At 46.5% G+C, this 142,622-nt stretch overlaps 3 protein-coding genes and 1 long non-coding RNA gene across 9 annotated transcripts; 2 read left to right on the top strand and 2 right to left on the bottom strand.

Moving 5' to 3' along the window:
- Positions 1-9,561: 9,561 nt before the first annotated feature.
- Positions 9,562-17,373, bottom strand: ISCU (iron-sulfur cluster assembly enzyme). The gene is made up of 5 exons (XM_081037825.1): positions 17,113-17,373; positions 15,463-15,576; positions 14,448-14,558; positions 12,557-12,635; positions 9,562-10,091 (listed from the first exon to the last, which is right to left on the bottom strand). The coding sequence occupies exons 1-5, from the start codon at positions 17,224-17,226 to the stop codon at positions 10,009-10,011; spliced, it is 501 nt and encodes a 166-aa protein (XP_080893951.1). The 5' UTR covers positions 17,227-17,373; the 3' UTR covers positions 9,562-10,008.
- A 41-nt stretch (positions 17,374-17,414) lies between these two features.
- On the top strand, positions 17,415-48,686 carry SART3 (spliceosome associated factor 3, U4/U6 recycling protein). Of its 5 annotated transcripts, none has more exons than XR_013992537.1 (20): positions 17,415-19,011; positions 26,795-26,921; positions 27,205-27,309; positions 30,403-30,587; positions 31,727-31,778; positions 33,023-33,147; positions 36,831-36,986; positions 37,709-37,847; positions 38,343-38,450; positions 39,125-39,202; positions 39,323-39,381; positions 40,323-40,432; positions 41,380-41,492; positions 42,430-42,506; positions 43,083-43,251; positions 44,859-45,313; positions 45,816-45,968; positions 46,808-46,998; positions 47,658-47,908; positions 48,407-48,679. XR_013992537.1 is itself a non-coding variant. In XM_081037821.1 (19 exons), exons 1-19 carry the CDS (start codon positions 18,700-18,702, stop codon positions 47,830-47,832), a joined length of 2,889 nt encoding a protein of 962 aa, XP_080893947.1. In that variant the 5' UTR covers positions 18,439-18,699; the 3' UTR covers positions 47,833-48,686. The 5 variants fall into 5 exon arrangements, 3 of the variants coding, with proteins under 3 accessions (XP_080893947.1, XP_080893946.1, XP_080893948.1); XR_013992538.1 differs by having other exon boundaries at positions 18,462-19,011; positions 31,673-31,778; XM_081037821.1 differs by having other exon boundaries at positions 18,439-19,011; positions 47,658-48,686.
- Positions 48,687-50,003: 1,317 nt separating this feature from the next.
- Positions 50,004-59,397, bottom strand: FICD (FIC domain protein adenylyltransferase). 2 transcript variants are annotated; one of them, XM_081037824.1, is made up of 4 exons: positions 59,292-59,388; positions 58,066-58,198; positions 57,475-57,825; positions 50,004-52,844 (listed from the first exon to the last, which is right to left on the bottom strand). In XM_081037824.1, exons 3-4 carry the CDS (start codon positions 57,773-57,775, stop codon positions 51,769-51,771), a joined length of 1,377 nt encoding a protein of 458 aa, XP_080893950.1. In that variant the 5' UTR covers positions 57,776-57,825; positions 58,066-58,198; positions 59,292-59,388; the 3' UTR covers positions 50,004-51,768. The 2 variants fall into 2 exon arrangements, with proteins under 2 accessions (XP_080893950.1, XP_080893949.1); XM_081037823.1 differs by lacking the exon at positions 58,066-58,198 and having other exon boundaries at positions 59,292-59,397.
- A 22,128-nt stretch (positions 59,398-81,525) lies between these two features.
- On the top strand, positions 81,526-113,433 carry LOC308492598. The gene is made up of 3 exons (XR_013992536.1): positions 81,526-81,617; positions 111,201-111,306; positions 111,395-113,433. It is a non-coding gene; the product is annotated as an uncharacterized lncRNA (long non-coding RNA).
- The last annotated feature ends 29,189 nt before the right edge of the window (positions 113,434-142,622 follow it).

Genomic DNA, 142,622 nt, shown 5'->3' on the forward strand with positions numbered 1-142,622 from the left:
CACTAGAGGAGGGTGAGGCATCAGAATAGAAATGATCTCCTTGTGCTGGGTCAGCGCTTTCCGCCTGCCTGCCTTCTGCTGCTGCTTCCTGTACTAATCCCGGGGGTGGGGGTGGTGGGAGCAGCTCCCTCCTCTTGTTCCAGACATAGCCTGAGACATTCTGAGGTTGCTTTAAAATGCCGGTGGCAGACAGGCAGGGGGGTATCTTGAAGCCTTGCATTCCTCTCCAGGATGCCAACGGAGGTGGGGTGCGGGGAAGCTGGGCCCGTGTGTGGTGGGGGAGGAATTTTTCTTGGGGAGGGAGTTGGCTCGGGGTGTGGGGAGAAGGTCTGGTTGCTAGGCAGAATCGGCAGAGATGAATCATTTTCTGGCGTGAGCTGGTTATTGGCTAAAATGCGAAGTTGTCCAAGTTTGTGGAATATTTTTGTTTGAGCTGGAAGGGAATATGGATTCATTGGGTCCAATTCTTCATTTTGCAGATAAACTGAAAATACAGAAAGGGAGAAAGGTTTGCCTAGGGAGTGAGGATGGATCTCTTCCCTCCTGGCTTTTTCCAGGCCCTCACTACAGGTGTGGGCTCGACCCAACAAGCTTTCAGGAATGCTTCCTGTATTGTATGCGGTGACTGTTCTAGGCATCAGAGATTTCATGGTGAATCCTCAGACGCACTCTTTCTGGACAAGATAAATTCAGAGTGTTATATGCTTCAAAGAAAACCAACAGTGTGATGACCCAGTGCGTAGTTATGGGTTTCTACTTAAGCCAGGCTGGACCAGGGGGTCTATCTGGGAAGATGACATGTGAATCATGAATGGAGAAGGCAGCCTTGGGAAGCTCCGGGAAGAGGGCTCCAGGTAGAGGAGCCAGCAAGTGCAAAGGCCCTGAGGTAGGAATGAGCTTGGTGAGTTTGAGGGACAGCAGGGAATCCCGTGGCTGAGGGAGGTGAAAGGTGGGCAGAGGCTGGGTAAGGCAGAGCTTTGGAGGCCAGAGAGAGAGTCCATGGAAAGCTCTTGCTCTGCATATAGCAGAGGCATGATCTCCCTCTTGACTCCTCCTGCCTTGTGGCGACTGCTGAGGGCCTGTCCTGTGGCTGAATGAGCATTTAGTAAGCACCTATGGTGTACCCAGCTGTCCTGTGCACTTTGTCCACATCATCTCATCTCATCCTACAATAGCCCCTCCCTGGTTGTCCATCTTTGGAGGACAAATGAGAGAGGCCCACACTTGCCCGGGACCACCCTGTGCAAGCCTCCCTCATCTAGGCTCTCTCCCTGGAGGCCCTCAGCTCCGTGAACTTGGCCAGAAAAGAATGTGCCTGCATGAGCAGATTGTCTTTTGGTTCAACTCTATAGAAAAAAGAGTGGGAAAGGTCAAGAGAAGACTCGAATCCTGGCAGCCCCCCAAGAAGTCTTGCCAGGGAGCAGGGCCACGCTGTCCAGGGCCTTTGGGGTTGGAATGGATGAGCACCCCCTTGAAGGGAGATGGTCCTCAGGGGCCCTGCTGTTGTGGGAAAAACTGAATAAGATTCTGGGGCTGCACGGCAAGTGGGACAGTGTGAGAAGCTCCCACAAAGCTCCTTTGCCCCGCTAGCCCGACAGATGCCTGGGATTCCACCATCAGTGATTTATTCATTGGTGATGAGCGTTGCTGTTGGCTCCTCTTTTTGTAAGATGCAAATCTCCTTTGGCAAAAAGAGTGAGAAGAGGAAGTCTCGAACCTAACAGTGCGATACATTTTAGAGATTGTAAATGATAGGGGCCCCAATGCTAGACAACTCTGAGGGGCCATCAGATTTAGAGCTCCCCCTGGGATTGACAGCGACTTTTGTTGGTGAGGCGACACTGCTGCCCATCGCCTCTCTTTGCCTTATCCTGGTTTCTTTTCTTTTTTTGTTTGCTTTTTTTGTTTCATTTATTTATTTAATTCTTTAAAACATTTTTAATTCGTTTTAGGTGCACAAAACATTGTAATAGTTAGACATTTATCATTTATATCCCTCACACAGTGACAACCCTCCTCCCCCTATCTACTACCCCTCTGACATCGGACACAGCCATTACATTTCCACTGTCTCTATTCCTAATGCTGTACTCCGCTTCTTGTAACTACATATATATATATATAATTGTAGTTGACATTCATTATTGTTCAGCTTCAGCTTCAGGTGTACAGCGAAGTGATCAGGCATCGACATCATCCCTGAGGTGGTCTCCCTAACGAGACAAGTGTCCATCGTTATCCTGCTTTCTTAACTGCCCCTCCACACATGTTGACCCGAGGAACACTCCCGAATGAATATTCTGTGTGCTAATTTCCATCTGTGAGTTGGCTTCCTGAGGGATCTGCCCTGTCACGATGATGATGATGATGTTGATGGTAATGATGGTGGTGGGTGTATTATCAAGGGCTGCCATAACACAATACCGCAGACTGTGTGGCTTAAACGATAGAAATTCCTTTTCTCACAGTTTTGGTGGCGGAAAAGCTAAGATCAAGGTTCTGATAGGGTTCAGTTTCTGGTGAGGGCTCTCTTCCTGGCTTGTAGATGTTTGCTTTGCCCTTACATGGCCTTTCCTCCGAGTGAGTGTGTGAGACCTTTCCTTAGAAGGTCCCACAATTATGACTTCAATTACCTCCTTAACTTTAATTCCCCCATAATCACCCTGTCTTCAAATACGATTACATTGAGGGGTGGGGCTGCAACATAGGGGTTTTAGGGGGATACAATTTCGTCCGTAGCAGGGATGATGGTGATGACCATGATGGCGGCAGTGATGGTGGTGGTGATGGTGGTGGTGATGGTGGTGATGGTGGTGGTCATGGTGGTGGTGGTGGTGATGGTGGTGGAGATGGTGGTGATGGTGGTGATGGTGGTGGTGATGGTGGTGGTGGTGGTGATGGTGGTGGTGGTGGTGATGGTGGTGGAGATGGTGGTGATGGTGGTGATGGTGGTGGTGATGGTGGTGGTGATGGTGGTGGTGGTGGTGATGGTAGTTGTGGTGGTGATGGTGGTGGTGATGGTGGTAATGGTGGTGGTGGTGATGGTGGTGGAGATGGTGGTGATGGTGGTGATGGTGGTGGTGATGGTGGTGGTGATGGTGGTGGTGGTGATGGTAGTTGTGGTGGTGATGGTGGTGGTGATGGTGGTAATGGTGGTGGTGGTGGTGGTGGTGGTGATGGTGCTGCTGATGGTGGTGGAGATGGTGGTGATGGTGGTGATGGTGGTGGTGATGGTGGTGGTGGTGGTGGTGATGGTGGTGGTGATGGTGGTGGTGATGGTGATGACGATGGTGATGACGATGATAACCGTGGCCCTATTGAGGATGATTAGGGTGATGATGGTAATGATGATGGTGGGGAGAGTCGGGATGGGGATGGTGGTGATAGCTAACATTTATTGAGTACTTACCACACGCCTGGCACTGTCCTATCTTTTTTTAACTTCACATTTGATCATCCATTTAATCCTCACAACAATTCTATGACTCAGGAGCTAGTACGCTGCCAATTTTTCAGAAAGGGAAATCGAGGCTCAGAGAAGTTTCAGGTCACATGCAGAGACCATGGCAGAACTGGGATCAGAGCCCAAGCCCCCACATCCCCATCCAAGATTGTTCCCTAATGTCCTGAGGTCCTGCTCAAAAGGGGCCAGTGACACAGGGCTGTGTGTGATATTTGGGTGGAGTGGGGTCCAGTGCAATCTTTTGACCCATTTCCTGAGGCCTCAGGGGCAGGAAGGGAGGCCCCTTGGACCTCTTTTGTACCAGCAGCACCAGGGCAGTAAGAGTTGTCCTCACCCCGGGTGCCTTTTGGAGTTATTCTGAGAGCTGGGCTTCTCTGAAGTGAAGCCAAGAGTGGGAGTATTTAACATGACATTTCCAAAGATAGCTGGGTGGGGATGGTACTGGTGGTATTTGAGGCTGGGCCTGGGGAATAGCTGTGCCCTGTGGTTGGCCACGCACTGTGGAGTGACTTTGCCTGTCAAGTTATGTGTGACAGAAATCATGTCTGTGTGTCTCCTGCATGGGTGCAGTGAGACCACAGCTTTGTATGGTTTTGGAGGCCTTGCTGTGAGGACTGGTCCCATGGCAGACACCATAGGTTGGAAGCCTGGAGGTTACGGTATCTAAAACATAGTAATAATAGTACTACTACTAGCGGTAGTAACAATAGTGATAATAGTAACAATTGGTACTATAAGTAATAGTAATAATAATTATAATACCAATGCTAATAGTAATAATGATAACGGCAGTAATCATTATAGGGAGAAAAGAGTAGTAGCCTTGGCCTAGAATCCAGCCTCCACCGTTCCCTGGCTGTGTGATCTTGGACACATTACTTTACCTTGTCATTTCTTCATCTGTAAAAAGGGATAATCATAGTATTTTCGGACTTCTGTGAGGAGTAAATGAGCGCATGTATACAACACCCAGCAACTATGCCTGGCAGAGTCAAGGCTGAAGTGTATACGTAATCATGACAACTGTCATAACAACAAATTCTTTTTATGTACCACATGCTTTATGTGCATTATCTCATTTAATCTTCACATCAACCCTACCAGGTAGGCACTATTATTATTCCCATTTTGCAGATGAATAAACCGAGCCTTGAGGTGGTTAAAGGCTCTTGTTCAAGGTCACACCAAGTGACCAGAGTTTGAACCCACCCTGTCTGATTTCAGCTCTCCAAGCTCACTCTGCTCTGTCCTGATGCTTCTTCCCTGTGTGGGGACAGTTTTCTCTGGGGAGGTGGCTTTTTGAGGGGTTGGCTGGTGTCATCTTGGAGGGTGGAGAAAGCAAGCAGACAGGCCAGAAAGAGCCATTGATGAGGGAGGTGCTCCACATCCATCTTCTGGTTGGGGCTGGAGCTCATCTCTGGGGACCTCCTAACTCTATCAAGACTCAGTGGGACGTAGCAATCTCCTGTCCTGTCACAAGGACGGATACAGAGTCTGCACTATTGCCTCAAGTTCAAGGGGCTTAAATCATAAAGAAGTGCTCCCTCATTTGCTTGGCTTTTTAAGAAGACTCCATGATAGAGACAGCTAGTTTTGACAGAACAATGCTTAATGTGAGGTTCTAAAACCGTGCATTTGGGCATGGCCCCAAGTGGCCAAAATCCAGGAATCACATCTAGGAAAGGTTAGAGACGTGGTCTGAGCTGTGGTGTGGGGCTTTGAAGGGAGTGGGAGGTGGGTAGAGCATCTCAGCCAGAGCTCACCTACCACTTCCTAGTGGTGTCATCAGGGGCAAGTCATTTCATCTCTCTGTAACTCTATTTTACATCCATCCATCCATCTATCCATCCATCCATCCACCTACCCACCCACCCACCCACACATCTCTCTACCCACTTCCCATCTATGTATCCATCCATCCATAAACCCACCCATCTACCCACATATCAGTCCATCTACCTACCCACCCATCCATCCACTCACACACCCCTCCATCCATCCACCCTTCTATTCATTCACCCACCCATCCATTGACCCACCCAACCATCTATCTATCCCCTGACCCACAAATCCATCCATCATCTAATAAGCATTCATGGAGCCCCTAGTAAGTCAAGAACTACACCAGGTGCTGGGTTCCACAATTATGATATTGCTGTGAAAACAACGTACACAGTCATCAATAGAAGACTACAATTATAGACCATCATACATGGAACACTGTGTAGCTGTTAATAAGGAAGAGACAGGTCAATAGGAACGGATGTGGAGAAATATGTTCAAGAGGAAAATAAATAGATGCAGAAGTCTGGGAAGTACGAGATTGGAGAATTCAGCTTGTGAACTTGCCGCCATGCGCTTACATGGGCAGCACTGTACACACAGCTCGGTAAGGTTTCATAACCTTGGTATATCAGTGTCTCACAGCTGCGTTTGTGTTGACGTGTGGCGGGATCTTGCTGAGTGGCGTTCATTATTGTTGCATGTTTTGATGTGTCGTTGTGAGAATGTCTGAGCTTGAATAAGAGCAACGAACAAACATTAAATTTCATGTTAAACTTGGCAAGAGTGGAAGTGAAATCAGGGACATGTTAGTCCAAGTTTAGGGAGTTAATGTTATAAAGAAAATGATAGTGTACAAGTGGATTAAACATTTTTCTTAGGGGAGAGAATGCATCACTGATGAAGAGAGGTCAGGGTGGCCAGTAGCGAGCAGAACCGATGAAAACGTTGCAAAAATTCGTAGAATTGTGCATCAAAATCGTAGGCTGGCTATGAGAACCATAGCAGACCAAGTAAACATCGATAGAGAAACAGTTAGGAAAACCTTAACTGGAAATCTTGGCATGAGAAAGATGTGTGCCGAAATGGTCCCAAAGAAGCTCTTGCATCACGACAATGCCCCAGCTCACACGGCACTGTCTGCGAGAGAGGTTTTAGCCAGTAAACAAATAACTGTATTGGAACACTCTCCCTACTCACCTGATCTGGCCCCCAATGACTTCTTTCTTTACCTGAAGAGAAAGGAAATATTGAAAGGAGATATTTTAATGATATTCAGGACATCAAGGGTAATAGACAACAGCTCTGATGGCCATTCCAGAAACAGAGTTCCAAAACTGCTTTGAAGAGTAGACGAGGTGCTGGCGTCGGTGCATAGCTTCCCAAGGGGAGTACTTCAAAGGTGACCACAGTGATATTCAGCAATGAGGTATGTAGCGCTTTTTCTGGGATGAGTTCGCTAACTTAATTGTCATACATGCTACCATTTGGAAAAAGGAGAAAGGACAGTCTATGTAAACATACGTATACTTGGAGATGCCTAGAAAATCTCTGAAAGGACATGTAAAAAACACGTATCAGAGATTGCCTGTGAGGAAGGAGACTGGGGAATGAGTAGGGGTCGCAAGGAAACTTATATATCACACTGTTCCCTTTTAGGCTGTTCGAGTTTTTTCTTAATAGTGTGTTACCTGTTTAAAATTGAAAAAAAATAATTTACATTAAACAAAGAAGACTCAGTCTCTGGGTAATGACATACAAAGATAAGAAAACAGCATAGTACAATGCTGTCCATGATATGTATGTGATTAGGGAAGAACAGGGGATTGTGGAATTTGAGAGGGGTACCTGGCTTAGCCTGGAGGAATCAGGGAAGGCTTCCTGGAGGAAGTGATGCCTGACAGGAGGCTCCCAGGCTGAGTGGAGGTTAAGGGAAGGTGCCTGGCGAGGGCATTCCTGGCAGGAGAAACAGCATGAGCAAAGGCCTGCAGTTCAGTGTGGCTGGAACAAAGCGACCCATGTGGTAGGAGGTTTAGAATTTGTCGGAAGGGCAACGGCAAGTCATGGATGAGTTTTAAGAAGAGTAGGGACAGGGTAATACTTTGGTTTAGAACAATCCCTCTGGCAGCCATGTGGGACATGGATCCCTGCAGTGAGGCTGGAGGTGGGGAGACTGATGGGAGGGCCAGGAGAGAGATAAAGGGGGCCTAGACTAAGGCAGACTGGGTGGAGGGAGGGGTGCAGAGAGGAAAGGATTCGAGAGCTCTTTGGAGATGGGGAATGACACTTCTCACAAGACAGTGAGCATCCACTGAGATAATTTTAGCAAACTGCTTTGCAAAGCACTTCATGGTGGTTTCCACCCATGGGTGCACATTGGAGGCTCCTGGGGAGCTTTTCAAAAACACCAGTGCCCTGGCCCCACACCCAGGGCATCGGGTTGAACTGGACGTCAGGGTGAAATGGGGCTCCCTGATGTCTGACGCTTGGCCAGCGCGAGGACCGTGGTGCGTGGTGGTGAGCTGGCCAGATGAATGAATCAGGGCTCCTTCTGTCTTGGCTGCTATTCATGCGAATGCTCGGTGCACAGATGAGTGGCTGATGAGGTTAGCATCGGCGGGATGTTCTGCCTGGAGGAAACGAGGTGGGAGAAGCCTGGGCCTCATGCAGCCCAAGTGAGCGGGCCGGAGCGTCAGTTGACCGCTCCAGCCACGTTCCTCATTTGAAAAAACCCTCAGTGGGCTGTCATGAGAACTAACAGGATTACAGATGGAAGGGCCTGGCCCCAGGCATGGCGCTTGTTGCACTGCCGTACTCCTATGTCGAGCTCGCCATGGCAGAGTTTACTTGGTGAGGCTGAGACCTCCTTGGAGACCCTATAAAACCCTGGACTTGAGCTCATTGAAGGGTACACAATGCCCTCGTGTGGTTACAACTAGACTTGTCAGGGAAAAGGAGCGTCTTTAATGTAAATTCAAAACAACAAAAAACCCCAATTCATTTCTTTTAGCTGCACAACCACCTATTTTGAGGTTTGGGCTGTCCTGGTAATATTGTTCTGGCTGTATATGAGAAGCTTTAGATGTGTAGATAGAACTCAGCTTCAACTTTCAGAGGATGTTGACCAGGAAAAAAAACCATCTCATTTTTAAAAAAAAATCACAAAGGAGAGTGATGGGGAATTGGAGTGTTACCACAGATGATAAAGGGAAAGAGACCAGCACATCCCAGAGGGACTGTGAATTAGATAGAACGTGCCACGCGGGACAATTTGACATGGTTCTGTCCAGGGACTCTCATTTGAGATGATAAAGGTCCTGTGGTTTCTAGGCTGCAGAGGGAATGGTCTTTGAAGTTCTGGGCCCTTCCCCAGAACACAGAGGATTTTTAAATACACACACACACATACATATATAGATTTTTTCTTTTTCTTTTTAAACAAAGGAGGTATGGTTAAGAGGCAGCCAGCCTATGCCCAAACAAAAACCACCATCAAAAAAGACAAACACTTTGTTTTTACTTTGGGAGAGTAGAAAGAGATCTGAAACGTAACTGTTATTTCAGTATTATGTTTTCACTAGAAACTTGGGCCTCCTTTGGTGGGATTTCAGCTGGTGCATGACTGTGGGTACCTCAGAAAGGTACACCCTGCCCTCTACCCTGGTGGGGGAGAGAAGATGATGACACATGTACCTTTCGGAGGACACTGGGCAGTGGTCTACGTACAGCGCAGGACAGTGATTAGAAGGGCTGATATTCGTGTCTGAGCCAGGGATGGGTATTTCCGACGTTAGTTCACCATCCACGGACAGCTCAGAATGAACTGTGTAAAGGTCACACCTGTGCATGATAGAGAAGGGGCCCAAAGAAGTTTCTGCCTATGGCATGGCTCATCTGCCACCACACAAGTTGGAATCACCTGCCCAGACCTAAAGCTGACCCCTGGGCCTAGAAATCTATATTTGAAACTCATCCCCCAGGTGCTCTTTACCTATGGCCCACAGCTTTAGGGTACTAAGTCAGCATTTGTCAGGTTTTAGGATTTCACAGACCAGGGAAATTACAAAAGAATTTTCATTCTCACAAAGAGTTGTCTGTCTGTTATTCTGCAAAGAGCAATGAAAAGTGATGGCCATCAACTTTCACCTTCACTCATTTCACGAAACATGACATGCACTTGGCTTTGTGAAAGTCTCCGTAGTCTTTACTGCCCAGCTTGCTCAGACAGGTGCATGTGTCATCCTGGTCCGGCAGGGGGGACACCAAGGGGCTTTGGGCAGCAGTTTGGGGTGAGGGAGGGATCCAAGAGACAAGGCTTAGCAGAGAAAAACATTGTCTTGCGTTCTTTTATTTACTGTATATATGCAGATATATTTTATATACAATGCTTGGTTCTAGCAAAGAATCTTACAAAGGCATTCTATTGGTAATCTTCCCCCAAACAGATTCAGGTAACATAGATCTTTGTGCCCTTCACAGACTACCAAAACTTGGGACTTCATTACTGATTTCAGTTTGAGGCCATACCCACAATTCAGAATATACATAACTGGGTTAAGGGGATAAAAGCGGGCTGAAAGAAACCACAGGATTCACAACAACGACATTGTGTATGTTGCTTGCATTAGGGCCACAATGTGAACAGCCAACGTGAGAGTCGCATAGCTCTTTCATTGTAGTGTGAGGGGCTTCGGAAATCTACGGTGACTGCATGGCGGGTGGGCAAGCAGCCGATGTGCCCAGCTGGAAGCTTCGCCCAGGGCTCACTTCTCCGCCTCTCCTTTCTTAGGTTCTTGTTTCAGTTTGTAATCAGCCAGCGCAGCCTTGATCGCATCTTCAGCCAGCACTGGAAGGCAGGGGAGGAAAGACAGCCTAAGTTTCTAGACACAGAAATAATCTTAGGAATGGAGTCTTTAAGAGCTGGAGGGCAGCGGTGCTGGGTCAGGCTTCACAGTCACCCGGCCAGGGCGCTGGGCTGAGCAGCAAACCTGGACACCAGCCAGCCATTTCCTGAGCCAGATTCTTCCTGTGCGGGCTTTGGACACAGAGTGGGGGTAAAGACCTGGGACTCTACTTCCTTAGCCTCTTGGAATCTACTTTCTTTCCTGTAAAACTGGACAAGCATGCTTTTCTTGCTGGGATTGTATGAGGACTTACATAATGTGTCTGACATAGTAGGGGCACATTTGTTAACTCTCATCTGCTCACATGAAAGTCTGGAGTAAATGAGATGTGATCAAACAATACGGTGGATATTTAAATAAAAAAACGTATTAAAGACACATTGCCATTAATGCCTCTCAAAATACTCCCCCTCGCTTCAAACACACTTATCCCATCGTTCCTGCCACTTTCTGAAGCAGCTCCGGAAGGCCTCTTTCGTGAGTGTCTTTAGTTGTGCTGTCGCGGCTGCCTTCATGCCCTGAATCAATTCAAAACGTTTACCTTTCATGGTCATTTTGACTTTGGGGAAGAGCCAGAAGTTGCACAGTGCCAGGTCTGGTGAATAAGGTGGGTAAGGACACACTATAATGTTTTATTTGACAGAAATGGCCATACCAGAAGCGATGTGTGACACCGAGCGCTGTCACGATGGAGGATGATTTAGGGCACACTTTAAAACACACCTTCTCTCCACCATAGCTCACAGCCAACTGACTGCAGCGAACAAATTGAAGCTTGTCACCCACTGTCACTAAGGTTCGATGTGCCGCTTCCCGTACTGAAGACCCCTGCCTTTCTGCTGGACGGCGCTCGGCAGCAGCACTCCCTGTATTTGTTGATCAGAATGGAAAGGCTCCATGTCACACCACTTCTGGCACGGCAATTTCTGTCCAATAAGAACACTACGGTGTGTCCTATCTACCTCAGTCACCGGGTTTGGCACCGTGTGACTTCTGGCTCTTCCCCAAAGTCAAAATCACCATGAAAGGTAACCGTGTTGAATAGATTCAGGTCATCGCATTGAGGCAGCCACGACGGCGCAACTCACTCATGAAAGAGGCCTTCCAGACCTGCTTCAGAAAGTGGCAAGGACGATGGGATAAGTGCGTTCGAAGTGAGGGGGATTAATGGCAATGTGTCTTTTACTGTAATACAGTGTTTTAAATGTAAACATTCACCGTGTTGTCTGATCACACCTCGTGGCGGATGTTGATTAAGCCGCTGACCTAACATGGACCATGTCATGTGTTGATGGGATGACGGTGTCTGCCACTTCACCCTCTAAGAATCCCAAGTGTGAAAACTTCCTTTGGAGTCGATATTAAAAGTGAGGCTATGGGGGAAAATAAAAATGGAGAGAGCTGGAATGACTGCAGAAAGCAAGCAAACAGCAGAGAGCCTCAGCTCAAGGTTTCAGTACCCAGAGGGCCGAATGAAAAGGCTGGGGTTTTTCTGAAGTTTTGTGAAAATGTTTACAAGCGATGGCCTTTATTCATGGGTACTTGAAATTCCAGTGCTAGTACAAAGAACTCGGGTCTTAGCAGACTTCTTAAGGATTGCGTTAGCGCGTCCCTGTCCCAGCATGCCCTTCTCCTGAGTCTTACCTTGGCAAGAGACCCGGCTCTCAGCTGATTTTTAACTACTTTGGTCGGTAAATCTCCACCGATATGTTAAGGCTGCTGTTTGTCACTCTCTCCTTTCCCAAGAAGGTTGAGAGAAGATGGAAATAGCTTTAGATTTAAGACAGACTGATCTGGAAAGCCAAGTATCAGTCTTAAGGCACCTGGGCCTTCTCCTCTGACAGTGCACAGGGGAAGACTGCAGATCTGGGCTCAGTCATTCCACAAACACAGATGCGACCCCAATAGCAACAGCTTGTGGACAGGAAGTGACGAAATAACAGAAACACACCACGAGTAAGGTGATGGCGAAATCTGAATTTTCTCCTCCGCTGCTTTTTAGTTTACTACCATGGGGTGGGAAGAGCAGATTCTGGAATCAAAGATTGGGGCTTAGATCCTGGCTCTCCCACTTAGGAGCCATCTGACTGGGGTGCTTTAACACGAACCCCAGTTTCCTCATCTGTAAAGGAGAGGTAATGACACCTTCTGTAGCCTGGAGGGCGTTTCTGAGGTTTGGAAATGATGCCATGAGTGCTCAGCACGACACCGGGCACACTCCGCCTCCTGGAGGACTCGCCTGGAGCTGGCTGCGAGACCACAGGGCTGGAGCCCTCGGACGGTTATAAGGCGGGCTCTGTGACCGCAAGGGACACATCATTACTCTGTCACAAATGCAAGCTGACGCCATTACAAACTTCTTCCCAACGGTCCACGCTCTCTGGCATTCTGGAGAGCAGAGACTTACTGGAGCAGTGCAGTTTCACAGGAGGAAGGCAGAGCTCCTTGGCGATATCTGTGTTTTTGATGGTCAAGGCTTCCTCTACCTGAGAGGCACATGGGAAAGAGAAGCAGTGTTAGTGGTGCTCTTTCTGAAGGGACAGCAATACCAAGGGAAGGTCACAGAGGCTCTCAGGACAGGCCTTCTGTTCCTAACCCCACACAAAGGACCGAGGACCTTCTGAGGAACCCCACTTGCACGCCAAAGCTGCAGCCTGGATTCTCCGGCACGAAGTATACACACCTGCATTGCTTGGCTGGGGTAAACAAGGCTGGTGAAGACACGTCTATAAGCTGGGAGAACCCGTGAGCAGTCTCTTAGGGGTCTGCTTTTATTTTTGTTGAAAGCAGTGATTTCCTATGCTGCTTTTATGACTATCAGCTTCTCCGATGTCCTTATAGCAAATGTTCAGAATAAATCCCGTCAACTAGAAGTGCTGAATGGCACCAGGACAGGTGTCAGACAGGCCAGTGGCACTCGGGCACTCCGGCAATGGCACAGATAGGTCTTGGGATGAGAGCTCTCTTTAGGCTCATCCTCTACTGAAAGGAGACTCGTTCCTCCAGACTGAAAATGATGGCGGAAGTTTGGTCAAGAGCCGAGCTCCTAACAGGAGGCAGGCAGTTCCCTGTCCATGCGGAACCGGGTCCCACTGCCTGAAGGAAAGCCAGATTGCCCTGTCTGTCCCCCAATTTCCCAATTCCTCTAACTCCACTGAATTATGATTTGAGTTCTGTTCCTCGAAACTCAGATGGGAAGATCTCAAGGTCAAAGAAAAGACTTTCATCCCCCATTTTCTGATCACAACCCACAGTCCCCTAAGGATTGAGACCTGGGAGCACAGGTGCTTTGTCTCTTCATTTCCTCTCCCGGAGGCCAGTTCTTGACAAATCAGTCAGAGCCACCTCCTGCCAAAACTGTGGTGGTCTCTGCTTCCTTGGCCTGGAGAAGCTTGCCAGCCAGAAGGCCGCGGGCCACAGGAAACAGCTGGCATGTGGAGTATGGCTTTGCTGTCCAGCCGTCCAGCTCCCTAAGCCTGTATCTGCATGACTCTGTTCCCCTGGGGCCACAAAGATGAGTACCGTGCAGTTTGGCTTTTTAAAGAGGTTTTAATGACAACTAGATTTTAGAAAGTCCAGCTCGTCTTTCTAAAGGCTTGGGACCTTCTACTTCTGCAGCTGCTGGGGAAAAAAGCTTCGACAGATAAAAAAGATGGAAAAGATGTTTCACCCTATCTTATCACCACTCTCAGAGGGCCTGTGACCAGCAGTCTGGATCATTGTTTTGATGTGTTTATTCGCTTTTCCTCTACCCTCACTGTGTTTTCAATTCTTCAATCTCTCTTTTTGCACAGGCCAGTTTGTTATTTCATGAATCCTTATAAGCTACCTGCAATCCTTCCTGAAACATGATGGAAATAAACAAGAAGAACTACTCTCAAGGCCTCCTGACCTGACTTAGACTCCGAAGAAATTATAACAACGTGAGCAACCTTGGAGAAAACCAAGGTTTTCTTTTCAGCTTTATTTTGTTAGATGGAGAGGTGAGGACCTGTTTTCTTTTTAATTAAAAACAAAACCACCAACCCCCCTAAACAAATAAAAATGCTCAACAACAACATAAACAAAACAAAACAAAACCCCCAAACTAAAAACCATTTAACAAAATTATCCACAATTCCCAAGGTGGAGAAAAATTTAATCAAGATCTGGGTAGGAGAAAGTTAAAATTTTTTAGAATATTTAGCAAAAATATTATAGTTCCTTTTTTCCCCCCACTCACTAGACACTTCCCTTAACTGAGAGCCACGTTTGTGGGGAATGTGATTTAATTCTGTCAGATCTGCATGCAAGCTTACCGTCTTCCCTTTCACCCATTCAGTGGCTAAGGAGCTGGAGGCAATTGCAGAACCACAACCAAATGTTTTAAACCTGGCATCCACGATCTTCCCCTTTTCATCCACTTGAATCTAGAAAAGAGACAGGTGTTAGGCCACCCTGTAGAACTCGGCACTCACGGAGGGTCACTGGGACTGTCCCCAGGAGCTCTGGTCTTGCTTTCCACACTTAAGTTTTGGCATTAATTACTGAATTTGCTTTGTTTCGAAGAATTCAGTGATGAAAAGTTAAACGTAGGAACAATTATACAGAATTATATAGGCCTAGCTGGTAAAGATCAGCTGAAGAATAGCCCCTCACCCCGTTTTTGTTTGTTTTGTTTTTCCAACGTTAGCCTGATTTTTGGCTATGAGGTTCTACTCGTGGCTGCTGGGTTAATTTGCCTCTTATAACACTGGGAGGGTCTGCATTAAAGTTCTCTGGTTAATGCTTTTTTTCTTGAGAGCCCAGTTGCATTTAGTGGTTCCCTCCTGCCTTGTTTCTGTTTTCTACAATACGCATAAAGACTTTGGCAAACGGCCCACCCACCATGATGAAGCAGATTGTGGATATAGCTACTGTTTACCCAGAGTGCCTGTCACTACCTTCCTGTTGTCTCCAATTTGGGGGAGGTTTGATTTATTGCATTTCTTATCTCATTGGGGATTGCTAACTGAACGGTCGTGGTTTTCCTTTGGTCAGTAAAATTCACAAAACTTTTTACTTAGCTGAATTTGGAATTTAAGCTGATTCAGCGAGTAGAACAGTGAGATTATTAGTTCACTGTGTCAGAAAGGATCAGCATAGCATACTAACAGGAGAACTATGATTCGGGCTCCCGCTCTAATTATTTATAACACTGACTCATCCCATCTCACAGGAATCAAAATGCTGACCAGATGAAACGATAAGTGTGCAAATGCTTGCCAACTATGAAGCACTGTATAAACACGGGGATTATCAATTATTAACATTAAAAATGAAAACCAGCTCTACCTGCAATTTCATTACATCACCACATGCTGGAGCCCCCACTAATCCAGTTCCAACATTTTTAGATGTCTTGTCAAGAGACCCCACGTTTCTAGGATTTTCATAATGATCCACAACCTGAAATGAGAGGGTTAAGAGAAATCATGATCACTTTTTTGGCGCCGATTTGACTCGAGGGGAAGCTGGGTGAAGTCAGCCAACCTGAACTTAGCAGGTGAGCACTGAATACCAAATTTCACCTGCGTAGGAAGGCTTCCACTCCTGTCAGTGAGAACCATTTGTGATCCAGAGATTTGAGAACAATCAGCAACATCACGCCCTAGTTCCATAGGGTTTTTAACCACCTACACTTACTTGACCTTTACCCACCAACGTCGCCAGATTTGGGCTCACACATTTTTATTGTTTCCAAATGAAATCCATTCCCAGGGGACAAGTGATTACTATGAAAACAGTCTAAACATCACCATGGTCCATAGACTGAAGGTTTACCCAGAAGCCTCACTAAGGCCGTCAGAGGGGAACAATGCTACGGAACGTGACCATTTCTGTGTGACGACGAAAACAATCAGTCCCATCGCCGTTCCAGGTCCTGGAATCGCCCCGGTGCGGCAGCGCTCCCCGGCGGCTGCAAGCGCTGCCAGCGCGAATTCAGTCGGAAAGTGCCGTCAACAAGGCACCCCCGTGGGTGGGGGAGGAGCCAGGTCCCGGGCAGAAGCAGGATCTCCGCCGCCTGGCATCCCGACGTCTTTAATAACCTTGAGATGCGTCCACCAGTCAGCCGTACGTGCACCGACCTTCCAGTCCCCGCCCTCCACCGAGCCGACCGCAGATGCTGGCTCGGAGCCCGAGGACCGACAGGACCCCATCCCACCGGGGCTTTTCGCCCCGTGTCGATTTACTGCATTCTTTAGTAATGAGAGAGTCTCCCGTCTAAAGGACCTGACGCCCCGGAAGGCCAGGGCTGCGCAGTACGCCCCGCACTCAACCCCCCTCCCCCGCAAAACAAAACGAAAATAAAAACACTACGATGGTTCGGTCACGTGTGTGACTCCACTTGGAGGCTACGAACTCCTACAATGACAACAGCGGCCCCATCAGTGGTCTCCGGGTGCGAGGCGGCCGCCTCCCAAGCATTATTTCGCACACGGCGATTAGCTAGTTTACAAATGGGGAAACGAGGTCGGCGGAGAGCAGTGACTTGCCCGAGGTCGCGTGGCCAGGGCGGTGGCCCGGCTGGAGCCCGAGCGCGCGCGGGGGGGGACAGGGTGCGGGCGCGCGCCCGGCGGGCAGGTGCTGGCGGGACCCCTTCCCGGGCCGGCGGCGTGTTTAAGGGCTGGCACGCGGCACATCGCGCCAGCACAGCCGCGGGCCCACGGCCACGGATTTGTTTTCGTGCGCAGTTGGTGTCACTGCGCAGCGAGGGAAAGGGATGGAGGCCGAGCCGTGCGAGGGGGCGGGTCCCCATCCCGGGCCAGGCGCCGTCCCTACCCCGGCCCACCACGGGGGCTCCCGGGCGGCGCAGCACCCCACGGCCACTCCTCCCTAGGCGGGACCTCCGTCGGGCGCCGCACACACGGGTTCTTCCCGTGGTCCTCGCACGCCCACCCCCCGATCGCTGCGGACTCCGCGCACCCCCTCGCCCGCGCCTACCTTCTTGTGATAGAGCCGGGCCGGAGCTGACAGCTCCCGGGTCGGCAGTCGGGGGCTCCGGAGCAACAGAGCGGACGCCGCCCGCCTCAGACGGCCAGCTCCTGCCGCCGCCATCTTGCGAGCTGGCGCCTGCGCAGGCCAAACGCGAAACTAAGGGAGAGGCGCTCGGGTGAGTCGGCTCCCGGCTAGGTGCGCGCGCGCCCTTACGTCACCGCAACCTCGCGCCTGCGCCCTCCCTCTCCGTGCACGTGTCAGCGCTCTGGCCCCGCCCTGACCACGCCCTTCGGGGGCGGGCGGGGCTCGGAGCGGGAAGGTCTGAAGTCGCAGGAGGGAGGGATTGTTCTCCGTGCGGCGTTGGGATTAAGAGCGCTCGGGCGGGGCTGCGGCGCCCGCGTTCGCCTTCCTGAAGCCCGAGGCCGGAATGCGGCGCGTAGGATCAACCCGTGCGCCTTTCTGAACCCTGATTTGCGGCTAAGGACGCTGAGGTTCAGAGCGGTTCAGCAACTTGTCCAAGGTTGCTCAGAGCCACGCATTTGGGATTCCAATTCGGACAATGGCGAGTTAGCATCCCGGTGCCGCTTCTTCCTGGTTGTGGGACCCTGGGCAGATGACCTCAGCTCTTTTAGCCCGTATCTTCTCTTTTTACTTTTAGAATTGTAATTCAAGGACCGTTCTTTCATGAATAAATGTGTGTTGAGTAGCTACCATGTGTCAAGGCGCTTTGGGGATCCAACGGCAAGAAAAAGGCATACTTCCTGCCGCACTAAGCTTGCTAACGGAGGAGAAAGACAACAAATAGACACGCCGGGACTTCCCTGCCTCCAACACGGGACTCTTAGTGGAGAAGGAAACGAACACCATGTCCTGATTTATAAAAAACGTGTTTATGCCTGTATCTACTTCTATATAAACAGTGAACTCCCAACTTATTTGACAATACCTGGCAATTGAGAGTTTCTAATTAAATGCTTCGTAATGCAATGTATCAATATCGGTTTGCAGAATATGCTCTTATAAACAGAGAAAACGCAGACGTGTGTTTAACGCCCACCGGGCACCAGGCAGTAAGTAACACGAGGGGGAGGAACCTCTTTGGGACCCGGGTTTTTCTCAAGAATGGGGCAATCGACCCCCGAGGGCTTGGAGTTTTCTCTGCGTTTCAGTGTCAGTTGATGGGAGACTTGAAGCACGCTCCAGGTCAGAGAGTCGGCGGTAAGGAAAGCGTTGATTCCCAGGATCCAGTTTGACCTTCTCAAGATGGCGCCGACCCCTTCCCCACAGTCATGACGCTCACTCCTTGACTTCCTGTAATGGCCTCCACTTCCTGTGCCAAGACCCAACTCGTGTCCGAAGTTGCGGCGGGACCCATGCCGTGTGAGGGAGTTCTGTTTCTCACGAGAACTCTGACAGGTACATAAAATAGCGTGCATTGAGTGCACGTGGAGATTTCCCCAGCACCCGAGGCTCCCGTTGTCCCTCGACGTGGGACGGGAGCCAGGTTTTGATCAGGCGCGCGCCGCGGGCAGCTCCTCCTCCAGCGGGTCTTGGGCGGCCGAGTGAAAACCCGGGAGGGCCTGCGAGCGCAAGATGGCGACGGCTGCCGCAACCTCGGCTGCAGAGCCGGAGCCGGAGCCCAAGGCGGGGCCCAAGGCTGAGGGGGAAGGGGACGAGACGACGGCGGCTAAGGCGAGACGGAAGGTGTTACCGCGGGCGGTGGCCGCCGCGCCCTACAAGCCCCCGGGGCCAGGGAGGGACCAGCAGGAGGAAGGCGTGAGCGAGAGCGACGGAGATGAGTACGCCATGGCGTCCTCGGCGGAGAGCTCCCCCGGCGAGTACGAGTGGGAGTACGACGAAGAGGAGGAGAAGAACCAGCTGGAGATCGAGAGGCTGGAGGAGCAGGTGCGCGCGGGGCTGGGCGGCGGGCCCCTCCGCGCGGGTCCCCGGCCCCGGCCCCGGCCGCCGGCGTCAGCCCGCGGACCCCTCGCCACGACCCGGCGGGGAAGCCGCGCGTTCCCCGCGGTCCGGGAGGAAACGGCGGCTCCTCGGGGAGGGGGGGACGCTCTCGCTCGAGATGAGCCTTTCCTGCCGGGGGCGAGTCGGGCTTTGAACGCGGCACCGGCGCCGCGGCTCCGGCCCGAGCGCTCGGCGCGAGGGGGTCCGGGCGGCCGGGGGCAGCTCCCGTTTGTAAGGGAGACTCGCGTCCCTGGGGCAGCGCCGACGGCGAGGAGGCTCGGGGCTGGGAAGTACAGTGACCTTGAGCGTGACAGTCCTTGACCGCGACAGGCGGAGGGAAGGGAAAGGCTCGGTGTGGGCCCCTCGGGCGGAGGCCCCGGGCGGGTGCCCCACCCCCGTGCGTGCTGGTCGGATCCCCAGTTTCTGAGTCTCGGCCGCCGTGTCCGTACGTGGGGAGCAGCCATTCCTGCATCCCGCGATTGTCCTACCAGCCGCCTTTTGGTGACATTGCCTCCTGGTTTGTAAGTCCTGCATGATCCGGAGTCCCAGCAGGGCGTGGGACGTTAGCCGCAGTCCTGTTAGGATAGTTTGGGACAAGGTTAGTGCAGAGACCGCCGTGTTCCTGGAGACGTGGGCGGGGAAATCGGGAGGGAAGCTTTCGCCCGCCAGGGCTCCGTGCACCTTTCGGGGAGGGGAGGGCAATGGCTGGCTTCCCGCATTACTGTGCGGACAGGACCCCGGAGAGGAGCCGAGGACACCCGTGGGCAAGGAGCGCAGCGCCCGTCTTCCTCGGCGACCGGGGTGCAGGAAGCAGCCCCCTGAGCCACCTGTCTGCCGCCCTCCAAACACCTGCTGGTGGCTTCTGCCGGGCACTCGCGGCCGGGAGGAGGAGAGCCAGCCGCCCGTGTCTGTGGGCCACGGCGCGGGGCACAGGGCAGGGAGCGAGGGTGGAGTGGGTTCGGAGGGGCAAGCAGATGGGGCACATTTTCACGTTACAGGCGAGGAACCAGGCGCACAACAAACGATGAGATGACTTACTTGCTCAGAGTCACTCGTGAAAGGGGGGTTTTGAACTTTTCAAGGTTGTGGACCGAGTGCTCCACTGGCTACGCAATCGCGGAGTGGTGTGAGGTTGGTAACCCAGCTGCGTGCAGCCTGCTGAGTGTGAGACTCCGTGTCACGGCCTCTCTGGCAGTAACATTTTTGTTAACGTGTGGAAGCGTAATATCCTCCGTTAGTACAGCTCATCCCACTCGTCATCACGTGTAAATGTCAAAGGAACCACTTGGGATGGGCAGGTGGTGACCATGCTTTTTATAAATGAGTGTGCCGGCGTTCATTCAGTCTTTCATTCATTCAGCAAACGCAGTGTACTGTGGGGTGCCAGGCTGTGTCCCTGTCCTGATGGAAATCTCTTCTTCAGGCTTCGGGCCTTGGGCCTTTCAGTGAACCATTAGCTCACTTGGAGCTTACCATTCCATGAGGTAGGGGAAATGGGATTATCTTTTAGTGAAAGGGGAGCTTTGGAAGCAGAGAGATTAAGGCCAGTTTTCTAGAGAGGAGGGTGGCTCAGAGCAGAGGTCTCCTGGGTCCTGGTGATTTGCAGTTGCCCCCCGCGTCGGGCCACTGAGGTCGGGATGGAGCTCAGAAGGTAACCACACAGGAAGGGATCTGGCAAGGGATGGGGAACTGAAGAGCCTCTGGCTTTATCCTCTGTGTCCTGGGGGCTACCAATTGACCCAATTTTTCCAAACCTCTCTCCCACCGCATCCTAATCCCACAGCTTCTAGTTCCTGCTGTAACTACTCTTACGGTGGAGCATAATGAATAACTTCCAGATAGGCCCGTGAAAAACTCAGCTGCCATATTTGCCAATTCCAGTTCTCATTCCTGGGTGTATTTTATGAAAGCTCACAAGTAAGTTCCAGTGGTACCTGTCCTTGTAACAAAAGCCGAGATTTCCCATTTATTGGTGTTGGTCTTCTGAAACAGGTTATTTCAGCTCTCTGAGCCTATGGTGTCCCAGTGGGCAAAACCGTGTTGCCGTATTTCCTCCCTCACGTGTCTGTAAAGTTCCTCGCAGCGTTTGACACACGGTAGGTGCTGTGCCAAGGCCTGCTGTGTTCTCCTTTCCTGTGATTGCAGCAGTGCGTTCTTTCACCAGGCCTCTGTTTTGTCTCCACCCCGATTCCAGGGCCAGGGGGTGTGCTGTTCGGGAGTTAGGAAATCAGTTAGCACTCAGTCACCTTGTGCACTGGCTCGGCTGCCTCTGTTTAAAGCATCCTCTGAGGTTAATGATCTGAGACCAGAAAAGACCAGCGTGTGTACCCCTTTGTCAGTGCTGATTGAACTTTTTGGAAATGTCTCTTCTAAATGCATCTCCTGATGCATTTAATACACACACTTGCAGACCACCTCCCCAGATAGAGAATCTTCATTATTTGCGCCTACAAGTCAGAAATTTAGACCAAAAATCATCTTAGAGCCCGTTCCTCTACTTCAGTGACTTTTACAACTTTTTCTTTTGACCTGCACATGGTACTCACGTGAGGCACTTGCGTACACATTCTTCCCACTAACTAGTAAGGACTCGAGATCTCTCCCCTTTTCATTCTCAGAAAATGCAGTCTGACCCAGGTGAATTATGAGTGGTGGGGTGACAGGGAGAACCTAGAATGTGCGTTATTGAGGAAAGTACTTCTTCCACAAACTTTCTAAACTGTTGTTACTTGTGTGACACTCTTGACAGTTTTGAAACATCAGTGTGTTGTGACAACCCCCTTGAGAGCCAAAGATTTACTCCAGCGCCTGCCTGGTACAAGGGGGGAAACCAAGAACCAGTGGAGGAGGTTAGAACACTTGTGCCTTGACTGAGTCCACTCCTTTTTTAACCCATCACGTAATCATGGGATGGGTTCAGCTTGTCAGGTTTTATAAATCACAAGCAGGAGAACATTGCTGGAAGTTTTAAGATTTTTAAAAGAATCAATAGGTCATGCTCTTACCTGTTCCCGATTCTTCTTTATCTTTTTGTATGTGAATTGAGACATACAAACACTGTTCATATCTGTGCATTATCAAGTGTGGTAGTCAAAGGGATACCACTTACGCCACCACTTGTCTTAGGAGTTAGAACTTCTTCGGTGCCATTTCATGCACCTGTGGGCTTCTCCCCTATTCCATTGTCCTGTCTTTACCCTCCTCCTTTGTCCTTCCTAAAACCTGGGTAACTACTTTCTTGAATTTCGTGTGCTTCCTTCTGTTTAAAAATATCTATAGTTTTATCACCAAAGTATGTGTCCTTAAGCAATGAATTGTCCAGTTTTGTTTGTTTTTGAGCTTTTTAAACAGTGTATCAGGCTATACATAATCTTCTGGGGCTGCTTTCCACCCAGCAGTGGGTTTCTGAGATTCATCCGTCTTACTTGTGGCTGCAGTTCATTCATTTTGACTGCTGTATATTTAGTGTACCACTGTGTGAGCTAGCCCACAGTTTATCAGTTCTTATGGCATTTGGATTGCTACCGTTTTTTTGTTTTTCCCCCCTATTACAAACAAAATACAGGTGCATTGTTACTGTTGAACTGTGCTACTATTGAACATACGGTGGGGGGGGGGTGCCAAAACAATGTATACAAGTGGACACTTCGGTCAACATTGCTCAAGCAATAGTTTGCCATAATCAGAAGTATCTGGATGCTGATGGGAACCACTGTGAGCACCTCTTGTCATTTCAGAAATCAAACGTGACTGGTAGTCATCTTTTGTCATCGGTATATATTGAGTATTACAATTTTAACAGTTTTCCCCTCTTAAAAATGTATATACAATTTTTTTGGCACCCTCTGTATAGAAGAGGGTCTCTAAGTCAGTGTTTTTCAGATAGGGGTCATGATCAGGGGTCATGAATTCGTTTTAGTGGATACAACCAGTGCCCCCTCTGTCATCTATTTTTTGTCTGCTTAGGTTTGTTTCTGAGCACTTCAGTTGGTCAGTTTGTCTATTCTGTGTCAATTTCCTGGTCTAACTATTGCTGAGACTTGCTACCTGGTAAGACAAATCTTCCTTTGTGTGTTTTAATGCAGTAGCCACTGTCTATTAAGAGTACCTTGTTAGATGGCAGATGTTAATTGGATGAAGTATAGGTAATCTGCTCTCTTTGGAGAGGGAAATATTTATTGCTGAAATGTTGTGGCAGATGGAAGAGTAGATACTAGTCTAGTCTCCACGTCGACTTACAGTAACCCCATGCCCCAACTTGTGTGAAAGCTTTTTTAAGAAGTTAAACTTTTCCTTTTGAGATAAGTGTACGTTTCCCTGCAGTTCCTGTGTACCCTTTACTCAGTTTCCCCCAATAATCTTTTGTAAAACTATAGTATCATGACCTAGAGTGACATGGATACGGTCACCACACAGATGGGTCCCCTCACAAGAATCCCCTCCTGTCGTCCTTTTATGGCTACAGTTCCTGACCTTGGGCAGCCAGTCATCCGTTCTCCACTTCTGGGATTTTGTCATTTCCAGAAGGTTGTCTACATGGATTCGTGCAGTTTGTAACCTTTTGGGATTCGCTTTTTTCACTCAGTATAATTTCTCTCATGATCCATCTGCATTGTGTGTGTATTAGTTCATGCCTTTTTAATGGCTGAGTAGTATTCCATGGTGTGGGTGTGTCATGGTTAATCATTCACCCAGTGAAGGACATCTGGTTGTTTCCAGTTGGGGCTATTGGCAATAAGGCTGTTACGAACATTCACCTGAGGTGTTTGTGTGAACGTAGGTTTTATTTCTCTGGGAAAATGCCCAAGGGTGCCCTTGTTGGGTGATAAGGCAGTTGTATGTTGAATTTTATAAGAAATTGCCAACCGTTTTCCAGAGTTGCTGTACCCATTTTGCATTCCCATCAATGTATGAGCGAGCCAGTGTTGTTTTGTTTCTCCAGCATTTAGTATTTTTTATTTTAGCCATTTAGTCACTACTTTTTATTTTAGCCATTCGATTAGGTGTATAATGATATCCCATTCTGGTTTTAATTTGTATTTCCCTGATAGCTAATGATGTTGAACACCATTCATATAGACCTATCAGCCATCTGTGTGTTCTCTTTGAATATATATGTTGGTTCATGTCTTCTGCCCATTTTATAATTGGATTCTTTGTTTTTTACTGTTGAGTTGGAATTATATCTTTTAGATATTAGTCCTTTGTCAGCTATGTGGTTTGTAAATATTTTTTTCCAGTTAATACCTTGTCTTTGCGTCCTCTAAATAGTTTTTTACAGAGAAAAACGTTTTAATTTTGGTAAGGTCCTAATTTGCTGAGAGTTTTTATAGTGAATGGTTGTTGGATTTTGTCAAGTGCATTTTCTGTGTCAATGGATGTCATGATTTTTGTTTTTTAGCCTGTTGATATAGTGGATTAGAGTGACTGATTTTCAAAGATTTCACCAGCTTTGCATACCTGGAACAAATCCCACTTAGTCATGGTATATAATTCTTTTTGTGCAGTGAATTTAGTTCCGTAACGTTTCCTCTCCACACTGTGCTACCTGTACCCCACTTACTTTCATTTGTTGTATTTTCGTTTTCTTTCAGTTCTATGTATTATAAAATTTTTTTGAGACTTCTTTGATCCATAGATTATTGAGAATTGTATTGCTTAATTTCCAAGTGTTTAGAGATTTTCCTCCTGTTACTTATTTCTACATTGATTCTATTGTGATCAGAAAATGTACTCTGTATGATTTCATTTCTTTTAAATTTGTTGAGGTTTGTTTTATGGTCCAGGATATGGTCTCAGTGAATGTTCTGTGGGCACGTGATGGGGGAAAAAAGCGTATTCTGTTAGTACTGAGTAGAGTATTCTATGTATGTCAATTAGAATCTGTTGGTTGGTGGTGGTATTGAGTTCTGTATCTTTGCTGGTTGTCTATCTGGTAGTTCTTTTAGTTGCTGAAATGGGGGATGTTGAAGTCCCCAGAATAATTGTAGATGTGTTTCTTGTTTTAGTTCTATCAGTTTTTGCTTCATCTATTTTGAGGCTCTGTTGTTTGGTGCATACACATCTAGCATTGTTTGGTGTTTCTAGTGGGTTGATTCTTTTATCATTACATGATGTCCCTTTTTATCTGGCAGTTTTCTTTGCTCTTTATGTGTTATTAATGTAACCATTTTTGTTGCTTTTTGATTAATGTTTGCATAGTGTCTTTTCCCATCCTTTTACTTTCAACCTACCTACAGACTTGAGTATGAAGTGATTTTATGTAATCAGCATGTAGTTGGGTTGTATTTTTATCCTCTCTGCATTCTCTTCCTATTAATTAGCAAGTATACTTGGACCATATACATTTAATGTAATGATTGATACGTTAGGTCTAAAGCCTGACATTTTATTTTATTTTTTTCTTTTCATATTTTGTTCTTCTGTTTCTCTTTTCTTGGCTGCCTATGGGTTACTTCAACATTTTTTAGGATTCCATTTTGGTTTATTTATAGTGATTTTTAGTGTATTGCTTTGTATAGTTTCTTAATGGTTGCTTGTATTTCAGTATATTTGACTGACGTGGTATTTGTGTTTTACCACTGAGTGCGGTGTGAAAATCTCCCTTCCATTTATGCCCCTTTGCCAATCCTATTTTAAATATCATTATTTTGGGTATCAGCTAGTCAAAATTTTTGTTACAGTTATCACATACGATTTAGAAAACTCATAAGGAGAATTTACCCACTTTTCTGCTCTTTTTGTTGTTCTTTCTTCCTGATGCTCCAAGGTTTATCACTTCCTTTCTGTTTGAAGAACTTCCTTGAGCTATTCTTGAAGAAGAGTAAGTCTGCCAGTAAGAAATTCTTCTGGTTTTCTTTTGTCTCAGATGTATGATAGCTTTTTAAGCAATTAGTTTACTATTTTTACTTTTAGTTTGAAAAGTTTCAACTATAAAAATAAACCTTTATGTACTGATCACTCAGCTTCAACAGACACCAATCTGTTATTCTTGTTTCTGCCAATATGGGTCACCCCCTCCTCCTCCACCTCCTCCCTCCCTTTTTGTTTGGTGAAAGAAAAGAGCTATTACCTATGTACCTGGCATGCGCTAAAGCACGTTACTAAATTGTCTTTAAAATCCTCACAAGAGTCTTCTGAGCTAGAACCTGCGGTATCCCTATTTTATAGATGAGAAATGAAGGCTTAGTTAATAACTTGCCTGAGGTCAAACTTTGTGTTTATTTGTTTCATTAGAATGTGTCCTGTATTTTAAAGAGAATTCAAGTATGTTCTGACAGGAATTGTAAGAGATTTGAGGTAGCTTTATGATTCTTATAAAAAGCTTCTTTTGGGAGCGGCTGGTTAGCTCAGTTGGTTAGAGCGCGGTGTTCTTAACAGCCCGGTCGCTGGTTTGATCCCCACACTGGCCACTGTGAGCTGCGCCCCCCACAACGAGATTGAAACAATTACTTGACTTGGAGCTGACGTCCTGGAAAAACACTTAACTGAATAAAAGTTTAAAAGAAAAAAAAAAAAGCTGCTTTCATTGATTTTTTTTTTTTTTTTGCCCCCTTCCTTTTCCGGGGGGGGGGGGGGGTAAATGTTGCCTTTCTGTTTCAGAGGCTCTCCCAGATAGCACATTTCTTTTGTTTGTGGCAGACATGTGCGTTGTCACCAGTGGTGAAAAAAACTAAGTCATTTTGATGGTGGCATTTTAATTTTCAATTTCTTTGCCCTTTCCTTTTAGCTGTCCATCAATGTCTACGACTACAACTGCCACGTGGACCTCATCCGGCTGCTCCGGCTGGAAGGGGAGCTTACCAAAGTGAGGATGGCCCGCCAGAAGATGAGTGAGATCTTCCCCTTGACCGAAGGTAGGTAACACTTCACCAGCCTCACTGCTTTTACAAACCCAGAATTTGCAAAACATAAAATGCCCAACTGGTGTAGGATGTTATGATCTTTGTGATTGGATCTTATTTAGAAGTATAAACCTTCGATGTGCTCGGTGCAGGTGTTAAGAATTGTTTCTGTGAACTGTGCCAGCTTGTGTAAGATGGATGAAACGTTTGCGTGCTGAGGACGCGCAGGAAGATTCCTGCTTTCCGCCCTCCCCTTGGTGAGGGAGGCGGTAACGCAGGACGTGTTGTCTTGCAGAGCTCTGGCTGGAGTGGCTACATGACGAGATCACCATGGCCCTGGACGGTCTGGACAGAGAGCACGTGTACGACCTCTTTGAGAAAGCCGTGAAGGATTACATTTGTAAGTTCCCCGGGGGCCTTTTCCAGTGTGTCTGGCCGTGTCATTTATGTAGCCCCAGCCTCTGCTGTCGCGGGTCGTACTGTGAGATGCTGCTGCCCAGAAAAGTGAGCATTATTCTAGCAATCGGAAAGATGGGAGTTCAGTTATTATCATTGTCTGTGGTTTTTCACTGAGGATATTTGGTTTTAAAATACAGGCACACCTCGTGGTAGTGTGCTTTGCTTTATTGCGCTTCACAGATAATTGCATTAAAAAAAAAAAAAAACAAATTGAAGGTTTGTGGCAATCCTGTGTCGAACAACTCTATGGGCGCCATTTTTCCAACAGTCTCAGGAAAGTGTTTTTTAATTACGGTATGTACATTGTTTTCGTAGACACAATGCTGTTGCACACTTTATAGACTATAGAGTGCAAACATAATGTATATGCACTGGGAAACCAAAAAGTTTGTGTCACATGTGTTTATTGCAACATTCGCTCTATTGCGGTGGTCTGGAAGCGAACCTGAAGTATCTCCGAGGTGCGCCTGTATAAATAGAAGAAATGTTTGTAGTAAGTGAACGAATACACTCATAGGAAGAACTTACATGGTATTTCTATATGACTGAAGATCACCTTTTACACATTGCAGGGTTTTTGAAAAGTTTTGGACAGAATGAGTTTTTTTTTTTAAATCTGAAAAAACCCTTTATTTTGAAATAATTATAAATTTACAGGAAATTGCACACATAGCACAGAGAAGTCCTGTGTGCTCACTTCATCCAGTTTCTCCCACTATCTTGTAGCTAGAGTACAAAACAAAGCCAGGAAATTGACCTTGGTATAATGTGTGTGTGTGTGTGTAGTTCTGTGAAGTTTTACACTGTGTGTAGATTTGGGGAGCCACCCCTGTCATTGAGGTACAGAACCCTCCGTCACCCCAGAGGTCTCTCCCTGGTCTGCTGGTGCGGACGTTTTACCTGTGCAAGTGACGTGTAGATGCCTAACTTTCATTGAAGTCCCTTTACCCTTTACCCTGTGGATTGTGTAATTCTCTAAATATTTTCTCTACATACATTGGACACCACATCAGGCAACGCTATGGACAAATTGTTTTTAAAAAGCCTTAAAAAAATCCCCCCTTTTACATCCAACTACCTTCTTCCCTGACTTTCCTCACTCAACACTGTGGGCATTTTCCCCCTTACGAGAAGCATCGGTACGTAGAAGATCGACCGCTCCGAGGGAGGGGATTTTTCATGTTCCTTTACCAGCCAAGAATTGATCAAGTTTTTATTTTTCATAATTTGAATAATGAAAATAATAGGTGTTTTGTGAATATAGTTATAGTGAATGTGCTTTTAAAAGCTCTCCTTGGGCCTCGGCTGCCCACGTGGCCTCTTAGAGTCTGACAGAATTCCAAATGCATGACATTCCCATGTTTTCTGCTGATCCTGTTCCTCCTTTATTCATGTCTCCGGGTCATCATTAGCAGCAGCAGTTCTCTTCCTCTAAGGATGTCTTGTCCCTCCCCCGGCTGTCATGGTTTCCAGTCCTTTATGGTTGTGTAGGAGGCCTAGTCATCTCTGCTGTCACGTGGTGCTGATGGCAGTATGCCCTCCCTTCCCACCAGCTGCGTCAGGGCTGCTGTGGGTCAGGAAGCCAGATAACCACGCTTCAGAGATTATGTCTCATAAGGAGTTTTGAATAGGAGCCCACGGGGTCCTCGTGTTATTTTCAGGAGCTTTAGTGGGTGGAAATTGCGTCACTTGTTTTGAATGTTCAAAAGCCACGTTTCCCTGCTTCTTAGTTTTGAACTATGTTTTTGTGCATTTGAAGATACCAGGTGTAGCCCTCTGTCATTCCTCAGCATGGACTCAGTACTGACGTCAAGCTGTGCAGGAGGTGGTCATGGCGCCTCTAACAGCATATGGCTACACTCCTCTGGCTCTTCAGAGATTGTGAAAATCAGGCTCCTCGGTCTTTGGAGGAACCTTGTGCAGAGGCTTTGTGCCTGTGTTGGAACCTGGGATCTAGTGACACATCCTTTTGTTTGCCTGTCATAGTCATTGTGGCCTCTGCACCCTTAGGTTTTGTACGGTAAAACACTGCTCAGAATATTTGCCCGTCTCTAGATGATTTAAATGTTGGGAGAAGCCACGATCTAATTTATTGAAAATGACCCTCTCTTAGAGGAGCAGCTGTGTCATAGCCCATCTGTAAACTTGACTTACGTTCACTAAGGGCTTCAGCTCCAAGAGCTAGCTTATTTGCATTTTTATTTTGCAGCCCATCTAGCAGCTTTATGTTGGTGAGTGAAAACAGAGTGGCTTTGTCTAAGTTCTTGAAATAAACCTACTTCAGTGATAAAGCAAACGTCAGGGAAACAAAAGTTCAAATGGACTTCTTTATCTTTTTAGTATTTTTATTTGACAAGGTTAGGGTATAGGCCTCTGAAATAATTTTCAGATCTTTGAAAAATATAGACAAAATGTGCACAGTAAGAATTGATGCATGCATGAAGAATTTAATTCCTTAGTCTGGTCTTAGCTGTGGGAGTGAGTATATAAAACGTTTAAAAAACAGTGAAAGAAATAAGGCAACCAGATCCTTTTTTGTCGTTTAAACATCATTAAAAATAGACATTTAAAATAATAGATTTGTAGTAGCAGGATTGGTACTTTTAATTTTTTTCTTTCATTTTGACCAGAAGGCTTAAAAATGAATCAAGATTCAAAAGTTGAAAAATTGGAGGCTTTGAAATCTTTGTGAAGATTGACTCAGATTTGTAACTATTTTCATTGAAATCTATTACTGGAGTCCTTCAGTTTTAATAAATAAACTTTATAATCATATTTTTACATATTACTACCTGGGATATACTGTTCTTGCAGTAAAATCTCAACAATTGTACTCAGTAGGAACGTTGTTTAGCTATCCTTCCGTTTCAGGCTGCAGTATTGGCATAGGTAAATTGGGACGCTTGTTGATGGTGCTCTGGTCCTTTTTGCATGAATGAGTACTTTTTTGGTGGGCACGTTTCTTTTGTCCTGCATCAGTTTTGATATTTGGGTGTTTTACATCCCAAACTAATAGAACACTTCTCATTTTTAGGTCCAAACATTTGGCTGGAGTATGGCCAGTACTCAGTCGGCGGGATTGGTCAGAAAGGTGGCCTTGAGAAAGTCCGCTCTGTGTTTGAAAGGGCTCTCTCGTCCGTCGGTTTACACATGACCAAAGGCCTGGCCATCTGGGAGGCTTATCGGGAGTTTGAAAGTGCGATTGTGGAAGCTGCCCGGGTGAGTGACCCTGTCTTGTGACCAGTGCTTCCCTTGGAATAGTCGGGGCTGTCCTTCTCCGTGTTCCTTGAGGGACACAGTTAACAGAATGATCTTCACCAATTTCTTAGCGTGTGGCCAGTAAAGTAAGTGAAGTTAATAGTCTCTGTGGAGTAGCAAGAATGACGTCTTTGACTATAAAGCAGATGACCCTACAATTTGTTCCGTATGGTGAAAAATACTGTTTTAGTTACTGGTTCCAGGATAATATAGAAGCGTAACCCCGTCACCTCCCACCCCCAAATCGTGTCTAATAGTAACTGCGAGAGATTTGTCCCCAAAATAATTGCATTGTTTACACTGCAAAGTATGGAATTTTATAGTCTCCTTTGTGCCACTTCTCCACTATGTGTGCACACAAAGGTATTATTGGTACATACGAAGCCCTCTACTAGTTACATTATTATTATTATTAAAGTGGCCTCGTCCCTTCTTGGATCATGTCCCTGTTGAAAGTCGGCCGCGTGCCTCCAGTGTGCCCTAAGGCATCAGGGCTGACTCCGCTGGCTGACATTTGTGGCTCCCTCTCGGAGCACACGTAACCTGCATGGCCTCTGTCCCACACTCCCCGCAATATTCTTGTACTTTTTGGCCACCGTACTTTTAAGTCATGATGTTCCTTCAACTGGGAGTCAGTTTCCTTCTCTCACCACCTCTGGAGAGCCTGCAGACACACCCCAAATACCAGCTACGCCAGGAATCTTTCCTGGTTTCCTCCCTTCATAACAATAAAACTTGGCTCTGAAAAGCAGCCGAAAGCAAGCCACCCTTTGATACTTTGCTTTGATGACACTTAGCTTCTGCCTCATTATAATGCTTTCCATACGTTTCTTATATTCCTTCTTGATTTCTCCGCTCCATCATTGGTAGCAAAGATAACATTTATTTTTGTACCTCTTGAAGCATTTGGCACAATGTATAAGAGGTCACAAACATTTTTTTAGTTTGGACTAAACATTTTTTAGTTTGGACTAAAAATGTGTTGAAATAATTTTTGAAGTAGGAAGAACCAAAGTTTGTCATTTACTACGAATTTGCTTCTTTAGCCCATAGCTGGCTTCCTTTCCCCTTTTGACCGGGACCAAACCTTTGATTCACAGCTGGAGAAAGTGCACAGTCTCTTCCGGCGACAGCTGGCGATCCCACTCTATGGTAAGAGAAACTGATACATCAACAGCCAGCCCTTTGTGGTTTTTAAAACGCTTTGGGGTATGTCGTGTAATTAGGCCTTTCCCAGCGTCCCGTGAGGCAGGTGGAGCCGGCATTCTTACTCTCGGGTAGAAATGTGTCTTGAATTGTTAATACTCAGGTGGGTTATGAGGGTCACGCAGGACTGGAAGCCAGACTTCCTGACTCCTAGTTTCCTGTATTACAACATTGTCGGAGAGGCAGAGATAGGGTCTTTGAAAGGAATTGGGGAACCGACACCCCTCCCACTCCCCCCCGCCGCCCCGTATTTTTTGGGAAAACTATATTGAATCGGAGTTCCAGTCTGAGCATTTTCTCTTCAGGAGTAACCTCTTCCGTGACAGGGTGGGGATTTTACGTGGGTCCGTATCATTCTCCGGGGTGGAGGGGTGATCTGATTCAGAAGCATTGTCGATGCGAAGTATTCATATTTGAATTTCTTGGGGGTTTGGTGAGGAGTCTCCTTTTGGGGTGAATATATTTTGGCAGGCCAAGCCTTTGCGGTTCTGGAGCTTGTGTGTGAGCAGTGCTGGGAGGGTTTTCCCCAGCCTCGCAAGAGTGTGGCATCTTGTTCCCTAGGCACAATTAGTTTTTACTTGATGCCAGGCTTATTTCTGTTTTTACTTCATGGTTTATTTGGATTTGATTTAACAAACTATAAAGTGGCTCTCCAGTCAAATCCTTGGGTGACATGCAGAAAAGGCTAGAACGGAGCTGGCTTGGAGATTTCATCTCCTATCCCAGCCTGAGGCAGCGTGGCATAGTGAACTTGAGCTAGACTACCTGGGTTCAAAACCTTGTGCTACCATTCACTGGAGACAGTTGATATAACCCTTTGCTTGTGCTTCCCCAACGGCAAAATGGGGATCACAGTAGAACCCGCCTCATGGAGTTGTGAGAATCAAATGTTGATAGATGTGAAGTGGTAGAACCTCAGAAGCACTAAGTGAGTTGTGAAAGCACTGCAACTAGTTTCATTAACTCGGATCGATTAATTAATTGACAGGGCTGCCTGGGAGGGTACTTTGAGATTGAGTCTAAAGCCAAGTCTGAGCTTCAGCGGAAGAGCTCAGGATTTGATCAGTGAGAGTTACTTTGGCCACAGATGTGGGAGGGGTTAGTGGCACCTGAGTCCATGGTTTAGTCTATGTCTGGATTGGAAAAAACCCAATGGCAAGACCCACGGGGCTGAATCCATCTTTCAATAGAAATGGAGGCAACATTTGCAGAGTATGAAGAATGGTCGGAAGACCCGATACCAGAGTCGGTCATTCAGAACTATAACAAAGCCCTACAGCAGTTGGAGAAATACAAACCCTATGAAGACGCGCTGGTAAGTGTTGGCTTCTTTTACAGTAAACTTCTCTCTGCAAACTTGTCCCGAATCAATAGTTGCAAGTAAAACAATAGCTTTGAAACTTGTTTTATTGTGAAATATATAGAGTGTATAAATGTGTACCCACACTTTACGTACTAATGATACAGTGAACATCCATGTACCCACCACCCAGGTTGAGAAATAGAACATTGCCAGTACCTTAGACGTCTCCTATGTGCCCCTCTCCCGAGAGGTAATCACTTTCCTCACTTTTGTGATAATCATTCCCTTGCTTTTCCTTGTAGTTTGACAGCCTGTGAATGTATCCTTAATTAATATATTGTTTAATTTTGCTTGGTTTTGAACTTGGAATCAAGCTGTAATTTTCTTTCATTCAACATGTTTTGGGATTTTACTTGTACCAATGAGTATACAGTTACAGTCCATTTGTTTTGCTATAAAGGTGTCTGTATGTAAACAATTTATCCAAATTCTTCGTTAGTTGGGTTGTTTCCAGCGCGTTGCTCGGAGCAGCAGTGCGCCTCCAACCGTATCTCTTGGTACGCATGGACAAGAGTTTCTCCGTGTGTACACCTAGGAGTGGAACTGTTTTCCCGGTTATCAGTTTACACTCCTCCTGGTAGTGTCTGAGATTTCTCATTGCTTTTGCTGCCCTTGGATGTCAATCTCCTTAAATTTAGCCAATCTGACGAGTCTGAGATTATTGGTTTAATTTGCATTTCCCTGATTACTAATGAAGTTGAGCATCTTTCCCCATGATATTGGCCATTCAGATTCCTTGTTTTGGTGAAGTGCCTGTTAAAGTCTTTGACTCATTTTCCTTTTGGTTTATCCAAAGTTTTTCACCCAAGTTTGTGGTTTGTCTTCTCATTTTTTAAAATGGCATCTTTTGATGGCCAGTTCTCAATGTTAATTGAATTGGATTCATCATTTATTCCCGTAGGGTTTGTGCTTTTGTTATGCTAAGAAATCTCTCTATACTCCAAAGTCATTAATATACTTTGCTCTGTTTTCTTCTGAAAGTTTATAGTTTTGAAGCTCCTGTGTAGGTCTTCATCTGGAATTGGTTTTTGTGTATGGTAGGAGGCAGGGTCCCGTTTCATTTCTCCATACGGAGAACCACTTGTTTCAGCACTGATTGATGATTCTGCCCTCCTCTCACTGATGGCAGTCCCACATCTGTCATAGATTAGCGGTCCTGTTATGTGTGGGACTCTTCCTGGCCTCTCTGTGCCGTCCGCTGGTTTATATTACATTGTCGAAATGATGATAATTTTGTAAGTCTTGATGTTAGGTAGAGTTCCAACACACCTGTCGCTCTTCAAGAGTCTCTTGGCTTCCTTTAGCTCTTAATGCTGTCCCTGAATTCAGAATCAGCTTTTCAAGTTCTATTAAAAAAGCTATTGAATTTTTTACTGGAATTGCATTGAATCTGTACCGTGTTTCCCCAAAAAGAAGACCAAGTCTTATATTAAATGTTGCTCCAAAAGATGCATTAGGGCTTAAGTTCAGGGGATGTCATCCTGAAAAATCATGCTAGGACTTATTTTCTGGTTAAGTATTATTTTCGGGGAAACACGGTAGATCGATTTGGGGAAGAATTTACACCTTTTTAATATCGAATCTTCCAAACTATGAACATGGTAGAGGCCTCTGCTGTTTAAGATAGGCCTTGTCTTTTTGTAAAGTTTTATACATTTATAAATTCATCTGGTAATCTTGAACATATGTTTTAGATGTATTTCTACGTGGTTTTTGATGCTATTGGAAAGGGTGTCTTTTTCAAGATTTTCTAGTTATTCCTGGTATATAAAATGTAAGTTGGTTTTATATTAATTTTTATCAAACTTGCTGAACTCTTGTTACTATTAATTATGGATTCTTTTGGATTTTCTGTATTGACAATAATACATACATTTTTTTAAAACAATAACATTATTTGTAAGGGGCATTTTGTTCTCTTTCTTGGTCGTAGAATGCTTTTAACTTCATTTGCTATGCCTCAGGTTTACGCCCTTGCTATCTTGGATTTCTTGTCTCTTTGTTTGGCACCCAGGGCGTCATCGTTAATTTTATATCATCCAGTCCTAGTTTGTTTACCTTCAGTACATATATGTCCCACTTTCTTTGCTCGTCCTTTGTGCATCCAGTTTTTTAATCTGGAATCACTTTTCTTTTGCTTGACGTCCACCCGTTAGAGTTTCCCACACTGGACACTTGCTGGTAACAGATTTTCTCAGTTTTTGTTTGTTTGAAAAAGTTTTACTTGAAACTTAATTTCTCAGGATATAGAATTCTAGCTTGATAGTTGTGTTCTCTCAGCAATTAAATACATCTTTCTGTCTTGCTTCTATTGTTGCTGTTGAGAAGTCAGCTGTCTAACTCTTGCTATCTTTGAAGGCAATCCTTATTTTGTCTCGGCTGACTTGAAGATGTCATTGGTTTGCTTTGATGTCCTGCAATTCCATGATCGTAGGTCCACGTGTGGATGTCTTTGTGTTTATCCTGCTTGTGGTTTGTTAGGCTTCTTGGCTATGTTGTTGGTCTCTTTCGTGGTTTAGTGAGTAAGAACACAGATGTTGAGAGCCAGGCTGCCTCCTGTTGGAACTTGAGCTCTGCTACTTACTAGCCTTCTGCCTTGGGGTGAGGACGCGTCCTCCTTGTGTTTCAGGGGCCTTCGCTGTAAGATGGGGACAGTAACGGTACGTGCCTCAGAGGATTGTTGTGAAGATCAAAGTCTTAATACATCTTAAGCCAGCAAGAGCTTACCCTTCACTTAACCACTTTCTCTAGGTGTTTGTCCTTCGTATTTCTTGTTTCCTTACCAGTTTGTTGGTGATGTTCAGGGTGTTTTTTTCATATGTAATCTAGCAGTTTTGGTTGTTTGCAATGGCACAGTGTGTCTGGGTAACTAATTTGTTGTTATTACTACTATAAACAGAGACTCTAAAACATCATTTTCTATGTTCGGGCCTGGATGCTCTCTTGTTGGTCTGCATGTGCTGCCTCACCCCTTTTCACATGTAAATGATTTCTGTATAGTTGTATTTCACAAAGCCCCATTAATGACACCCTCAGCCAGTTCAGTTTTGTTTTGACCATCCTCAGAGTGTGTCTGAAAAGAAAACAAGGTGATAAGAGGATTTTGTCTAAAAAAGACATTTGGTTGTATGACTTTGGATCAGCACACATTCAGCATGGCCTCGTCTGTCTTCTGCATGTACCTGAATCTGGTGGGAGCGATATTTGGAATGACAAGCCTGAAATATGAAATAGCACAAGGCACTGAATTACTCCTGTGTGGCAGCATTCACTGCGCTCTATAGGCTGTGAAAGTGACTTCTGTTTTGGAAGGGTGGCTAACAGTGGTCATTGGCAAAGCTGTTTCTTTTTCATTCAGTTCCGGGTTGATGGGAGATTTAAATCGCATGCAGTCTAGGGATGGATTTAGAAAAGGGTTTATGGAGCCGTGGTAGCTACTGCCATGAAGAGGCTCTTTGGACGCTCATTCTGCCCATCGAACTGTAGTCCCCATGTGCAGAGGTGCTGAGAGTGGGGCTTGGGGAGCTTGTCCTGGTGCAGCCAGCCTCACCAAAGTTTAATGTGAAGATGTGCTGTGCTTCCTGACAGTTCCGAGTAGCTCATTTCAACTTCACTGTGGTTCTCCTTTGCCTCAGTTGGAAGCAGAAGCACCCCGGCTGGCCGAATATCAAGCATACATCGATTTTGAGATGAAAGTTGGTGATCCCGCTCGCATTCAGTTGATCTTTGAGCGCGCCCTGGTTGAGAACTGCCTGGTCCCAGACTTATGGATCCGTTACAGTCAGTACCTAGTAAGATAACTGTTCTGATTTCATTGTGTGTGTGTGTGTGTTTACTAATTTGGGATCTATTTAAAGAAAATCAGTAAGAGTGCTTGGAGTTTGTTGCATGCTGCTCTTTGTTCTTTTCCTTCATCTTCCTTTTCTCTTTGTCAACTCACTTCGGAAGTTTTCCTAGTGTTTTAAGTTATTTTAAACTGATCCCTAACTGTAAAAACAATTGCATAGTCTTACTATTAAGGATTTTATAACAGGTTACGTTTTTCTTTTATCCTTTTATTATGGAAAAATGTAATCACATAAATGTAGACAGGTTAGTAAAATGAAACTTCATGTACCCATCATCCAGCTTCAACAATTACCTAACGACACTAGTCCAGTTTCAGCTATGTCCTTACCCATTTTCCCCATTCCATGTTATTTTGAAGCAAATCCAGAAATCACTGTTTCTTGGTAAAGACTTAAATGTGTATAAAAGATTTGAATCAGGTTCCAAACAAGGTCCATACGTTAGGATTGGCTGATGTCTCTCAAGGTTCTTTTAATGTATAGGTTCTCTTCTCTACCTCTTGTCTCCCCCACTCCTCCATGATATCTCTTTGTGGAAGAAGCCAGTTACGAGACATTTTTCAGGAAGTTTCCTTTTGTCAGTTGGTTGTGCTGGAAATGTCTCGTCCGTGGTGAAGTCTTAACCATAAAATTTTATCTCCTAACTCTACAATTCTTTATCGTAGGATCGGCAGCTGAAAGTAAAGGATTTGGTCTTATCTGTACATAATCGTGCCGTTAGAAACTGCCCCTGGACGGTTGCCCTGTGGAGTCGGTACCTCTTAGCTATGGAAAGACATGGAGTTGATCATCAAGTGATTGCTGGTGCGAATGTTTTTGTGGGAAGACTGAACAAGCTTTTTGTCTCAAGTTAGCAGCGTAGGGTTCTGACAACGGCATTACATCCGCATTCCCCAGAGTGGTACTTTGGGGTATTGGGTATTAGTGAAAAGAAGGGCTCTAAGTGGGAAATAAACTGGTTGTGTATTTTTGGCTTCTTAGAGCTTTTCAACATGCCGGTATTCATTGTGATTTTTCAAGAGTCGTGGTCTGTTCTCCAAACCTACTTGACCTGGAACTCTTTTATTGCAGGGTGTCTTGCGGAACGTGCTCTCTCTAGAACAGTTTGTGCAATGCTCTAGTTGCTTTTCTCTTGAACATTTCTCTCTAGCTCATTTCACTTCGTTGCATCTTATTATTGTTACTTTAAGTCATGTAGTATTTTATAGTCAGTAGAGGTGTTTCCTGATAATCTTGATAACTTTATGTTAGTTTCTTTTTGAATTGGCAACAAACTCTGGCTTTTTCTCCCAACTCCAGTGACCTTCGAGAAAGCTTTGAGTGCTGGCTTCATTCAGGCCACCGATTATGTGGAGATTTGGCAAGCGTACCTTGATTACCTGAGGAGAAGGGTTGATTTCAAACAAGGTATTTAAGTTCATGCGCTTCATATCAGAACTGAACTTTTTCTTAACATGTCTTTTGGTGAGATGTTCTGGTGGCCCAAACACATCGTGATTAGGCAAATGATGTAGACCACTCGTTGGTAACTATTTTCCCCTAAAAATTCTTGCTGTGTAAGTCTTTTGACACATCATGCTATGGATTGTAAAGGAAGAGTAATGGTCCTGATGTTTTAGGCAGCCTTCTGCCAGTGCTTCAGTCTCATTTTGTGTTTCTCTTCTCTCTCTTGTATATATCCTAAGTAGTTCTCTAAATAAGACTGATGTGTTTCTTTTAAATCTTTGAGCGTATGCAGGATCCCCTGCCTTTCTCTTTGTCCTTCTCAAACAACAAAAAAAAATAGCAACCAGAACTCGTTCTTGCTCATGCCGGGGGCCTTCAGCTATTTCACTGGCTGCGGGAGACCCCCGCCACTGGGTTCCCTGTGCTCACTTTTGTCATCGTACTTCCCGTAATGTGCTCTGCTTCACTGTCTCTTTCCCCCACTATGTGGTGAGGGCAGGGACTGGCACTTTTATTTCTGTGTCCCCAGCGTGATGCCAGGTACATAATAGGCTCCCGGGAGTTTCAGTGTAGGATTAAAAAAAAACATGGTCTGTGGTTTCATAAAGCCAAACCTCTTTTGCACTTCCTACCAGACTCCAGTAAAGAGCTGGAAGAGTTGAGGTCCGCATTCACTCGTGCTTTGGAGTATCTGAAACAGGAGGTGGAAGAACGTAAGTGTGGCCCCAACCTACTGCTTTTGTTCAGTTGAATTTCCTGTTCTCAGCTGATGTGCCTTTTCAGGCAGAGGTTTTTTTTGTCTCTGTAATAGAATTTACTTTCTGTTCTTAAAGGTTTCAACGAGAGTGGGGATCCAAGCTGCACGATCATGCAGAACTGGGCTAGAATTGAGGTAAATGGCTTTGACACACCCACTGGTTTCATCCACCTTGGTCTCGTGGTGTGGCTAAAATTGAGGCAGAATCCCAGCTGATGATCTAGGCTTTGTTAGGACTTGTGGCATTTACCTAGCTCGGTGCACATTTGTTTCTATCTTAGTGAAAATATTAGCTCCCGGGTAGAAGATGTGTAGCAAATGTCTGCATGCCAGGCATTCCCTCATTTACTTCTCCTTCCCTCAGTGCCTCCTTCGTGAGAGCATGTCAGGTGGGTACTGTGCCAGGCGCTTTCCGAGGTGCTGGGGAAATGAGCTAGAAAGGGCGCCTGCACTGGGAAAGCTTTAACCTAATGCGGAAGACAGATCATCTGACTAATTAGAGGATACAATGAGTTGAATGTTATTACTGGGCTGAGAACCTCCAGGTAAGACATGGGAGCTGCCATTAATCAGCTCAGAGAATTGTAAAATTCGAAAGTTTTATTCTCCGAGGGGGAGTCAGATCAAAGAAACATTTATCGGGTAGTTTCTAGATGGCATGTTTGTGTAATCATTTTAAAGATGAGGCAGCTGAGGCTCAGAGAGGTTAAGTAACTTGCCCAAGTCACTTAGTAAGTGGTGGAGCTGGCATTTGCTCCTAGATCTACACTGCCTCTCAAATTAAAGTTGACAAAAATAAACAGGTGACCAGCCAGCACTGTCTTAGTGCCCCTGGGCTATGACTCTTTGTTCTCAACAAAGAGGCTCAGGCGGGTACCTTGAGGCTTGTCACTGCAGAGAGGCTGGAGTGGTTGGGCTGGGCCTGTTTCCATGGAGGGCAGCCTGGGGAACGTCCAGCGATTTCCGTAGTCAGGGGTGGTTTTTTTAGGCATGTCTGTTTGAAGTATGTTTTGTAACGGTTGTGGATGTCATCAGGTTCAGGTCTTTTCCTAACGGAGCCTTCTAATGCATCTTAGGCTCGACTGTGTAATAATATGCAGAAAGCTCGGGAGCTCTGGGATAGCATCATGACTAAAGGAAATGCCAAGTATGCCAACATGTGGCTTGAGTATTACAACCTGGAAAGGTAAGGACCTGGGTGCTTTGCCAGCAGGACAGTCTCTTCAGTCTTGGCCACCTTCCTTCAGCCTGTTTCTCATTCGTGGGCTGGGCTAGAGGATCAAACATAATATTTGTGCCTGGGCTCTTGTAGCGATGTATTTCTTTTCATTTTTTTTTGAGGGGGGGAGGGTGGGTGTTGATTTTTGGACGTGAACGTTTTATTTGACTTTTTTGAAGGTATTTATTGTTTTAGTATATTTGCTTTGTATATAAAAATGTAAAATACTAAAGAGCACAGAGGAAAAAAACCCAAATTAACTGCAGTCATGGACCCAGACGTAACCATCATTAGTTAATGGTTTAGGTATATTATTTAAGACTTTTCCATGCTTAAATTGAAAAAAAAAAAGAAAGTCTAATTATAATGTATATATTATAAACCTCTAAAATTATTTTAAATAAGTGAAATACGCCTAATAACATGAGAAGATATAGAATATGACCAGCTTTTTTATTCAGTAGAAAGTGAAAGTTTCTTATAATTCCACCCCCAGAGATAACCACTCTTAATGCTTGACTGTTCCTCTAGATTAGTGGTTCTCATACTTTTTTGATCTCAGGACCCCTTTATACTCTTAAAATTTGAGGACCTCCGAAAGCTTTTGTAGATGTAAATTATCTGTTAATATTTACCATATTAGAAAGTGCAAATGGTGTTCCATGAAAACAGCTAACAACTTTAGATTGCACCCCAAACAGTGACATATTACTTCCTTTGTGACAGCCTTTGTACTTTGGTATGCAGAAGTGCTTTGTGTGGATAGTTCTGGAAGCCAGAGTCTCCTCACAAGCTAGAGTTGTGGTAGAGCTTGTGCCCCTGTGGCACTCACTGTCTGTGAGGAGACTCCCCCTCCCTTTGTGTGCCTTCTGCTTTGTGTCCTGGTGGCAGCAAGTGTTTATTTTCTGCCCTAGGGCACATGGTGACACCCAGCACTGCAGGAAGGCCCTGCACCGAGCAGTTCAGTGCACGAGTGACTACCCGGAGCACGTCTGTGAAGTGTTGCTCACCTTGGAGAGGACAGAAGGTCGGCACCCTGGGCTCTCTGCTTCTGGCTTGGAGTCTGTAAGGACAGACCATGTCTATGGCTACAACCTTTCACGTGGCACACGCTGACAAGGCTGTCACGTGCTCACCAGTGACAGCGAGTCCTCTCATGCTCCAGAAACCAGGAGGACCCTCCATCATGCAGCTCTAGCTCGGGGTTCTCACAATCCTCGGTGTGGGGCCGTCCTGTGCATTGCAGGGCCTGTAGCAGCACTAGCAACATCCCTGGCCTCTCTACCCACCCAGTACCTGTAACAATCCTCCTGTCCCCAGTCACGACAACCAAAAATGTCTCCGGACATGGCTGAGTGTTCCCTGTGGGCCAGGGTCACTCCAATTGAGAACCTCTGCTCGAGCAGGTCACACACTCCAGAGGAGCACAGAGAGGCAGACGGCGACATGAGTTTTTTGGTTATGTGTACGTCACTTGCTGAATTTCAGAGTCCCAGTATTAAGTTTCCAGTAGGCAAATGTGAATTTATCCATGGACATTAGTTGTGAAGCCCTCAGAACTTGAAATAAAACACCCAAACAACAACAAATTACAAAATACCCCACATTTATCATTTGAAGTGCTCTTAAAATTATTCCATCTTCATATAAATTTCTTGTATCGTTTGCTTTAGAATGTTTTCATAATTTTTGCCAGGGACAGCCCATATTAGATCACATTCTAGTTTCCGAGGTCTTTTTTATTAAAGGAGAAGGGTCGTTTTAAACATACCTGAAGGACTATTTGAATTCTAAAACTTTAAGCCTATACATAATAAAATCATCTTAAAATTGGGAGCTGATTCTCCATCCAGTTTTTATTGTCTGATGGGAGAGATCTCTTTTGGAGTGTGGGGAAATTAAGAAAATCTTATAATATCCTTCAAAAACCTAAAAAGTGAAAGTTTGTTTGTCTTTCTATCAAGGTACTTTAGAAGATTGGGATATAGCTGTTCAGAAAACCGAAACTCGATTAGCTCGTGTTAATGAGCAGAGAATTAAGGTAATTATGCCGTTTATTTGAAGTCTTAGGAACCTCTGATAACTCTTCTGTGTTTCTTACAATACTACTTTTCAGAAGCTTTGAGGTGTTCTTAAAAAGTGTCTTTTAGTATTTATTACAAAATATTTGAATCAATATCTACATCTATCTTGTGTTATTTTTCAGATCTGCTTAAACCTTCAGCCCAAACAATGGGCAGTGGGGGAATTTTGGCCTTAAAATTTGCTAGAATAGATGAAAAGGAATAGAAATGAGCCTCACTTCGTCTGGTGATTGGATTATAAACACCCCCAAATTAATAAGGGCCCCAGTTTGATAGATTCATTCTTTCTCTGGGTGAATAATTACTGGGGATGTTGTAAAATATAGTGTAGACTTGAGAGACAGCATCCTGGGAAGCCTGAGAAACACTGGCAGGGGAAAGTTGTGAGCGCATCTTCCTGGTTTTTCATGGCCTCGTCCTTTGACTTGGGTAAGGCGTTTCCACTCCCTGTCCCCGTCTCTCTTCTCATCACAAGTCAGTATAGTTCATGTCATCGCTGCGTCCAGCATTGCATCAGCTTCCCCATTTTCCAGGCTGCAGAGAAGGAAGCCGCCCTCGCCCAGCAGGAAGAAGAAAAGGCTGAACACCGGAAGAAGACCCGGGCCGAGAAGAAAGCGTTGAAAAAGAAGAAAAAGACCAGAGGCACAGACAAGCGCAAAGCAGATGAGGATGATGAGAAGGAGTGGGGCGACGATGAAGAAGGTAAAGCTCTGCAGCAGTTTTATTTTGGGACATCCCACCCAGCCTTCCAGAGATGTTGCAAAAACTGTACAGAGAACTTTTTTTCTTGAACCATTGGCGAACACGTTGCTAGCACGATGCTGTCACTCTTGCTGTCCCTGCCTACTCCACGCCCTGTGCCAGGCCCTGCCCCGCACAGACACCCTTGCCCGTCCCCCTGGGCTCCCTTCCCTACGCTGCCCTCTGGTGTGGTGCCCCCCTACCCCGCTTGGGCTCCCGTACCCCACGCTGTCCCTGCCTTCCCCATGTGTGGGCTCGGCTTTATCCCACTCAGGCTCCAGGATCCCAACCCCTGCTCTAGCCCCACCCTGCACGCACACTTGCCTTGCGCAGCCCCACCCATGGTTTTGACTTGGTAGCATTTTCCAGCCAGTGTTTCTGTCAATCCTGCAACTCCAGGAATGGGCAGGTGTGGGTCAGATTTATTTCAGCAAAGTTAGTCACAGTAAAGAATTTTCTCTAGACATGAAAGGACCCTACATTTTCCTAGTACAAAGTTGTCAGCCAGATATGGTAATGGAGTCATCATTCAGTTGACCTTTCTCATGCCACTTTTTGGAGCCTTCAGACATGACCGTGGTAGCTCACTGCCCTTCAGCGCCCCTGGTTTAGCGGAGTAAGGCAAATGTGATTGCAATGGCGTGCTATCGGGACCGGGGGAGATGTAGGTGTGAATTATGGTGGAAGCCAACCAAGGCACTAGGGGGACAGCTCCCTGCAAGAAAGACTTCGTGGGGAAGTGATACATGCATCTGGACATCTGGGGGGAGAAGGGAGTGACTGTCAAGGGAAAAAGAAGGGAAGCCAGACAGAGAGCCGGTGCCAGCAGAGTGTGCGGCACAAAACAGCCTGGCATTTGCTGCCAGCCGCAGAACGCGGGGTTTGAGCCCTGGTGCAGGTGATGGGGCTGGAGCTGCAGGCGGGCCAGCTGGCCGGGCCCCACTCAGGGCTGCCCCTGAGTGCAGCACGCAGGGGTCAGACTTCATCAGGAAGCAGCGGGGAACGGATAGAAGGGTGTGCATTAGGGGGCCAGTGCCAGTTGGGTTTCAGTGCTGCGGCTCTGCAGGCAGTGAGGAGAACGGGTTGGAATAGAGTGTTGTTACACTCTTGAAGGACACGAGACAGTGGTCTAAGTTTTCAGGAGCTACAGAGCCTTTGTGGCGCGTTGCGAAGTGCAGCCTGCAGGTGAAGTGTACACTTCCGACTCACCGAGGGTGGATCCCGGCCCCATCCGGCCCTGGCTGAGGGGCGCTGGAACGTGCCGTCTGAACGCTGAGACCCCTGACCTTTTATGTCATCGTAGACGCTGAGGACGCGTGTTATCTGTTCCTCTTGATTCAGTCCACGTATCTGAATGTAGTCAGGGTGCAGAAAGTAGCAGGACAAGCCAGTGAGCCAGGAAGGACTTGACAGGCTGGGCGCGTGCGCCGCGGTGTCTGGAGCGAGGCGTGTTCACCACGGGCGTCTGTTGCAGACCAGCTGTTTGTGGTGGGAAGAGCATGTACACGGAACCGCTCCCTGACAGGAAGCAGTTAATCATTGCCGCCTTTTCTCCTGACCACCTGTAGAGCCGGCTTCCAAACGCAGAAAGGTTGAGAACAGCGTTCCCCCAGCTGGAGAGGCACAAGCCCTGGAGGCGGAAATGGGCCTCTTTGGGAGAAGCGCGCCCATAGCCGTTGAGCCCCCCTCGAAGCAGAAGGAGAGGGCGGCTGCCCTGAAGAGGGACGTGCCCAAGGTGCTGCACGACAGCAGCAAGGACGGCGTCACCGTCTTTGTCAGCAACCTGCCCTACAGCATGGACGAGCCGGACGCCAAGCTCCGGCCGCTCTTTGAGGCCTGCGGGGAAGTGGTCGAGGTCCGTCCCATCTTCAGCAACCGGGGCGACTTCCGAGGTTACTGCTACGTGGAGTTTAAAGAAGAGAAGTCGGCCCTGAAGGCACTGGAGTTGGACCGGAAGAATGTAGAAGGGAGGCCAATGTTTGTTTCCCCCTGTGTGGATAAGAGCAAAAATCCTGATTTTAAGGTATGTTCGTGGAAAAAACAGTGCCTTTCATGAAGGGTTGCTATAGACACAATGCTTTCTTCACGCTACAACTTGTATGTACAATACGCAGGGAATAGCTATACTCCGTTCAGAACTAAACTTCCAGCGTTATCCGGGGTGTGTTCCAAGCTGGCTAATTGAGGTCTCACTCAGGGCTCGGTCACTTGGAGCTTGTGTTTGTTGACAGGTGATCATAAACTTAGGAATTGTAACCATGCCTGCTTTCCGCTGGGTGCTGATGTTTTGTACATTACCTCAGTGGATCCTGACCCAAACTCGGAGAACGGCTGTTTTCATTCTTGCCGTTTTACAGAGGAGGACGTACAGGCTTCGAGGGGTTAAGTGCCTTGCCCAGAGCGACTGAGCCAACAGTTCCCAGCACGCCGTCGGCTCTGGTCTGCCTGGCTGGTCCCGGCGGGAGCTGGTCGCTGTGCTGCTTGGGCCCTGAGTGCTTGATTTCTTCCGCTCCTTTCTTCTGTAGGTGTTCAGGTACAGCACTGCCCTGGAGAAACACAAGCTCTTTATCTCGGGTCTGCCTTTTTCCTGCACTAAAGAGGAACTCGAAGCGATCTGCAAAGCTCATGGCACCGTGAGGGACATCAGGCTGGTTACCAACCGAGCCGGGAAACCGAAGGTCAGCGTCTCAGCCGCCGGCACGTAGCCTTCCGAGCCTGGGGCAGCCTCGTTCGGTGTCCGTTCAGAGACGACGTGGTTCTCGAGGGCGTTCCTAGTTAATCTGCTAAGAAATAGATGACGAGTTAGGAGAAGGATAGGTGCACGAGGCTCTGCTTCCGTTTGGAGCCAGATTGTCTTGTTTGTAGCTAATTGTACTACAGAAAGAATGTCCCAGGTGTTTGGGGAAACAGCTTCCACAAATTAGTGTGGGGGGCACAGTGGGGGCGTGGGGTGAGGGGCCATCCTCTGCAGTCTCCTCACTCTTGCCCAGACCCCTCCTTTTCACTAGGCCTCCAGTCATTTCCTCAGGTCCCTCCACTGACTCCCCGTTTTCATGTCATCCCCTTTCGCCCCCCCCTTCGGCCTCTTGCTAAATCCTCTTTGTACTGCATTTTGAGTAGTATTCTTTAAGCAAGAGTTTGGGTGACCTCTCTCCCCTCCACTTCCCATCCAGGGTAATTGAGAGTTAAAGAGTATGAAATGGGGGGGACGAAGGCATAGACATTAGGGCCCACCTGGGCTGCTCCCCGTGTCCGAGGCACCTCGTCCATTTGCTGGATTTATACTGATCCGTCTGTCTGTGTTTTGTTTTGCTGGAATAAGCACAAGAGACACTGAACTTAAGGTTACCTGACGTTACAGTCAGTTATAGAAATGGAGAGGAAGAGTATAGCAGGGAGATGGACCTGCAGGCAAGGATGGTGGCGGTGGGGAAGGCCACCTGTTGATGGGCTGACCACCTGACCCGAGGGAGGAAGGTGCATCGTGGCTCCACAGCTTGTGACCTGGCTTTTTCAGGGCCTCGCCTATGTGGAGTACGAGAACGAATCCCAGGCATCGCAGGCTGTCATGAAGATGGACGGCATGACTATCAAAGAGAACGTCATCAAAGTGGCCATCAGCAATCCCCCTCAGAGGAAAGTTCCAGAGCAGCCTGAAGCAAGGAAAGGACCAGGTGGCCCCATGGTACCGCGGCAGATATATGGAGCGTAAGTGTTTGCACGGCTGCCAGTGCGGACTCTGTCCTGGCCGGCGTCACGATGAATTCTTTTCTGGTGGTGCAGCGTGTCAAGGACAAGGCCAGGGCCGCTGTCCACTGTGGGTCCCAGGGAAGGGTGTCCACAGCACATCCACGCAGAGAGCAAGCCCAGAAGGGGAACCCTTCCTGCTACTCGCCAGTTTACACGTGTGATTTATTTAAGGTCAGAGTTTTTGGGGCTGTGATTATTGTAAAGTCCTCCTTGCCGGTTAAATCCATGTGTAAAACAAAGCCGGACCACCATATGCTTGCCAGGGTAATCTACAGCTCCGGCTGTCACTCTAGAAAAGTCACGTCTATACTTGCTAGGGATGACAGCAAAATTGCAAGGTGATTTGGTGAAGTCTGAAAGATTATAGCCATTTTTCTCTCTTGGGGTGACTACATGACACAGGTTTGGTCCATGCCAAAATTGGGAAAAAGGCCAAATTAAAGCGATTTTTACCTTCTAGTCAAAGTCAAGGAGACTTAGGCATCATTTTATCCTTCTTGTTTTTTTTTATTTTTCATCTTTTGAGTGGTTTAAGACTATCCTGGCTATTTTCACAAATAAACCAGGGGCCATGAATTGTTGCTTCGAAAGGGTACATTCAGTGTTTGCTCTTGCAGGCGGGGGAGGGGAAGGACCCAGCTTTCTCTGCTGCCTCGCGCCCTGCAACGAACGAGCACTGCAGTGGCTCAAGCCGAGAATGGGCCTGGCCCCAAACCAGCAGCCACCTCAGCAGCCACTGAAGCTCCCAAGATGTCCAATGCTGATTTTGCCAAGTTGCTTCTGAGAAAGTGAACGGGACTCCGAGAGAAGGGAAATGCCTTACTTCATGCTGGCCAGGAAGACCACCAGTCACCCAGCTGTACCCTGGGTATGGAAGCGCCTGCACCCACCTAGTTTCCTCTGGGTTAGACCAAGGGAAGTGGTGTCCAAGGAAGGAGGCTTTAGTGCTCCCTCATATTGAGGGCGACAGGAGGAAAACAATCACTCCGTAGGGTGGGCACAGGGTGTAGTTTCTAAGAGGTTTTTTTTTTTGGTTTTGTTTTTAAGAGTTAGAAACGAAAGTGAAACTTGAACACATCGTTTTGAGACTCTGGCCTCTTTTTATAAGACACTTCTCTTATACTCTGCATAGCACATGTGCCCCTCACTCTTTTAATTTTTAAAAGACAAAATGGCAGATGCTAGTAATTCACCAGAATGGCCTATTTTAGTAAAGGGGTGGGGATAGGAGAAGTCACATAAAAAATATTTGATGGGTTTTTGTTGAAGGGGCTGTGTTTTTATATTATGTATTTGTAAATGACATGTCAACCCACTGTTTTATGTTTCCTAAAAGCAAAATATCTGTGACATTTGTTTTGTATAGGAATTCTGTGTGCCATCTGCTGTGGACCATTTTCTTTGCCTAGTGAGTAGTGGACTGTGTCGTTTAAATATTGTTTCAGCCCTTTGGTTTTGTTTAAATACCATGTCAAGTACAAACTTAAATTTTCCCCATTTAGCTTTGTTTATTAAACTGAAGATCTCTTAAAAACTTCTTGTGGAATGGTGCTGAGCTGTGCATTCAAATACAGATGTATTTTGAAATGGGTGTACCTTGCTTTACCTAATAGATGTGTAAATAGAACTTTTGTAAGTCAAATCCGACTGTTGCTATGATTTAAATCATTTCAGGTGCAGTTTGTCTTCAGTTTTAAAATTTCAGTTTATGGCAGTTTGACACTTTAGCTTTTAAGTTTTTTTTACCTCTCATTTATCAAATATTTATTGCTTAGAAAGTGACACTGGCAGTTCAGTATGGGAAACTTACTTTATAAAGGCACTCTGGGAGAAAAGTCGGAATTCTTTCCGATGTGATGGAAATCAGCTCTCTTATCTGTTTAAGTTTTTGTGCATCAGTCAGGCTTAACTTTTCATGGAAAAATGTTTATAAAGGAAAGAATAGTGAGATAAACTCCTTAGGTAGCTACCATTGAATGTCAGCATTTCTCACCCCAGAGCCCATCTTCCTTCATTTCTTCCGCCACCCCCTTCCTCCCCTATTATGTTGAGGGATACCCCAGACGTCATAGCACTCACCCAGTAATATTGTAGCATGTGTCTCTAAGAGATAAGAACGTAAGGGCCATAATTTTATCATCATTCCTAGAAACGTTAGCAATACCTCGATGTCAACTAGTCAGCAAAATTCAATTTCCTATTGTTTCATAAATGTCAGTTCCCCCCCATAAGTTATGATTGGTCAATAACTTCTTAAGTCTTTTACTCTGTAGGTCCCCCCCCCCACCTTGTCTTTCTCTTTTTTGCACAGAACAAAAATTGGTTGTTGTAATCTGAGTTAAATTCGAGCAGTGGCTATTTCTCACCTTATAAGCAGTCAGAAGAAGCTGTGTGGTAGCCTCTTGTTCTCTGGAATGGCCACTGTCTTCCCTGAGGAAGCCCATTCGGTGGGTGAGGATTTGGGACGGTTGGAGACCGACACCGAAGAGCCATGAGTATTTCCTTATCGATCCAGGTTTGGGTGGTTTTACTCTTTGCTGCTTCACATTTCACTGTTTTGTTCTCTTGTTGGCCAATCCTCTGACCTCACTTCATAGTCTCAAATGTTAGCACAGGCTCATCACAGAGGTGAACCTTTTCGCACTGAAACGGGACCCAGTTTAGGTTTGGGGTGTTGACTGTTCTAGAAAGGGATTTTCCAAATGTGACTGGCTTTATGGGTTTTCCCCAGAAAAAATCATTTCAGTAACTTCAGTCTTAGTGAAAGGTCAGTGGTCCATCCCTGTCAGCCCTCGTAGGCAGCTTACCCAACCAGCGGCCTCATTTTCCTATTGAAAGTACGGTCTTAGATCAGTTTTTCTGCCAGAATATGAAGAGTAGGGCTAAGGTCCGGAAAACAATCCCTTCTGCATCCCTCTGACAAATGGGACCGTCTTGTGAATAAGACAGCAAAGTCGGAGGCATTTATTTAACGTAATAAAATACTTTATTAGAGTTAGTTATTCATTAAAATAATATCCTTCACATACAGCTAAAGTGCCAATTTCTATAGTACAAAGCAAGCACATCAGGCTTCCTTGGTGTGCTTATAAAACCAAGATGATAGAAGAGTCAGGGTTTAAGAAATACTTTGGCAGCATACGAATAGGAAACTATTTCCTATACGGGTTTGGACAACTATCACTTGGGGCCATTTCATATATCTTTACACTTAATTTCCTTAATCCTTCAGAAAACCACTCTCAGTGTGCTTATTCTACAATTAAATAGCTGTATAAACATCTGCTACATAATAGTGACCTCATTACTCTCAGGATCTCAATTCTCAAATCAGAGACAACAGTGTCCATATTCACCACCATTCAGACACTGACAAAGTGACGTCCAGTGTTAGACATCATGGGCTCTGTCCCTGGAAGGGGAACGCAAAGATTTCTGACAATTCTGAGTAAATAGCAGCAGGCATATTGGCACCTGTGCCATGTATGATGGGAAGAGAAGGTTCTTTCTATTTCTATAGAATAACAAAGAACTTGGCTGTATTCCATGTAAGACTTTATAAGTTGCTTGAAAACTAAGGCCACTCCAGGGCAATCCATTCTGTTTCCCCAAGAGGACGTTGGACAGTACGGTGGCTGTGGGAGGTGGGGTCAGGTCAGTAAGGGGATAAAACTGCATTTCAAAAGAGATGTGTCTTGGCTGTAGTTAAAGGGTTTTCGTGGTTCAGTAGAAACTGGTGCTCTAATTCAGTATCAAAAGTGCTTATTTGGTGTTGATGTGGCATCTGTTTTCTCAGCTCTGTTCCTTAACATCTACCTAGAGAAGACATTAAACTCAGATTGGGGGTGAGGGCACACTCACTCCCTTGCACAGTACCTACCTCACCTGCAGCATGATTGGGTGGTTCAGAGAAACCCCAGAGAACTTCTAGACTAAAACATCTGGTTTGAGTTGCTGCAAATGAAGTGAGAAAAACATTGATAGAAAAAGCTAGGCTGGCCACTCCCCTAATCTTAATTAGAAAAATAGTCTTGATGTGGAAAAATAGCCTCTGGCACTAGAGTTGGCAGACTAACTATGGCTCAAAGACTCTTCTTGAAATAAGCAAGGTATCGAACTAGAAATGTCAACATTCATTTTATTTCACATCTCAGAAGTTTGCTCTACTAGTAAGAATTAGTTACAACACTAACCTCTTTGTAGGGGAGCAAAAACATCTCAAAAAGCAAGTGTTCAGTCATTTCTCAGAACTGGGACCGGGTTCTGACCTCCCAGGTAGAATCACAGAACCTTGCGGCCAGTTTCAGAGAAAGCCTTGGAGGAGTTAGTCCTATGGCTCTGGACCTTGTCCCACAGCTCTTGGCCTCTCCCCACCTTAGTGCAAATTCTGCTCCAGAAGCTATTCGTCCCTCCAGAAGCACTGGTGCCCCCAAAGCCTGCTGGGACCACCACAAGGACAGGCCATCAGCACGGACAGCAGACACGACATTTACTAGCTCAAAAGAACAAAATAAATAACTTGGCTGAATTATAAGTTATCTTAAGAGACAAGGCTTAATAATTTAGTTTTTTTCTTTAACTAAAAAAGCATTTGGAGGTAAAGAATGTTTAAGTTCCTTATCTATCTCCTTTTGCTTTGGGAGATGACAAGGTTTCTAGAAATGCTCAGTTTCTTTGATTTTCTTTTTTTCTCCCGAACATCCCGTCTCCAAGGGAGGCTTTAGAAGGTTAAGGTTTCACAGGCAGCGTCTCCTTGAACCCAGAGTGGTTGGGTTTGGCCGCTGGCAGCGCCACCGGGTACTCTGTTGTGGCGAAGAGCAGGGTGTCCAGGGTGGTCTCCGTGCACTTGGCAATGAAACGAATGAACGGCCTCACGTCGCCTTCATTGGCGACTTCCAGGACGTGGTAGTACTCCGACCTCTGCTCCTTGCGGATGGTGATGGGGGGGTAGCCCGCCTGCATCAGGATGAGGTTCATCAGCAGGCGCGAGGTCCTTCCATTGCCGTCGATGAAAGGATGGATGTAAACGAGTTTGTAATGGGCCAAGGCTGCAAACTCAACTGGGTGCAGGTTCATGGCGTCCTCGGAGTTGAGCCACTGTACGAACTCGTGCATCTGCTTTTCCACATCTTGAGGATGGGGTGGGACGTGGTGTCCCACGAGGACCTGTGTCGTCCGAAACCTGCCAGCTTCCACCGGGTCCACGTAACCCAGCACCCGCCGGTGGATCTCCAGTACGTCGCTGATGGAGACCGACCCGATGCGGGAAACCAGCGTGGTGTTGACGTACTTCATTGCTGCGTGCATGCCAATGACCTCGTTCTGCTCCTCCAGGCTTTTCCCTGGCACGGCGTAGCGGGTCTCCAGGATGTGCCTGATTTCCGAGAGGGTTAGGGTGTTGCCCTCGATCGCAACCGTGTGGTAGATGTGATGGTAGTACGTTTCCTCCATGACCCTGCGCAGCGCGGAGCTGCCCTTGGGGATGGACATGACCTTCTTCACTTTGCCGTCGATGATGCTGAAGTACCGCTGGTCGATCTCCTCTACCAGCGGCAGCGTCCGGTCCCGGTTGATCAGCGCTTTCTCGTGGTAGGGAGAGATGGTCAGTGCTCTGGTGTACAAGTAATCTGCCTGGATGATGTCCTTTTCTTCTTCGGAGAAGATGCCAAACTCAGTGAGGGCGTCCGCAAAGTCCGGATCCATTCTGAGGGCGTGCAAGAAGAGCTTGTGGGCTTTCCCCCGCTTGCCCTGGCGTTTCATTTCCAGGGCTTGGTTCAAAGCCGCTTTGGCTTCCAACGTACCACCTAGAAAAGAGTCAAGAAAAGCACTGTCGGGGAGAGCAAGGAGTGGCAAAGGACATTGAGGTAAGCTGTGAAGTGCAGGGCCCCCAGGGGAAGCACGGCCTTGGGGGGCTCGTTCCAGCCATTCTTTCATGCTCTTCAGGTGCCCCTACCACTCCACGTATGGTTCCCCACAGCCCCAGGGGACAATAGGCTGTTCCTTGTCCTCTTGTCGCCAAAGCCATTCTCCGTACCCTGGGAGGCATCACCTGGCCCCCGCCGTCTACTGTCCTGCCCTGGTGAATGGCTGTGTTCCTCCGTGGCCACAACTCCCATCACACAGCCCTCCCTGCATGTTCGCTGGCTCTTGGCTACTCTGGTGCTCCATCCTGGCAGTACCTGCTCTGCCCCTGGAGACCAGGCTGTGAGGAGCTCCCCGCTGGACTAGCCCGAGGCCTCCCTATCTCTGGGCCCTTTAATTATTTTCACCTCGTGGTTCTCAGCTGGCCCCTGCTCGACATCCTGGCTTCTTCCACTGGCCCCACTGAGCCAGTGTCAGCCACGCCTAATCGGCTTCTTTTAGTTTCAGTGCCCCAGGCTCTCTCACCCTTTCGTCTCTGCCTGGAGCACTTGCCCCTATGCCTGTTCCCTTGGGTCACTCCTGCTTACACTTGGGTCTCAGGCATCCCTTCCCAGGGAGCCTTCCTGTTGTGTGCCTGCGGCCCCCTTTGCTCCTCCATCACTACACTGGTGGCACTGTATCTGTCACCTGTCAGTTTGTCTAGGCTGGCAGCTCAGTGCTGACTTTTTCACTCTAATACCCTGTGCCCTGCATATGGGACACTCTAAATATCACATGAACAAGTGTTGAGAGTGACGTCCTCATCATGGCAGAGTGAGAAGACTCCACTGTTTCTCCCCTTAAATGTGCAAGTCAGACAACTCGAATTCAACAAAGGATTCCCTGCTCGACACAACCACACCTGAAAGATCCACGCATTGGAACATCCGAAGGTGGGTATGCAGGAATGAGTAGGGGAGTCAGAATTGGGTTAGGACAGGGATGGTGGCCACAGATAAGATTTGGTGTCCACTGGGAGCAGTGGAGAAGCTGGGTTGAAGTCTTTACACTACGGCCTGGATTATAAGGGGCAGAGCATTTTCTCTCCTGGAAAAGGCATCTTCCTTCCCAGATCCCCATCAAGGCACAGGCAGGTAGAGCTGTCTGGGAAGTCTTAAACAAGATAGCAGTGCTGACTGCCTCTGCTGCTGATGGAGGGGGCTGGGGGTGGAGTCATGAGATCATGAACTTGCCTTCTCTGCCTCAAACACCCCAGCAGAGCTCGGGTAAAGAAAGCTGAGAAAGGAAAATAAAACATACCAAAATTTTGGGAATGCAGCAAAAACACAACTAAAAGGGAAGCTTATAGCAAGCATTATGGGCCTATCTCAAGAAACAAGAAAACTCTCAAACAATCTAATATCACACCTTAACTAGAAAAAGAAGAAATGAACCTCAAAGTTGATAGAAAAGAAGTAATAAACATCAGTGGAAATAAATGAAATAGAGAGCAAAAAGACAATAGAAAAAAATAAAGAGTTGTTTCTTTGAAAAGAGACAAACAAAATTGACCAACCTCTGGCCACACTTACTAAGGAAAAAAAGAGAAGCCTCAAAATCAGAAATAAAAGACGAGAAATTAAAATGGACACCACAAAAACACAAAGGATTATACAAGAATATTATGAGAAGCTATATGCCACTAGATTCAATAACCTAGGAGAAATGGACAAGTTCTTAGAAATATACAATCTTCCTAGGCTGAATCACGAAAAATGGGAAAACCTAAAAAGACCCATCACTAGTAAGGGAATTGAAACAGTAATCAATAATCTATAAAATGAAAGTCCAGGGCTAGATGGCTTCGCTGGTAAATTCTATCAAACATTCAAAGATTTAATACCAATCCTTCTCAACCTCTTCCAAAATACTGAAGAGTTGCGAATACTTGCTATCTCATTTTATGAAGCCAGCATTACCCTGATACCAAAACCAGGCAAGGATAACACAAAAAAAGAAAATTACAGGCCTATATCTCTGATGAATACAGATGCAACAATTCTAAACAAGATACTAGCAAACTGAATACAACAATGCATTAAAAGGATCATATATCATCAAGTGGGGTTCATTCCAGGGATGCAAGGATGGTATAACTCAAGTCCATGATCGCATTGACACAATATTAACAAAATAAAAGATAAAAATCACAATTATATTGCTAGATGCAGAAAAAGCATTTGACAAGTTACAACATCCACTTATGATTAAAACACTCAATAAAATGGGTATAGAAGGAAAGCACCTCAACATAATAAAAGGCCATATGTGACAAATTCTCAGCTAATATACTTTGGTGAAAAGTGGAAAACTTTTCTTCCAGGATTAGGAACAAGACAAAGATGTCCATTCTTGTCACTGGAAGTCTTAGAGCAATTAGATGAGAAAAAGAAATACAAGGCATCCAAATTGGGGATGAAAAAGTAAACTCACTATTTGCAGATGATAGGATTCTATATATCAAAAACCCTAAAGACTCTACCAAAAAGCTTAAAAGTAAATAAATACAGTAAAGTGCAGAATACAATTGCAACAAAAAGGATAAAATACCTAGGAATAAACAACAAAGGATGTTAAGGATCTATACACTGAAAACTACAAGATGTTTAGAGAAATTAAAGAAGACAGATATTCTATCTTTCATGGATTGGAAGAATCACCTTAGACCCATATTACCTAAGGTGATACACAGATTTAATGCAATTCCTATCAAAATCCTAATGGCATTTTCCACAGAAATAGGACAACAACAAATAAAAATCCTCAAATTTATATGAAACCACAAAAGACCCTGAATAGCCAAAGCAATTCGGAGAAAAAAACAACCCAGAGGCACCACACCCCCCTGACTTCAAACTATACTACAGAACTCCAGTAATCAAAACACCATGTATGGTATTGGCAGAAAAAAAGGCACCGACCAATGGAACAGAACTTAGAGCCCAGAAATAAACCCACACATATATGGGCAACTAATTGTCAACAAAGGAGCCAAAAACATACAATGGAGAAAGGAAAGCCTCTTCAATAAATGGTGTTAGGAAAACTAGAAAGCCACGTGCAAAAGAATGAAACTAGACTGCTGACACCATACACAAAAATTAACTCAAAATGGATGAAAGACTTGAATATAAGACCTGAACCAATAAAACACATAGAAGACGACACAGGCACTAAACTTACTGACCTTGGTTTTAGAGGGGTCTTTGTGAACTTGACCCCAAAGGCAAAGGAAGTAAAAGCAAAAATGAACGAGACTACATCAAACTAAAAAGCTTCTGCACAGCAAAAGACCAACAAAACAAAAAGGCAACCAACTGAATGGGAAATGTTTGCAAATGATACCTTTAATAAGGGGCCAATATCCAATATAAAGAACTCATACAACTCAACAAGGAAAAAACCGAACTTAAAAATGGGCAGAGGACCTGAATAGACACTTTTCCAAGGATGACATACAGATGGCCAATAGATGTATGAAAAGATGCTCATCATCTATGTACTCCGTTGTGTGCTCACTGTCACCGTGTATTTCACCTCCTTTACCCTTTGTTATAAGGAAAATGCAAATCAAAACCTTGATATACTACCTCACATCTGTTAGAATGGGTAGTATCAATAAGATAAGTGATAAGTGTTGGAGATGTGGAGACGAGAGAACCCTTGCACACTGCTGGTGGGAATGTAAATGGGTGCAGCCACTGTGGAAAACAGTATAGAGGTTCCTCAAAAAATTAATAGAGCTACCATAGGACCCAGCAACCTCTCTCCTAGGTATCTACCAGAAAATTTTGAAAACATTTATTCATACAGATACCGGGGTTGCCAAAAAAATGTAAACACATGACTTGTATTCATCTTTTGTTATTGGTATATTGAGTATTACAATTTTAATACAGTTTTTTCCTTTCTTAAAATGTGTATGTATACATTTTTGGGCACGCTCTCTCTATATATACACCTCTATGTTCACAGTAGCATTATTTACAGTAGCCAAGGCATGTAAACAACCTAATTGTCCTTCAACAGATGATTGGATAAGATGTGGTACTTATATACAATGGAATATTACTCTGCCATACAAAAGATGAAATAGTGCCATTTGCAACAACATGGATGGATCTTGAGAGTATCATGCTAAGTGAAATAAGTCAGATGTTAAAGTACAAGAACTGGATGATTTCACTATGTGGGATATAAAACTGAAAGCAACAAACAAAACAAAAAAACAAGCACACAGATGCGAACAACAGAATGGTGATCACTAGAGAGGAGAGGGCTGGCGGGAGGACAAAGGGTAAAGGGGGTCAAATATATGGTGACAGAAGGAGACTAGACTTTGGGTAGTGAGCACACAATAGAGTACATAGATGTTGTATTATAAAGTTATAAATACAATGTTATAAACTGTTATTCCAATAAATTTAAAACGTGTAAATAACACAAATTATGAACACATAAATAAATGGCATAATCCCCCCCCCCCAAAAAAAAAAAAAAAAAACAAGCACTGAGAGACCGCTGCTGTCTTACCTGGAGAGCCCTTGGTCTTTACCACCAGCAGTGCTGCGTCCTTGGAGGTGACACTGAGCTCCGTGGATGGGCTGGTGCACTTGGTGATGGCATACTGTGCCCTGTCCAGCTTGCTCCTGAGCAGGCAGAAGCCTTTGAGCCAGGCCCAACACTGCTCCTCCATGGGCCCCAGCGGCAGCAGCAGGGCCAGCAGGGACCCCACTACCATACTGAGCAGCATCACCCACAGGAAGCGGCCCCAGACGGAGACCCATTTTGGTTCAGCCACTGCCATTACTGAAGCCATCGGCAGGAGTGTCATCTGGCCTCAGGGGTAGGCCCCTTGCACACACGCAGTCGAGAGAGCTGGATCTGCAAGGTACCAAGAGTTGCAGGAGGTGAGGCAGGGGAAGTGATACGATTAGAATGTGTTTCTGTCTCCAGCTAGTGCCTGGAGACCCCCATGCCTGTTAACTCACTATGACCAGGTGGTGGGGGCAAGCAAGAAGTGGATATAAACGGGGAGGGGTGAGCCTGGAAGAACTGGTGTCACCTCCAGGGTGGTGTGACTGAAAAGTAATGCCACCGCTGCCCAACATAGTAAGCACTTACTGTGTGCCAGGACTTGTGCTGAGCACCAAGGACCTTCGCATCCTATCTCCTGCAGTCTTCCAACAAGAGCTGACGCTATCATCGCCCCACTCTCCAGACGAAGAAACAAGCTCAGAGAGGCGAAGTCCCTTGGCTCAGTGAACAAGCGACAGCCTTAGGACTTGAATTCAGGACCCCATTGCTCTAAAATACCCCTTTCACCACAAATTCTGTGGCTTCTGACACTGGGTGTCTGGGACACAACATACACACATACCCAGATTGGCAAAGGTAGTGCTGAGGCCCATCCTTTGGCAAACACAACTGTGGTGGCCTGATTTACTGCCATATGGGTGGCCACCTCTCCATGCCCTCACCCTTATATTAGCCACATTGCTGTCCAGCAGGGATGCTGCCTGGAGTTTGGACAGTCTGAGCATCTAAAAGAGAAATCAGGGTGTGGGCCAGAGCAGTGTCCCCTTGTCCTCTGTGACAGCAGCATGTGCTTGGGGCTGGTCCGGTCTGCAAGCCATTATGCTACCAACAAGCATTTACGGGGCGACTGGTGTGCTGGGCACTGAGCTGAGTGCTAGCCCTGCATTATCTCACGTAATCCTCACCGACCTAAGGAGTTACCGCAGCTGCGCTTACGGAGAGCAACAAGGCAGGGACAGGCTCAGTCAGCTCCCAGGAGGCCCACAGGGAGCTGACGGGCGTGGGAAGTCCCCAGGGCGAGTCCAGAGCGCCCGGGCTTCACCTCTGCCTTGCTGGTAACCGGGGCCCGTGCACCTGCTCCGGCTGCGCCTGGTGCCAGGCCTCCAGGTCCCCGAAGTGGTCGACGAGGTGTCTGATGGCTCGGGGCCGAGAGTCTAATGCGGGAGGCCGGCTCGTTGATGCAGGAATGGCCCCTCTCTAAGGGGGAACGCTTGGGTGCCGTGGGTCACGGAAGGTGTGGGCCACTGTCTCGTCCAGCTGGTCTGGACGCGCCCCCCGAGGGACAGACTTCTGGGAGGAGCCGGGTTTAGCCGGTGACGCTGCTGCGCACCGGGGAGGAAGAGGTGCGCTCCCCGAGGCGCGAATGTCTCACCCCTCTACGCCAGGAAGAGGGAAACTGAGGCCCAGAGGCGCGGGGACTGGATAAGGTCCCTGGGGAGCCGGCCCTTTCCGACCCCGCCCAGGGCTCGCTGCTCTGTCGCACCCTCCCCGGCTCGCTCCTTCCCAGACCCTCGGCCTCGCCCCCTCCTCACCGCGCGCCGCTGCCAAACCCCGCGGCGGCCTTCCGGGCATTCGCAGGGTCCGCGGCGCCGGCACCCAGTACCTCCTCCGCCACCGCCTTCTAGCCCCGCCCCGGGCGACTCGCCATTGGTCGGCCCGCCATCCTCGTCTTGGCGGATTGGCTTTCCTCACGGGTCCGCCTCTCGCATTTCCGGGTTCTAGCGTCCGCGTCGGCTGTCCCGGGAAAGGCTCACCGTGGGCCACTCCCATTGGTTGGCTCCTGCGTTTGTCTCGTGGCCGTAGCAGCCAATAAACAACAGGAGGGGCGGGGCCTGGGCGACAGGCGGGAGTAACGGGTGCGGAGAACCCCACACGGAATGCGGTTTGGGGACCTACGAGCAAGGACGGAAACTCGCAGTTCCTCTCGCTTGGAGCTAGAAACTCGTAATTCCGCTCGCTTGGAGCTGCTGCCCTTCCCTCGGGTCTCATCCGGGGGCATCTCTCCTGGCCTCAGTTTCCCTGGGTGTAAAATGAGGATGCTGCTGGCTTGCACCTCTCCACCCAGTTAGTCTGACCTCACAGCCTACTTCTCCTCCACCCTGTGCTACGAGGGTTGCGTTCTCTCGCCTTTCACCTTCTCTCTTTGCCTCCCTGACTTTTTAATTTGGATCCTCCAGAGAAGGGCCTGGCCGCTGCTGCCGGCTTCCCAGAGAGAGAAGAGGCTTGTTTCTTGATGCAGAGAGCTGACGACTCCACCGTAATTCACAAATACTGCGATTACACATCCAGGAGGTGCCCAGAGATGCTCAGCCTTAAGATGTTGTGTCAATTGATGGTCGTTGGCGTAAATCCGACGGCCAACAGGAGTCCCCGGTTTGGGCTGCGGTGACAGGGACGCTATTCCGTGAAAACAGCTCAGCGGTGGGACAGCACAGCTGCAGGACGGCAGGCTGGGAGGCAGCCCGGTGTGGCAGCTCCGCTCCCCCTTGTGAGCCGACCTCAGCGGTACAGCTCCGCGCCTGCCTGGCTGCAGAAGACCCGATGCTTCACAGCTGGCCTCCCTGACCCACATTCCCCGGGGGCACCACTCCTGCTCAGTGGCAGTGGGTGTCGCCATTGGAGCCACACAGTCCTGGGTTCACAGCCCAGCTCTGCCACTTGCATGAGTACGTTCAGCAATGGACTTAACCCCGCTGATCCCTTTTGCGTTTCTGTAAGATGGGGCAATGTGATCACAAGACCTAGGCTTTTGTGTGCGGGCGAAGTGAGATCCCACGCGTCTGGCACAGGACAAACGCTTGATAACTGTTCGCTGTTGCAACTCTCCTAGAAAAGATGCCAAGTCATTGCTGTTTTATTTGTTATCTGCAGAGGAAACGCTCACTCCAACCACTGGGGAGAGACCTTACTACTGTTTTGTAGGTCTCAGTCAGAGTCCAGTTTCGGGAAGCCACTGGGCCACAGCACGAAAGGAAGTGTCCAGGCCCAGGCCAGCAGAGGTGTGCTGTCAATGAAAGATACCGTGGGGGGATGTGGCGAGGTGAGGGACCAAACAGCTTTGGCCCTTGCTGGTTGGGCTCCCTGTTTATATCTTGTAACGCCTCGCTTTCCTGAACTTCCAGCCCTTGGCGTGGAGAATGGCATGTGGTAGGTGCTTGAGAAATTTCGACTTGAATGAGAAATATCGGAAGCAGGACCAACCATGGAGTTTTTAAGAAACAAAATCAGCGTGGTAGTTATTTCTGGGGCTTCTTGTTTCTATCTTTGACCAAAGGTCTTGAACAGTGGTCTCTCAGAGTCCCCTGAATTTCTCTGCTGATGGCCCAAGCAGTAATGTAAAAACCCTCCCCAGAGAGCCCGCTGTGCCACCAGGGAGATGGTTGGTGGAGTGGAACGCAGTGAGGCTCTGGGCTCACACAGATGTGTGTGCAAATGCAGGGCCCACTTACCAGCTGTGTGACTTTGAGCAGGTCACTTACCTCACTGGGTACCAGGGGGCTTGTGGACCTCTGTCCCCTCCCAGGCAGAAGGTGATGGAACCATCTACCTTTAAAGGCGCCATCCCATCTCTACTTCTTGGGATTCCAGTGTAAACTCTTGAATGAGTTTAGGCCACGGTAGCAAATCCAGAAGCTACACAAGAACCGTTAGTGAGTAAGACTGCCTGGGCAAGAGCCAATAGGGACAGCTGGGGAGGGTGGGGCATGTGACAGTACCTGGCTTGTCCAAAGTGGGCAGCAGCTTCTCGACGGTAGCCTCCATTTATAACGCTGGGGTGCAGCCAAAAGTTGACAGTTTCCAGTTTTTCAAAAGAAATGTCAGGCCTGGATTTTTAAGCAAAATCTCCAGACTTTTAAACAGTTGGCATGTCTTTCAGCTGGCTACAGAGGGCTGCCAGTTCTCTGCTTAAAGTTTTTTAAAATGAGCAGGAGATGGTGGCTGGGGTGGTAGGAAGCAGTACCACACATGACTCTCAGCAAATAATGGCACGACTGTCTGTGGACACCAGGGGGCAGTAATTCACCTGGCATCACTTCCTCCATTCAATCCCCATTTGTCAAAGAAAATCCACACTCAATTTTCTTTCTCGACTTTGTCTGCATTCAGCTATGTTAAACGCACAAAATATGGTCCCTGAAGTGATATTGAAAAGTTGGCTTTCTCCTTCCTAAGTATTCTGCATCGGTGGAAATTGCCTCCCCATGGCCCACAGAGGAGTTTTCTAAAAGCTTACCTTGACACTTGACAAAGAACCTGGAAAGTGGCTGCATGGGAAATGTGTCCATTATGCAAAACAAAACAAAACAACACAAAAAACCCTTATGCATCTTTAAGGAACAGCATTCAAGCACTTCTTGCTGGCAGAGTCGGATTCAATAGCTTAGGAAACACAAAACTCCCCAACTTGAGGCCATATTGCACTGGGATGGCTCCTGAATGGTTCAACTTCACTTAAAGAAAACACACCAGTTCTCTCTCCCTTCACTCCCAGGTTCCCCTCATATCCCAGCCTGCTTGGATGTATATTTTTTTCTTCTTCTAACTTAAAGCTGCTACAGAACAAGAGGCCCCAGCAGCTCTTCTCTCTAGCTACTTATTAATCCTTATTATGCATACCCAGTGGGGTCCATCCCAGTTTCTGAGGCACCCCCAAGAAACAGAGTTTTTGGGGCCTCGTGTGGCTATCACTGAGCTGATGGCTCGTGCTCTGGAGTCAGGATGCACATTGTCATACAGTGTCGAATTGATTGTCACCAATCTATTGCGATCTCAGACATGCAAATAAGTTCTTTTCACAGCAAGTCTTGTGGGGAAGTGATATTTCTTTCCAAAAAATTAAACATAGCTGCTTTTTTTTCTTGTTAAATAACCAACCACTCTATTTCTTAAAAGCAAGACGGGATCATTATAGCTATAGTAGAAGGCACAAATAAACAACAAGAAGAAAAAATACCCATGCACAACTGTCCTAGATATTCTGCTATCCACATCTATTTTTTAATTCATGAAATATTTCAGACATCCAGAAGGCATAGCGGATACAATGGGTACCTGTGTGCCTGCCACCCAGTTTAAGAAATACCATATGATATTACCAATACACCAAAGCCCTAGGGCATCCCCTCCCCCTATCATATTCCCTCTCTCCCTCCCAGAGGTCACCACCACCACCACCTTGAATTTGGTGCTTATTACATCCATGCATGGCCTCTTGCTATTACCCATATGTATATATTCCTAAATAATATGTAGCAACATTCTGCATATTTTTACACATCGTATACTCCGTATCCTGGAGCAGCTTAGCCTGGTAGTTCTGGCTCCAGGTCTCTCTTGAGACTGCAGTCACGAGGGGTGGTGAGTCTGGGGCTGCAGGCATCTGAAGTCTCGTCAGGGCCCATTTCCAAGGTGGCTCACTCAGGTGGCTGGCAGGTGGGTGCTAGCTGGTGGCCCGGGGCTTCAGTTCTACTCCATGCGGGTTGCTCCAGCGTTCTCACAACATGGCAGCCCACTTCCCTCAGTGTGAGTGATCCAAGGACATAATGTCACGTATGACCTAGCTTCACAAGTCACACACTGTCCCCTCTGCTGAACTCTGTGGGTCACGACATAGACCAACCTTGATACAGTGTCGGAGGGGACTATATAAGGTTCTCCAGGAGGTGAAGGTCATTGAGGGCCATGATGGAGGCTGCCTGCTTTACACCCCCTGCACCTGCCCCTTCTTAGTCCCAGTAGTTCTGCCCAATGGCCCGACAGCATACACTCCAGGCCCCTTTGGCTTTCTGTGGCTGAGTCTTCAGGGCCTGGAGGCAAGGAGCTTGTTGCAGGTATGAGACCTGTGAGAATGGTGAGTTCCCAGTTGCCGACTGCCTTTGCCCCAGCTGTTTAATGAAAGCGTTCAGGCCGCATTATTCTCATTGGCCCGAGATGCCACCTACTCCTGCCTAGAAATGTGGTTGTGTTGACATGGAGACTGGCTCAGGTGCTCAAGATGCCATTTTAGATCACAGCCTCTAAATGATGTGACTAGCACCCTCTCCTCTACCTGCATGGGATGGTGACTCAGGGTGGCAATTGGCCAGCATGGTGTTCGGGCTCAGAGGAGCCACTGTCTGCATCCTTCCCCTTCTCAGGGTTCCCTGCTCTGCTGGACTGCAGGCTGCCCCTTCTGCAGCGTCCATCAGCCACGTAGACAGGGCGTGGGGCCTGCTGTGCAGAGGGGATGCAGTTCGCCCTGGGTCCAGATTGCAGTCCCTTTGGACACACCCTAAAAGCTCTCAGTGGAGCTTTCTGTTGTCATAGTAACTTGCAGACAAGGAAATTAAGATGGGTGCTTGGCTAGCCAAGAAAGCCAAGCTTTTAATCAGCATTCTCTCCTTTTAAATAGATAAGAATTCCTAGGAGGGCTTTGGATGGACATCAAAGGGTCTTTGTTCAGGTGCTGAGGAAATGCTCTTTAAAAAATTATTGTGAGATGAGGGCAGCCCTAGTCAGAGAGATGGTGGCAGCTTTGGAGTTCTTAGAGCAACTGGAATATACGTGTAGAGCCAAGGCAACTTTTTGTTGTTGTTACTAACACCTTCTTTGAGATACAATTCGTACAGTACACAACTACTATTTAAAGTGTACATTTAAAGTGTACAATTCAGTGGTTTTTAGTACATTCACAGACTTGGGCAAGCATCACCACAGTGAATTTTAGAACGTTTTCATTACTCCAAAAAGAAACCCCATACCCTTTAGCTCTCATTCCCCGTTTCTCCACCACTGTCCTCCCTTAGCCCTTGGCAATCTATTTTCTGCCTGTATAGATTTCTCTGTTCTGGACATTCCCTATAAATGCAATCATACAATAGGTGGTCTTTTGTGACTGGCATCTTTCAGCTTCTTCATTCTTCACCTCCTTAAGCTTCTCCATAGTTTCTCCGACAAAGGTGTCTCCAATCTGAGATGAGTTCATTGGCTGGGAGTGCAGCTTGATTGAGATGGATGGAAAGGAGCAGGTTCCTCCAGGACCACCAACCTTGGCCTTTCCTCTTCCGTCTTAGCCTTCCCAGCTGCTCTGAGACTGTAGCGGGGAAAGTGGCCCCTTTTGAAGCATGAGCTGACCTGCTTTCCACAACTCCCTCTTTCGGAGGCTGGGGTGGGAGAATTATAATCACAACCAGCAATGGCTTACCAGGTGCCAGGCACCAGACAGCACACGGGGTAAGACTATCTATCTCATTGTTATAGATCTTTTTATTTTTTTTTCCTTTTCTTTTTATGGGATTCACTTAAAAGCCACCTCTTTTACTTCATGAAGATACTTGCTGAGGATATAAATCTGGGTCAGTTTTCTATTTTTCAGCTATCAACGATGCATGAAGAAATAACCTCACTTTTTACCCTCTGCTAGTCTAGATATTTTACTTGTTTGTTTATTTATTTTACTATTATGGTTTTATTGTGGTGAGATACAGAAAATTGACTATCTTAAGCGTTCTGAAGTGGACAGTTCGGTGGCGCTAAGTGCTTTCACGGTGTTGTGCTGCCATCACTGCCATCCAACCCCAGAACTCTTTGCATTTCCTGAACAGAAACTCTGTCCTCATTAAACAGGAGGCTCCCATCCTGTCCTTCCCTCAGCCTGGGCAACCGCCCTTCTACTTCGTGTCTCTCCGACTACTCTAAGTGGAACCACGCAGTCCCGTATGTGCCTCTTTGGGGCTGGCTTATTTCACTAAGCGCAACTTTCTCAGGGGTCATCAACTTTCTCAGGGGTCAGAATGTCCTTTCTTTTTAAAGCTTGAATAACATTCCTAGTGTTCACTTTTTAAAAAAAAAAAACTTTTATTTATTTTAAGTGTGTTTTTCCAGGACCCATCAGCTCCAAGTCAAGTAGTGGTTTCCATCTAGTCGTGGCCCATGTGAGGATCGAACCGGCGACCTTGGTGTTAAGAGCACTGCGCTCTAACCCACGGAGCTAACCGGCCGCCCCCCCCCCCCAGGGTTCACTTTTAACATAGCCTGGGTCCAGCTGAGAGGCCAGCCTGATATCATTTGTTAAAAGATTTTTATTACAATTATAGTTAGCATACAATATTCTATCAGCTTCAGGTGCACACAATAGTTAATCAACATTTCTAAAGCTAAAGAAGTGATCGCCATGATAAGTCCAGCAGCTGTCTGTATAGCACCCTATCATAATATTATTGACTATATTCCCCACACTGTACATTACCTCCCCATGACTTATTGTTTTATGCCTGGACATTTGGACCACTTATTGCCCTTCACCTTCCCCCCCCCTTTTCAAGTTTTCAGTTACAGTTGACATTCAATATCATTTTAATTCCAGGTGTACAGCATATGGTTAGACATTGGTATAATTTAAGAAGTGATCCCGACTAATCTAGTACTTACCTGGCTCTATATATAGTTATTATCATAGTATTGACTGTATTCCCTCGGCTTTACTTTACATCCCCATGACTATTTTGTAACTACCAACTTGCACTTCTTAATCCCTTCCCCTTTTTCACCCTGTCGCCCAACCCCCTCCCATCTATCCCCCTGATAAATCTAGTACCCATCTGACACCACAGCTAGTGATTACAATATTATTGACTGTATCCCTTATGCTGTATCCTACATCCCCGTGGCTCCTTTGTAACAACCAGTTTGTACTTCCTAATCCCTTCCCCTTTTTCACCCAATACCCCAACAACCCTCCGATCTGGCGACCATCAAAATGTTCTCTGTATCTGTGAGTCTGTTTCCGTTTTGTTTGTTAATTTTGTTCTCAGATCCCACATATACGTGAAATCTCATTGCATCAGTCTTCCTCTGTCTGACACTCCACTCAGCACAGTACCCTCCAGGCCCATCCATGCCCCCTCAGGCAAGAACCCATTCCCTTCCATGGCTGAGCAATATTCCATCGTACTGCCTCCTCTTTAGCCATTCCTCCATCGACAGACACCCAGGCTGCCTCCACATCCTGGCCATTGTAAACAGTGCTGCAGTGAACAGATGGACGCACACGTCCCCTTGAAACAGTGTTTTGGGTTTCTTCAGATAAATACCCAGAAGTGGGATTACTGGGTCCTTCATTGTCTCTTGTTATAGCCTTTGGTTTAAAGTCTAGTTTGTATAAATATTGCTACCCCAGCTTTTTTGTTTGTTTGTTTCCATTTTCATGAAATAACTTTTTCCACCCCTTTACTTTCAGTCTGTGTGTGTCTTTCAATGTGAAGTGAGTCTCTCGTAGGCAGCGTACGTAAGGATTTTGTTTTCTTAGCCACTCAGCCACCCTATGTTTTTGATTGGAGCATTTAATGCACTTACATTGAAAGCAATTATTGGTAGATATGTAGTTATTGACATTTTATTATTCATGTTGTTTATCTTTTCTTTCCCTCCTAGCCCCCCCCCACAAATCTTAAAGAAGTCTCTGCAACATTCCTTGTAGTACTGGTTTCGTGGTGATGAACTCTTTTAGTTTTTTTCTTGTCTGGGAAGCTCTTTATCTGTCCTTTGATTTTAAATGATAGCCTTGCTGGGTAGAGTAATCTTGATTGTAGGTCCTTGTATTTCATCACTTTGCATATTTTGTGCCAATTTTTAGCCTGCAAAGTTTCTGTTGAGAAATCAGCTGACAGTCTTCTGGGAAAGTCTCTTGTAGGTAACTAACTGGTTTTCTTTTGCTGCTTTTATGATTCTCTCTTTGTCTTTAACCTTTGCTATTTTAATAATAAATTACAACGGGCCTTTTGGGTTCATCTTTTTTTGAACTCTCTGCTCTTCCTGGGCTTGTATGTCTATTTCCTTCACCAGGTTAGGAAAGTTTTCAGTTATTGCTTCTTCAAATAGATTCTCAGTCCTTTGCTCTCTCTCTCTTCTCCTTCTGGTACCCCTATGCTGTGAATGTTGTTACGCTTGATGTTGTCCCAGAGGTCATGAAAATGAGGATTAAACTATCCTCATTTTTTGGAGTCTTTTTTCTTTTTGTTGTTCTAATTGGGTGATTGGGTGCTGTTCTGATTGGGTTCTGCTACTTTGTCTTCCAAATCGCTGATGCGATCCTCTGCTTCTTCTAATCTGCTGGTGATTCCTTTTACTGCATTCTTCATTTCAGTTATTGTATTCACTTCTGACTGATTCTTTTTTATAGTTTCTATGTCTTTTTTTATGTTTGCTATTTCTTTGTCAAATTCTAAGTTCCGTAAGCATTCTTATAACAAGTGTTTTGAGCTCTGTATCTGGTAGATTGCCTGTCTCCATTTTGTTCAGTTCTGTTTCTGGAATTTTCTCCTGTTCTTTCATTTGGCACATGTCTATTGTTTCCTCATGTTGGCTGCCTCTCTTGTGTTTTTTTCTATGTATTAGTAGGGCTGCTATGTCTCCCAGGCTTGCCAGGTGGCTTATGTAGTACTGGTCCTGTGGGGCCCAGTGGCACAGTCTCCCTGGTCACCTGCTCCGGGTGTTCCAGGAGAGTGCCTTCCCGTTATAGTTGAACCCTGATTGCTCTTGGCATATCAGTGGGTGGGACTGACCCTCAGGCTGACTTGTTGTGGGGTTTGGCCACTGCTTATGGGCTGCTGTGCGGGAGGCTTACCCCATGGAGTAGGATTTGCCCCAGCGGGTTCTGGTGCCTGCTGAGACCACCCTTTGTGTGTACTGCTGGTGGAGCTAAATGGATGGTGCTCTGCTGTGGTCTGAAGCCAACCTCCAAGTATATTGATTGGCTCCAGGGCAGGCCCAGGTCAGCCGCTGCCTGTGACCAGCTGGGTAGTACCTGGTAGGAGCTATAAAGCGATCCATGGTTGGTCACTGCCTGTGCTGGACCACGAGGCCACGCTGTGAACTGACGATGGCTGCTACCAGTACCAGCATATCTCCGCAAAAAAGCCAGGACACACCGAGGCCTGCTGCCACCTGCCGGCTCCCAGAAGATTCAGCTGCTGATACGGCCTGCTGGGATTTGCAAGCTGGGGGAGGCAGGGTCTCAATGAGTCATCAGGGTGGAGCAGCAGAGCTCACCACGCCAATCAAATGCAGATTTGGCCTGTAAAGGCGGGCTCAACACAGGAAATGGCGCCTGCCTGCTGGCTGCCCAGAAGAAAGGCCTCACATGGGAAAAATGGGGGCTGTCCCTGCAGTCCTCGCTCTGAAGTTACACCACTCAGTCTCTCCCCATCTGTCTCCAACGCCCCCAGAGTCACCGTCCCTCCACCAGAGCCCAGGGTGAGTACCTGCGCAGGCCCTTTAAAAGAGAATCGGTGTTTCCCGCAGCCTTCCGTCTCACCTGGATGGTTGGAATCCCCACTCTTCTCCACAGCCAGAAGTTGTGGGGGCTCCTCTTCCCGGCACCAGTATCTCTGCTGCGGAGCCGGGCGTGTGTGTGTAGGGGAGCTGGGGTCCCTCTCTCCTTCAGGGGGAACCTCTGTGGCCAAGAGAGCTCTCCTGATTTTCAACTGCCACCCTTCGGTGTGGGACCAGCCCCTTTTGCATCTCTGCCAACTCCTACCAGTCTCGATGTGGCTTCTTTATATCCTTAATTATAAAATTTCTGTTCAGCTAGACTTCAGATGGTTCTTTAGGTTGATTGTTCTATAATTTAGTTGTAATTTTTATGTGTTTATGGGACGAGGCAAGCACAGTGTTTATCTACCCCACCATCTTGGGTCTCTGATATCATTTTTTTTTTTTTTAAGATTTTATTTTTTTTAGAGCAGTTTTAAATTTACAGCAAAATTGAGAGGTAGGCACAGAGATTTCCCAGCTACCCCCTACCCCCACAGAGGCACAGCCTCCCCCATCTTCAACGTCTCCCCCCAGAGTGTAGTCACCCCAAGTCTATGGTTTACATTAGGGTTCGCAGTGGGTGTTGTCCATTCCATGGGTTTGGGCAAATGTGTAATGACCTGTATGATCCAAGACAGGGTCATGCAGAGTATTTTCATTGTCCTCTGTGTTCTGTCTGTGGATCCCGTTCTCTCCCACTACACCTGGCAACCACCGATCTTTTTCCTGTCTCCCTAGTTTTGCCTTTTCCAGAATGCCATACAGTTGGAATCGCACAGTGTGTAGCTTTTTCAGATCGGCTTCTTTCACTTAGATATATGCACTTCTGGTTCCTCCGTGTCTTTTCATGGCTTGATAGCTCCTTTTATATTACCGCTGAATAATACTGCATTGTGTGGATATTTATTGTGTGCCCCACTGTTTATTTATCCGTCACTTACTGAAGGACATCTTGGTTGCTTCCAAGTTTTGGCAATTATGAATAAAGTTGTTACTAACCTCTGTGTGCAGGTTTTTGTGTGGACAGAGGTGTTCAGCTCCTTTGCGTAAATACCAAGGAGTGCGATCGCTGGATCCCATGGTAAGAGTATATTTAGCTTTGTAAGAAACCACCAAACGATCTTCCAAGGTGTCTGTACCATTTTTCATTCCCACCAGCAGTGAATGAGAGTTCCTATTGCTCCACATCCTCACCGACATTTGCTGTTGTCAGCGTTCCAGATTTTGGCTCTTCTAATAGATATGTAGTAGTATCTTGTTGTTATTTTAACTTGCATTTCCCCGATGACATAGAATACAGAACCCAATGTCATTTCCCCATCGACAGGTGAGTTGAAAAAGTTGCTTGGAGCAGAGAAACAGAACATTTTATATCTTAGAATATGTATCTGTTTTTTTTATTTTGTATGTGAATTTGCATTGTGTATATTAATTTTCCAATATTAATATTGGGTTCATTATTCAATTACTATTGGCTCAATTGATGAACCTAATTAACTAAAATTGGCTTAATTAAGTAAAATGTGTTCATTAAGGCTTCATATCATCTTTCCTGTGCAAATCAAAAGATTGTCTCTCTTGGTTTATTTTAAATGTAATGAAAATTTAGACACCTGCAAAACAGAGTATAGTGCCCTTCCAGATTTTTATAATCCCCTGCATCTTTTATACTTGTCTACCCCTACAACTAATTCTACATCAACATCTATTTGGGAACTTGATTTTCTCAGGGCTTTCCAAAACATTTATCTCCGTTTTCATAGAAACAACTTTCTTTTTCCCTCAACTTTTAGCCTACTACACAGTATGTAACTAAAAGATGTAATTTCAGAAGCAGTGCAACTGGCACAGACATGGTTGGGAGCAAACAGCTAATTCCGGTAAGTATACCGCTCAGTTGCTGGCAGTAAGTGGCTTACTGGTCTCGGGTGTTGGGTGAGCCATGGCTCTATTTAATTAAAAGAAAATATCAGACAAATCCAAATTGAGCAAAATTGTACAAACTATCAGGCCAGCACTTGTCACAATATCCAGATCATAAAAGCCAAAGAAAGACTGAGGAATTGTTACATATTGCAAGACACAGAGGAAATGTGACAACTGAATGTGTGACTGATTCTGAATTGTATCCTTTTATTAAAAAGGACTTTACTGTACTCCTGAAACTAATATAAAATAATCTTGAATGTCAACTGTAACTGAAAAAAAAAAAAGGATAAAAAAAGGACTTTATTGGGACAACTGGTGAAATGTAAATGGGAGGACCTGCGGATTAAATGGTAATAATGTATCAGTGTTTGTTTCCTGATTTTAGGGCGTCCCCTGTGTGGTCAGGACTCCCTGCCCCTTTCCTGGGCATCTATCCCTCTTGTACCAAATTATTTGTCTACTGTCTTTCTGCAGGCCACGGACTCATGAGGGGCTGCCCTTGTCTGCAGCCCCCAGTACAATGCCTACACATGCACACACCCCCAAATATTTCCAGCATGAACGAATGGAACATTCTTGTAAGTATGGAGAGCTCACCTTGTTTTAGAGCTGATTAGATGCTTATTGAACCTTATAGCTTCCATTTATAAAAGTCTTCCCTGAGGCTTCCCCTCACTGTTCTTGACGCATTTTTTGGGGGGGATGTTGATTGCACGCCCCCTCCCCCCAAGAATTCTTCCAACTGAAAATGAGGAGTCAACTGAGAGAAGCTTTGTTCTCAACTGGGTGAGAACAAACGAGTGGTTACTGGCTGGAGTTGCTCCTGCTCTTGCCATATCACCTCAGAGCCCTGCAGAAAAGTTGTTCAACATTTCCCTTTAGGTGGCTGGATTGAATTCTGCAGGGAGTGGAGTGTTGCGTTGGCCCTTACAGCTTTCAATAGGGAGGAAATGAAGAGGCTCAACTGGAACGGGAATGGAGGGCAAGTGACAGTTTCCAGTGTGATGGGCAGGGATGGAGGCAACCCCAGAAATTGTGGACAGAGCCTCGTACAACGAAGGCTCTTGGAGTAGCAGGAAGCCCCAATAATAGTAACACTGACAATAATAGTAATCACAATAATAGCATGTATGCGGGGACAATGTCATAAATCCCTTTTGCATACATTATCCCACTGGATTGTCATAATAATAACTCTCAGAGTATGTGTTTGTGTGCATGTACATTGTCTACCTCTGTGTACCATGCAGATACTGTTTCCATTTTAGAATGGAAGAGACAGAACTGGGAAGTGACACAATCCCAGGGCCCCACAGGATTTCCCTCCTGACTTAAAGACCAAACTCCCAGAGGGTGACAAGAGTGTGTATTTTAGAAATGACTGGAGGCTGTCATGTGCAGAGGTTTAAAGTTGGGGATGGCAAACTACGGCCTGTAGGCCAAATCTGGCCCACCACCTGTTTTTATAAACAAAGGATTGTTGGAACACTGCTATGCCCATTTGTTTTTATATTTTCTACAGCGGCTTAAGTCTATCACAGGAGAATTGAGTAGTTGTAGTAGAGACCGTATAGCCCACAAAGCCTAAAATATTTACTTATTGGGCTCTTTACAGAAGTGCTCTGGGGCCAGACTGTCTAGGGGCCAGACTGTCACCTCTGCCATTGAGCCGCTGTGTGACTTTTGGCAAGTTCCTTATCTCAACCTCAGTTTTCTCATCTGTGAAATGGGAATGATCACGGTGGTTACCACACGTGTTAGGGAGGGAGGAGTGAGTGAACTCTTGGCATGCAATACGTGGGAGATGTCATTGCTCCTCTGGGCAGCTGGCCCCCCTGGGGTTGGAAAAGAAAATGTTCTGAGCGGATTTCCTGGCTGGGGTGCTGGCAGGCTTGTACGCCAGTAAGAGACATGGTCACAAACACTGCACTTGAGATCTAGCCCTGTGGGGCTGGGGGGATTCGCTATGAGTAATCGGGGGTTGTTCCCTGTAGCGGGAACCTGGTCATTTCCATAGGCTCAGAGTCAGGCTGCTGTGTGAATGTGGGTCCTGGCCCCCAAAGTTAAAGAAGGATATGAAGTAGCCTGAATCCTCCTCAACCCTAAAACATGTGCAAGGCGAAGTTTCATAGCCTCTTGGTGGGATTTTCATAGAGGGTCTATAAGCCATGTGCAACATGATGTTTGGTAGCTGGGGGCAGAAAGCCAAGTGTTCGACTGAAATGGGCCACCTGATGTATCCCTTTGGCTCAGTCTGGTGGTTAAAACACCAGATCTAAAGACTGACCTGGGTTCATATCTGAACTCCATGACGTCCTAGGTATGTGACCTCAGGCAAATGACTCCATCTCCCTGAGCCTATTTTTCTAGCTGTAAAATGTGACAAACAACAGTGCCTTTAACCCATCTGTGTGCATCACCTGTTTTATTGTAATATTTACTTGACATTTTTCTCTAAATCAACTTTTAAACATGGAGCTTCCCCCTCAGGTCCGAATGTTGGTGCCATCATGGGTGGAAAGTACTAATAGACATCGTAACTATATTTTTAAAACATGTTTGTCTCACCAGAAATTAAGCTTAACAAGGACAGGGATCTTGTGTATTTTGTTTGCTGCTATTTCCCCAGCCTAGTGCCTGGCCCATAATAGATGCTTAATAAATGTTCGTTGAATGAGTGAAGGAATGAATAAATGCATAAATGAATGAACAGGTGACCTGAAATCATCCTCCGTGCTTTGGCAAACACTGAGATAATTCACAGAATGTGGTGTGCTTTGCTCCTGGCCCATGGTAAACACTTGATAAATGTTTGCTATGATGTTTAGCTTGGGCAGAGGAACGTCGTGTCTTCAGGTTGGAAGACTGCCCCCCCCTCCTGCCACCCCTGCCAGCAGCCATCCTTCCACCTTTTTGGTTCCTGGTAGGGGAATCCAAACCCAGTGAGCCGGGGACATCTTTTGGCTACTTCTGAGAGCTTGGTCCAGATGGCTGGACTGAGCTGAACCTTGACAGTTGGAGAGAAGCTGTGGGGTCTAGAGAGAGATGTTCACAGTTCGTGGGGGCTCAGGGTACGCAAGGACCAGATCAGTCCTTAGCCATTATTTATTATCACTGCAGGCTTTTTTGTGAAGGAGATGGGAGGCGTTTGGGCACAGAGCTTCTTCCAGATGTCCCCCTAAATGCTCTGTACTCGCTGAGTTCCCAGGGACATAAAACCCACTGTCTATGGACTTGCCCAGAGCCTGTATTTGCTGCGTTTTTGTTCTTGTTTAGTTATTACATCGTCTCCTGTGATTACAGAGCCGACAGCTGGTAAGGATTTGCATATGGCATGAAATTAAGTTAGTTCATTTTAATGTCGAAACTGAGCAGGGTGCGAATTTGTCTGGTGAAAACTGTCTCCTTCTTCTTCGTTTGCTCATCGGCTTTTGGCACTGGCCTCTAATGTCTGAAAGTCTGATTTCTCCCCACTTCACCCAGAGAAGGACAGGGGTTTGGCTCTCCCCTCAAGAATCCTGGAAGGGATTTTGCACTTGGGGCTTAGAATAGTCTCTTTTAGGTTTCGGGAGGAATTAAGACTCAAGGGCTACTGTGAAGAGACTAGTGTTCTGGTCCCTAGCTTTGTGTCTTTTTTGCTGTGTTGCTTCGGGCAAGTAGCTTTCCTTCTCTGGGCCTCAGTTTCCTCATCTGTCAGAGAAGGGATCAGTAGTAGATGAGTGTTCATCTTTAGGGGTGCTTTTGACATCTGGAACGGGACAATTTTTTATTGTGTGGGACTGGGTGGTACTGTACGTTGTTTGGCATTCCTGGTCCTTAGAGCATGATACGCCAGCTTCCCCTGAATCACTGCCAGCCAAAACCCCCTCCACACACTTCCTAATGCTTCTATAGCAATCGCCATCAGTGATAATAAGAATAAAGGTTCCAGCTCCCTGGCTCTGACCTGGTCACCTCTAACATGGGACTGACACTGTCCTCAGAGCTCCCTGGGGACTGAGTGCAGGCTACTGTCTGTGCGATTGCCTACTGTTTTGTCATGGGAACATTCCCTAACAGATCACTTTTACCCAAATTCTTAGGGCCTGCGTCCAGGTCATCCAACCCAGGGCAGCCCCAGGGGACTATTGTTGACCTGTGAGCTAGATCATCTCACTGATTTATTCATTCATTCAACAAATCTAATTTGAGCCAGGGCCAGGGCCGGGTACTCGAGTGTACATGGTATGGGTCTGCCCTAGCAAGGGTGACAGACACGAATTAATAAACTCAGAGGATGTCTTATGATGACAACAAACCAGGGTGCTATGAGAGAGACTAAATGTGTTGACAGGCTTCCTGTTGGATGACTCGGGGAGGGGAGGACTTCTCTGAAAAGGGGACATTTCTGTTGGTACCTAAAAGAGGAAAAGGAGTGAGCCAGGTAGAGAGCAGGGAAAGGAGCTTGGCAGGTGAAGAAACAGCACGTGCAAAGGCCCTGAGGCATGCTGCAGCACTGAGGGAAGGCCGGAGGGGCTGGAGTGCAGGCAGAGTGAGGGGACAGACCTTGACAGGTTCCAGACAGTGGTGAGGAAATCTGGATTTTGTTCTCGGGGTGATGGACGCCATTGGAGCCTTTTAAGCAGGAGTGACACAATTCAATTTCCTTTTATAAAGATGACTCTGAGTCCTGAAACCTTGTTCACCTCCTTTTCGTTGCCCCACCCCACTGCGATTTCTGATGAACTCAGAACCCTTTTGGTTGCAGACGACAAAATCTCGGCCAAACCAGCTAGAGCTCCAAAGTGTTTTAGTGGCTCGTGTATCTGGGAAAGACAGGAGTGGCGAGATCGATAGGTACAACTGAAGCCAGGGATCAAGCAATGCCCTTGGGCCTCTCTCCCTGTCTGGGCTGTTTCTTTTAATGTGTTGATGTTATTCTTTTAGGTTTCTTTTTGAGTGGCAGGAACATGTGACTGGCAAATCCAAATTTTCATCCTTCCAGCATTTTGACCCCAGGGTCAATATGTATTCTTTTCCAGGGCTCTAGAGGGACATTCCCAGGGAAGATTTCTGATTGGTTGTGCTTGAGTTGCATGTATATCCCAGAACCGGGCAGGCCTCAGGGGTTGGATTCTCTAATAGCCACACCTGTTGCCAGGAAAGCTATGGCTGACAGCTCTACTAGAAGCTCACAGAACAGAAGGCAGTTCCTGAGGACAGAGCGTCCTGGGAAGCATGGCCACAGTGTCCGCTGCAGTCCCTCCCAGGGTTACTAGCAAGCACGAGGCCTTATGGAGGCTGAGAGGACTTCGTGCTTGTTGTACGGGGAGCAGAAGGGAAAACCCTAAGATGACAGCTCATTCTGCAGCGGTCCAAGGAAATGCGAGAAGATCGGGAGGAAGGGCATCAGACAAAGAGATCCGCTCAGGAGAAGAAAAGGAGTAACACAGCTGCAGAGCTGTAATTCTAGTCATTCCATCCAGCATGACGCCTGGTCCTCACTTGGGAGAGAGGTCTTGCCCCTTGGAGAGGAGAAACCACTGGCAGGACCATACACAGCTGAGTGGATCCACAGCCCCCCCCACCCCGTGATAGTTCAAGGGGGCCTGGACCATGGGAGGTGACATCTTCATGACAAGCCATCGGAGAGAGGTAAGGCCAACCTTGAACTACACAGCAAGCCCCTGCCTCAAAGCAAATTGGCACGGAGGGCCAGGTCGCCGTCATTCTTATTGTAGCCATGGCCATACTGGGCAGGCTTCCGTCAAGCCTGCTGGGGGCTTCTCTGACGCGCGCCCTCGGAATCCTGCTTGCAGCCTCTGAGTGTGCCACCTGGAGACGCCAGCGAGTCCATGCCCTGGTCCTTGACCAACGGGAGCTGATGCAGTAGTGTGCCCCCTTCTTCCCCTAGGTGGACGGCTCTGAGCTGCAGTTCACAGGGCTGCGCTCAAGATGATGGGGCACGGGCCGCTCATCACAGGTGGTGCTGGCCGACTGCTGGCTCGTCCTCCTTCCGTGTTCACTCCCTGGCCCCTCCGTCCTGCTCCCGGAGAGCACGGTCCTCAATCAACTACCCACGCGAAGGACACTGCTTTTGGTGAAATCGTTTCCAATTTTCACTGTTGCATTAGGGTGCTGCTCCAGAGAAAAAAAACCAGAACCAGTAGAGCTATCTATCTATCTGTCTGTCTGTCTATCATCTATCTATCATCTATCTATCTATCTATCTATCTATCTATCTATCTATCTATCTATCATCTATCTAGTCTATCATGAAGAATTGGCCATATAATATGGAGGCTGAGAAGCCCCATAATCTGCCACCTGCCATCTGGAGACCCAGGAGAGCAGGTGATACAATTCAGCCTGAGTCCAATGCCTGAGTGAGAACCAGGGGAGCTGATGGTGTAAATCCAGTTCCAGGCAGAAGATGAGATGAGAGGTTCCAGCTCAGTCAGAGGCAGGAAGAAAAGGGCCACTTCCCTCTTCCGCGGCCTTTTGTTCTATTCAGGCCCTCAATAGATTGGAAGGTGCCCACCCACATGGGTTAGGCCCATTTGCTTTATTGAGTCCCCCCCATCCAAAGCTAATCTCATCGGGAAATTCTCACGGACACACCCAGAAGTCACGTCTAATCTGGAAACCCAAGGCTCGTCGATTGGACACCTAAAATGAACCATCAGAAATCTGACGCACAGCATGGCATAAACATCCTTGTACCTAAAACATTTTAGGCTGTGCAAAGAGTTCTGGGGAACAGGTTCTCTGCAGGGTAATGGCTGGGATGAAAAGGTCTGCCCATTACCCTACTAGTCTGGTCACTTGCCAAATCACCCTCCAAAGCTACTGTAGCAATTTGCATTCCAGAGCTTCCCAGATGTTGAATATTATTAACCTTTAAGATTTTTGACAAGTGAGAGGGGAAAACAGCACTTGACAGTTTTTAATTGATGGGTCTTTGATTATGAGTTGAGAAGCCATTTGTATACTTCTAAAATTGCCTGTTTATGTGCCTTCCTCAGTAATTTTTGTTGGGTTTTTGTCATTTTTCTTATGGACTGTAAAATCTTAAAAAAAAACCCCTTTGTCATGTATGTGGCAGATATTTTTTTCTCAATTTGTTGTTTGGTACTATGTTTTATTTATTTATTTTTTTGCTCCATAGGGGTTTAAATTTTAAATGATTATAAAATATTCTTTGGGGCTTTTTTTATAGGATGTTTATACCTTCACTTTTTTTTTTAACATTTCAACTGGGATTTATTTTGGATATTATTATTATTATTATTATTTTTTACACTTTATTTATTTATTTATTTATTTAATTTTTTTTGGATATTATTTTTTTCAACCCTCACCACAGCCCAGTGGTTTTGTTGCTGTTGGGGTGGAAGACCTGGGCCTTTGTCCCAATTTATTGGAGGACAGATAGAAGTTCTGTGAGATCAAGAGATTTGCCTCGCGGTATTTGATGAGTTGAGAACTCAAACTTGGGTATTGGAGCCTCAGCTTGTGTCTGGATCTGAGGACCCTACATCTGGGGTTCATGCAATGCATTTTGGTTCTTTACATCCCCCCTAGATGACTTAATAACCGCACTGCTATTATAGAAGGGAGAAAGGAGACCCAACAGTTGTCCTGAGGACTCCTGAAATGCCCAGCCCCCTTTTCAGCGCGGTTCCTTCTCTTGTCATACACTCTCTCTTTCCCGTCTTAAATCTTTTTAACTGTGGGTGTCTGTGATGTTTCAGCTCTTGCCCTCCCAACAACCTTCTTCTAAGTGCCCAAAGTTGTAGGTCCCAGGACATTTGTCACAGTTGTTTATCAATGTGAGAAACTTGAAATATTTCCCATGTTCAATAGTAACAGTCCTGTGAAATAAGGGATGGTGGAACCACAGGCTGGAATTGCAGAGTCATCAAAATGCTGTATGAGTGAGGAAGTACACTCTCTGATTCTGCTCTTAGTGATATTTTTTCTGATCTATCTCCTCCGGCAAGGGAAACAGAAGAAACAAATAAACAAATGGGACTACATCAAACTAAAAAGTTTTTGCACAGCAAAGGAAACCAACAAAATGAAAAGACAGCCTACTGAATTGGAGAAGGTATTTGCCAGTGATACATCCGATAAGGGGTTAATATTTATAAAGATTTTAAAATTTATAAAGAATTCATACAACTCAACATCAAAAAACCCCAAACAATCCAATCTATGTATGAGCAGAAGACCAGAATAGACATGTCTCCAAAGAGGACAAACAGGTGGCCAACAGACAGATGAAAAGATGTTCAATGTCACTAACCATCAGAGAAATGAAAATTGAAACCACAGTGAGGTATCCCCTCACACCTGTCAGAATGGCCATCATCAATAAATCAACAAACAAGTGCCGGCAAGGATGTGGAGAAAAGAGGGAACCCTCGTGCACTGTTGGTGGGATTGCAAATTGGTGCAGCCACTATGGAAAACAATATAGAGGTTCCTCAAAAAATTAAAAATGGTACTACCTTATGACCCAGTAATTCCACCCCTGGGTATTTATCTGAAGAAATCCAAAACACTAATTCTGAAAGATATCTGCAGCCCTGTGTTCACTGCAGCATTATTTACAATAGCCAAGATATGGAAGCAACCTAAGTGTCCATCAATAGAGGACTGAATAAAGAAGAGGTGGCACATATATATGATGGAATATTAGTCGGCCATAAAAGAGAATGAAATCTTACCAGTTGCGACAACATGGATGGACCTAGAGGTTATTATGATAAGGGAAACAATTCAGACAGAGAAAGACAGATGCCATATGATTTCATTTATATGTGGAACCTAAGAACAAAATAAATGAACAAACAAAACAGAAAGACTCATAGATACAGAGAACAAACTGATGCTTGCCAGCGGGATGGGGGTTGGGTGAAAAATGTGAAAGGATTAAGAAGTACAAATTGGTAGTTACAAAATAATCATGGATATAAATGCAGCGTAGAGAATACAGTCAGTGATGTTGCAATAACTATAATATATAGTGCCAGGTGGATAGGTGGATACTAGACTACTCAGGGGGAATCACTGCATAAATTATATGTCTAACCACTATGCTATACACCTGAGACTAATATGAAATAATATTGACTGTCAACTGTAACTGAAAACAATAAATAATTTAAAAAGTATCATTTTGCAAAAAACCATGCTGTGTAAATGTATGTACAGGATGCGTTCCCTGTGTATTGAGAAGCACAGGGCTCATGCCATGTATGCCCATGAGACACAGCCTGTGCGTGAGGGAAGCGACCCGAGTCAGTGTTGCAGCAAGTGGGACCCCGTGCCTCCCAGCCAGGGGCAGCCATGACCACCTCTAGCTGCTTTTAGCCTGTGGCAATGTGGGCTATGTGTTGCCCAATTGTCCTGCTTTTCAAAAAGCCAGAAATCTGCCTTTTAATGTGAAGTCTCCGGAATTTGAAATGTTGGCAACAGAATAGATCTGAAAAAAACAACAACATTCCTTGGACTAAACAAAACACATCTGCAGGATGGATCCTGCCAGAAGTTGCGCTAGTTTTAATATCTCTGATGACGGTGATGGCAAAATGGTGGTGGTGACAGCAACTATTGCTACAGAACTTTGTGTGTGTCAGGGTCTGTGCTGAGTGCCCTATGTGCATGAACTTGTCTGATTCTCCAAGGCAGACATTATTATCACCACTACTTCGCCGATGAGGCGCTGGAGGCACAGAGAAGTGACGTGATTTGCCTCAGGTCACACAGCGAGTCAGTGTGGAGTCAAGACCCACATCCTGGCAGTCCAGCTTTAGAACCCACCCTCCTGATGCCTCTTCGGCATGCCACTTACTCTGTATATGGGACGGCCCTATTTTTGTTTAAGCACATGCACACAGTTTGGTTGGAGAGACCCCCAATATGTTGACTGCTTATTTTATGTTTGGGTGATCTTTAAAAAAATAAATCTGCCTTCAACCATTTTTATACACTAAACACACACACACACACACACACACAATAACAGTCAAAAAAGGCCAAAGGTCCTCATTCTCTTCTCCTCATCCCTGTCGCCATTTCCACTCTCTCCCTCAGCTGTCCCCAAAGCTCTGTGGCTGCTACTTTTGGGATGTCCACAGAGGTGCGATTCTCCATTCAGGCCCCAGGCTCTGCCTGGCTCCCACTGTACCAGGGCCCAGGGCGGAAAAGCAGGCTTGTTATAGGGCATGTGTCTTCACTGGGGTTTGGTCTTGGGTTGGGTTCCCCAGAAGAAGACCCTGAGACAAAGTGAAGGAGGCAGGGTAGGGAAAAGGAGAAAGCCAGACAAAGCACGATTTCAGAGAAGTCCCGGGGAGAGTAGCCTCAGCCTGGTCCTGGGGACGTGCCCTGCAGTGTGTCACATCCCAGAGTCTAGGAAAGGGAGCTGGGCTTTCATACTCAAGCACCTGACACCATATCAGTGAAGGTATGCCTGGGAGAAATGTGCAGGCACTTCTGACCCTCTGGGCGGCAGCAGAGAGCCTCCAGCAGTCAAGGGCGGTGCCCCAAAGAAGAGGCCCAGGGACTGGCTGGTGATGGTGGCCACACAGAGAGGCTGGAGTGGAGCTGAGTGGATCTGGGCAGAGTATCGTCCAAGACAGACCTGGTGTAAGGTGGGACGTGCGGGGATGTCCTGGGAAGAGTGCTCTCAATGTTTGGGATTGATTTGGTGTTCTCCCTGTGCGACCTTGGGCAAGTTTCTCAGCCTCTCTGAGCCCCAGTCTTGTCGTTTGACAGATGGAGGCAAAGATTTGTCTCTCTGCCCCAGGGCTTGTAAATTGTAAAATAATACACAAATGTGAGGTGTTTGTTTACCTTTCTCTGGGTTGGGGATTAATTGATGTCATGTCTTTGTTCTATATTTGAAATTGAATGGGATTGTGCGTTGCATTAGTCAGCTTGAGGTGCTATAACAAAATATCGCAGACAGGGGGCGTTAAAGAGCAGAGATGTAGTGATTCCCAGTTGTGGAGACTGAAGTTGAAGACCAAGATGCTGCCCACAGGTAGGTTTCTGTTGAAGCCTCTCTTCTTGGTTTGCAGCTGGCAGCTTCTAGCTGTGCCCTCATGATGATGTCTCCCCTGTGCACACATCAGGAGAGAGGGAGCGGGAAAGCGGGAGGGGGAGGGAGATCTGTTTCTTCTTATAAGGACTCCAGTCCTATCTGATTAGGGCCTCACTCTTATGACCTCATTAAACCTTAATTACCTCCTTAAAGTTCCCATCGCCAAATACAGTCACTTTGGGGGTAATGGCTTCAACATACGCATCTAAGGAGGACACAGCTCGGTCCATAAAATGTGTATAAAATGCTTGCATAATGTACAGCAGATGCTCCATAAACGTGAATTTCTCCCTCCCGCCTCCTTCTTCTTCCTGTCACCCTCCCTCCCTTGTCTTCTTTCTTCCTTCTAACCAGTATTCCATCCCAGGCCCTGTTCTGGGCTGGGAAACAGAGGAGTAAACGAGACAGACACCGTTCCAGCCTTCATTTCTTCTGAAAATAGTTGACCTCTCACATATGGTGAAGCAATGTCATTCAGTTCAATATTGGGATTGAGATTCCCCCAAATGCAATGTTTGCAATCAGGGCGAGGACCCTCAGGCTATAGTCAGGTAGGGTCCTGAATGTGGTTAAATGGCTTTAAAAATAGTGCCTAACTTGAAAATATGATTTGACTTCAAAATGCCTATTTCCAGATTCTCTTGAAATAATTAGCTGGCGGCCTTGGGGCTACATTGTGTGGCCTTTGTTGGCTTAAGCTGTCACACCATCCCTGGGGAGGCAGGAGGAGTGGTTTCTGGTTCACCCCATCTCTGCCTGGTCTGGTTCAGTAATTATTATCTGTCTGTCTCCTGTAGATTTGCAGCTGCTGGTTTAAATAAATATGACTCTCGTTAAAGAGCCTGACTTTGGGCCCTGACTTTTCCCATATGAAGCATGGGGTCAGTAGAATCTTTATTATTATTATTATTATTTTTTATTGGGGAATATTGGGGAACAGTGTTTCTTCAGGACCCATCTGCTCCAAGTCATTGTCTTTAATCTAGTTGTGGAGGGCGCAGCTCACTGGCCCATGTGGGAATTGAACCAGCGAGTTGTTCAGAGCTCGCATTCAAACCAACTGAGCCATCTGGCCGCCCCTGTAGTATCTTATTTTCTATTCTTTTTCCATGGGCTTTAGCTCATTGAATGTGGGGTAGAGGCTGGTGGGAATCGGGTATCATGATTGTAGTAAGCTGGTTGCATTGATGGTCCCAGTTAGTGTCCTTCTTGTATTCATGCCCTTTGTTCTATATCTCCTAGCCCCTCCTCATCTGGGTTTGACCATGTGACTTTTTTTGGCCATTAGGATGTTAGCAAACATTGCAAGGAGAGCCTGGTAAAAGTGCTTCCATATTTCTACTTGCATTCTTGGACTTCAGCAGTCACCACGAGAATGTGCCTGGGCTAGCCAGAAAACATGTCCAGACCAGAACATGAAAGACACATGCGTGTGAAAGACGTGGGAAAGAGCCCAGTTTTCCCAATTATGTCCATCAGCCAACAGCTAGCTGAGTGCCAGACATGTGGGTGAACTCAGCTGAGGCCAGAAGAACTGCCAGCTAACCTACAGAATTGTGAGCAGTAATAAAAATAGTAAAGTCATTGAGTTTTGGGGTCATTTGTTACACCGCATTACTGTAGCAGTAGATAACTGATACATTTACATTCTGTAGCAACTCCCTATCTCCTTCCTTCCCAGTTTCCCTCCCTTCCTCTTCAGCTGTTATTTATTGAGCATCTACTATGTGCCAGGGATACCCTGGTGAACAAAACTAGATATAGTCCTTGCCCTTAGGCTGTTTACAATATTACTCTATTTCTATCACACACTTTGAAAGACTGAACTTCAGTATGAAAGTGACATTTCATGGTTAGAACAACACATTCTGCTCATCTGGATTGGTTTCTTTCCCCCAAGAGCATTTTGGTACTACTTCTCTCTATCCCAGGGGTGTCCAAACTGCAGCCCGCAGGCCAACTGCGGCCCGCAATCCATTTTTTATTGGCCTGCAGCAAATTCCAAAAACATATTTAGTTTACTTAAATAAACCAGGTGAGGCAATATGTACTTCACCTTGAGTGAGTGGCCCGGCTGTTTGTGTATTTTACCGCATATGGCCCTCGGTAAAAAAACGTTGAAAAAAGTTTGGACACCCCTGCCTATCCTATTGTAATTGTTCCTGTGGCCACTGCAAAAATTATCTCTGGTAGAAACAATTCTTCCTGGTAATTGAAATCCTTTCAAAATGATGTGTACAACTTGGATATTCCTAAGTAATTTATGTAAAGAGTGAGCAATTCTTCGTATATTTTTATAAGGTAGGGAAAGGTTTATGTACTGTAAAGTTTGATGTATTGTGACAAATTACACTTTGGTCTGAGGTCTGCGCAGAAAAGCACAGCATTTCTCGGAGTTCTGAGAAATATACTGTAAATAAAAGTGGCGGTTTATTTCTTGGCTGGGCATTTTCTCTGATAATGCAAAGAGATGTCAACACCCATTTGTTAGGGGTCAAATATGAGGTTCTCACCACAGAGAAAGAATGACTAGAACTTGCTAGGTTCTTTAAACTCTTAAATGAAGGGAGGCCAGGTCGAGAGCCTGAGTCCTGTTCAGCATGTGGTCTTCATGCTTCCAGCTGGCCCATCTGAGTTCAGGTGAATTAGAGAAGTTGGTACCATCTGACCCCAGGTGTTTTCCACCTCCCTCTTCCCTTCGGGTGTCATTCCCAGAGACACGTTAGCTCTGCTTTCAGCCTGCTGTAGGCAAATGCCCCTGTAAAAGTGGAGAGGCCAGTCATGGTCCCATCCCTACTCTCAGTTTCCCCGTCTGGAAAGTTACCCAGTGACAATTCTCAACCTCTTTAGCTGCATGACTCTACTAATACATCTAGCTGACATCCTTCTCTAGGTTTATGCTTTTCTTAGATGCGTCTTGGAAACAGAAGACAGTGAGGAATGGGTCCCTAATGGTGGCAGTTCAGGCAGTGTGACGGGGAGTGGAAGGTCATTTTGATTTGATGTGTGTGTTTGGGGGATGCTGTGAGGTGGGGTAGCTGGATGTCTTCATTCGTTGTTGGCATGTAAAGGAAGGAACTCTGAACCGGGCATGAGTCCTAATTTGGTGACTGTATTGTGTGGACTTGGGAAAGTCAAGTCCACTCTTTTGGCCTCAGTTTCTTTCTCTGTATAATGAGGTGGCTCTTCCAGCTCTGACATTCTGCAATTTCTTGAAGCCAATAATGGCCCTCCCTGTGTGAGTGAGAAGGGATTTTCTTCCAATTTACTGTCTTCATCTTCGGAATAGAATCCAGAGTGTGTGAATCAGGATTCTTCTGATTGACAGCCTTAGAAACTGAGTTCAAATTGATTGAAGCAAGGTAATTTGCTGGCTCAAGGGACTGAAAAATTTAGATGTTGCCTTCAGGCATGGCTGGAACCAGGTATCCACCAGAAGGCATTGTGATTCAGTCTGTGTCTCTCTCTGCTTTCCCCTAGGGTGACCTGTGCTCTTAGGCAGGCTTTTTCCACACAGTGGTGAAGATGACCACCAGCAATACCAGACCTTCATCTTACTAGTTTAGTAACCCTGATAGAAAGGGGAGAGCCTGTTCTTCAGACATTCTAGCAAAAGTCCCATGGCTGAATTTCATTGGCTTAGCTTGAGTCACATGTCCCCCATGAGCCACGCTAATTGGACAGCGTGGGCCATGTGTTCACCTTGGAGCTGGTGACAGGGTCAACCTATCCAAACACCACCAAGTGAGAAAGGTAGGGTTCCCCATAGGACAATGAAGACTTGAAGCCAGAAGAATGGGGAATGGATGCTGAGCAGACCTAAGCAATGGATGCCCATCGCCAGGGCCCCGCTTGGGATCTTATGGATGGAGCCTCAGAGGCTACTTTGCATCGTTCATTCCTGGAGTCCTGGGATGTCGGGTCTAGATAAAAGCTCAGATACTATGAGTCTCAACCCCCTTCCTCCCAAGCCTGCATTTCACAGGAGAGAAACTGAGGCTGGAGGAGATGGGACCACTTCCTGTGTATGAAACGTCGAAATCTTTCATAGCTTCAGAGGGCGAGTGGCCACCATTCCAGCTGATTTCCGCATCTCTGAGTGGCTCACATCCAATGCCCCATGGGAGGGTCCTTACTTACCAACGGCCCTTGCAAGCCTGCAGCATCCTAGCACAGACTGTCTACCACCCGTCACTCAGATGTGGTCCCGAGATCAGCAGCATTAGCATCGGCCAGAGCTGGGTAGAAATGCGACATCCCAGGCCCCATCCCAGACCGGCTGAACTGCGATCTGTGTGTGAACGAGGTCCCCAGTGATTGTGTGCAACAGGTTTCTGGGTGCCTGTGAGACGCGCCACTGCCACACCTAATTCCAGGCCACGCTGAAAAGGGCCCTCTTCTCTTACGACCTTGCAGAAGAGGGGGACATTGTACATGGTGTGACAATTAAGTTCGCGAACTTGTCGCAACGCTGTTGCTAACCGTTTTTGATATCAGAAGGATTATTCATTTATGAATTTGTACCAACTGGACAAACAGTTCACCAAGTTGACTGTTTGGAAGTGCTGAAAAGGCTGCGTGAAAAAGTTAGACGACCTGAACTTTTTGCCAACAATTCATGGGTCTTGCATCACAACAATGCACCAGCTCACAGGGCACTGTCTGTGAGGGAGGTTTTAGCCAGTAAACAAATAACTGTATTGGAACACCCTTCCTGCTCACCTGATCTGGCCCCCAGTGACTTCTTTCTTTACCTGAAGATAAAGGAAATATTGAAAGGAACACATTTTGATGACATTCAGGACATCAGGTTAATACGACAATAGCTATGATGGCCATTCCAGAAAGAGTTCCAAAATTGCTGTGAAGGGTGAACTAGGTGCTGGCATCAGTGCTTAGCTTCCCAAGGGGAGCACTTCGAAGGTGACTGTAGTGATATTCAGCAATGAAGTATGTAGCACGTTTTCTAGGATGAGTTTGCCAACTAAATTGGCAGAACTCATAGATGGTTACGTGCTGTAGAATGCTCTAGAAGGTCTTCCTCGACCTGACCTACTGCTTAGGTACAGTTGCCTTCTCACCATCACCATCAATGTTGTGAGAGGGCGTCAGGGGTCCTGAGATGTGGGGTCAGGTCCTGGAGCGTTTGTGAGCTGCATGAGTTGGAAAGTTCCCTTTCTGGGCTCCACTTTTCCATTAAACGGAGGGAGCGATCCTTGCTTTACTCTTCTCATAGACCCAACGCAAGAGTCACGTGAGGTCAAGGATGGATGTGTCACTGAAAAGCCTGAAGCATCCCACAAATCCGTGGCCACATTCCTTTACCCTGTAATGTGTGTGAAGTTGCTTTTGAGATTCTCCTCTCTCTTTTCCTCTTGAACTGCCCTCCTCAGCAGACTGGCTGGGTGCATGTCACTATTACTGACATGGCCACAGAGAGTCCAGGCCGTTAGAAAGAGCTCTCCCAAACATTAATTACAATGCTCACGTGACATCTAGGGGACCGAATGTGGCTTCTTCCCTGGGCCCAGGAACCATTTCTGGGAAACAGGAAGCCACATGGTGTTTTATCAAATGGTCATGGCTATCGGTGTGGGGGCCGGGGGATGAGTTTACAGGGCCCTGCAGGCTGAGCATCGGGAAATTAAATTTCTCGCATTTTTGACTCAGTCTTAATCATGCCGTCAGCCATAGATTTATGGGGCTGTAAAGTCTTGGGCACACTTCTGGCTGGAGGCCCATGTCCTTGACAAGAGGCATCTTCCAGGAGCTCAGGGCTCAGCGGTCTGTTTGTTCAACAAACACACGCCAGGCACCTACTATGTGCTGGGTACTGGGGGTGCGGTGGTGAGTAGAGCAGAAGTGGGATCTGCCTTCTTGTTGCCAAATGATTTCAGAAATAGATACGACATTGCAAACTGTGGTTAAGGGAGTGAGGAAAAAGTTCAAGATGATATGAAAAGATTGAGTGGATTGAATGGTGCCCCCCCCCCCCAAAAAAAAGCTATGTCCATATGCTAACCTTTGGAACCTGTACATGTGGCCTTATTTGGAAAAAAGGTCTTTGCAGATGTAATTAAATTAAGGATCTTGAGATGAGATCATCCTTGATTATTTAGGTGCGTCCTCAGCCCAATGACAAGTGTCCTTGTAAGAGAGAAGAGAAGGACATGTGAGGGTAGAGATCGAGTGGAATGATGCCGGCACAAGCGAAAGGACACTTGCAGCCACCAGAAGCTGGAAGAGGCAAGGGAGGGTTCTTTCCTAGAGTGTCCAGAGACTCCAGGGCCCTACTGACTCTGATTTCAGATGTCTGCCCTCCAGAACTGTGAAAGAGTAAAGCCACCAAGTGTGTGGTAGTTTGTTACGGCAGCCCTAGGAAACGAATACAGGTGTAATAACAAGTTATGACCCCATCTGAGAAATCAAGGAAGGCTTCTGCAAGGAAGTGACTTCTGAGCTGGCAAATGTAGGATAAATAAGAGTCAAGTTGGCAAAAGGAGCTGTGCTAGAGATAAGAGTAAGGACAGGGGGGCAGTGTTTTATGAAGAAACAGCATGTGCAAAGGCACTGAGGTGGGGGAGCTGACCTTGCTTCCTCCACGGCTCCTCTCAGTCTTTTTCCTTTCGATTTTTCGAAAGCATCAGGCTCTGTCCCACCTCAGGACCTTTGCACTTGCTGTTGCCTCAGCCTGGGATGCTCTTTCCTCCAGCTCTCCCTCCTGGCTTCTCTTCATCCTTTAGTTCTCAGCCAACCTGAATTTTTGGTGCAGCTTTTTGTGATCACCCTAACTAAATACATTCTCTCTCTCATTCTTCACCCCTTCAGCAGTTTGTTCCTTTCATAGCATTAAAAATAATAGTAATGACAACAACTAAGATTGATGTAGCCCGTACTATGTCCTAGGCACTGTGCTATCTGCTTTAAATGTATCATCTCATTTAGCCTCCACAATAATTCTATGGGACAATGTTATTTGGTGGTGGGGGGGAGTTAAATCCCCATTTTCCAGATGGAAAACTGAGGCATAGAGAGGTTAGGTTACATGGTAGTAAGAGGTAGAGCTGGGCTTTGAACCCAAGCAGTCCGGCACATGTTCAGTAAATACTTGGCAGCTGCCTTGGGCAGTCACTCCTGTGTCCCCATGCCTCCCTCTTGTGAATTTCCGGAGTGAATGTCTGTAAGGGTGTTTCCTTGTCTGCCACGCCTCTTTCTGCTAGCCATCAGGGAGCTTGGTTTCCCATTCTCTAGGTACTGTGTTTCCCCGAAAATAAGACCTAGCTTGACCATCAGCTCTCATGAATCTTTGGGAGCAAAAATTAATATAAGACCCAGTTGTTTATATTATATTATATTATATTATATTGTATTATATTATAATATTATATTAAAGACTGAGTCTTATATTAAAATAAGACCGGGTCTTATATTAATTTTTGCTCCAAAAGACACATTAGAGCTGATGGTCTGACTAGGTCTTATTTTTGAGGAAACACAGTAAAAAGGAGTGTCGAGAAGTCCACGGAGTCATTCACTCATTCACTGGATAATAATTGAGGCCTACAGTTGTGCCAGGCACTGTTCCAGGCCCTTGGGGTGTGCACAGAAACGAGGCAGGCAAGGCCCTTGCTCTCAAGGAAGTTGTGACCAACAGGAGGAGAGGGTGCAACAGCAGGTGAGGGAAGGGGAGGAGGGTGGGAATCTTGGAAGCGGGGCAGCTTGTGGCCAGGGATGGGCTAGAGTCTGGAAAATTCATAAGGGCTGAGTGCTGTGTCTGCTGGAGGATGGGTGAGCGGGTAGGGAGGGTGGGCGTGGGGTCGCCCAGGTGTGGAGCTTGTCTGAGAGCGGACACCTTAGACAGTATCTGTTGGGATGCATGGGTCCCTGGAAGGTGTTAAGCAGAGGTAGGGGCAGGGCCTACCTGGCACTTAGAAGCCCTCTCAGGGTGGTCTGACGACTGATCATAGGGTAGGTGTTGCACCATGTATCCAAACCCTGCCAGGTGCAGCAAGGGACACAAAGACGTCAGAGCTGGGTGCCAACTCCAGGGACACTGTGGTCTCTCTGGGGAGACAAAACATATCCAGAGTTCATAGTTGAGGCCTAAATAATGTACAGAGATTCTGAGGTGACCGACACCCTCGGAGGCTGAGGAAATCAAGTCCAGGAGGGCTTCCCAGGGGAGCTGGCCTTGAAGGAAGGGCAGCAGTGGGCTTGTAGAGAAGACATGGACATGAGGAGCCAAAGCAACCCCCAAACGTAAAAGCTCCTCGTAACATCAAGTGCCAACTGTAGGCACCTTCACTCTCCCATTCAATCCTCAAACAACCTTATATATAGCCCCATTTTACAGATGGGGAGACTGAGGCTCAGCTAAATCACTTGCAGATGTTAATTGGCTGGACTGGGATTGGCGCCCACACAGGTAACCCTGGCTGCAGCTTCCCTCACCCCTGTTCTGTTGCCCCCACCAGAGAGGAACTCAGGATTTCAGATCCTGGCTTCTGCTCAGGCTCTTTAAAAAAAAAAAACAAAAATCATACACACACAAAACCAAAAAAGCCTCCTTTTTAATCTCCTTCTTCCTGGCCAGGAAAATTGCCCATGAGGGGTGAAATTGGCACTGGCCATGCAAGGAAAATATTTCTCTTTCCTGTTTACCAGATGACTCTGCTACTGATATGCAATCATTTCAACAATAAAAAAAATCAGGATGGCCTATCCCGCATACACTGCCTTTTCATAATTCTGAGAGCCATGAAGTAAAATCTCAAATTAATCCATGCTGAGAACTCACTATTTTGCCATTCTTGGTGTGGATGCCCAAGGGAAGTGGGAATAGACCCCGTCCCCGTGTGGTTTTTTCCTCTCCTGACATAAACTGCTGAAAGGCAGTTGACAGAAATGGTAATTTGTCCCCTTTAGAGATTCCTCAGTCCGCTGACCTGTGTCACAAACTGGCCCAGGAGGAGACAGGGCCCAGAGTGAGGCCATAAGCATCTGCCTGCAGCATGCTGGGGGTCTGGAGGTTGTGGGGTGGCTGGCCTGGGGGAGACACTGGTTGGCTTAGCATTTTCGTTCAGGAACAACCGTCGGTGTTAGGGGGGTTGAATCCTGCCAGTGGCGACATGGAGTGATGTCCTAGCTGAAAGGAGAGTGAGCAGGAAATAAGCCCTGATTGTTAGATGTAATGAACTTTTTGGGGATCGATTGTTAGTGGTGTCAGAACGTGGCCTGTCCCACCTGCTACATTTTTTCTGGGTGAGAGGGAGTCAGGGAGCAGGAAGCAAGCAAGGAGACCTTTGAGAAGGCTGTTTCCTCCTTCGCAGTGAGAGCTGATGCTGGCTGGGCTGGAGGAATCTGTGGAGATGGGGAGAAAGGAATGGAATCAGTTACTGATGGAGCTAAAGAGGCCGTGACGTGTGAATGGATATAACGGATAAGGGAAACAATTACTCCTGTTAAGCTTAACTACTGTATGTCTCACCACTTGAAGAGCTAGCTGTCAGACTACAAATTGGAAAGCTCCTCCCTCAATCTCGTGTTGGAGAATAAATTCCGCTCTTCTTCTCTCAAGAAATGGTCTCTGTTTTCATTTTGCAAAAAGGGCAAAGGAAAGTTCACTCCGGAGAAGGGAGACGCCTAGGACTGTCTCTCCCGAGGCCAAAGCACTTTCTGCTGTCAACCGCACAGGGAACTCTGGTCAGCTGGCTTTGCAGCGGGCAGCCGCAGGCGTGAGGGAAATGCCTTTGGCTTGATTATATTACCTGCCTGTCCCCAAGGAGGTGAGAAAATAGACCTAAATCCCTCTGGCTTTGTGCCTCATGCTCTCCCATCCCCCACACCTGGCTTAAGTCTCGGCTCAACCAGAAGATGGCTATTTAGAAGAGCTGCTGTGAAAATGGGTTAGCTGGAGAGAATCTTATTAGAGGGAGAATTGTGTCAGGAAACAAGGAAGAGCGAGAGAGATGCAATTTAGCACGGTATGTTCTCATTAAAATGATTGTGCATCTTTGTAAAGGAACAGCGCTGTTTCCACAGGACCAAGGTGAGAGAAGCCCTGCGGATGGTGCTGGGGACCAGAAGGCAAGGGTCATGTGGCAAAGGTCAGGTCAGCGATGGATGTGTGGTTTGCGGCTCCCACTCCCTTCTCCCTCCCTCCCTTTCCACTGCCCTAGCGTTTGTCCCAGGATGGAGACCGGTGCTGTTCAGTGTGGTAACCGCTAGCCATGTGATTATTCACCTTCAAATCGATGACAATGAAAGCAAATGAAGCATTCAGTTCCTCAGCCCCACTAGCCACATTTTAAGTGCTCAGTAGCCACCTGTGTCTAGTGGCGACCACACTGGACAGCATAGATATGGAACCTTCTATCATTGCAGACAGGTCTCCTGGACAACGCTGGTGTCAACTGTTGGGGAGACTTAAAGTGGAAGATATTCAAACACAAAATAGGGGTCTTTACTGGCTCTGATTTAAGGAGCCTGTATGCCCCTCACCGCTGTCTCCCAGTAAGTGACGGAACTGGGGTTAGAACCCAGATCTCATTTACTTCCAGAGCCCCCCAACTTTGACATGTAACATGGACTGTTGGAGGCTACTATGAAATGGCCCATTTTGCTGAATATTTCTTGAGCGAGGGAGCTGAAGAATTTATCCACTAACTGACAAGTTATCAGGTGAGGGGTGCTTTCTCGCTGGCATAGGTAGAATGAATTCCAGGCACTGCGACTTGCCCTGGGCAGCCAGAGAAAGCCCAAGGCGGGGATGGGAGAGCTGGCACAGCAGTTGGAAGTCGGGCCAGGGTTCCTAGACGTGGTAAAAGTGTGGAGGGGTGGGGAGGGCACCCAGAGTGGCTCCTACAGTGACCAGGTAGATCCCAAGATGGGGGGACACTTACCAGCTCTTTGGCCCCCACACTTTCTCTTCTTGGCCCACCTAAGTCTCTCTCCACAATTAGGGAGTTCCTTTGAGATATGAATCAGATCATGTCACTCTCCTGTACTAATCATAGCTATGATTTCCCATTGATTTAGAATCAAATCTATATTCTACTAAGGTCTCCCGAGGCCCACATGACCTGGCTCAGCCCCTGCTCCCCAACATTGTTTTTCTTCCTGGTCATTACCGATAGCCCCTCCTAGACTAGAAGCATCAGGAGGGGAAGGTGTGCTTATTTTATTCCTCACTGTATGCCCAATGCCTGGCACAGTCCCTAGAGATGAAATAAGTACTTGTAGGATAAAACAAGTAATGGTCTTGTCCTCAATGTTTAACCTCTTTAAGCCTCAGTTTCCTCATCTGTAAAATGGGAATAAATCAGAAATAATTTGTAAGGTAGACATAGAGTTATGAAAAGTGCACAGGAAGCACTCAAATTGGCAGATATTACTATTATTATTATTGAAAATTTGCAAGTTCCACACAAGTGACTTTTTTTTCTTGAGCCACATCAAAGGAAGTTGCCAACCTGATGCCCCGTCATCCCAAATTGAATACAGTTGGCCCTCTGTATCCATGGATTTGACCAAACGTGGATCAAAAATATTTGGAAAGGGGCCGGCCCGGTGGCTCAGGCAGTTAGAGCTCCATGCTCCTAACTCCGAAGGCTGCCGGTTCGATTCCCACATGGCCCAGTGGGCTCTCAACCACAAGGTTGCCAGTTCAACTCCTCGACTCCCGCAAGGGATGGTGGGCAGCGCTCTCTGCAACTAAGATTGAACACGGCACCTTGAGCTGAGCTGCCTCCCGGATGGCTCAGTTCGTTGGTTGGTTGGAGCGCGTTCTCTCAACCACAAGGTTGCCGGTTCGACTCCTATAAGGGATGGTGGGCTGTGCCCCTGCAACTAGTAATGGCAACTGGACCTGGAGCTGAGTTGCGCCCTCCACAACTAAGATTGAAAGGACAACAACTTGACTTGGGAAAATAGTCCTGGAAGTACACACTGTTCCCCAATAAAGCCCTTCCCCAATAAAATCTTAAAAATAAATATTTGGAAAAATAAGTTACATTGTTGCTGATGTGTGCTACTGTAGTTAGGCCTACAATGGTTGCCTCTGTACTGAACATGTACAGACTTTTTTTTCTTATTATTCCCTAAATACTACAGTGTAACAACTATTTACATCATTGTAACAACTATTTATGTTACATTGTATCAGATGTTATAAATAACCTAGAGATGATTTAAAGTATATGGGAGGATGTGCATAGATTGTATGCAAATATTATGCCATTTTCTGTAAGGGACTAGAGTATCTGTGGATTTTGATATTCATGGTGGGGAGAAGGGTCCTGGAAACAATCCCTCAAGGATACAATTTCATTAAAACAAGGAATGCTCCCAGATAAACACAATCAAACGATTAGGATCAGGATATTAACCCGAATACATTACTAACCATCTAACTCTCAGACCCCACTCAAGACCTGCCATTTGTCCCAACAATGTCCTTTGCAGCGAAGGGTTCGGTTTAGGATCTCCTGTTGCATGTAGTGTCCTGTTTCTTGAGTCTCCTTCAGTCTGGGCCATTCCTCAGTCTTTCATTGACTCTCATGACCTGGACACTTTTGAAGGGGACAGACCAGTTACTTTGTATAATGTGCCTCACTTTGGGTTTGTCTGATGTTCCCTCAGGAATAGATTCAGGTCGTGCATCTTTGGTAGGAATAGCACAGGGGTGATACTGTGTCCTCATTGAATCCCGTCAGGTGACGCACGATTTCCATTTGTCCCCTTGCCCGTGCCATTCAGTTTGATCATGTGACGAAGGCGGTTTCTGTCAAGCTTCTCTGCTGTGAAGTTACTCCTTTTCTCTTTGTAAAATACTTTGTTAGTAAGTCTTTTGGTGGGAAGGTTCTTTGAAACGAAGTAAATGTCATCCAACATTTAATTTAGTCATTCCTTTACTTATACCAATATGGACTCATTTCATATTTTACTTAGTGGGTTACAATCCATTACTATTCTCATGTATTTTGATGCTCAGGTCGCCTCATTTTGGACCAGTGAGAGCTCCTGTACGTTGCCTTCCACATGACCCCCATTTTACTTCTTTACTTTCTGGAACAAGACGTTCCAGGTTTATCTTATACTTTCCCTGAGCCAGCCCTGGAAAGGAGCCCTCATTCAACTTCGTGGAGGATATCTAGACCAAAAAATATGGGTGGTAGGTGTGTTTGTTGCTATTGAGTATCACAGTTCCAAGTACCCCTCAGGGTATGTGTGTGTGCACATGTGTGCCCAGGCATGCATGTGTGTATACACACATATCCACATCTCTATTTATTTCTATATTTTTTATATATATTGAAAACCATAAAGTTACATTGATACCTCTGATTCTAATCCATCACCATAGAATTCATTCTTTGAATTTTTCTTTCTTTTCATATTTGATATTTGCAGCTCCCTTCTTCAATGGTGAGAAATCTGACTCCCATTATCATCCACATATTTAATTGCTCAACCAACGAAACAGTTCTCCTGTTATTGTTGCCACCCTTCCCTTGCATGGATGCCCTCGTCACCCTGCCTGTGCTTTTATCCCATCTTGGCTGTACCTTCCTCACCCTGCTTGGGCTCTGATGGGTACTGTTATTGTTATGTTTGTTATTATTCTCCTCCCTGGTAGATTGGTGGGGCAGTGGAATGGATACTTCTCTCACTTAGATAATCTGCTTGTATCCAGCCAAAAGGGCCAATCCTAGAGGCTCATGGCTGTGTATTTTATATTCATAAAACGCTTCTCTCCAGCCCCCTCTAAGAGGTCAAAGCAATTAAAAATCCTTAATTATTACCCAGAGTTTAGAAATTGATGGCTGATTCTGAGTGCCATGTCTTTTATTCTCTTTCACTTCCCCTGCAGAAGTATGAGAGAGGAAAAGTAAGTAGCAGCTGAAATGATCCCCCACTCACTTTCTATAAAGAGGAAAATTAGCTGCTCTAATAATCATGAATATTAATGTATAGCCAATTTCACTCAATTAAAGTGATGATCTATAATTTTGCCTCAGAGCTCTATGGAGACCATTTCAATAACCTACTGAGTAGAGTTGGGTGCTTTTCAAAGTTCATGGGTTTGGCTTAACTCTCTCACATCCATCACTTGTTTCCATGTAGGATGGACCCCAAGTTCCTCCCTGACCAAATTGTCCAGTGCTCAGAGTATACACTTTTTGTGTTTTGTTTTTAGGGCCCAAGGTGTATCACTGTCATGGCAAGTTTATGAGATTCTGCACAGTTCACACTGATTCCCTTTTTCCTGAAAACTACAACCACGCCCACCCCTGTCCTCTATGCACGGGGTCCCTGGAATATGTACTCACTCAGGGGCCATGTGTGTGCAATGAAGTTCCAATCTTCCTGCCCAGAACTGATTGGCCAAAAGGGGAGCCACTCACCCCAAATGGACCAGTTAGAGACTTCCCTGGGAATTTGGCACCGGGACTAGAAGGGTCCGTGTCAGAGGGAGGCTTTTGAATAAAACCATCAAACTCAGGAGCTGTAGGCAGCTGTCTTATCCCCTGTCACACACACTGGGTAGCCTGTGTGTGGAGAGAGAACCAGCAGAGGAGCAGAGGTAGAGAGGAAGCAGCCATCCTGAGGGCCTTCCGCCTGCTCATTCGGGTCTCCCGAGACCTGGCAAGTCCCCATTCCTTGAAACACTTCTGTGTCCTTCTACCAGCGTCCCCTTTGGTTCCTAGTGTTAGATTTAGAAGGTTTCTGTTACCTGCATCCAGAGTCCCAACTAACCCAAGTGTCAACGGACAAGCGTCTGTCCTCGTTTCTGAGACCTGAGCAGGCATTCCTGCCAACCCTGGCTGTGCACAGCAGTGCTGTCTCCAGCAGAAGAAAGGCCCAGGCAGACCAGGGAATGGAGCATGCATCATAGTCTCCAGCTCTCACGTTCCATCTGTCCATGGACAAGTCTGTTAAAAAAAAAAAAAAGACAACATAAGATCAGTCCAATGGAGGAAATCACTCAAAAGCTTTGGTAGTTTTGATGCCAAACAGGGGGCTGCCTGACACGTTACTCTTCATTTAGGAGTTCTTGAAGGTACAGCTGCTGTGCGTCTGGCCCTCGTCTCTGTTTCCTAATAGGTCCTGTTGCTCTCTATCCCCTCCCCCCGCTGTATTCTTCTGTGCACACAGCACCATGTAATATTGCCATACCTACGGTTAGTTCATTGTTTATCGATTGTCTCCGTCAACTACAGTAGGGACCTTGTCTGTCTGGTTCGTTAGTGCTCCCCAGTGTCTAGAATAGGGCCTGACACTTACGAGGTGGCCAACCAATATTTGCAGAATGAATGAATGAGCGAATGGAAACTTTCTTTGGTAAACCCCACACAGAGGCTATGGCTAGTAACCAAAAACATCAGAGGGGTTTGATTGTCCTTTTGTTTCACCTTCTTCCTGGTGCACAAGAGGCCATTTATAAGGACAAGTACACCCAGAGAAGGTGGTTTGGAATTCTGCCTTTGTACCGAGCACACCTGGGTGGGTTTGAATGCCGGCTCTGCCATGCTCACTGCGTGCCCCTTGCGTAAGTTCCTAAACCTCTCCAAGCTGCATTTCTTCATCTTTGAATTGAGGGTCATAATCATTTCTATGTCCCCTGATTGTTGTGCGAAGTCAGTGAGCTGGAAATGTCAGTTTCTTAGTCCTGTCACTGGCACATGGTACCGTGTTTCCCCAAAAATAAGACCAGGTCTTATATTAAGTTTTGCTCCCAAAGATGCATTAGGCTTCTGTTCAGGGGATGTCGTCCTGAAAAATCATGCTAGGGCTTATTTTCCGGTTAGGGCTTATGTTCGGGGAAACATGGTACTTGCTCAAACTTGGGAGTTTTTCTTATAGCTCCATTAAGAGACATCATTCTCCATGGAGCAGCTCTGGTTCGTTTGTTCATGGGCACGTGAACTGATCAGTTAATTCAACAACATATATTGAGTATCTGTGTGCGATAGGTTCCAGGGAGGTGAATATGATGGTGAGATGATTTGCCTCTCCCGGGAAGAATGGGTAACACAGAAGAGAACCCTCAGACAGATGATCCAAAGCATGATTATGTCATGTGCTCTCCAGGGGCCACCAGCACAGGTCCTTGGGGTAAGATTTTGGGGTACAACCCAGAGCAGTGCGGGGTGGTTTAGACAAATCTGGGAGTTGGGAGATGTGGGTTCTGGTTCCAACTTTGAGTTTAAACTTGGGAAATATACTTTACCTCTACTAGCCCATTTTCCCACCTGAAAAACGCAGGTGTGACACTAGTCCATTTAGCCTCAAGCCTGAATGTGCTTCCGAATTATTTGGGATTATGCGTTAAAATACATCATCCCAATTCAGGGCTCTGCCCTGAAGAGAATGGTTCAGATGTCCGAAGCAACGGTGCTCTAGGTGATTCTGATGCGGACCCTCTAGGCACACTTGGAGGAACTGTGAACAAAATGATACTTGAAATTTCCTCTCTGTGGTTCTGGCACTCTTAAAAACACAGCACAGTTCCCACCTTAAGTACTCTGCCTCCTGTAGAAGTCAAGAATGAGGTGCAGCCTCCGAGCTCAACCTTGAACTCCATAAGGAGCTTTCCGTGGTCCTGGAGTCAGTCCCAGGACTCTGCAGAAATGTCCCCTTGTTGGCGTCACAAAGGGAGAGCAAAACAACTGTAAGTTCTCTCCTCCTGCCCTGAAGTTGTCCCAGCCTTTCCTCTGCTTGGTGCAAGAAGAAAACCATGTTCTTATTTCCGTGCCAAGTTGCCAGTGAGCTGGTTTCCATGACAGCAGAGAGAGGGAATAAAAACCAGGGTCTCACCAACCGAGGAATTAAAAGCCACCCTCTTGGAAAACAAACAATGATTCCAGGAGAGTCCTGGAAATTGGAGAGTGTTGGTTTTTGATTCATCTAGCCATGTAGTGTGGGGCTCCAGAAAGGAGTAGGTGTGGGGAGCATTGAGGGAGGAGGTGGTTTTGTAAGGGCTTTCATGGGGAGAAGGATACATAATAATAAGGGCAATAATAAAACCTCACAGGTCCACTGCACTTTAAAGTTTGTGACAGCCTCTTTAGACCCTCAATGCAGCCTTTGGATTTTACTCAGAAAGAAACAGGGATCTCCAGTGGAGAAGTGATTCATGCATTCCTTTCATGCTGCCCCTTCAGTGCTTAGGGCTTCTCGTACTTCTTGGCCAGAACTGCTCTGGCATGGGGTGACATGCAGTTGTCTGAGTCCCGAGGGAGGTGGTAAGATAGGAAGCTCACAGCAAAAAATTCTGTTTCATGCTTTGCCATTCTGGGAGGGCCTGACGGCATCTTTAGATGTATTTCCTCATTCTCCAGAGGGTTGAGTGGCTATGTCAGGATGAGATTTTATCTTTGCAGAGACTCCAGTGCTGTGATCTGGGGAAAGAATTAGGGTTATGCAATCATAAGAGGTTAGGATCTGCATGTCTCAGCGATGAATGGGACCTTATAAATACTCACGTCCAGTGTATCCCAACGTGTTTTTGTAGCTACCATCAGGGATGTATAAGATGATTTCGGTGTTGTATTAGCCAGGATAAGTTCACTAATGTTGCCATAAGAAGCAAACCCTTCTGGGACTCGGTGGCCTAACATCACAAAGTTTTGTTTCTCCTACGCAAATTCTGATGAGGGTCAGACCCTCTAGGGAGGAGTTCCTCCGTGCAATGATTCTAGGACTCAGGCTGCTTTGATTTTTGTGATGCTGCCATCTCCTTGTATACCTTCCAGGTTATGACAGCAGAGGAAAAGGACATCGAAAGGCTGCACATGTTGCAAAAAAAGAAAAAAATGATTATAAATACAGAATTGTAAAATCTTTGCTCTAAACAAGAGCTGACTTCCAAGAACGGAGAGTATTCATCAGTGAGGGGCTTGGGACCACCCATTTCATTTTCTTAGTGTATCACAATCACAGATCTTCATTTATCCGTGAATATAACCCAAGAGCACCTCCAAGATTTGCCCTGTGGTCAGCAATGGAGAAGGCACCTTGACATTCAGGAAAGGAAGATGAGGCTTGATGACACTCAGTAGTGGAGGGGAATGCGGACCTTGTGGCGAACTCTCCAAAGGCTATTTGAAAGGAATATTGATATCATATATCTGAAAGGTGTAGGCAGAGACAAAGACACAAATGCATGCATGCACAAAGACACATGAACATACTGAAGTTGTGTATACAAAGACACACAATTCACACACATATCCAAGCACACGTAGACATACTCACAATGATACACTAACACTTGCCTCCTCTCTGTGTGTGACTAATCTCCCTAAGGCTAGGAGGAGCGGTCACGTGTCCCTGAGGTCCTATGGGGACAATGAACTGGGCCTGAAGTGTATAACTCTGAGGTTGGTAGAAGAATGGGCTCCACCTCCCCGATGTCTCTCCCACTGGTGCCCCATACATCTCCCCGCCCCTGCCCTCCCTCCCAGCAGCAATCCTGGCTGCCACATCTCCCAGGTTTATTAGGTGTGGGTGCTGGAGTGCTTTGTTTTCTCCCCAGCCTGCAGAGCCGGCCTGATGGGCAAATTCACCATTCCGAGAGCCTGCAGAATGAATACTGCTTTCTCTTAGCCTGACCGAGAAAGTGGGATTTGGGGGAATCAGCAATGGTTGGTTGGATCTGGGCCTCTGTTCCTTGAAGAGAAAGGGGGAGGGGTTCTGGCACAGGGCAGGTCTGACCTTCTCCCCGGTTAAGTGTGGACCGCTGAGCCTGTGGTCTGGCCATGCGTGTACCCCAGAACCTCCCAGCTGGGAGCCTTCTCAGAGACTTCACTCACCCCCTGGTGATTAAAAGCACCGACTTTGCCCTCAGCCTCCCTGGGTCTGAATCATAGCCCAGTGGCCGAGCAGCCCTGGGACCTGCGACATTCCGAGCCTTGATTTCCCCATCTGTAACATGGGAAGGATAATGGTAGATCCCTCACTGGGCAGCCATCAGTGTGGGACATGTGAAGCGTTAGTGTTGGGCCACTCCCTGGAAGACAGAATTCCATAGGTGTCGCCTGTTTCCCTCGGACTTATTATGGTGCCGTAGAATGAGAGTTAAGAAAGAGCCACCAACCTGACTCGAGGAGAAGCATTCACAATGGGGTGATAAGCTTCAAGGAGAAATTGGTGGCTGAGTCCTGATACACCTCGTTAGAAGAGTATGCCATGCCCAGACTCATGCCAGGGGACAAACAGCACCCACTGGGTGGGCAGAGGGGTGGGACCAGCTTCCTGGTGTGCTGCCTGTGGGTTAGCTAACTGTCACTTGCGTATTTGGTGCCATGGTGTAGATATTAGCTTGTGGAGCCCACACAGGTCTCCTTTTGCCTCTCTTCCTCCCTCCCATCTCCTTCCTTTCTTTTCTTCTCAGATATTTATGGAGCATCTGCTATGTACTTGGTGCTTGAACAAAGTAGACCTGGTTCTTGCCCTGTTGTGTGTGTATCATGGTCCAGGAAGACAGATAATCAACAAATAGACAGGTGACCATGTTCATTTCAGATGGTGACAAATTCTTTGAAAGAGTAACCCAGCTGATGAGATGGCCATGACTGGGGGATTTTGGATGGATCCCGGGAGGGCTTCTCGGAAGCGGTGACATTGAGCTGAGACCTGGAGGGGGAGAAGGAGCCGGCTGTGCAGACACCTGGGGGCTGAGAATTCCAGGGAGAGGGAGCAACAAGTGCAAAGGCCACAGGGTGGGGTAAGGGGAGAACTGGGGGTTTTCCAGCGATAGAAAGAAGGTCAGGGTGAGGGAGGGGGGTGCCACAGGAGACGAGGTGTGAAGTGCAGACAGATCAGGTCTTGCCAGTTGTAGATCAGGGTGAGACACAGATTTTAAGTGTAGCCAGAGGTCATTTGCTGGAGGCTCCCAGCTGGGGAGAGACACACAATCCAATTTATATTTTGAAGAGAGGGCTCCAGCTGCTTTTGTGGGAGTGGAGGAGAAAGGGTGGAAGTCAGGAGGAGAGCAGGGAGGCGGTGGCTACAGAGACCTGGCTCCTCAGACCGCGGTGGCCTCAGTTGAAAGGAAGATCTGAATTTCCACTCTATTCTGAAGGAAGAACTGATCGAACTTGCTGACGGGTTGGATTGGGGTAAGGGTGATAGACTTGAACTTGTCTGTCTCGATTTGGGTCCGGTTCTATTTTAATATTAACCTTCCTATGATGATTAATATTACTGTGCCTCAGATTCCACGAATCCCCCAAGTGTAGAAAGCAGTAAAATGGAAGTGCGCGTAGTAGGCTTCTACCAGGAAGCGTTCCTCTCTCTGCCGCTGGCCCGTCCCCTCCCTGTGCTGTCTCCGCGTGATTCCGAGGACCCTTTGCTCCTCTGTTAGATGGTACAAAACAGAGCGACGTTTGAAGCCATGCAGATGCTATAGTGAGAGAGAGATGGGTGAGTGAGGCCTTGGGTGTTCAGCTCTGACAGGGAGAGTGATTTACCCCAGATGGAGCTTCTGAAATGTGGGAAGGGCCGTTCTCTACTGAGAAAACCTCTTACAAACAGGTTTCCTTTTCCTTTCAGCAAACAGGTTGTTCGTTAGCCCGTGTCAACATCTCCGACTTGGCCTCCAGGAGAACTCTTGGGGGGTTGGGATGACGGGGTAGTTGAAGGGGCGTGGCTGCCTCCACCGCACTTTCCCTCCCTGGTTTAGATGCCTCCATCCCCTTCACTGTCTGTCTGTGTGCACCGAGCCACGAGGGCTCTGCTGTCTCTAATGTGACAGTTCAGTTTTAGGTTCCCTGTTCACGTTTCCATGTCACAGATGATGAGAGGCCAGTGTGCTATTTCTCTTCAGTATTTTAACAGGAGCCCCTGTGAACACAATGTTTAATCAGATGAGTGACCCTAATGGAGAAATTTCAGGTATTCTGATAGACCAACGGGTAGAACAACTTAGGGCTAGATAACAGTTCCGGTTGTTATTAATAAATCATAGTTTCCCCCTATTTATAAAGGTTATGTGTGCTCAATGCATAACAGAAAAGCACAAAGAAAATTAAATAACAAATTTCTCTATAATTCCTCCAGACAAAAATTACCACTGGCAACACACACACACACACACACACACACACACACATGCACCCCATATAGATGTAGCAAAAATAGTATACTTTGCATCTTTTTCTGTAGTCAGTTCTTTACATGTAGCAATATATTGTGAGCATACCCCCACAACTATAAATGTGCTCACTTCTAAAGCATGATTTTTTTTCCAAATGGAAAAATGTCAATCAACACAATATATATACATATTTTATATTATATGTAATATATATTAATATATAATATAATATATAAATATAATATATATGTATATAAAATAAAGATCTGCCATTATCACAACCCTCAGGATAACCATTACCACTTGAAATCGTTTTAGGCTTTTTTCTATGTGTGTATGCACTAGGACGTAATCGCTAGAGGGTCCTGGTTTGCTTTCTCCACCCGTGGTCTCAGCACCTAGAAGACTAGGTGCTCAGTAAATATTGTTGAATAGATGAAAAGATATAAATGCGTATTTAGTAGGGTTCCTGGAGTACAGTCAACTTGCCCTTTTTTCCCCCCCCAAAGCTTGGAAAACCCTCATTTAATACATTACATGCATTTTCTGCTTTCTGGAAGGAGATTGGAGTATACTTTGGAGAAAGACCATCCCTTGATTCTGATGGGTGGTAAATAAGAAAAACGACCTACCCACAGTTCTTGGGGAAGCTCTGAAAGCCCAAATGCCAAAGCTGCAGATGGAGCTGTTAAGTATTCTGAAGAGAACCTAATGCAAAGTGTGTGTGTTGGCGGAACGTGCCCCTGCAGGGTTGGAGAGAAATCTGTTTCCAGACTTGGAGTTAGGTTGCTGCCGCGCTGACTGTGTTTGTTTGCTTTTGAGAGATAGATGGGGTGTGTATTCTCATCCTAACATTTGCTCACTGGGGATTGAGGGCCAGAGGGCGGTGGTATTAGGAGGTGGGCCCTTTGGGATGTGTTTAGGTTATGAGGGTGGAGCCCCCATCATGACTGGGACTAGTGCCCTTATAAAAGGGACCTCAGAGAGCTCCCTTGCCCCTTTCTTCTGTGGGAGGACACAGCAAAAAGACACAGCCATCTATGAACCAGGAAGTGAGCCCTAGCTCCTTGCTGTTGGAATTCCCAGCCTCCAGAACTGTGAGAAGTAAATGCTTGTTGTTTAAGTCACCCAGTCTATGAGATGTTTGTTAAAGCAGCCTGAACTGTCTAAGATAACAGTTCAAGTCTATTCCAGGTGGGAAGGGACAAAAGTGTGGGTACTGGGGATTCCCTGGGAGGCAGGAATCATTGGGAACCATCCTGGAAGCTGAATACCACAGCCTGGCAGAGTCTGATTTCACAGGTGTGCGGAGAAGCACTCAGGGATCCATCTTTTACACAAATGCCCAGATGCTCTGTTGCATTAGCCCAACACAGAATTTCTGGCTCAGTGATCACTTCCCTTCCAGGTGGCTGCAAATGGGCTCCTGACATTTGCTTTCCTTGGGACGTGGGAGTGAGGGGTGAGCAACTCTGTTTGGTTCCTTTGGTTTATGCATACAGTAGTCCCCCTTTATCTGTGGGGGTACATTCCAAGACCCCCAGTGGATGCCTGAAACTGCATAGTACTGAAACTTATATATACTGTTTTTCCCTATACATATATACATACCTATGATACAGTTTAATTTATAAATTAGACACAGTAAGAGATTAACTACACTAATAATAAAATCAAACAATTACAACAATATACTGTAATAAAAGTTATGTGGATATGGTCTCTCCCCAGTAACTGATCTGATAACCGAAACAGCTACTAAGTAACTAAGAGGTGGGGGCATACATAGCGTGGCTACGCTGGACAAAGGGGTGATTCATGTCCCAGGTGTGACAGAGCAGGACAGCATGAGATTTCATCATGCTACTCAGAATGGTGCACAATTTAAAACTTATGAATCGTTTATTTCTGAAATTTTCCATTTAATATTTTCTGACCATGCTTGACTGTGGGTGACTGAAACCATGGATAAGGGGGGACTATTGTACAGTAGAAGAGTTTAGACGATCCTAAAAATGACGCCTGGGCCTATAAATGTACTTTATAAGAAAAGACAGTGAGCAGATCTGCTCAGCAGTTTGAGGACCTCTGCTCCCCACTTTGGAGTCAGACAGTCTGAAAATTTGGGTGTTACTTACTTGCTCCTTCTGAACCTCCGTTTCTTTGTCTATAAAGTGAAAGTAACTATTACAATGAGTATGTATGACTTCAACATTAAAAAGAGTAAAAAACCCAAATGATTATTGTTGGGATCATAGATCCCCTTGAGAATCAGATGATAGCATACTTTTCTCCTCTTCTGGTAACATCACTCTGATTTATCATGGGGAGACCTCTCTGCTCTGAGTCTGTGGGGGTTGGATTAGCGCCATTCAAAACTCCCTGGATCGGCAACATGAGGCCTGGCCAATCAGAGCACTTATTGCATCCCTCAGCACAATGATTGGTTTAGGTAAGTCACATCACTCCTCAGCTGGTCCAATAATATTAGATATTATTCCATTTTATAGATGAGGAAACTGACTCTCAGAGAGGTTAAGTTGCTCGCTATAGCATCCATTGTTGGTACCATTCCCCACTTACTCACTCGGGTCTTACCATTTCCGGGTTCATGGACTGGACTCTCAATCCCCCCAAATCTGCATCTGTTTGCCCGAGGGCTCTCCCTGACCACCGGAGCCCTCATGCTCAGCAGGCCAGACATGCCCGGGAGTTAATGCCTCTGGGGGCAGCCCTCCATAATGACTTACAGGAGTTGGTTTATAAATACCCCACCTCCCTCGCTCCTTACATGAGCTACCACTGAGGCAGTGTTCAATAATGGCTCCTAGGAGTCCCCGGCAGGATTCAGCTACCTTGATAGCTTCCTTATACACACCGCACATGGGTTCCTTCTCTTCCCCAGTCCCCTGCTGGTGCTTCGAGAGGTCACCTTCTAAAGCAGCTACTTGCACCCTTGTCTCAGAGTAAGTTTCTGAGGAATCTCAAACTGAGGCACTTGCCCATGGTAAAGAGTGAATGGAGGAGCAGGATTTGAACCCTGTTCTGCCTCTCTCAGCTGCTGCACTCAAGTTTTCTTTTAAGCTTGATATGCCAGCATTTCACGTGCCTGCAAGGATACCGTGATATACAAGTTCTCTACCACTCGACAAGGTTGCAAGGAATGATTCTGCTGGGCATGTGCATGTAAGGTGAGCATATTCTAGCCGAGCCCCCCTCTTCTTTTCAATGGAAGTGTCAGGGAGAGTGGCTTCCATAGGCCAGTCCCAGGATGGAGTTCTGCCTTTTGGTGGGAAGTAGGAGGGAGGGTACATTGCTCTGAGGAACGGGGGCTGGGTACTGAGGCTCACTATTGTTAGCATGCTGCCTGAGTACAATTTCTCCAAGCTGGCCATCTCTCAGCTGGGCGATAAAGTAATTTAACTAGGGCTGTCTTCCAGGCTAGAGCTCCTGGAGATTGCTTCCCATTTATCACAGAGGAAAAACTGGGACCCGCGGCCCCTGGGCTGCTCACATCATCTAGGCTGCACGTCATTGATCTTTGAATGGTGAAGTTCTGCGATGGGTAATGGAGTCCGAGCCCATATGCTCCAGTAGCCGTGAAAGCTCTTCCCAACCCAGTTCTCTGCCTGATGTGAATTCACAGGCTTCGTGTTTAGTCATGGGCTATGGAGTAGGAGTTGATGGACCCTGGGAAGATTCTTCTGCCTGCAGATGCCTGCTCTGCTGGTTTGTCATGATGCCATTCAACAGAGAAGGGAATGGGGAGTGAAAGAAATATTTTTTTGAGTACTATTGCAATGGAAATCATATGTTTGCCTACATGCAGGGGTCTGAAAATGTTCTCTGTGAAGAACCTGAGAGTAAATATTTTAGACTTTGTAGGCCATATGGTTTCTGTGGCAACTGTTCAACCCTGCTGTTGTAACATAAAAGCAGCCTTAGATGATACATAGATCAATGAGTGTGGGTGTGTTCCAATAAAACTTTATTTATAAAAACAGGCAGAGGGCTGCATTTGGCAGGCCAGCCAACCCTGGCCTACGGCGTCCATTCTTCCTTACCCTCTTTCCTACAATACCTGATTTTCATTCCACCGTCCTTGTGCTCCTGGGCGACTGACTCCACCCCCAACCACTGGGGATGGATTTTGATTGGCTTAAGCCAATCAGCATGTTCCATTTCCCTGGATACTGGTTGGTTCAGGGGTGGGCATGTAACCTAAGTCAATCCAACCAGAGTGAATATCAGGACTCTTGCTTGTAATGTTGGAAGGAAGACATTCTTCTTTTGTGGATTGTGTGGGTTTCAAACATGAGGTCTTTTATGAGGAAACCCTTTCTGTGGATGAAGTCAGCCACAATGAGGAAGTAAGGACCCAGTGGATTAGAAATAAAGAGTGGGCCCTGAGACTTTCCAATTATACGTTACTTTTTTAAAATGCCCTTTTGAGATGAGGTTTATTTACTTGTAGCAGTAAAGATCTTAATAAACTTTCATGTGGCTGAGCATTGTGCTTTGCAGATATCATCTAATTTAATAATTACAATAACTCTTTTGAGAAGGCCTTCTAATCCCTATTGAAGAGAAACTAAGGCATAGAAAGATTAGGTGGCTTGTCTAAAGTCACACAATATAGACACGATCATGCACGAGGTAGAAACTACCCTTTTTATGACTAGTCTTGGCAGTCACATACCATCATTCTAGTCATTAACACAAGGCACTAAATCTAGCGCACTCAAGGTGACAGAAAGTAGGCTTCACTTTTGAAAGCAGGAGTATCGAAGAACTTGTGGGTATGTCGTGAAACCCCTACAGGACTGATTAGTCTTTCTTGGATCAGGTTTTCACCCACTTTAATCAACTGTGATCAGAGGCAGGGTCATATTACAACTGGCTGCTCCCTCCACAGTCTTGTGGAAATGGGTGGAAAAGAAATTTCTAGAAAGAGGAGCTGCACAAGGAGAGAAGGGCCCTTTTCCTCCAGTTTCAGAGAGAAAATCACAGGGAAGGATTCTGATTGGCTCAGCTTGCAGCAACAGCCCCTCTCAAGAGCCATCGATCACAGTGGTCGGGAGGCAGAATCTGGTGCTACAATAAAGGAATGCAGAAGGGGTCCCAGATGATCGTGCACAAAATTACTTACTTGTGATAAGTGTTACGAAAAATAAAAAGGGACCTTGGAGAATATGTAACAAACTCGTCGAGGAGGGGACAATGAAACAGAGACTCGAAGGATGAGTAGGACTTAGTACCATGTTTCCCCGAAAATAAGACCTAGCCAGACCATCAGCTCTAATGCGTCTTTTGGAGCAAAAATTAATATAAGACCCGGTATTACATTATATTATATTATGTTATGTTATGTTATATTATATTATATTATACCTGGTATATCATATCATATCATATCCGGTCTTATATTAAAATAAGACCAGGACTTCTGTTAATTTTTGCTCCAAAAGACGCATTAGAGCTGATGGTCCTAGCTAGGTCTTATTTTCGGGGGAACACGGTAAGGAGAAGTGTGGGAGGAAGGGCTTTCCAGGCAGAGGAAACACAAGTGCAAAGGCTCCGAGGCAGGAAAGAGCTGTCTGAGAAACAGAAGGCCAGTGTGTCTGCAGTGCAGAGAGCAAGATTGAGGGGCGGGGGTGGGGGAAGGAACAACAAGAGGTAGGAAAGATGGACAGGGGCCAGACCACTTTCTACTTTATGAAGTGTAAAGAATTTGTCCTTAATTCAAAATCAATGGAAAGCCACCGAAGGATTTTAAAATAGGCCTGCAACATAATCAGATCTGCGGTTTCGGAAGATTCCCCTGGGCTCATGAGGAGGAGAGCTGCTAATGGAGACAGGAAGAGGTGGATGGAGTCCAGAGACATTTAGGAAGCAGAGTGGAGAGGGGGACTTGGTTGTGGATTGCATATAGAGGAGGCAGAGGAACCATTCAACTCCATGGATACATGGACACAGGAAGGAAAGCACATTGCGGGGGGAGGTCGGAGTGGGGCAGAAGGCCATCAATGTAGGTTTGTGCAGGTTGCATTTGAGGCATCTCTGAAATATCCAAACATTGAGGCCCTGTCATCAACTGACCGATCACTCCTCTCCCTGCAGGGTGGGTAATTTACACCTCCTAAAGCTGATTTTATGATTGCAATCAGGAAGCAAATGTGAGGGGCGAAAGAAAACAACCCCAACTGCACTGTGGACACTCAACATAAATTTTGTTAAACTCTTGTAGCCGTGGTGGAGAATTGTCAGGCAAGGGAAGAGTGTACGGAAACAGAGAGAAAGAGGTTCTGCTCTATTTCCATTCTTTAAAGAGTCTAGGATAGCAGTCACTTGTTTCAATGCAATTTCAGTGAAATCCACAACACTTATTGAGGGCCTGTTATATGGCAAGCTTAATGATGTACATTGGAATTCTGTCTTTCTCTCTGCCTCCCTGGGAGAGACTCGAAAACCATCCCTACGTGGTCTGGAGTAGAGAGACCTTATAATAATCAGGACAAGTAATCAAAGCTAAATTAAAACCACATGCTAAGAAGAAGCTCCACCAGCTCTGCAAAGTGATTAGAGTTAAATAAAAAGATCTCTTTTCTTTCACCACCCCCACCCCACTCCAACATTTTCCCAGTGTTGTTTTTTACCCTCTGAAAGTAAAGAGAAGTCTTAACAAGCACCTCAGTGAATGATGTGAAGTTCTCTTGGAGTTTTCAATTTGGCTGTATTGATTTATAAGGTCGTTTCAATTACTGAATTCTTCTTGGTGGCAGTGTGTAGGGCCCGAGTACGTGAGAATCATGCTCTATTGATCCCAGGTACTTAGACAGGGGGCATTTAGGTGTCTGCTTCAGATTGGTGAAGTTGCCAATAATAAAGCTTCCCACGCAACATTTATTAAATGAAAATCTAGAATTCATTAACACAAGGACTAGTCTGATATTAGAAAAGAAGGGGGGGGGCCTTGAGAAAAAAATAGGAACTACAGTAGTTAGAGTGAACATAATATATGAAGCAATTTGAATTCAAGGGAAGGCAATTTGGAATCTTATTAAATTTTCTTCTCTCCTTTTATTGTGTGAGATGGTTGGGTGGCTTCTGGGGAATTATCGATCAAAACACAGGTGTGTGGGGAGGTGGGGGCTGCAAAAAGAGACCAGTTCCCAAATCCTTGCTGTAGTTAAAATGGGCACTGCTTTCCAGTGCCTAGTGTCTGGCCCAAACCAAGAACTCAATAAATATGTATGACAGGTGCATGAATGAATGGGTGACTGGATCAGGATTCGGGGACACTAGGGAACATTATCTGTGGTCGCCAAAGAGGCTGGCACGGCTATTTAGCTCAGGCCTGTCAGACTCTGTTTCCAATTCATTTCACTTCTTTTTTCATTCATTTGTTCATTCATTCTCTCACTCACTCAAACATTGATTGTGACTCGCCCATGTGCAAAGTCCTATGTTAAGCTCTCTATTAGTTTTCTAGGGACCTCCTGACACATTACGACAAACTAGGTGGCTTAAAACAACAGAAATGTGTTTCTTACCATTCTGGAGGCCAGATGTCCAAAATCAAGTGTTGGCAGGGCCAGGCCCCCTCCGGAGGCTCTCAGGAAGAATCCTTCCCCGGCTCTTCCAGTTTCTGGTGGCTTTGGGAATTCCTTGGTTTGTGGCAGTGTCGCTCCAGTCTTTGCCTCCATCTTCACATGACTATCTGTCCTGTGTGTCTATGTCCCTGGATCTCCCTCTTCTTATGAGGACACCGGTCATTGGATTTGGGGCCCATTCCTATCCATTTTAACTTGGTAACATCTGCAAAGACGCTTTTTCCAAATAAGGCCATATTCACAGGTTCTGGATGGGCATGCATTTTGGGGGGAGGACACTTCAACCCAGTACAAGCACTGTGGGGAAAAGACAGATTGGTGCCTGCCCCTCGGGGGCTAACAGTGGAGCAGGGGAGATAAGAGAAGCACATGTATTCTGAATATACACACACATATATAATCACCTCTCTGTTTACAGAATGTCAAGCTGGTGACCTGATTTATTCCCTGGAATTGTTCCTGCAACTTGAGGAAATGCAGATGAGCTTAAAGAAGACAAAAAAATGATAATCTAACCGCACTAGGTAAACACTGTTAAATTTGGGTATGTAATCCCTCTGGAATTTACAGTGTACATCTTTTTTTTTTTAATCTGCCCTGTTGCCATTTTAGGAAATGGCCTTCTTCCCATCCGTGTTGCTCCGTGGCGGTCTGCTGGAAGCCTCGTCAGGGCAGCAGGACTCAATGCTGGCTGTGGTTGATGAAGTCAGGCAGGGGCAGCTGACCCACACTGAGTGTATCAGTGCCTTGGAATGGAGACCCAGAGGGGCCAGCCTCCATCTTGCTGATCCCTGAGACGGAGCTGGTGAGAATCTGGAACGGGCAACACTGCACTTTGATGTAGGCTTGGAAGCTGAGGAGAGTGGGCTGCAGGGAGAAAGTGGAAGGAAGCCAAATGAAAGAGAATTCAGAGATGATTCCCATAATCCAGCCTCATCTTACCCTTAAGTTCTCTGAGTATCCTTACCACAATACTCCCTTTTCCAAATCCACTGGATTGGGAAGGCTTCTGTTACTTGCAATCAAGAATCCTGCAACACGTGGCAAAACAAAACAAAACAAAACAGAACACACCCTAAAAGTAGCTTAAACCATAAAGATGTTTGTTTGTTTGTTTGTTTACCAAGATGGCTGGAGAAAGATAATTCTGGAGTGGTTGGATGTCAGTAAAGACATAGGTATTTACTGTCTCTTCGTCCTGCCTTCCCTCACTTCCTGGGGTTGAACACATATGTTCAATAGAGCAAACCCAGAGCCCTGTGAGTAGGCAATGGCTCTCCTCCTGGTGACAAAATGGCTGCTGCAGCTCCAAGAATCACATCCTCACAAGATGGTACCCAAAACAAGAAAGGGAAGACAGAGCAGGAAGGGAGGTTTCTCTGCATGTATCTGTCACTTATGGGGGGAAGGGAGGATGATTACTTCCTGAAAGCCTCTTAGCAGAATTCACTTATGTCTCATTGGTCAGATGTGTGTGCCCAGTTCACTGGAAGAGGGGAATGGATGAGCTCTGATCTTCCCTCAGTCCCTGGGCTTCAACACATATGTTCAATAGTGCAAACTCAGAGCCCTGTGAGTAAGGAAGAAGGGGATGGAATGTCACTGGGAGGGCAACCAATAAATTTCTCCATGAGTCTCAACTCAAAGACTATCCATGACATTTTTCAGCCTAAGAAATTCACTTAACATATTGCGACCGTCTTTCTATTTCGATACATATACAAAGTGCATGATTTTATCCATCACACTATAGAACCGTGACTCTCAGCATAGGTGGTAGAGCCAGTGATTTCCATTGTCTGATACCCCCAGCGCTCTGCTGTTGCCCTGGCAACGATCCATTCTCTGACCCAGTTGTCAAGGACAATTGTGTCTTTGTCTTCTTCCATTTCTTTGTTAGAGACTATTTATTTTTCTTCCTCAGGCAAGACTTCGGTTTCCAGAGAGAACCATTTCTTTCTCCCTCCTCACCTGCTCATTCCCGAGGCCCCGGAGGGTGGACGGTCACCCCCAAAGGCTTGGCCAGGGGAGTCAGTGACCGTGAAGAGGGCAGAAACAGGGCTTTGGGGTGGAAGCGGGGCTATCTCCCTGGGGTGACATTGAGGACTGATCAGGGAATCCTCGGCCTCAAAGTGACCTAAGTAAGTGCCCGGCACAAGCCGACCATAGCAAAGCTCCTTTGAACTTCATGTTCCTGCTGGCCTCAGGAAGGGAGGGCGGAGGCAGTATGACGTGGCTAAGCAGAGACTTGACTTGGACTGACCTAGGTTTGAACCCTGGCTCTGCCACGTAGAAGCACATGACGTAAACTCCGTGACTCTGTGTTCTCATTTGTAAAATGGGGATAGTGATACCTATTCTGCAGGTTATTGTGTCGATGGCCGATAATGTCTGTAAAGTCATTAATAGAGAGCCTGGCAGGTAGAAGATGCCCAAGAAATGACAGCTGCTGCTGGTGTCGTAAGAGTTTTCCTGGTGACTACTTCCTCTCCTTGCCCCCAATTCTTTATGGGGGGAAGGATGAAGGAGAATTGTGCCCCTCTATTTCCTCCTCTGTCAGGAGGGAAAATAATTAGATGGGACCTTGTATGTAACACATTCCGCAGGTTGTAAGTAGTTAGTAAATGTGAACAATTATAATTAATGTTACTACTCCTTCTCCTAGTCTGATGTTTCCTTTTGCATTTAACAATGATTTGGCTAGTGCCTTCTAGAAGCCATGCCCTGTGCTTGGTTCTGGGGGTTTAGCAGTGACCCTGACAGGCACAGGTATGTGCCATCCTACCTGGGGGCTGAGAGCGTCACCTTTGACTGCAAAAAGGCATCTGTGTGCCAGGCCCTTGAAACAGGGCTCTCCCTCCCTTCAGTACCCCCTGGACTTGTGGAGGTGGGAAGGGAACCAGGACTCGGGTAAACGAGTAGGAATCATGATTCTGTCAGGAAAACACAAGAGCCACCAAATGCGAAGGGACATTGAGGCCTTGCTATTGTGGCGGCAAGGGGCAGGTGCTCTTCCTGGCAAGATTTCGGCAGCCCCATGAAATATTTAAATGCATTCAGTTTGGTGGGCGAAACAAGCCCCGGCCCCTCACTTCTGAGAATCCAGCTCTGTGGGGCCAGGAAATGGGAGCTGTATTCAGAGAGCTCTGGGAGCAAGAAACTACCAGTTTCTCCTTGGCTGTGACTGAAATAGGCAGGCCAGGGTGGAAGGATGCAGGGGACATTTGGGAAAAGAGAGCATTGTCCACTGGTTATGGGTGATTCCATCTTGGAGTGGTCATGAGCGTGGGCTCTGGAGCCAGAAGGCCTGGGTTGAACTCCCTGTGTTTGACTCCCTTAACCAGCTGTGTGACATTAGCAGAATTGCTCTACCTCTCTGAGCCTCAGTCTCCTTGTCTGTAAAATGGGGATGAAAACTGTACCTACCTCACAGTGGTGCCACAAAGATTAAATGAAGCAAGGCATAGGTCGTGCTGCTTATCTCATTATATCTGCACAAGAAGCCTGCAAGGCAAGGCAGGGTCTCTGTGCCCATTTCATAGACGGGAAAACTGAGGCTCAGGGAACTCCTTAAGGGCAGATGCTGGGTCATAGTTGTCTTTATTTGTCTAGTACCTACTAAGTCTCCAGTAAGTGGTGGTATCACATAACATTTTAGGTATGTGACCATTGATTGCATTCATTCAATGAGCACTTGAAAACATGCTGATTCCAAATGTCCGTGCTCCGTGAGATGGCGTGTGCCAGGTGGATTAGAAATATGCTTGCCCAGCAAGTGGTGGTGATGTAGGTAATAATAACTGCTATTGATTGAGTACTTGCTATGTGTCTGTCAGGCACTGTGGTGAACATATTACCTGCATTCTCATGAGATGATCAAAGTTGCCCTATGAATAAGTGCTATTATTTACTTCCATTTCATAGATGAGTAAACTGAGACCTATAGAGGTTAAAGACCTTGCCCAAGATCATCCATCTGGTTGTGTCAGAGCTGGGATTCTCACCGAGGCTTGTTGGACACCAAAGTCTGAGCATCTGGTCTACACCACATTGCCCAAAGAAGGTGAATATCTTGCCCAAAGTCACACAGCACACAGTGGTACAGCCAAGGCAGGACTAGGAGTCGAGCTGCTTCCTTCAGTTCTGCCTTCTCTGCTCCTCACCTCTCTATGTCTCGAACCCCTTCAAAGCCCCAGGGACGGACAGAATGCAGGAGTTGGGGGCGAGGGTTTCACTTATTCCCTTCCCACCCCGACTATGGTCAAGGGACTTTCCAGATTGGATCCAATTTCCAGCCAGAGCTGACATGTGTCAGGCATTCAGCAGCGACAAGCCACGCTTGTGTGGTGGGCACGGAGGGGGCTAATGATTTGCCAGTGGCATCCAATTACCAGAAAATTGTTAGAACACGCCAGCTTGGGAAGATGATGTCAGTGATGGCTCCACGTCTGGGCCCGACAGCAGGAGAGAAGCGAGGTGGGGCCACTCATTCCCCTGGACCCCTGTGATGACCTCAAGTGGGGGCTGGTATGCCTTTCTATCTCAGACACCGAAGGCAGCAAAAGGGAAATGGAAAAATGGTGCCTTTGGAGTCACCGTGGGCTTGTGGCCCAGGCATCCTGGAACAGAGTGACTGTATGTGCATAGGAGGCAGGACGAGGTTGCGGTTAGGAGCAGAGCTTTGGAGGTAGAGTTGGGTTGACCTAGCTGGGTGACCTTGAGCTTGCCTGCTTTGACTCTCCTTTTTTTTTTTTGAGGCTCTAATAAAGTGATAGTTGCAATAAGTGCTTTTTCTTTTTTCAAAAAACATTTCCCTAGCTGTACTGAGGTATAATTGACATACATTTAATCGCCCATATTTAAAGTATGATTTCATGAATTTTGACACATGGTTACACCCATGAAACCATCACCACAATCAAGATAGTGAGCATATCCATCACCTCCAAAAGTGTCCTTGTGCCCTTTTGTCATCTCTGCCTGCCCTCCCTGCCCCAGTTCTTCCCAAGGAACCACTGGTTTGCTTTGTGCCACTATTGGCTCGTTTGCATTTGCTAGAATTCTGGGTAATTGGAAAGACACAGTATGTGCTTCTTTTGTTTGTCTTCTTTCATCTCGCGTAATTATTTTGAGATTCATTCATGCTGTTGTGTATAATAATGCCAACTCTGACTCCTACACGGGTTTTACTTTTGCGAGGCTCCAATAAGGTAATAGGTATGGAAAATACTTTTTAAATGATAAAGACACGTAGTTGTTATACAGGATGATTCTTAAGTTACCTTCTGCCTAAGATATCTATTCTCTGCCGGGAGAATCCCTTTTCCTCACCACCCCGGTATACTCATCCCCACTGCAATTAGTGTTGGTGGCTGACGGCTCTCAGCTACCCCATCCTCTGTTGAATTGCCTTTGTTAGAGGAAAGCTGCCTCCTCCAAGAGGTTACCCTCCCCACAGAGGCAGCTGGCAGCAATGTCTGACGGATGGAGGTGGGACAAAGGCTGTGGCATCACTCATGCTCTGGGGCTTCAATGCTACGCCCCCAGTATAGTATCATTCCTTGAGTTCACCAAGCACATCCGTTGGTGACAGAGTGATTATATCAGACCCTTACACCATGGACAACCTCGTTGGGATTGACTTATATAAGGTTGGACAATTAAGTTCACTGAACTCATCCCAGAAAAAGCGCTACATAGCTCATTGCTGAATATCACTATGGTCACCTTCCAAGTACTCCCCTTGGGAAGCTATGCACTGACGCCAGCACCTAGTCCACCCGTCAATTTTGGAACTCTTTCTGGAATGGCCATCTGAGTTGTCGTCGTATTACCCTTGATGTCCTGAATGTCATCAAAATGTCTTCCTTTCAATATTTCCTTTATCTTCAGGTAAAGAGAGAAGTCATTGGGGGACAGATCAGGGGAGTAGGGAGGGTGTTCCAATACAGTTATTTGTTTACTGGCTGAAAACTCCCTTGCAGACAGTGCCGTGTGAGCTGGTGCGTTGTCGTGATGCAAGAGCCATGAAATGCTGGCGAAAAGTTCAGGTCGTCTAACTTTTTCACGCAGCCTTTTAGCACTTCCAAATAGTAAACTTGGTTATCTGTTTGTCCAGTTGGTATAAATTCGTAATGAATAATCCCTCTGATATCAAAAAAGATTAGCCACATCATTGCAACACGTTCACGAGCTTGTCAGACTTCGTATTCCAGGGGTGTGTTTGCCTTGGCGGTTCTCAGGGCCTCAGCTGGAGCCACTATTGGAGGGTCCCTGTATATGTACCATCATGTGACACTGCACAGTATAACTTTGGGCGAAATGATGCCGCAGTGAGCACATGACCCTAGAACCCACTGGTCCCACCATATCCTGTGCTCTCCGGACATTGTGTCTGCTAAAGCAGTGGAATGGCCTCTTGAGGGAATGGCTGGTATGGCAGCTTGGAGATGATACCCTGGGAAGTTGGCAAACTCTCCTCAAGGAAGCAAACAGAATATTCCTTAAATCAATGTCCATTGTGTGTTGCTGTGTCACTGGGTCTGGGAAGCGACAGTTGAAACTAGGAATTGCCTCATTCTCCATAATGCCCTGTGAATTATTTGGAAGATTTCTGTGGTGTCCCCAGGCTCTGAGAATCTAGAGGCCCTAGTTTCCAGAGCAGGTGCTGCTTCCATCCGGGGACGCAATAGGAGTCTCAGTAAACATCAAACGATGTCTGCCACCTTGGCCTTTTGGGTAGACCAGAAAGCAAAGTCACCATTCCAGCTGAGGTAATGGACCTTGCACAGCACGAGAAGGCGGGGCTGCAGCTACACAGTGAGAACAGTGAGACCCCGTCTCAGCACTCAGGTGGATCACCTGGGGGATCTCTAGGTACCCCAGAATGGGCAATACAACCACTGCCTGGTAAGGGCGTGGCAACCATGGGTTTGGACTCTGAAAGCTGAGAGGCTGTGTCACCCCATCAGGCTGGGCACTTAGCCCCGCAGAAGCGCTAACAGGGGAGGGCAATCTACAAGGAAGGAATGGTAGAGGAGGAAGATGGTGAGTATGTATTTAGCTTTGAGACTGACTGCTGCAGTGGAGATTCTGGTTCATCCCGTTCATCTTCCTCTTGTTAAAATTTCCCCCGAATTGTGACCAAGCAGAGTTCTATGGAAGCCGTGTCTGCGTGGAGCGAACCTAATGTGAGAAGCAATGAATGAGAGCAGTTCAAGGGATGGACTTGTCATAGACACTGTTTGTGTCCCTGGTGATCCCTGTTTGGGGCTGGTGGACCCAGCTTCCAGGTGCTGTGAGTGCTAGTGCACGGTTCTCAGCTGCCTCGTTCTCTGATGAATTTACTTCAGCCAACAGGAAGCCCCCCTCCATCCCGGAATAGCCAGCAGCCAAGGACAGACTGATACAGGGGAATCAAATCTAGACCCCGTGCCTCTGGGTGGACCATCTCTGCGAGGTAATTCATTCTCCACAGCACCCTGTGGGGTCCGGCTGAGGCTGGTCTCCAGCTGAGACCCCATCCTCGCTTAGCTTTTACTCCCTGTGGGACCGTAAAGGTCCCCTTTAACCCCTTTCTTCTACAAGTACTCACTCACTCAAGGAAAAAAAAATCACTTACCTAAGAATAGCACCAAAACCCACTCACAATCTGGGAATTAATCTAACCAAAGACGTGAATGACTGTGATCGTGACATCAGGTAATTTTTAGTATTATCAAATAATTCCTTCATCGTATATTATTTCTTAAAAATCATCAAATGATGATGATTCTAATTTTTATAGTTTGCTTGTTTGTATTTGTATTAATTTTCTATTGCCGCTTGTGGGGACAGGGTTCCAGAGAGTGGTTTCCAGGCTCTCGACCTCACTTGGAAAGGTGCTGGCTCGGGGAGTAGATGGCCATCAGCTGTGACTAGTTGGCCATCAGCTGTTACCAGTTAGCCATTAGCCACTAATAACTGCCATGGCTAAGCTAGTAAGCGCGGATTGCAGCTAGCAAGGGGTGGGTTGGTTGGTTAGCAGAGAAGTGGACGGCAGATTGCTCAGCCTGCTTTTTGTGTCTCCAACCCAGCTGCCAGCGAGAATACCGTGGTATGAACCCTCCCCCCACCATCCATGGCTCCGTGGGTGCTCCTTTTTGACCTCGCCATGTCCTGCGTTCTTGTGCGGGGAGCAGGACGAGAGTCCCTGCGTGACCCTGCTGTAACAGATTACCATAAACGTGGTGGTTTGACAATAGAAATGTATTATCTCATAGTTCTGGAGGTCAGAAGTGAGACACGGATCTCACTGAGGTAAAATCAAAGTGTCAGCAGGGCTTCATTCCTTTCTGGAGGCTTTCGGGGAGGCTCTGTTTCCTTGTCTTTCTCTATGACCCTTCTGTTGTCACATCTCTTTCTGACCATAGCCAGGAAAGACTCCGCTTTTAAAGACTCAAGTGATTAGACTGGGTCCACGCGGATAATCCAGAACAACCTCCTCATCTCAAAGTCCTCAGCCTTCAGGGAGGCCAGTTAGCTCAATTGGGTGGCGCCTGCTGCTAATAGTACCCAGGTTGCTGGTTCGATCCCTGCATGGGCCACCACGAGCTGCGCCCTCCTTAAAAAAAAAATAAATAAAGTAAAATAAAATCTGGGAGTCCTGCAGGAGGTTTCTTAAAAGTCCTTAACTTTGATCATATGTGTTTGCAAAGTCTCTTTTGCCGTATAAGGTAACATAGTCACAGGTTCTGGGATTAGAACGTGGTCGTCTTTGGAGGCCATTATTCTGCCACCACAGGACCCAAATAAAGTCCGTATCCTGTGTTTCATTGATATATCTCTTAAGTCTTTTAAAGTCTATAGTCTCTCCTCTATAACTTTTTTGGTCTTTGCAATTCATTGTTGAAGAAACCGGGTTCTTTTTCCTATGGGGTCTCCCAGTCTTGATTTTGCTATAGCCTCGGGGTTTTTCAAAAGTGTTCTTTTGTTCTCTGTTTTCTCCTGTAAATTGGTAGTTGGATCTAGAAGCTTTATCAGATTTATGTTCATTTCCTTTGGTAAGACTACAGAGCAGATATTTTGCATTTTTTTGTAATATTAGTTGCCTATGGATGCCTGGACCCAAACCTATTAATTCTGTAGGGGTTGCAAAAGGGTGATATTTAGATTCGATAATTCTGTGTTTATTCATTAGTTGGACTATATCTACAAAATGTCATCTGCTATTTGGCTAACAGTTCTTTCAGGAGAGGCAAGATAGATGCTTCTTCTTCCCCTTTACTTTCTATTTTGCACAATATAGAGTTGGTTTACTGGCATCTTCCATCCATATCCCGTTTCATTTGGAATCACTATGAAATCAAGGACTTAAGCATAGTTTATGTCAAACACAGATCTATATTCTGGGTTTCGAACAATGGTACGCAAATTTCTTCTCACCAAGAATCCGGCTAGCCTAGCCACCAGATGCCTGAATTGAAAACATTTGGCTCACTAAATCCACTGCATAAAATAAGAATTAATTAGTTGCCCAAATTTGAATAAAGTGAAGACGTAAGCAAGAGTCACGTAAGGTTACGATGAGGACCAGGAGAGTCCTGGTTTGACCACGCGGAGTGGCCAGCATTGCAGCCAAAATAAATGATTCATTAATCAAACTGGTCTTATCTCACACCATTAGCCTCTCTCTATTGAAAGTACCTTGAATACCCTTCTCCCATTATTGGCTCCAAAAATCCCTTGTTTAAAATCATCGACTTAGCAATGGCCGCTATAATTATTGAGTTCTTACTACGAGATAAGCAGTTCTCTCAGTACTTCTATATATTGACGCATTTAATTTTCTCCATCACCCTGAAAGGGAGACATTAATATTATCTCCATTTGCAAAGGAGAAAAGTGAGTCGCAGAGAGGTTAAGTGACTCGTCTGAGGTTACAGAGCTGCTAAGTGATGGAGCAGAGACTGCCCACCTGAGGTCCGTTCTCCACGTGGCAATTATTGGCTGAATCGTAGCTGCCTCCGTGAGACGGGGCATGTGTTCCCTTCAGTTCACCACAGCACCTGCCTGGCCCTCTTCGTTAATTGATATTATTTGCCTGGCCTCTGCAGGCATTGGAGTTTGAGATCTCTGACATGCCTCATCACCCCTTTACAAGTCTTGCGATTTTAGGGAGCTTTAATTGGCTTGGTAATAAGAATGGATGCCTCATCGGAACCTGTCCAGGGAAGAGAGTTTTATTTGTCCTGGATCCCAGGCTGGGCTGGATTTATCAATACAGAATCCCAGTACCCAATTTAGCAGAGTGAATTGTTTCTCAAATGTAGGCCGCAGCATCTAATTTGAGCTGTAACTTAGTCACTGTGTGTGCAATTACCCAGTGAAGAGATGGGTGATGGACGTGTTCAAGATAGGATCGGGGAGCACTGGACCAAATAATTTCCTTTTTTTCTTTCTCCTGCCACAAGAAACAATTTTCTACCCCGTTGACTGTCTTGGTGGATTCGGCTCTTTCTTTGGTTGCTGGAAACAATGTTGAAGGTGTGGCTTAAAGACCAGCCAGTTGTCAAGAGACTATGAAACTCAAACCCTGCATCACAGTGTTTGCTGTGTGACTATGGGTTACTTCCTAAGCCTCTCTGGGCCTGTTTCCTGAGTAATATAAAGAGCCAGAAATTATTTGCCTTGTCAAAGACCTTTGGTTCTGTGAAATAAGTGGGGGTTCGGGGACTGGGTAGATTTCATTTCCAGATAAGTTATGGGAACCGCCTTTAATTGTGCACTTACTATGTACGAAGTATTTTACATGTATTGTTTTGTTTGGACCACACAATGATATAACACACAAACGGAAGCGCAAAGGAGTGAAGAGATTAGTCTAAAATCACACCGCTAGTAGTGAGTGGCAGAGCTGGTCAAAACCCATTGAAGCAGATTCAGTTGGTAGGCAGAGAATTTACCCAGCAGGAAGGGAGTTGGTCAGTTAAATCCCCTCTCATTCTAATATTCTGTGAGTTCAAAGTCCCGTGACAATAGAAGCAAAGCCTTTTGCTTCCATTGCTTCAATTCCAGGCTCTGGCTCCTGACACATTGGACATAGGATCATGGAGCTCCTGGCTAACTTAGGCAAAAAAGAATAGACAGGAAGAACTCCTAGAAACAAAGAATAGCTGAACCCACAGGTCCAGGAATGGAAAGGGCTTTGGCATCCTGAGGATCTAGGCAGTAAAAGAAAACAAGTAGGTGAAATGTCAGCTCCACCTACTTCTAACCCATCTTCGTTGGGCTTTATATCCAAATTCCTAGAAGAGAGTGATTGGTTCCAATCAGTTCTTGTACCTGCCCCTAGGCCAAGAAGTGATGGGGCAATTTGATTGACAGCTCCCAGAGATCTGTATTCAATGGGGATGAGTGGGGGGGACAGGTCCTCTGTATACAAATGAAGGTGCTGGTAGCAGATGAAGAGGAAAGGATGTCAGCCAGGTCTGCTCTAGAGGACTTCCTGGAGATAGACAGGTGCCCCGGGGTCTAGGGCAGCTCTTTTAGGAGCTGGGATAGTGATGGCTGGTTCTCCCCATCTGGAGAATGACCGTGTTAGAGGGTCTCTGACCCATCCTGCTTTCTTGTCGATTAAGACCCCCTGGTTCCTTCACTGAGCACCACCACCAAAGAGTGTTGGTTTCCTAGACTCCTGCTTGGGTGCAGTCCTGGGAAACATGGCTGCGCTGTCAGCTCGATCTTCCCTTCTCCTTTTGTTTACCAAACATCTTGATGAGATATGGGAAAAGGATCTTTAACATTGGACATTAGTAATGGTTATTATATGCCCATAGAAATCCTCTTCCCACCCACCCCCATTATTCTGTACCCATCTTTATTCTGGTGAGCCTTAATTACATGTGGGTGATAAAGAGACATTGGAATTATAAAACGATAATGTTGAGGAGTGGGCAGAGTGGCTTCTGGAATCAGGCGGAGGCGGGAACTGCCTCCTGGACCACATCAAACCTCTGTTGTATTGGCTGCCTCTCTGCTGACTCCTTTGGCTCCTTCAATTGCACCTTCCCCTTTAGAGGTCAGAGCTCAGGCTTTAAGCCTATAATTTGCTTCCTTGGCTGCAAACTGGGGAGCTTAAAATACTGCGATCTGGTGTGCCACACCCAGATATTCTGATTTAATTAGTCTGTGGTCAGGTTTGGGCATTAGTATGTTTAAAAATCTCCCCAGGTGATTCTAATATGCAGACAGGAATGAGAACCACTGACAGGTTATAGGCCAGTACTTCAAGTTGCTGGGTGACCCTCCTCTAGAAAAGGAAGATTCTGGGATAGTAGCCTTGTCATGGACCTTGGGAAGTACCTTTATGGTGGCAAAGCATAGAGAGCCAGGTAGCCCTGGGTTCAAATCCCAGATCTTCCTCTCACTGGCTGTGTGCCTTTGGGTAAATGTCTTAACATCTCTGAGATGTAGTTTCTTTGTCTATAAAGTTGGGTTCATAAGAGAACCTCCCTGATGATGGTGTCTTTGGGATTCAATGAACTTGTGTGTATAAAGCATTTGGCACAATGCCTAGTATAGACTAAGCGCTCCATAACTGTTAGCTGTTGTCATTGTTATCTGGCATTTCCAAGTTTTTATCTGAATACTTAGATACTTGGTATGTCACTCTGAGCAAGATAATCCCATGCAGGAAACTGGGTTTCTGATATGCAGCTCAATCTCTAGGACCTCACTACCTGAGTGTGGTCTGGGGATCAGCAGCATTGGTATTGCCCCAGAGCTTGTGAGAAATTCAGACTCTCAGGCCCTACCCCAGGCTTATGAACCAAAATCTGCATTTTAACATGGTCCCCAGATAACCTGCATGTGCTTTAACGTTTGAGAAGACTTGGACTAGAATAGTCTGAGCCTAGGGCCCCACATCAGGGTAATTCTCCACTATAGTCTTAAACCAAGGTAATTTGTAGTGAAATTTCAGACACTCTGGTAGTGTCTGATTAAAATAAGAGCTTCTGATTATTACTGATTAAAATAAGAGCTTCAGTAATCATTCTGCAGGATTGCTGGGATGTTCACGTCGACTTCTCTCTATGAGACTACACCCACTGTCACACTGAAAGTCTAAGAACAGCTCTGTATGATGGGTACTATCATTTATATGATAAGTTGAGACTCAGAGAGGTTAAGGAACTTGCCTAAGGTCACACAGCTTGTACAGAACAGAGTTCTTTGAAGCCTGCTCCGGGGCTCTGGCTCTTCTGCTTCTAATTTGCATGGAACCATGAAGTAACCTCTGGGTAATTCCCTATTTCCACTCTAGGGAAAGTGGAGTGTGGTCACTGCATCCCCTCCTTCCGGGTATACTTTTTCCAGCTGGAGAAGAAACATATTCATTAGAGGTACTCCCAGTAGCTGCCACTCCATGTTGCTGTACAGAAATGCTTGATTATGATGATATTCCCTCCTCCCCATAAAGTTAATATATATTCACATGCAGGCTTGATCCTTATGAGTGCATGGGCTGAGTGTGCGTGTGACCCGACAAGAGCATACTGGCAGAGATGGAACAGAAGTGCTTCCCAAAGCCTGAGGGCTGTCATGTTTTCACCAATCTTTCTTGAAGCAAAGAATATTTGTTCCATTTTCAGTGGAAGGGCTGAAGGGTCCTTTCAGGTACAAGGAACACATAGTGAGTGGTCTCGATGTCTCCAAAGGGGAAGGTCTATTACATGACTCACGGAATTAAAGGAGGGAGGTCAGAGAGAAGCAAAATCCACACCAGAGGAGAGAGTGGAAGAGGCTGAAAAAAACTGTCAATAATGATTAGGTGGTGGAAGGAGCAGGGGGTGGGGGGGCGATGAGGAACAGTGCTTTGTCCCAGCTGTTGGGGGAAAACAGGGATAATCCTGAGCAAGGGGGTGAAGTGGATGGATCCCGCACATGATGATGTTGACGATGATGGTTATTCCATATCGAGAGCTCTTCTGTGCAGAGCGTCCTAAGTACCGTTTCCCTGAATCCTTCAGCCCTGCGCCGCTCAATATGCAGCCACTAGCCACATGTGGCTTTTAACATTTAGGTTTATATTAACTAAAATTAAAATTAAGTTCTGTTAATTTTAATGTAAAGGTCAAGTGTTTGATAGACACATGTGGCTAGTGGTTACCGTATTGGACAGTGAAGATAGAGAACATTCTTGCCTTTGCAGAGGTTCTATGGGACAGTCCTGGACGAGACCCTATCCACTCAAAATGTGGTCCCTCTGTATTACCTAAGAGCTTGGTACAAAGACAGATCTCAACCCTTTCTATGGATCTACCAAGTCTCCAATTGGGGAAGTGTTTGGACATTATTCCTTCAAATATATATATTTCTCTCTCTCTCTCTCTCTCTCTCTCTCTCTCTCTCTCTCTCTCTCTCTCTCTCACTTTTCTGGGATTTCAATTACCCTTATTTTAGGCCTTTGGATATTGTTCCACAGCATATTGAGGCTCTGTTCATTTTATTATTAATTTTTTTGTCATCTTAAAAATGGATAATTTCTAATGATCTATCTTCAAGTTACCTGGCTTTGTGTTCTTGTATACTCCAGTTCTAAATTTCCATTTGGTTATTTTTCATGTTTTCTATTTTTCTGCTGAGGTTTTTCATCTTTTCATTCACGATAAGCATATTTTCCTTTACGTAATTGGACATAAAGTTGCTTTAAATCTTTATCTCATAGTTTCAATATTTGGGTCATCTCAGGATTGGCTTCTGTTGAATATGTTTTCCCTTGAAAATGGGTCACAGCTCCCTGGTTTTCTGCATGTTGAGCAACTTTGGATTTTATTCTGGATGTTGTGAACGTTTTGTTTTGAAGATTATGGGTTCTGTTATATTGCTCCAAAGAGTGTTGATGTTTTTGTTTTAGCAGGCAATTATATTTGTTAGACTGCAAAGTCTGTCTCCTCCGCGTGCACGGAAGTTAAAATCTTAGCTGAGATCATTACTGTTTAGCTGTAAGATACTCTGAGCCTCTCCTGTGCATGCATGATCTTGGGGTCGGCTAGATATTTGGACTGAGCCTATACCCAGAGTTTGGGGTCGCTGTCTGCTCTCTGCCCTCTAGGATTGTCCTTCATTATGACTAGGGTTGGTTTGCGTTTCATCCTTGGGTTCCTCAGGCCGGAAAGTTGCCAAGATTTGTCCGAGTGTTTTAGCTGCTCTGTCTTGGGTAGTACCTGTGACCTGCCCTCAGACCAGAGTAGCAAAAAGGAGAAACCCATCTCATACTAGTCCCTTCCTCCAAGATTTGACTTTCCTCCAAAAATCTATCTTTCCTTCCCACTCTTCAGAGACCTCCGGTAATTGCTATTTGTATTTTGTTCAGAGGTCATCGTTGTTATATGTGGCCTGGCTAGTCTGTTAGGATCTAACTTTGCCATCCCACAAATAGAGTTTCGGACTTACTGAATCAGAATCTTCATTTTAATAGGATCCCAAAACGATTCGTGTGCAGTTTAGAAGCACTGCTCTAAGCCACCCTAAGTGAAGTTTGATCACTCAGTGTTGCTTTACATCTCCCAAACCGTTTGTTCCCCCACGCTCTTCCCAGGATTTCACAAGGGAGTGCCTCAGAAAACTGAGGCCCGATGGAGAGACATCGGAACAGCTCCTTTGAGGTGAAGTCTCAGTAAACTGAGACCCGATGGAATCATATTGGTCCCTCCCCTTCAATGGATTCCTTGGAGGTGTGCGTGTGTGTGAAGGACAAGCTGGAACACAACGGGAACTTTCGGAAAGACAGCCAGCAGGCTACGTAACACACAGATCTTGAGATTAGCAATCTTTTACCTCCTTAGATGTTAACCAATAAAAACTAAGCATTGGCCCTATTCGGGGCTCAGTCCTTGAGGCTTAAGTCCCTTGGCCCCGCTGGTACTCTAGTCTTGGCTACTGTCTTTTCTTAGCGCTGCGCCGCCCTTCTTGCTTCCCACAGCTTGTGTCGTGCTGGACGCGACAACTCTGTCTGATAAGTATATGGGAGTTCTATATACTATTTTTGCAGTTGTTTTGTATGTCCGAAATTATTTGGTAAAAACTTGAAACAGTAATATAATAGTCAAAAAGGACTCAGCTTCTCAGTCCCAGCTGGACATTTCCTGGGTAAAAACGGTCAGTTTTTTTGGATTCTTATTACATTCCAGCACTTTGCGCATCCTCTCCTTCTCTTTCAATCTTCACAATAGGTAGGTATTGTTGTTCCATTTTACAGACAAAGAGACTAAGGACCAAAGACTTAAGGAACTTGCAGGGAGTCACTTAGCAAGCAGGTAGCAGACCCAGAATTCCATTTGGAATCCTAGGGGGTCAGTTCCTCCCTGGTGGGGAGGTGGGGACAGAGCAGGAACAGTGGGTGAGAGCAATGCTTCTCAAAATGTGGTCCAGCAGCATTATCAGCACCACCTGGGGACTGATTATAAAAGTGACATCTTGGGCTCATCCCAGACATCTCGAATAGATACCCTGAGTGTGCCACAATAAGCTCTTCAGGCGATTCTGATACTCATGTTGGAGGGCCCCCCCACCCCCGCTTAAAGGGTTGGTGGTTGCTGCCTGGTGGCAAACATCAACTCTGTTTGTCATCTTCTGCATTATTTATGAGGTTTCATTAATATACAAATTTCTGCCAATTGATTGGTCTGCCTGGCATGGTTCCATGCATCTCATAAATCAGAGGCTGCTGTGCTTTCTTGTTTAGTAATTCTCTAACTGTGGACCATTCTGTTGCTGCAATGAGATTAATAAACACTCCACTCGGAGGGAAATGAGCCAGGCTGGTTCCCCTGTGCCCAGAATTCCCGCTGTCCTGTAGCTTCTTTGGGATCCATAGAATTGCCAGTTCCCTGAATCTTGGGCTCTGGAATCAGTGAATTGAGGTTTGCATTCCAGCTTTGCCAATTACTGGCTGTGTGACAACAGCAAGTCATGTGACCTCCCAGCCATTTCCTCCCCTGTGAGATGGAGTGACATGCTCAAGGTCCCTTGTGGTGAAATCAGGTTAGACGCCAGGTTGCCTGGGTCCTTGTCCAGCTTTCTTTCTTTCATACAAGGACTTCTGGACTTTCATGGGTCCATCTGGAGGCTGGTGTTGTATGGAACACAGCCAATTCCATTATTTTGCTGTTGCTGATGTCTTTGTGGGGGTCACAAAGACACAAAGATGGGTCAGTTTCAGGAGTCTGGACCTGTGGTCCCTAGCTTGGCCCTCTCTGGAGACTGAGAGACAGGGCAGGCAGGAGACAAAGCCAGCTGAAAAAGGAAGCTACTGATCCCACCTTGAAATACTAGCTCTGGTCACCTGCCTTATTCTCAACTTGTTTGCAAGCAACCTGGTTGGAGGGGCAGTCCAACTTATAAGTCTTTGGTCCTTAAGTTCTTAGTCTCTATCTGTAAAATGGGACAACAGTACACACCACAAGGGGCCATTGTGAGGACTGAAGGAGATGATGCACAAAAAGTGCTGACAATCAAGCCCGTCAAGTGACGTATCCTCCCTGGGCCTCAGTGTTCTCATCTGTGAAATAGGGACAATGACAGAACCTCTCTTGAAGGCGTTGCTGTGATTCTTGCTATTGTGACTGTTATTCCATTGTTTGGATGTATCCTAATTTATTAAGTAGTCTCCTGTGGGCTAACTTCTGGGTTGTCTCCTCTTTTTGCTGGTCCACAGTCCCTTATCCAAACCCTCTGGGGTCACCTGTGTTTTGGGACTCTGTATTTTTGGATTTTAGACAGGTTATGGGGTACATAAACCATACACTATGTAATACTACTGGGGGGTGGAGTCGGGGTGCAGCACCCTATAATCAAATGCACTGATAAATTCTTCAGTGAAACCCGTGAATATTCCCACTAAGTAAGATAAGTTAAGACTATAAACAGCCTCACAATTTTTCAGGGCTGGTTTTACTGACAAGTGAGTGTTAGTTCCAAATTTACGGAAATACCTACGGTTTTCAAAGCCTCCTGGATTTTTGAGTTGCAGATAAATACATAACTATGTAAAGTTATGGGCAAATATTTCTGGAAGATAAATTTCTAGAAAAGCTGTTGCTGGGTTGAGGAGTCCATTTTGAAACTTTTTATAATTGTTTAGAAATTCCCTTCCCCAATTATCCTCCGAGCAGCGTTAGTTCTGAGCTGGGACTGCTACAGAAGTGGAGGCCCTGAGACCTGACTCCTGGGGTGGATGGAGGTCTGCTGGGGGCAGCAGGGCCTTGCCCACACCTGGAAGTCCTTGGAAAGAGAGCCGAGTGGAGGTCGCTCTCTGCACCTGCCAGGGAGATGCAACTGTGCCAGCAGAAGGCGGAGCTGGGCTCAGAGCAACCCGAGCTCAAGGAAATGAAACCTGAGCTCCCTTCAGCTTGCAGGAGAGGCAGGAACGGTCCCTGGGGGTGCTGTCCTCAGAGCCCGGAACTCAGGCCAGCTGGTGTGGGAATTAGCTCTGGCCCTCATTTCATCCCAGAGCCTTGAGCTCCGGGGCACGGGCAGGGCTGTGTTTCCCTCCCAGTCTGTCCATCTGTTTTCATGAGAGGGAAAAATGATCTTGAATGGAGACGGAAGGCCTGCTGTGGCCACAGCTGTTGGAGCGGATGGCATGGGGCTGGCATTCGGTGGGGGTCCAGGGTGAGTTGGCATGTGCTGTGTACCCCCTGTACGCGGGACACAATGCAGGGATGTGATAGAAGCAAGCACTGGTCTGCGATCCTCTTCCCATGGTGGGGCTGGAACAGGCATTGGACCTAGTTTAGTGGGAACGGTATATGTGAGTAGACGGAAGGAAGAACAGAAAGGAAATGCAAGAAGCCAAGTGATTTAGCAGTCAGGTCTAAAATGGGCTTTGATGATCACCCTATGTCCCCATTTTACAGACAGGGAAGTGGAGGCCCAGGAGCATCACAGGGCTTGCCCAAGGTCACCCAGTGGGTGGGCCCATCCAAACCCTCGCCTCTTCTGTTGAGTCATCTCTTTGACTTCAGGTTTCCCATCTGTCAAATATGTGTCCTGCGCTGACTGGCTGTGTCTTCTGGGTGGGGTAAGAATCAAAGCTGATCACATCCCTTCCTTGTTTAAAACCCTTCTGTGGCTCCTCACGCCCTCAAAATAAAGACATATGTCCCTGCTGTGATTGAACCATCCTGCGTGGTCCTGCCCCACTTCCTACCCACTCTCTTCCCAGCTTCAGCCTGTGCCCCACCCCCTCATCTCTGCCTGCAGCTCCCCTGCATGCCGGCAGTTCCCCTACCCCTCACACTCCTTCCATCCACGGGGCCTTTGCACAGCCCTCTGCCTGCTGTCTGGGCACCTGGATGCTGGAGCACCTGCTTCAGATCCCACCTCTGCCACTTCCCTACTGGGCAACCTTGGGAAAGTGTCTAATTAGTTCCATCGATGATCTACTCACTAAACAGGAAAGTTGGAGGTGTTCTGATTTTCCCCCTGGGAGGGGAGGACCATGGCAGGTTCTTAAAGTGCTGAAGCCATCGACTTTTGAAGGACGCTTGGGGGAAGAGACAGTGATTCAGGCAGGAAAACTAAATTATGTGGTCATACATCCTCAGGAAATTGCTATTTTCTCTCTCCTCCCCTATACCCTACCATCTCACTGAGTCACAGATGGTCTCAAAAGCTTAGCTCAAAAGCTTAGGATAGGATCCAGGCAAGACACGGGCTTAAGGGAGAGCAAACCTTGTTCCCTGGATACTGCAAAATGTGCTGATTCTCCTTGATCTGCACCTTGGGTTAGACACACGGCGACTTTTCATAAACGGCAGGAAAACTGTTAGTTTTCTGAAAAGCAGAGGGCAAACGCAAAGCATGAGAGCAGCCCAACAGATACTGACCTCACCTTTGGCTGCAAATGTGGGCTAGGCCTGCAGCACACGTAGCCCACAGCAGAGAAAGCCTGAGGCTTGTCCCTGAGTTCAGGGGACAGAGGAGTAACTTGCACTAGCACCTTACGTTTTCTCCCGGGATTCAGTTTAAAACACGACCTGCTTGCCAAGACCCTGAATGATCAGATCTCTGTCTCCTGCTCATGTCCCATCTCTTTCTGTTCTCCTCTCTCACTCTGCTCCAGCCACACTGGCCTTGCGGTTCCGCAAACATAATAAGCTCTTTCCAACATCAGGGCTTTTGGACTTTTCTGTTTCCTCTGCCTGAAATGCACTTCCTCACATTTTGCTACCGGTATTTCCTTCTCATCCGCCAGGTGACAGTTCAATTGTCACCTCCTCAGAGAAGCTCTTCTCAACCACCCTATTTAAGGTGACACATATTCTCCCATTACCTTTTTTTTCTCGTGATGAGAACTTCAAGAACCCACTATCTTAGCAACTTTCAAAGTATGCAATATTGTATTATTAACTATTTTCACCATGCTGTACATTATTTCACCATGACTTATTTATTTTATAACTGCAAGTTTATGCCTTTTGACCCCCTTCACCTGTTTCCCCACCCCCAGTCCCCCACCTCTGGCAACCACCAATCTGTTCTCTGTATCTATAAGCTTGATGTGGTTTTTTTTTGGGGGGGGGTGGATTTTTTTTTCTAGATTCCATACATAGGTGAGGTCATATGGTATTTGTCTTTCTCTGTCTGACTTCACTTAGCATCATGCCCCTGAGGTCCATTCATGTTGTCGCAAAGGACAAGATTTCAGTCTTCTTTATGGCTGAATAATATTCCCTGGTCTATATGTAGCACAGTTTCTTTATCCATTCCTCCACTGATGGACACTTAGGTTGTTTTTATGTCCTGGCTATTGTAAATAATGCTACAGTGAACATGGGGATGGGAGTGTTAGTGTTTTCATTTTCTTTGGGTAAGTACCCCAAAATAGAATTGCTGGGTCATAGGGAAGTTCCGTTTTTAATTTTTCGAGGAACCTTCATACTGGCTGCACTCGTTTACATTTTCACCAACAGTGCACGAGGGTTCCTTTGTCCAGTGCACATGTTCTCACATTATTTTTTAAATCACAGCCCCCTGTTTGTTCCCTCACCACATTTATTGCAGCCCTTAACTATTTTATTAATTTATTTTGCTTGTTTACTTATTCTTTTTTAAGCTTTTTACTCCTGCCTGCCAGAAGAGAGAAGAACAGAGGGCTGCCCCTGGAGTCTTGAAATCGAGAAGGACGGTTTCAGGACTGGGGTGCTGAGGGTAGACTCGTATGCACACTGCACCTTCAGGGAGGGCTCTTCATTTAGCTCAGTGGCTCTCAAGCAGGGATCATTTTCTCCCCAACCCCCTGCGGACATCTGGCAATAGCTAAAGATACGTTTTATTGTCACAACTTGGGAGTGGGATGGGTAGAGCGCAGAGATGTTTCTACACATCGTACAATGCACAGCACAGCTTCCCACAACGATTACCTGGCAGAAAATGTCAATAGTGCCAAGGATGAGAAACCCTGACATAGACTGCAGCGTGCCTGGTACTCATACAGTTTCCCCGAAAATAAGACCTAGCGGGACCATCAGCTCTAATGCATCTTTTGGAGCAAAAATTAATATAAGACCCGGTATTATATTATATTATATTAGACATGGTATTATATTATATTAAAATAAGACCGGGTCTTATAATAATTTTTGCTCCTAAAGGCCCATTAGAGCTGATGGTCCGGCCAGGTCTTATCTTTGGGGAAACGGTGTTTCTGCCTTGGCCGTCACACAATTCCGCTGGAGAAGCCCAGCTGTGTGGCGCTGTCTGTGGTGCTGAAGCGAATCTGACCACCTAGCTGAGTCCCCACAGCTCGTCCACACCCTAGACTTTCTCGATTCCATTTGGATCCCTGTTCCAATTCCACCTCCAATCGTTGTACATAGAATTCCACAACATCACGGTGGGGGAGATTCTTAGCAGTCAGCTAGTCTAGCCCCCTCTTTTGTATTAAAAGAGAACTGAGGCCCAGAGTCCAGATTTGCCATTGCAGCAGAAGACGGTGTGGTAACAGAAGATCATTTACCTGCAGTTTATAAAATACAGGTGTTGTTTACCTGGGGGCCCTTCCTGCCCAGGACAATGACGCCGATGACGTTTTGTCCTCTGAGGATTGTCAATGGAGTTGTCCCCTGACTGAGAAGCTCCGTGAAGCATCATGTCCCTTAATCACGTCAGCACTAGAGAGAAAATGACTTAGAAGATATCCTCCGTGGTGCTCCAGGCAGCCGGGGTGGGCAGGCTCTCGCTGGTGCCTTGGGAGAGACCGCCTGTCTGCCAGGGCGCTAATTGATTCTTTAGGTTAGACCTGTTTTGTGTGCACACACAAATCTGGACATCTGTTCTACTTGATGTGACACCAAGTGTTTCCTGTGAGTTTCACAGTCCCAGGCTTTCGCTTCTGACTTCATGTAACTGGGCTTTGTGCAAACATTGATTTCAGGAGGCTATTTTGTTGGTGGTGGTCTTCACTGAAAGCATTCTTTTCATGCATCTCGAGGGAACTGTCACCTAGAGCTGCCTTCTACTGAGGGCCTAGGAAGTGTCAAGGGTGTTATATATTGTCTCCTGTCTTAACAACTCGGTGAAGGGAGACAGTATTTGCCTCATTTGAAGATGAAGAAACTGAGTCTCAGAGGACCCAATAGCTTGCCCAAGGTCACAAAGCAAGGCAATGGCAGAGCTGCAATTTTAACGCCCTCTTTGTGGTCTTTCCTCTGGATTTGTTATTCTCAAAATGGGGTCCCCAGGCCGGCAGCATCACTGGGAACTTGTTAGAAATGCACATTTTCAGAACCACCCCCCCACACTTTGTGCATCAGAAACTCTGAGGTGGGGCGCAGCAATCTGTGTTTTACAAAGCCCCCCAGGCGATTCTGATGCTTTTTCAAGTGTGAGAACCACTTCTCGAGAGCTTCCTTCCTTTTACTCCTCACCAGACCTTTCTGCTAGGGAGAGGGAGGAGCCAGGAATGAGTTATCTGGTATTTTCTGAGGCAGGGGAGTTTAACCACTCAGGACCCCTTTTTCCCAGGAGCAGGTCATTGAACCTCTTAGGGTTTAGCCTTATCAGGAAAACTTCTCCACCTTGACTTGAGGGAGAAGCCTAATAGCTACTGAGCTGCCTCAGTTTCCCCAATGTGACTAGCTTCTGAGCACCAAAGAAGCCCTTGCCTGAGCTCCCTGGTGGCTGGAAACTTCCTTGTCTGACTTGCCCATCACTGGGTCTGGCTCAGCCCCAATGTTCCATAAATAGCAGGTAGACTTGGGTGGAACATGCACGCCTGAGGGCTCAGGTGGCTACAACCACAGGATATTTGTCCCTTATCAGAATGGCTTCTGATTCAGAAATTTTGTAAGTCCTCTGGCCCCACCCAGTGCGTCATTCACCCATTGTTACTCGGGCGCCAGGACTGCAGAAAGCATCCTGCAGGAACTCACGATGTTGCATAAATCAGAGTTTTTCACTTTTTTTTCCTTTCCCAAAGAGCATAGAGTGTTTGTGATAGCAGCTCACCTTTTCCTGGCAGTGACAAATCTTTCCTAGGTTGGGGAAAATGTGGCTGGGAGCTTCCTGTTTCTCAGCCCTGCTTTTCATCTTCTGTGATCTTTTGCAATCATGATGGTGGCAAACGGGAACTATTGTCATGGTTGCTTTCTCCTGGATTGTGAAAGCATTCACGAAGCACAAAGAACTAGAAGTTAGAAAGTTTACTTAAGGAGAGAAACACTGGCATGAGCGTTGCAGGGGATAGAGTCTAGGGTAGACAGCTGCCTTGAGTTTCTGTTTAGCTGGGGTTTTATATTCTCCAGCCAGGATGTAAACTGCCTCAGCCTGTGGTGGAATCTTCTATTGTGTTCAGCTTTATCCCTTGGAGTGGGGGGAAAATGCGGTGAAACTTGTTATGCAGACGTTGTGTAAACTTAAATTGGAGCCAAATGTAGGCTGGTCAGTCAACTCCAGGGGAGAGACATTTCTCAGAGGCTGGCCTGCCTCGGGGATAGGAGGAGATCCCATCCAGAAGCAAAATCCTCTCGCAAGTCACTGGGCCAGGCATGCACTCTGGGAAGTAAGCACAACCATTGAAATGGGTATGAATAATAAATGTATAGTAAACAGCGTCATTAAGGTTTGGCAGGAACGGAGGAAAGCAAAGAAAAGAAAAACTTTCAAGAAGTCCCAAGTCAAACCACACTGTCAAATCGAATTACACCAGAGATTTAAATCTCAAAATAGTAGATGGAGGGTCACCGTTAACAACTAAGATGGATGCTAATATCACCCACTTATTCATGGCTCTGGCCCTGGGCTAGGGGGCTTTCCCACATGACCTCATGGAATTCTCAACACCATCCTACCAGATTGGGATTATGACGCCCCATTTTACAGATGAGGAAATTGAGGCTCAAGGAAGTCAGCTTGTCCAAGGGCTTGCAGTTGGTAAGTGGCAGGGCTGGGTACCAAACCCAGGTCACTCTCTTTACGCAAGTTTGTTCTCGATCCCTGTGTAACTGACTACTTCATCCTCTTTCAAGGAAGCTGAGACAAAGGACCCTATTCTACCCATACAAACGGGGTGTGGTAGATGCAGGATTTGATTCTAGATGCAGGATTTTATTTCTTTTGGAAGCAAAGTCTGTGTTTTGGGGTCTGTTTGGCCTATGCAACTTTGGACTCGGTCTCAAAAGCTCTGTAAAAGGAGTCTGGGTGGATTTGAGGACAGAGAAGTGCCTTTAGGATAAATGTGGATGGCCTTGGGCAAACCATGTTACCTTGCTCTGCTTCAGTTTTCCCACCTACAGTTACACAATGTCCATCGGCTTCACGTGTTTGTTGTTATACTCAAATGAAATAATAATGACTCTGAATGCTATCTTAATATTAACATTAGCAGTGGCTATGCTTTATTGAGTACCTACTCTGTGTGCGAGATATGCTGTCTGGAGACCTAAGCTCTATCTCCTTTAATCCTCATTCCTCGGGGGGAGCTCTGGGCCTCAGTTCTGTCATCTGTATAATGGGGATGTATTGTCATTACCGCGTAGAGCTGCGTGAGTTGTCAATAAGTTAATGTATGTAAGTGATTAGAACAGGACCTGGCCCACAGCAAGCACGTAAGTGTCCTATCACCATGCACTTCTTGCAGCTGGGAAAACTGAGGCTCAAAGAGGTAAACGATTTGCTCAAGACCACACACCAGAGAAGTGGCTGACCCAGGTCTTACGCCTGTGTGTTAGGACTCTGATGCCTGCTCTTTCGCCTTCCTGTTCAAAGGCCCCCACTTGGCAGTGTCCCTGATTGCTATGCTTTGTCCTCCCCCAGACGTCAGGGTCGGACCTACCAGCTCTATGGCTCTAGTCCTCTCTTAGCCCCGTGGATGCCCCATGCCCACTCTCTGAGCCTCCGGGGCCATGGAAATAAACTGCAGAGCCTGAGAAATAAATAAAAAATTAGCTTCACGCTCTCTCCCAGTGTCCAGGGGCTATGGTGGACATGGCATTATGCAGGCTGTTTGAGTGTGAGCTGTTAGTTTTCTGCTACTCTTGCCTTGACGGCCGCTCTGACAGATTGATGGATGAGCCAGTAAAATACTTGGAGGCCGGGAGGAAAATTCTTAATCATAACTCACTGACGGGAGGGAGTGTTTTCCTGCATTGGCAGTTTCAGAAGTTTGGCCTGGCTTGGGCCTTCCCTTACCTTCCTCCAATGAGGCTGGAGATGGCAACTGCAAAGCCATCCTTGGCAACTTGCTGAGGCCTTGAAACAGGACCTTTAAGAACGGAGCCCCTTCATTTCATTGTTTTCACTTTTAAAAAATGGAGGTGTGATTTACGTACAGGGCATAAAATCTTAGTTGTACAGATCAATGAATTTTTACATTGGTGAACATGGTATAACCAATCATTCAGATCAAGATATGAAGCATTCCTGTTCTTCTAGAAGCTTCCTTCATTCCCCTTTCCAGCCAATCCCACCTCTGCTCCCAGACAATGTCTTTTTTTAAAAAAAAGATGCATTCAAGTTGTTGCATGTATTAGTGATTTGTTCGTTTTTATTGTTGAGTAGTAGTACCCATTGTATGAATATACCACTGTTTCTTTATCCATTTTTCCTATTGAGGGACACCTGGGATGGCTCCAGTCTTTGTCTATTATACAGAGGGTGCCAAAAAAAAGTATACACATTTTAAGCAAGGAAAACTGTATTGAAATTGTAATACTCAATATATACCGATAACAAAAGACGAATACAAGTCACGTTTGACTTCTGCAACTACAAGAAGTGCTCACAGTGGTTACCATCGGCATCCAGACACTTCTGATTACAGCAAACTACTGCTTGAGCAACTGACCAAAGTGTCCACTGTATACATTTTTTGGCGCTCCCCCTCCCCCCCCATATAAAGCTGCTACAAATATTTGCATACAAGCCTTTGTGTGAACATGTGATTTTATTTATCTTCGGTATTTACCTGGGAAAGCCACAGCTATGCCTTAGGATAAGTGCTTATTTAGTTGTATAAGAAACAGCCAGACATTCTTTCAACATGGTTGGACCGGTTTTTGACACCTAGTAATATCAGTCTTTTCAATTGCAGTCGTTCTGATGGGTACTTAGTGTTATCTCATTGCCGTGTTATTTGTGTGTGAATAACGCTGGTGAGCATCTTTTCTAGTGCTTAGCAATCATTTCCGGATCTTCTGTTGTGCTGTATCTTCTCAACTCCACCTCAAGCCCTAGCAATGTTGCTTCTGCCGCAGGAGGTCTTCCTTTTGGACTTGGGAGCTTGAAGGGCTGGTCTGCAGGTATGAGAGAGTTAATATCCCAAGGACAAACCTCAGACAATGGAGATGGAATCTGGTAGATAAATGACACAGCTGCCCATTTCTCCAGGGGTTTGACTCTGAGGTACGTTTCCCAGTGATTCTTTGAAGGGCCCCATAGGACTGAGCCCAGTTGCTCAATAAGGTCACCAGCTCATTAACACAACCTTTATTAGCTTTTATCCCTTCTCCATCTCCTTTCCCCACTCCTTTGCTTAGTCTTTCTGGGATTGCTTCCCAAATAAACGGCATGTACCCAAGACTGTTTCGGGATCTGCTCTGAGGGTAACCCAAACTAACACAGGAGACTCCCCAGAGAGTAGCAAGAGCAGGAAGTTGCTACCTCCCCTGGGGCTGGGGTTATTGGTGCCCAGGGGCTGGGGTTATTGGTGCCCAGGGGCTGGGAGCGCCTGGTAGAAGCTGGAATTACAGTGGGCTTGTCCAGGGGACACTGTTGCCACCAAGAAGTCCAACACTGTCAGACCCACACCCAAATCAGAAAAGGGAGGGGAGAAACGCCTCAGCTCTTCCTTTCTCCCCACCCTCAAATCTTGTGCCAGAGCTTCCCATTGCTGGAATCCAGACAGAACCCAGCTGACCCAAGAGCCTGAGACATGCCTCCTTTCCAGAGCTGAGCCCGGGAAGGAATTGGCACGGTTGTAGGGCAAACAGGCCCAGACCCAGTGGGAAGCAAGTGGGCAGGGGGTCCTTTCCAGGTACCTAGGACAACCCACTGTGCCTTTCCGGTGGACGCCCAGACCTGGTTTAGGAACCACCCTCTCTGATGCTGCTTCTCCCCCCACGGCTCTGTACAGGGTGTTCTGTCTCTCAGCCACTTGCGTCCTGAGTGTGACATCTGTCTCTTTGTTCCGGGGCACAGGGGTTGGCCTGGAGCCTTTCCTTCCTGGGCCACTTTGAGCCTTTGCTTTCCCCCGGGTGCTGGGATGCTTAGATATCTGTTGTCTGCAAGATTAAAACCCACCCGGGTGGAAAATGGAATGTGGCGTGCCAAGCAAAAGGATTCCTTTCCTCCACAGCGGGAAGGCAGCCCTTTGCGCTAATGCCAGGGACACCGGATGGCTGTGCTGGCAAGGCCCCTCCCAGCAGATGGGATTTACAGACCTCGGTGCCCTGCAAGGGAACAGTTAGATGCAGGAGAAAGAAATCCAGACTGGGGCCTATGTGCTCATCCCAGTTCATCCATTAACACGTCAAGTGACCTTAGGTAACTCATCGCAACTCCTCCAGCCTCTTCTTTGCCATCCGTCAAATGGGATCATGACACTCTGTTCACTTTTCTCACAGGGTGTGGAGTTGATTTATATACAAAGAAAGTACCTGTTAACAGGATGAAGGTAAAATAACCTTTTGCCCCATCCATTCTCCTCGCCAGAAGGTGATATTGTAAGGAGAGGTGCCAAAAAGTCCAATTTACCTTTAGCCCAGTCACGTGGCAGAAAAACTCTAAAGTGGCCCCCAATGATTAATGATCAGTTGAGGGGTGCTTAATAAATGTTTGCTAATGTGTGATGCCATCAACACCAGCCCCTTATCGCTTATTAAATCAGATCTAAGTTCATATTTGGTAGTCAAAGCTCTTACGTCTGGTCCCAGCTCTTCCTACCTAACCTCCCTTCCCACTGCTCCCCAATCTGCAGCTTGCACCCTACTGATGTCTGTCCAGTCTCACTGTGCTGCTGGGCTGTGTCCTGGCTATGTCCCTGTCCTGAAGGCCATGCTTCTGTGACGGAGTCCCCTCTGGAGCCAGTTCCCACCACACCTCCAGGCCTTGCCCAGGCCAAGTCACACCTGGGACCACTCTATCCCATCCTAAGTGCCCCATAGTTGGGGAGGATTTGGCTAAGTGGAAGGATTGAGGGGCGCATTCTGGGAAGGGGGCACAACATCAGCGAGAGTCCCGGTCCAGGAGTGGGGATAAGTGAGGCTAAAACAGAGCAGGCGGGGAGAGGGGCCTGATTAAAGCGGTAGGTAAGTTACCCAGCACCCATTTGGGGCTGGGCACGGTGCCAAGCTCATTACGCCCATTCTCGTTTAAGTTGCTTTTATATCTTATGATGACCCCCTTCCCAGTAGCTAAATCCCAGACTCTGCAGGGATTCAGCTCGTACTCACAGATGATCTGAGATGGGGATTTGAACAGAAATGGAGAGTGCCAAAAGCAGGTGATGTTTCAAAGGGCCCAGACCTGGAGGCTCCCAGGACCTACTTCCCTCATCTAGTTCTGACCAGGAACCACCTTGCAAAGCCCCCAGGGAAGGGTCAGTCAGGTCTGCGGAGTGTGTGGACTAAGATGAAGATTTCAGGCTCTGGTGTTAGATAGCACTGGTTCAAGTGTGGGCTTCTCCGCTAAATCGCTGTGTGATCTTGTGCCTCGGTCTTCCCCTCTGCAAAGTGGAGATAATAACTAGCACATGCTCACAGGGCTTTAGCCCAGATGACGTGCGACAATGTGAAGTGCTTGGCTCATAGTGAGCCCACACTATGGGTGAGCAAATGTATTACAATTATTATTACTGTAATTACTATTATTAATAATATTATTACTATTATTATGATGATTAAACTTTAAAACTGGCCTCTGAAGAAGGAATACATGAGGGGGGAGCCATTCGTGGTTCCCTCTGAAGCATCCTCTCTTCTCACGTCCCTGGGAAGGGTGAATGGAGAGGGCAGGAGGCCAGAAATTCCTCTCAGGTATATAAGCATGCCCATCCCTGGCCTATCCCTCTTGGCCCTGCAAAGCTTGGACAGAAAAACACTACATTCTGATAACAAAAGGTGTGGCAAAAGGCAGGAATGGCCTTGAAGAATATTTATGGGCCCGTCACGGGGATATTCTCCAGATTTCCCTGACAGCCCCAAGGTGAAGAAGCAATTTTGTATCTGCCATTAATCTTGCAAATAAATGCATGAAGTGGCCGCGGCTGCAAGTGTTCACATTAATTGATTGTGGCTTCGGAACGGAGTTCAGAGCTCATTAGACAGGGCTGAGAGCAGTGGGCCCACTGCACTCATCTTGCAGTTGGAGTTGCCATGTGGCACATGCAGCCCGCTGTGGCCCTGGCCTGCTGGTGGCCAGCTGGTGGTCTGCTGCTCGGGGCTCTCCACCAGCACCAGGCCTGGCATTCAGAACCCCAAGGGGAGGGAGACGGGGTGCAGGATGGGAGGACGGCAGGCTGCGGAGGAGCCGGTGTGGTTCCCACACCTGAGTGAACTCAGGGCTGTGAAAGAGCGTGGTGTTTGCACTTGGGAGACAGGGTTCAGGTCTGGCCCCTCGCTCTCCACCTGGGGGAACTTGGGTCCCTGCCACTCTCTGAGTCTCAGGTTCGTTTCATCTTTGAAATGGAGATTATACCAATGCTAACACAGAAGGTTCCTGGGAGGGTTACATGAACTCTACCCTTATCTTTAGGTCAGAGTAATGCTGCTCGTGGGATGTGATCACCATGGTCTAGAAGACTGTTTCCTCCAAACCCCAATTCCCTCTGCGTAGGATGGCTGAAATACTCCCATTGATGCTCCTTCGTCTCCCGTTAATCTCTCAAATGTATATGTATATATTCAAACACAGTGAGCTGTCATCCATCACTGACACCCCAGGGTGGGTAAAGGATTGAAGAGCAGGTTGTTTGGGGGAAGGGGTGGAAGAATCAGGGGGCATTGGGCGTCTGGAGGGAGAGGGAGAGGATGCCTGACATGTGCGTAGGACTTTACAGTTTATACAGGACGCGCACATTCATTAGCTCATTTGCTCACCTCCTAAGTCAAGAAATGGACAATTTCTGAGCGCCTCTCACTCCCCCCGACCCCCGTGTCTCAGGCCATATGCTCGGTGCCTCTTCTATCATAGGTCCACTTCATGTCTCAGAGCCTTCTCCAAAGCACACCTACCGTGTTTCCCCGAAAATAAGACCTAGCAGGACCATCAGCTCTAATGTGTCTTTGGAGCAAAAATCAATATAAGACCCGGTCTTATTTTACTATAATATACAACCGGGTCTCATATAATATACTATACTACTGGGTATAATATAATATAACATAATATAACATAATATAATATAATATAATACCAGATCTTATATTGATTTTTGCTCCAAAAGACACATGAGAGCTGATTGTCCGGCTAGGTCTTATTTTGGGGGAAACAGGGTATGAGCAACCGCTCACTCAACCACTCACTCGTGTGTTCAACCAGCCAGTTAAGTGGTCAGACAATGAACCAACCAACCAACTAATCAACCAGCTAGACAATCAACCAATGAATTGACCATCTAACTAGCTAACTAACCACTCAATCAAGTAACTGAACAACCATCTAGCCATCCACCAACTGACTGACCAACCAACTAATCAGCCAACTAGCCAACTAATCAATGAACCAGCCAACCAACTACTCACCCATTCAATGAGCAACTAAGAAATGATCCAACCAACCCACAGACCAACTAACCAATCAAATAACCCCTAGTTAACAAATCAGTCAAAATACACTGGTGTTGGGCAAATCCATACAAGCAGACTCTGACTTGGCCCAGGCGAAGGGCCTCTGCCTCCTGAGTTTTCAGCAACCCTCCTGGAAGGGGTCTCACCTTGTATTGCCCCCTGGCAGAGCCCTAGGCCAGGCGTTTTCTCTTATGGGCCTGACTAGAGCAGTGGTTTGCAAACTGGGTTCCTCGGGGCCCAGGGTTCCATGGAAGGTCCCTCGGGCTGCCTTGGGAGGCAAGGGCAGCCAGGTAGGTGGGGACTGGGATTGTGCTCCCCGCTTTCTACATTGGGATTTTGAGTAAGACTTCGTTAGAAGAAAGGTCAGATGTCTTAAAAATCATTTTTTAAATGTTTAAAACCGATAGCACTGGGTCACGTTTTTGGTCCCAAGGGTCAATGACTGTGTCCTTTGGGTGTGGGAGTGAAGGAGGCCCTGGATTCTGCACCTGGAACTTCCGGTGGGCAGGACTTAGTGAAAGCCCAGAGGCGGCCGCCCGGAGGGTGACTGAGCTCTGAGGCAGAGTGGTTGG

Source organism: Rhinolophus hipposideros (genome assembly GCF_964194185.1).
Source record: "Rhinolophus hipposideros genome assembly, chromosome: 24".
Taxonomy (NCBI): Eukaryota; Metazoa; Chordata; class Mammalia; order Chiroptera; family Rhinolophidae; genus Rhinolophus; species Rhinolophus hipposideros.

Excerpts from the sequence above, each read along its gene's own strand:
- ISCU (XM_081037825.1), bottom strand. The coding sequence starts at position 17,226 with ATGGCGGCGGCAGGAGCTGGCCGTCTGAGGCGGGCGGCGTCCGCTCTG. Across the intron at positions 12,636-14,447 it reads AATGGGTGAAAGGGAAGACG|GTAGAGGAAGCCTTGACCAT; the intron begins GTAAGCTTGCAT and ends TGTGCCTCTCAG. Across the intron at positions 10,092-12,556 it reads TGTGAAACTGCACTGCTCCA|TGCTGGCTGAAGATGCGATC; the intron begins GTAAGTCTCTGC and ends CCTGCCTTCCAG.
- SART3 (XM_081037820.1), top strand. The coding sequence starts at position 18,700 with ATGGCGACGGCTGCCGCAACCTCGGCTGCAGAGCCGGAGCCGGAGCCC. Across the intron at positions 30,588-31,672 it reads CGATTGTGGAAGCTGCCCGG|CCCATAGCTGGCTTCCTTTC; the intron begins GTGAGTGACCCT and ends TTGCTTCTTTAG. Across the intron at positions 39,203-39,322 it reads GAAACAGGAGGTGGAAGAAC|GTTTCAACGAGAGTGGGGAT; the intron begins GTAAGTGTGGCC and ends CTGTTCTTAAAG.
- FICD (XM_081037823.1), bottom strand. The coding sequence starts at position 57,775 with ATGACACTCCTGCCGATGGCTTCAGTAATGGCAGTGGCTGAACCAAAA. Across the intron at positions 52,845-57,474 it reads AAAGACCAAGGGCTCTCCAG|GTGGTACGTTGGAAGCCAAA; the intron begins GTAAGACAGCAG and ends ACTCTTTTCTAG.